Genomic DNA, 127,571 nt, shown 5'->3' with positions numbered 1-127,571 from the left:
GATAATGTTTGTATCTTCAGGAAATTTATAGATGACATTTGAGCTGTGCTTAGTCACACAGTCACGGGTGTAGAGAGAGTAGAGCAGTGGGCTAAGCACACACCCCTGTGGTGCGTTAGTGTTGATTGTCAGTGAGGTGGAGATGTTATTTCCAATCTGCACAGATTGTGGTCTTCCGGTTAGGAAGTTGAGGATCCAGTTGTAGAGGGAGGTACAGAAGCCCAGGTTCTGGAGCATTCTGATCAGGACTGTAGGAATGATAGTGTTAAACATTGAGCTATAGTCAATAAACAGCACCCTGACATAGGTAACACACACAAAATGCTGAAGAAACTCGACAGGACACACATGAAGGGTCTCATCTCGTTACATAGACAGCTTACCCTTTTCCATTGATGCTGCCTGGCCTGTTTAGTTCCTCCAGTATTTTGTGTGGGTTGCTTGGATTTCCAACATCTGCAGATTTTCTCAACCTGACGTAGGTATTGGTATTGTCCAGGTGATCCAGGTCTGTATGGAGAGCCAATGAGAAAGTATCCATTATGGACCTATTGTGGTGATAAGCAAATTGAGTGGGTCCAGCTCCATGCTGAGGCAGCAGTTGATTCAGGAAGTTGACTCTTGTGCCTGTGACAGGGAATTGTGGTATAAATACTGCTCTGGTAATTCCCTTTGCCTCTTTAGAAGAAGTGTTGCAAGATCATTAGGAGGTACTTAACATAGACAAGGCAATGGTTAAATAGGTCGAACAAAAATTAAGGCAGCTCCCAAGGCTCCTTCTGCTGTGCCAGCCTCACTCGCTCACTCAGAATTAGACCATTTGGCCCATTGAGTCTGCTCAACCATTTTATCATGGCTGATTTATTTTCCGTTCAAACCCATTCTCCTGCTTCAGAGTCATAGGAAAGCACAGAACAGAAACAGACCCTTCAGGCCACTTAGTCCATGCCGAGCCATTTAAACTGCCTACTCCCATAGCCCTCCTTAACCCTCCCATCCATGTACCTACCCAAACTTCCCTTAAGTGTTGAAATCAAATTCACATGTACTGGCAGCTCGTTCCACACGCTCACCACCCGCTGAGAGAAGTTGTTCCCCTCATGTTCCCCTTAAATTTTCACCCTTAACCCATGACCTCTAGTTGTAGTCCCACCCAGCCTCTTCTCCTCATAACCATTGAGACCCTGACGAATCAAGAACCTGCCAATCTCTGCTTTATATATACCTAGTAATCTGGCCTCCACAAACTGTCTGTAGCAATGAATTCTACAGATTCACCACTCTTTGGCTAAAGAAATTCCTCCTCATCTCTGTTGTAAATGAACATCCCTCTATCCTTGGGGCCTAGACTCTCCATTACAGGAAGCAATCCTCTCCATGTACACTCAATCTAGGCCTTTTGTTTTTATATAAACCAGCAACTCATTTGCTCTCAGGTTTTCTATTCACTTTCATTCTTCTGTCAGTTACTGTATCTCTGTCAAGGGGTAGCGCTGGACAATACATCTGTTTTGGAAGTGTTGTTTCCTCAGAATTTTTATTTGTTTATGGTAGACCAAGAAACTGAACACAAATATAATTTCAGACTACTTGTGTCACATAGGAATTTAGAGAAACAAGAAATTAACCTTTATTGATAATAATGTGTTTAATTGCATAATGGTGCTGATGCTGTACAATAATTCAACTAAGTTAAAAATGTTTTGTTGGTGATTTTCATTTGTACTCCGTGTCTGAGGCTTCTCACTTAAGTGTCCAACAATAATCAGCAAAAATTGATGGACTCCAGTTGCCTGATTCCACTTCTCCATGACCATGTTGTCAACCAGCTTGGTACTCTTTAGTTGCAAAGAAAATTTTCAGCAACATCCTCGAATGCCTTCCATGTGATTTTCTCCGGTCCTACTAGAAAATCTTTTAATTGGCTGTCATTGATGACCTGTTTGATTTGTGGACCAACAAAAATGCCTGCCTTAATCTTGGCATCCGAGATTTGTCTCCTCCAGATAGCCATAAAACAAAGAAACCCACAGAAGTCATTGAAAGAAAGTTATCAACCTGCCCAACCCACAGAAAAAAAGAAACAAAACCGAACAGATTGGCCACATGGAAAAGCAGCAATAAAGACATCAAACCTCAAACCCCAACCTCCCAACTCTCTCCCTCCCACAAAACTAACAGATCACTCCACACAGAAAAGCAGCAACAAGAACATCAAACCTCAAACCCCCAAACCCTCCCTTGCACATAAAAAACTAACAGATCACCTGTCAATGAAATACTAGAAACATTCAACAGTTCCTAGAAATATTCAACAGTTTTGACAGAATCTGTAGCAAGAGAAGTAATTTAGAGTTAAGATTCAAGGTTCAAGATTCAAAAACTTTATTGTCATTGTACGTCAGCTCTGCAGGGCAGAATGAGACAGCGTTTCCCAGGAGCAGTGTAATCATAACATAACAAATGCAACACTAAATAATAAACACAACAATAAATAGTAAAACACAACAGCCGCATGTCAGTTAAAAACAAGTTATAAGTGTCCAGTGCAAGTTAAAAGTGTCCAAAGCAGAGTCAGGTAGAGCAGCTATTTAGCAGTCTGACTGCCTGTGGGAGGAAGCTGTTTAGAAGCCTTGTGGTTTTTGTTTTGATGCTCCTGTAATGTTTGCCTGATGGCAGAAGAACATACAGTTCATGGAGAGGGTGTGAGGGGTATTTAATGATGTACCATGTCTTCTGGAGGCATCGACTCTGAAAGAGGTCTTGGACAGAAGGTAGGGAGACCCCAATAACCTTCTCTGCTCCCCTAACCACCCTCTGCAAGGCTTTCTTGTCGGCAGCACTGCAGCTGGAGTACCAGGTTGTGATGCAAAAGGTCAGCACACTCTCAACCACTCCTCTATAGAATGTAGTTAAGATGTTAGTGGGGAGTGATGCTTGTTTAAGCTTCCTCAGAAAGTGCCATCTCTGCTGGGCTCATTTCACAATCCCAGTGGTGTTCCTGGACCAGGTGAGATTGTCCGAGATCTGCATCCCAAGGAACTTGATGTTTTCCACTCTCTCCACTGTGGAGCCACTGATGCTGAGGGGTGTGTGCTCAGGCTGAGACCATTTGAAATCGACGATCATCTCCTTGGTTTTGGTGACATTAAGCATCAAGTTGTTGTCTCTGCATCAGCTCTCTGGGTGTTTGACCTCCTCCCTGTACATTGTTTCATCATTTTTGCTGATGAGCCCCACCACTGTGGTATCATCAGCAAATTTAATTATCAGGTTTCCCTTGAATCTGGCTGCACAGTCATGTGTTAGCAGTGTAAACAGCAGTGGGCTGAGCACACAGCCTAATGGGGATCCAGTGCTCAGTGTGATGGAGTCAGAGATGTTCCTGTCAACACGGACTGACTATGGTCTGTCTGTCAAGAAATCCAGAATCCAGCGACACATGGCAGTGTTAAGGCCAAGCAGCGACAGTTTCTCCACTAGTCTCTGCGGGATGATGGTATTGAACACTGAACTGAAATCAATGTACAGGATTCTGGCATAAGTGTCTTTGTTGTCCAAGTGAGAGAGAACTGTGCGCAGTGTGGTGGATATTGCGTCCTCCGTAGAGCGATTTGGATGATAAGCAAACTGTAGAGGATCCAGCGATGAGGGGAGGCTGGCTGTGATATGAGGCTTGACAAGCCATTCAAAACATTTCATCACTATGGGGGTCAGGGCAATGGGACGGTAATCATCCAGACAGGCTACAACTGATTTCTTTGCTACAGGGGTGATTGTGGAGGCTTTGAAGCATCTGGGGACAAATGGCTTGACTGAGGGAGATGTTGAAAATGATCCACATAACATTAACTCTATTCCTCTTAACATGCACACTTCCTGTTCAATGTGATTTACATGATTACCTCCTCAAACATGCTTCTCCTTTCCCGCGGACAAACTCAAAGTAAAGTTTGAAAGTAAATGTATTATCAAGGTGCACCTATGTCACCATATACAACCCTGCGATTATTTTTCTTGCGCGCATTCATAGTGGACACAAAGAAACATCTTTCCTCCAAGAGGACTACCATCTTGTCGTAGAGTTTGGAGGCTTGTGTACCTCAATGACTCGGAGAGCTATGTTGGCTGGAGTCAGGACTTTATGCTTTGGCTCTTGGTAGGGTCACCCATGTCCAAAAGATCAAGGGATAGAAACCAGACTGAGAGTGAACCACCAGTTCTCCAGGCCCGGGCTTCAGCTCTGGGCTAGCAGCCATAAATGGTCAAAAAACAACTGTTGTGGGAAAAGCATTGAAGAATCCTTCTATACCTGTGTAACCCAGGAGCCCTGAACCACACCTGGGGCACAATAGGGAAGATGGCCAAGAACAGACGGAGATGGAGGAATTTCATTGCTACCCTAAGCACAGCAGCATAACGAACAGTAAGTACAAAGAAACACTACAGAATCAATTAAAGAACACACACAAGACGGAAAAACAAAGTACGTGCAAAAGACAACAAATTGTGCAACTATGGATAAATAAATAACTAGATAGATAGATAGACAGATAAATAAATAAATAAACTGGCAGATAGATAAATAAATAGACAAACAAATAAGTAAATATTGAGAACCTGAGATGAAGTAAAAGTAAGTCTACAGGTTGTGGGAACATTTCAGTGATGGGGCAAGTGAAGTTGAGTAAAATTATCCACTTTGGTTCAAGAGCCTGATGGTTGAGGGGTAGTAACTGTTCCTGAACTTGGTGGTGAAAATTCTGAGGCTCCTGTATCTTCTTCCTGACGGCTGCAACAAGAAGAGAGCAGGTCTTGGGTGGAGGGGGTCCCTGATGATAGATGCTGCTTTCTTGTGATATTGACCATAGGTCTTCCCATGCCTGGTCTATTAATTTTAATAGGGGTGAAGGAACTCACACACAAGGAGCATGACTAACATTAAATTATCTGTTTGAATCTTTCAGTCTGGATCTTCACAGGGAGGAAGCTTTATTCACCTGCATTCTGTCCCTTTTGCCAGCAGAGGTCGCCAATTCACCCTGATCTGCTGAAAAGGTGAAGGGGGCAACACTGTCCCGATGAAGGGTCTCAGTATATACAGAATGAAACAGGCCCTTCCAGCTCAATGAGCCACGCCGCCCAGCAACCCACCTGTTTAACCCAATCCTGATCACGGGAACATTTACAATGACCAATTAACCTACTAATGGGTACATCTTTGGACTGTGGGAGGAAACCGGAGCACCCGGAGGAAACACACGTGGTCACGGAGAGAACCTACAAACTCCTTACAGGCAGAGGCGGGAATCAAACCCGGGTTGCTAGTACTGTAAAGCATTTTTCCCTTTCTACTCCTCTCTGCTTTTCGCAGGGATTGTTCCCTCCGCGACTGCCTGGTCCACACATCCCTCCCCACAGATCTCCCACCTGGCACTTATCCCTGCAAGCGTAAGTGCTACACTTGTCCCTACACCTCATCTCTTACCACCATTCAGGGCCCCAAACAGTCCTTCCAGGTGAGGCAACACTTCACTTGTGAGTCTGTTGTGCATCTATTGCATCTGGTGCTCCCGGTGTGGCCTCCTCTACATCGGCGAGACCCAACGCAGATTGGGAGACCGCTTCATCGAGCACCTCCGCTCCGTCCGTCACAACAGACAGGATCTCCCGGTTGCCACTCACTTCAACTCTCCTTCACATTCCCATTCGGATATGTCCATACTTGGCCTCCTCTACTGCCATGATGTGGTCAAACTTCAGTTGGAGGAACAACATCTCATATACCGTCTGGGTAGTCTCCAGCCCCTTGGTACGAACATCGAATTCTCCAACCTGCGGTAATTCCCTCTCTCTCCCTTCCCCATCCCACTTTCACTCTGTCTCCTCTTCTAGCTGCCTATCACCTCTCTCATGATTCTGCCTCCTTCTACTACCCATAGTGCTTTACCCTTAGATTCCTTCTTCACCTCTCCTGCCTATCCCCTCCCTGCTTCCCCTTCCCCACCCCTTGATCTTTCCTCTGATTGGTTTTCCACACTCCCCCCACCTTCTTTATAGGGCCCCTGCCCCCTCCTTCTTCAGTCCTGACGAAGGGTCTCGGCCCGAAACGTTGACTGCTCGTTTCAATGGATGCTGCCCGACCTGCTGAGTTCATCCAGCTTGTTTGTACGTGTTGATTTGACCACAGCATCTGCAGTGTTCTTTGTGTTTACTGTAAAGCATTGTGCTGACCACCACATTACAAACTCCTTACAGAGAATACCAGGATTGAACTCTGAACTCTGACACAAGCTGCAATAGCGTCATGCTAGCCGCTACACTATGGTGGCATTGTCTGAGGGAGTGCTGGGGGCTGCTCAGAGAAGGGTTGCCACACATCTGGTGCCAACATAGTGTATCCCACAATGCACGGCAAGCACTTCCTCCCACTCTCCCCCCCCCCACCCCAGCAGCAACAGTCCAAGGCTGGGTGGAGCTGAGAAAGCCAATGACACCAAGCAGGCTCACCTGCTCACTCACCGAGTCAGCGAGGCCGCTCTCCCCACACTCCCTCCCTCTTCTGTCCCTGCTGTTCCTGGGATCCCCTCTTGTTCTTTGACAGTTCAGTTATGACCTTTAACAGTGTTACCGAGCAGAGAGGTCTTGGGGCCCACGTTGATAGCTCCTCGAAAGTGCTTACACAGGTCGATAAGGCGAAGGCTGATGGAATGGTTGCTTTTATTAGTCGAGGCTATGAGTTCAAGAGTCAAGAGGCTGTGTTGCAACTTTATAAAACTCTGGTTAGACCACATCTGGCATATTGTGTACAGTTCTGGTCGCCCCACTATAGGAAGGATGTTGAGGCTTTGGAGAGGGTGCAGAAGATGTTTACCAGGATGCTGCCTGGTTTAGAGGGCAAGTGTTATCAAAAGAGGCTCGACAAACTTAGGTTGTTTTCTCTGGAGCGTCAGAGACTGTGAGGAGATCTGATGGAGGTTTATAAGATTATAAAAGACATAGATAGAGTAGACACGGAGTATCTGTTTCCCAGGGTTGAAATGTTTAATACCAGAGGGTATACATTGAAGGGAAGAGGTATGTAGGTTCAAGGGGGATGTGAGGGGTAAGTTTTTTACACAGAGTAGTGGATGTCTGCATTGCGCTGTCTGGTGTGGTGATAGAGGCAAATACATCAGAGGCTTTTAAGAGATGTTTGGCCAGACACATGGATGTGAGGAAGATGGAGGGATATGGACATGTAGGTATGTATGTAGGTAGGAGGGAATTAGTGTTTGGGTGTTTTTGATTTGCTTGTTAGCTGGTTTGGCATAATGATGTGGGCCGAATGGCCTGTTCCTGTACTGTCCTGTTCTATGTTCTATCTCAGGAATGGGGCCTGTCATAATGTCCAGACATTGCCTGTATTTTGGGAAATGCCCAATTGCCCCATTGCTCCATTATCCAGTGAGACCATGATAATCTTCCACCACAATATGTTCATGGTGTAGGTTGATGCAAATAAAACAAAGTGAGGCATTTTATGTTTAATGAAACTCACAACACATTTTAATGAAATCCAAAGCCTACCCAGCAAAAGCTAAAAAGCTTTTCTGTCATAATGTCATCACTTCCAACGAGCCTCTTATTGCGAAACCCCAACTCAATGTCAGTGGTTGTGAACTATGTGCACTTCCATCAATTATGTTACCCTACACAGGCCCTCCCAGAATTCACTGAAACTGGCATCGTGAGCCTGTCTGGAGCTCGGACGAGCCGCCCAGCTCAGGTCCTGTATTCCGTGGGTGAAGGAACAGCAGGTGCCTCTGGTTCATCCTGAGATGCGTTGAAACACTGATGGTCATGTGACACCAGGGGCATTTCTACAGAATACTCCAAATCTTGGGTGAGCCGGTTTAAGGCTATCTACTGAAATACTTTCAGGTTTACCCCAGTTATTTGTGATAAAAGTCTTTTCTCCCCATTCCAAATGCAGATCAGGCCATCCAGAGAGGGTCTAAGGGGATGTCGGTGTGCATCATGACGAATGAAAACAAACGAGGTGGAATGTAGGTCACCAGGAACCCATGATGGAAGGTAGGATTAGGTGCAAAGGAATTGAATTTACTGAGTGGAATGGAACGCTGTTGAGTGGCCAGCTGGCACTCATAATGGCTGCCATATGCTAACTACCACGGACAACGGCAGGTCCCCTTTTGGAGCTGTTGCGAGCCCCAGCCCCAAGTCCTCAGACCAGCCTTTAAAGAGTGGTGAAATCACTTGCACACGTCATTGGACCGTGGGAGATGTACCTTAACCTCGAGGTTCTGGGCCATCGCAGTCCAGAGGTCTGAACTGAATTGGGGACCGTGGTCAGAGGAACTGTCAGGTAGGGTGTCAAATCAAGCTGCCCAAACCAGGACTGCAGCCGTTGTTGATTCTAGAGGGACAACCTCTGGCCACCTGGTGGCACAGTCCACCGTAGTAAGATGGTCCGTGAAACCACGGGAGGGGGAAAGAGGACCAACAAGATCCACATTGACACGGTCAAACCACCCGCTCAGGGACCTCAAAGGGTGACAATGGCTCCTGAACATGATGGTTAATTTTTGCCTGCTGTCATTTCACATAGGCTGCAGTCCAATCATGCATGTCCTTTCTGAGGCCGTGGCAAACATACTTTAGTCTGTGAGGACTTTGAGCCTGGATGAGAGAAGCCATAAAACAGTTCATCTCCAGTTTGCGGGCACAGTGGGCAAGGGCAACCTTGTTGAGACTTCACACAGGAGAGAATTCCCGGCAATGTGATGGCCAAGAAAGTCAACGGTTGACAACCCAAACTGGCATTTAGCAGGGTTAGTATTAAACTCGTGTGGCTTAAGTGCTCGAAGAGTGATCATAGATGAGATATTTGTTCAGATTTGGGCACACTAGTGACAAATACGTCATTCAGGTAAACAAAAAGAAAATCTAAGTCTTTTAATACGGAGTCCATCAGCCGTTGGAAAGTCTGTGCTGCATTTCTCAGCCCAAATGGCACGCACAAAAACTCAAACAGGCCAAAAGGGGTTGTCACAGCTGTTTTGGGAATGTACCCTGAACACACAGTCACATGATGGTAACCCCTAACTAGATAGACATGGAAAAAATTAACTTTCTGCTAAACATGCTGAAAAATCTTGGATGTGTGTGACCGGGTAACAACCAGGGGTGGTGGCCTCGTTAAGATGTCAGTAATCACCACATGGGCGGCAACCACCATCGGGCTTAGGAACCATATGGAGGGTGAAGCCCAGGGGCTATTTGACCAATATACAATGTCGTCTTTCCACGTTGGCAAACTCAGCCTTCGCAGTTACCAGCTTTTCTGGGTCCAGTTGACACACGCAGGCATTACTGGTGGGCCATTTGTGGGAATGTGGTGCTTGACCCCATGTTTTGTGACTGTAGTGGAGAATGTGGGCTTGGTGAGGTTTGGGAATTCATCCAGCAATTGAGTAAACTCATGCAGTGGTGCATGTGCTTGGTGAACTACATATACCTGTCTGGACACGCCCCCTGCTGACTGCTCCTGTGGCTCCTCCCACAGACCCCTGTATAAAGGCGATTGGAGCCTGGGCCCTGCCCTCAGTCTCCAGGATGTAGTATGGTGGTTGTGCTTGGTAGAGTCATTGTGGGGAACTTACTGGGGGAGCAGGGTATGGACCCAAAGTCCTTGACGTCCACATACCAGTAGTTCTTAAGATCAACTAACAGCCCTTGGGCCCACAGGAAATCTGCACCGACCAGAGGTCCAGCCACTTTAGCCAGGTCGAAGTCTTGTGTGTAATATCGCTTACTGAAGCAGAACGTCACCCGTTGTGTCCCGTAAGTCTGGATCCTGCTGTTGTTGGCGGCCTTAAGCAAGATTTTGTCACTCTTCGCCTTCTTGTCAATAGACAATTCTGGCAGTACACTCACTTGCCCGTAATGAACAGTACACAGCCCTGTCAGCTGGAACCCATGTGTTCACAGACCTCTGTTGCCCCGAAACACTGGTACTGTAAGGCATTCGGCATTTCCCAGCAATCGTTATCATGGCCCTGATCGGTCATTCCCTGGTTCCTTTAAATTTCCCTTGTCTGTGTCACGATCGGGACCGTTCACTCCTTGTTTTCCATTATTCCTTGTTTCCCTGTGTTTCTTGAGCTCTTTAATTAAAGGCACTTGACTCTCAGCTGAACTGGCAGTATTTAGTGTCCGGCTTACAGCTACTCAGCGCTAGATCGTCACCGGACGTCACCGAAGCAAGTGTGAGCAAGTCACCTTGCCGGCACGAGCCAAGTCACATTGCCAGAGCAAGTCAAGTCTTCTCCCTGAAGCGAATGCCAGTAAGTTGTCTCGCCCCGCCAGAGCCAGCCCGTTAAGCTACCTTGCCTGAGAAAGCCGCTAAGCTACCTCTCCAGAGCGGGTCCATCAAGTTAACCCGCCAGAGTGGGACAAGACCCACTGTCTGTAGTTCCCGGGCTGCGTCAAGAACTTGCCGCTACTTGGAGCCATTTTGTGTCAAGATAAAGAACTGTCAATTGTTGTGTGGTTTTGTGTCCCTGTGTCCTCTCCTCCACTGGGTAGGTCCAGCCGTTTACCACTACCCTGAGTGGGGAATTGTCTCTTTGTGTCCTGTGTCCAAGAAGAGTCCCAGCTCTGTGTCCTGTGTTCCCAGTTTCAAATCCAGGTCCCGAGTTCCAAGTCCAAGTCCAAGTCCCAAGTCCGTACCCTGATTTCCAGTCTAAATCCAGGGCCTGAGTCCAAGTCCAGCAACACTTATTCCCGCTTCTATTTTGTTCACTCCTTGATTTCCCTCTGAACAATCCTTGCTTGCAACTTTCCTTGTAATTATTAATAAACTTTATTTTGTTAACACTACAAAACGTGTTTTTGTTCTGCATTTGAGTCCCCTTATGACCACTTGTGACCACTTCACCAATGGTCCACTTGTGACAATCGTACCACAATGGGTGTGGTAAAAGCACAAGCCCCGTGTCATCTGTTTTGCAGCTGCGGGCGTCCTTACGTTGGGGGCCTTGCTGACCAGGTTATTGAGGTAGAGAAAGGAGGAGGAATGATGCATCGTTGCCTGGCTGAGTGTAGACTATTGGCCAGTTTAGCAAGCTAACTGTAGTCCTTCGCAGATGCATTAGTGTGGGTTATGTGAACTTGATTTGGCATTTGCTGCGTGAAGAATTCTTTAAAAATAAAAGAAGGATGGCAATTTTCCGGGAGGGGCGGCATGCGGTCCTGAGCTCTGAAGCTCAGCTTTGCTGAGACTGGGTAAGGAGAGCAACTGTTTGCTGCTCTCTGACTCTGATAGTCCAAAAGTCTATAAAAAGGTGAGTACTCAGCGATTGGAATTTATCGTGTTCAGGTGGGTGTTGAAGCAGATTGGCAACGCTCACGGCATGGAATTGAATCTAATGCTGCTGGCGGAGATTTCTCTGAGGGTGAACTGGCTTCAGCTTGTACAAACCAAGCGACGGCATTTTGCTCCCAAAACTCTGGCAGCTTCAAAATGACTGTGTTGGCCAACACATTCAACAACTCTGGAATCATCCTAGAGCATCAGGGTCACCAATGTAGCTTGACACAAATAAAATGAAATGAGGCATTTTATGTTTCCCAAACCTACACAGCAAAAGTGCGCTAAAAACTTTTTACATCATAATGTCATCACGTCAGACCAGCCTCTTAAAGCAAAGCCCCAACTCAATGTTGGTGGTTGTGAATTATGTGAACCTACAATGGTGTATATTGCGGCACCGTTCATGGAACTGCTGCCTTCCAGCTCCAGTGACCCAGGTATCATCTCTACGCTGTCTCCGTGGAATCTGCACGTTCTCCCCTTCACCGTGAAGATTTTCTCCCACATTCCAAAGACATGTGGGTTGTTCAGCTAACTATCCCATATGTGAAGATGCGGGTGGGGGGGGGGGAAGGTGGAGTAAAACCTGATGGGAATGTCCCCCATCACTCCTCCTGGGGCATAGAACAGCAACAGTAGCTCACCAGAGTCCTCTGTCCTAGGCCAGTCTTTCAAGTTGTTTCCAGGTGCAGCCCATCTTCCTCTCCCAGGGACGAAGTCTTTGGAGCTTCTGTTGGCATTTCTGTAGCTCTGGGTTTTTACGGAATGGTGTTGCTAGACCCATGTCGACCATCCCCCCTTTTGCAGCCGGGATTGGGACTGTCCATGGAGGAGTTTGATGGAAATGTAGGAAGAATAAAATGGGAAGAGTAGGTAGGTGCTCGATGGTCAGTACAGACTGGATGGGACGAAGAGCCTGCTGTGAGCTGTGTGAATCTGTGCCTTTCCCAATCGAGCCCTTAGCACCTGAAAATGTAGGCATCCAAGTCATTATTATAACCGATGAATATCAGTCAGAGAGTCACACGGCACATAAACAGGTCCTTCAGCCCATCTTATGCATGCCGAACACGATACAGTACTGTGCAACAGTCTTAGGTACATGTATATAGGTAACGTACCTAAGGCACTTGCACAGAATTTGTCAATGTGGAGCAGAAAGTTTCACCTGCCCCATCACTGAAATGCTCCCACAACCATTGGGCTCATTTCAAGGACTCTTCATCTCATGTTATTGCTTATTTATTATTATTATTGTACATATTTGCACTGATTGTTGTCTTCTGCACTCTGGGTGAACACCCTAGTTGGGTGATCTTTCATTGATTCAGTTATGGTTATTATTCTATAGATTTACTGATTATGCCTACAAGAAAATGAAACTCAGGGTTGTATATGGTGATATATATATATATATATGTATGTATATGGTGCAGGTAGACCCAGCCCTGAGACACCAGGCAGGATCTTTTGTTTCCAAACAATTGGTTTAATTGATCATTTCAGAACATTTCTCTGGTACTTCCTGCTCCCTCCCCTCTCCTTTCCCCTTTTCCCAACCATGATTCCCCTCTCCCTGCCCCCTCCCCACTCTCAGTCCACAACAAAGACCCAGATCAGAATCAGGTTTATCATCACTCACATATGTCATGAAATTTGATTTTTTTTGCAGCAACAGTACAGTGTAATATGTAAAATTAGTACAGTATAGTGCAAATGTCTTGAGCACCCTAACCATACATATGTACGTGCCTAAGACTTTTGCACAACATTGTGTCTATCCAAGCAAGTGTCATTTGCCCATATTTGTCCATAACCCTCTTAAACAAGGGATACCAAACTGGGGTCCATGGATTACTCACTTAATGGCATGGAACAGGTTGGGAACCCTGTGAAAGAAACACAAGAGAGTCTGCAGATGCTGAAAATGCAAAGCAACGCACACAAAATGCTGGAGGAACTCAATAGGTTAGGCAGCATCTGTGGAGAGGAAAACACAGCCAGCATTTCGTATTCCTTCCCTCCCCCACCTTCCTATTCTGGCTTCTTACTCCTTCCTTTCCAGTCCTGTGTATTTAATATTTCAATAACATTTGATTAATCTTATATATAAGCGTTCTTGTTTGTTTAAATAATTCATTATAGGTCATGTATCAAAATATGTAAATTGCTTACGTCATCACACTATCACGTGATACGTGCGCCTTGCTTAAAGTAAATTCAAAGTTGGACCCGCATTTTGGACTCCCGTGTCTTCCTCTGAATTAACTTAATGTTTTGAAGTTACAAAGCATAACAGGACTGGTAAGTGTAAAGTTGTTTTTGTGGCAGCACTCAACCAGATTTTCAACCCCCCTCCTATATTCTGATTTGTCACCACTCTTAATTCGACAAGCAGCCAGCAAACTTGAATATGGCTTTGGAACTGTGGAAGGATGTCATTAAGGTAGGAAAGGTGCAGCGAAGCTTTACTGGGATGTTGTCAGGATGGAGGTACGTCAGGTTTGGTATACCTCAGAGCATGGGAGAGTGAGGGTGCAATCTGAACGAGGCATATAAGAGGACAGCACGGTAGCGCAGTGCTTTACAGTTCAGGTGACCTGGGTTCAATTCCCACCGCTATCTGAGTTTGTACATTCTCCCTGTGACCGTGTGGATTTCCTCTGGGTGCTCTGGTTTCCTCCCTCGGTCCAAAGACTTACCAGTTGAAAGGTTAATTAGTCAATGTAAATAGTCAAACCCTATGAATTGAATCTGGGCGGTGTCTCATTAAATAAATAAAAAGAATCACGTGCGGTGCAGATAGGATGCAAGCACGCAGTCTTCTTCCAAGGGTTATGAAATTGAGAACTGGAGGGGGAAGGGGAGAGATTTAATAGGAACCTGTGGGGCAACTTCTTCACAAAGCAGGTGGTATGAATGTGGAATGAGCTGCCAGAGAGAGGCACAATAACAGTATCTAAAAACATTTGGACGGTAAGGGGACAGGAAAGATTTAAACTCAAGGGTTCCCAACCTGGGGTCCACAGTCTCTTCAGTTAATAGTCCATGACAGAAAAAGGGTTGGAAATCCCTGATTTAGAGGGATATGCGGCAAATGTTTTCACTCAGCCCTGGGACATCAAAGCAGCAAATGTACATACATCTGAATGTTCTTTATTGATTACAGTTCAGCATTTAATACCAACATTGTCTGGAAATATTTTCACTGTGGCTGGTCACAGTGGACGAAAGACTCTAATATTCCATTGGGTCCATATTGGCTCAATCGTACTGTGATCAGAGACCTTGACAAGGATGATGTGGAGCCAAATGCTGGAGTATCTGAGGCCAGGATTGAGACACGGTATCAAACTGGATCAAGATCTGAGCAGAAAACAAAACACCAGACAATATCACCAGTAGGATGTATGATTGAGCAGCAAACTTCAGTTCAGGTGCTCATTAAACACTCAATTCTTGGCACCCAAAACAGAATTGCCAATTAGTAGGATGGTCCTGATTACTTAAAGGGGCCGCGCCAGCTATCCACACTCCCGAGTGTTTGAGAGTCGAAACCCCAGACGCTGGCCTGGTTGGGTGCATGTCGTAACAAAGGGATAACTACACTCAACTTGCCCATCCATTGAGATGTTCCCACAACCAATTATCTCACTTTAAGGACTCTTCATTTGGTTATCTCAAGTTTTCATTATTTATTACTATCTACCTATATTCTCATTTGCATAGTTTGTTAACTAATGCACTCTGGTTGATGTTTCATTGATCCTGTTACAGTTACTATTCTCTAGATTTGCTGAGTATTCCCGGAGGAAAATGAATCTCAGGGTTGTATGTGGTGCCGCGTATGTACAGTACTCTGATAATAAAATTCACTTTGAACTTTGAACCACAGGGAAACGGGTTAAGTTTAGATGGCATCTTGTTTGGCATGGACCAATGGTGCTGTAGAGCCAGATTCCATGCTTTATGACTCAATTACAATGTAAATAATTATTTCGAATTGGTCCTTTCCAATTTATTAATCATCATCATCGTTATGTGCCACGTTGTATGACGCTAGCAGTCAAGGTCTTCCATCTGTCTTAAATCTGAGAAGTTTCAAAACTTTAGTCTGTCCATATAATAATTACAGCATGGAAACAGGCCATCTCAGCCCTTCTAGTCCTTGCCGAACGCTTACTCTCACTGTCCATCCTTTGATGTAACTCGTGATGCCATGTGCTGTTGCCTGTCACTTCTTCTTCCATCAATATTTCCCGTCACTGTGAGAAGCCTGAACTTCTCTCTCCTCAGAACTTGTCCCAGAAACTGCAGCTGCTGCTTCCTGATTGATGATATCAGCTCCTTCTTATTCCAGCTCTTCACAACATTTCCTCATTTGTTACTCTGTCGTTTTGAGAAAGTTGCCCAAATTTGTTTGTTTGTCAGTCTTTGTTAATGTATAGTTTTTCATTGTATGTCTATATTTTATGTCTTTATTTTCCTGTAAATGCCTGCAAGAAAATGAATCTCAAGGTAGTATATGGTGACATATCAAGTCAAGTTTATTGTCATTTAACTATATACACATATACCATCAAAAGAGACAACGTTTCTCTGAATCATCGTGTAAAGAACAGGAGTACACATAACATGCAATAACTTAGGAAAGTAAGGACAAAATGTACAAATTAATTGCACAAAATTAAACAAAGTGAAGTGTTTAAATTAAATATTGAAAGGTACAGAACAAATTATCTGGAGAACTTTAAATACGATGCGGCAGGGAGTTCAGAAGCCTAATGTCCTGGGGGAAGAAACTGTTTCCCATCCTGACCATTCTTGTCTTTATGCATCGGAGTCTTCTGCCTGATGGTAGAAAGTCAGAGAGGATGCTGGATGGATGGGTGGGATCCTTAATGATACTAAGGGCCCTGCGTACGCATTGCTCCTGATAAATGTCTCCAGTGGATGATAGGGAGACCCCTGTGATCCTCTCAGCCATTCTCACAGTCCTTTGTAAGGACTCCCAGTCCAATGCTCTGCTGCTGCCAAACCAGATGGAGACGTAGCTTGTCAGGATGCTCCTGTAAAATGCAGTTAAGATGGTGGGGGAAGGGAGCATCACGTGCCACTTAAGACGTGGAGGCACCGCTGTGCTGTCTTGTCCAGGGAGGTGATATGAAGGGACCAGGTGAGATCACCCGTGATGTGAACTCCCAGCAACACGGTAACTTGCTGCACCTAACTCTCTCTACATGGTTCCTCTGCACCTTCCTGAAGTCCTGGTCTTCTCCCGGTTCAGACTTGGGTTGTTCTTCTCACACCAGTCCACCAGCTGCTCCGAATCATCATCATTGTCGATGAAGTCAACCATAAACTATACGTACAGTGGAATGGCAGACATTGCTGTCTTCTCCCTTGGACACACGAGTCTAAACATCTCATTTTTCCACCTATTCTTACCACTACACACTGCGGTATACCAGAAAGGTAGAGCAATCTCCCAAGTTGAGTATGATGTTCTCCTAACACAGGAATTATCAACCTTTTCTACCATTAACCGAGAGATCTATGGACACCAGGTTGGGAAACTTTGTCCTAAGGGGTTAACTATTGGTGGGTCCTCTGCTGGCAGTAGAGGCCGATTTGGGATGTTCGTGTGGATTCCATCAGTGGAAAGGCCTGTGCAAGACTTTGTTTAATGTGGGGAAGCTGATGCATGGGCAGTGGCATGGAGTGCAAGATGACTGGGGAACCCTTCACTGCAGCAGCCTTCCTCCACTTTCACCGTCACTGTGATCCGACATCATCTCCCCCCCAACTCCACCATCTTTGCCTGGAACCTCTCCCTTCTTACCTGCTAAGTGCCAGATGAGTCCCTCTCCGTGTCTCGGGAACTCACTCTGCCACGACAAGCTGATGATCCCACACACCATTAGGGTCAATCTTATTGTCCCACTGTTCACATAACAATTAAAATTTTATACATGAGTTTTGAGAATTTATAAAATATTTCTTAGTTGTCTGGTGGATTTATGGAAAACAGATGAGAAAAAAACGTAATTGAAAACGTTACTGCGATTACAAGATTAGTCATAAATTGCACCGTCGCATGCTTGTGATCACATGATCAGTTTAGGTTATCAGGTAATGGGAGATAATGAAATTTAAATTAACTTCTGTGTTTTGGATGCTGATAATCAGATGAATAACATTTGAATCTCTCCCAGTTATTTTATGAAGAGATACAGGGCAAAACAGGCCCATTGAGCCACACTGCCCAGCAACCCACCAATTTAATCCTAGCCTAATCACGAGACAATTTACTGTGACCGATTAACCTAGCAACTGGTACGTCTTTGGACTGTGGGAGGAAACTGGTACACCCGGAGGAAACCCATGTGCCCATGGGAAGGATGTACAAACTCCTTATAGACGGCATTAGAGTTGAACTCTGATGCCTGAACTGTAATTGCAGCACGCTAAATGCTACATTCCCATAAGCCAGTTGGGTCAGTTTATGGGAGGGGAGAGGGGTGTCATGGGCTGGTGTAGGACCTGCCAAGTCAAAAGCTGTGTGTGCTGTGAGTTCAGGATAACTGTTTATGTCCTGCTTGTTATTTCAATTCAATTAAATTCAAGTTTATTTGTCTTTCAACCACACGTGAATACTCATGAATACAGTCAAAGGAGATAGTGATACTCTGGGCCAAAGTGCAAAGCACAGTAGCATCAGTCACATCACAAAGCACATCCAGCACATATAAGATAGCAAGCGCATAAAGATATCAGTCAGATAGAGTCACACAAATAGTTTTTCAAGACTAATAGAAGATGGAGCTGAGGATGTTAGAATTGATTGTACAGAGACAGATGTCCTTCAGAGTTCAAAGTAAATTTATTATCAAAGTACACATACGTCACCATAAACTTCCCTGAGATTCGTTTTATTGTGGCCATCACCATCATCGTTATGTGCTGTGCCATAAGCCATGGGCAAATGTGGTCTTCCAACCATCTAAGCTGGGTTGAGCTGTTCTCTGATCTTGGCAATTTACTTGCAAGTGCTTTGTCACCGTGCAAAGGGACATCATCAGTGCGCTGTTGGTTGTGGTGCTCTTTAAAACTTCTGCCTGTCCATCCCTTGACGTAAATCATGACATACACCCCATCCTTGTTATATGCAGGGGATACGTTGCTTGCAGCCGGCGCATAACGTGGAAACGCATAATGTGAATAATTATTTAAATGGAGAAAATAGGGATGCATTCCAGAGGGCTTCCTAAGTGTTTATCTGTAATTTATTCACATTTTCATACCAATACGACACAAAAGCAGTACCACAAGGCAACATTCGTATTATATTTCATCAATTTAAGGTAATATTCAATGTAATAAATCATAGAAAGTTAACATACTAGGGTGTACGGTACTCACCAACAGTGGCGGGTGTGTTCGCTCCGGAGGATGAGTGGTTGTTGTGGTGTTGGGCAGCTTTACATGGATACAGTGGATGGTTGTGGTCGTCAGGATCATATCAAGCACAGCAAGGGGTGAAGGAAGACTCACAGAACTATGAGAACTGTCAGCAGCAGGAGATGACACCGGTTTGAAGAAAGTGGTGAGGGTTGTTTTCTTGGCAGCATTTTGATTTTCAGCATAAATTTGCTTGTAGGGAAGAAGGGCTGACGGCAGGGAACGACTGAAATGCTGACTCCGTTCTAAACTTGGGTCCATGTCCATCGCCATTTGTGCCAAGTGTTCCGACTTCCAGCATTCCCTCACCGTTGGGAAACTCCCGGGATTTTCAAAATCATCTGTTGCTTGCAGCATCTGAGAGATAGTTCGCCGTAGAAAAAATACGCCTTGAATGTGGATCACACCTTGGTCGAGTGGTTGAATCAGCGATGTTGTGTTAGGCGGTAGGAAACGCACTGTTATGTTAGGATGAATGCTCCCCAAATGTTTAGGATGGGCTGATGCATTGTCAAGCAACAAAAGAACTTTGAAGGCAAGATTCTGATCCCGGCAGTAGAGTCCCAGAGCTGTGTTACCTTCAGCTGATGCCGCGCTGTTTATAATTTCCAACTTTTTCAAGTATTAAAGCGGTTCCCTGCCGCTCGTCTGATCGCCCAGGACATGACATCGGACGCTTAGGAGGCATAGTTAGATATTTCAAGCACAAAATCGCTACACCGTAGGTAAAACCGACAAAAGTTTAAGAGCTCAAGATCGCACATCCACACCTTGCCAAAACCAATGCAAGACTGGCAGGAGTGAGATTGTGAGGTGCGCGCACGTGACTTGTACTGGCGGGAAAGTGGTGCATCCCATCCCGACAGTGAGACTGTGAGACATGCGCACGTGACTTGTATTGGCAGGAAAGCAGAGCTCCTCACATAATTGTGAGTTTTGGACGCATATAAGGAGGCGTTGGTAGAAAGAGGCTCCTCGCATAACTGTGAATCCGCGTTGTCTGAAGACACATATAACGAGGATAGGGTGTACTCAGTAAATCCAAGAAACACAATAGAATCAATGAAAGATTGCACCCAACAGTATGGACAAACAACTGAAATGCAAACGACAACAAACTGTACAATACAAAAGAAACAAAAAAGAAAGAACAACAATAAATAAATAAGCAATAAATATCGAGAACATGAGGTGAATGGTCCTTGATAGTGACTTTTATAGATGCACAGCTGAGAGAATCCAAACAGGTTGCATCATAGCCTGTCACGAGAGCACTAATGCCCAAGAACAAAAAATGCTACAAGAGGTAGTGGATACAGCCCAGTCCATCACAGGCAAAGCCCTGTATGGTTGCAGTGTGTAGTGAGACTATCAGGAAGAACAGGCAGATGATACGGCAAAATAGCAGTAAAATTGAAAATGGTGATGAATACAGGACTGAGTGTGTTATATTTGAATGCACACAGTACATGGAATAAGGTAGATGATCTTGTAGCACAGTTAGAGAATGCAGGAGTCATTGTGAGCATATCCGATTGTGACTGCAATGAGATCATAGCTGGAGCTTGCCAGCCAAGGATGCACATTGTATCGAAAGGACGGATAGGGAGGCAGAGAAGGTGGTGTGGCTCTGTTGGTAAAAAATGAAATCAAATCCTTAAAAAGAGTTAAGATAAGATTAGAAGATGTAGAATCCTTGTGGGTAGAGTTAAGAAACTGCAAGGGTTAAAAAACCTTGATGGAAGCTATACAACAGCCTCTGAACAGTAGCCAGGATGTGGGCTAGAAATTACAACAGGAGGTAGTAAAGGCATGTGAAGAGGGTAATGTTATGGGGGGTTCAGTATGCAGGTAGATTGGTGCTGGATCCCAAGAGAAAGGATTTATAGGTTGCCTACCAGTTGGCTTTTTAGAACATTGTGGTTGAGCTCAGTAGGTGAAAAGTTGTTTTGGATTGGGTTTGTGTAATGAACATAATTTGATTAGGGTGCTTAAGGTAAAGCAACCCTTAGGGTAGCAGTGATCATGATATAATATATTTCACCCTGCAATTTGAGGGAGAGAGAAGCTAAATTCATTTGTATCAGTATTACGGTGGAGTAAAGGGAATTATAGAAGCATGAGAGAGGAGCTGGCCAAAGTTGATTGGAAGGAGACACTAGCAGGGATGATGGCAATAAAGTAAAGACTGGTGTTTCTGGGAGCAATTCAGAAGGAACAAGATAGGTATGTACATTCCAAGGAAGCAGGAGTATTCTAAAGGGAGGATGATGCAACCATGGAAATCAAAGCCAACATAAATGCAAAAGAGAAGTCATATAACAGAGCAAAAATTAGTAGGAAGGTAGAGGATTGGTATGCTGTTAAAAACAAACAGAAGGCAACCGAAAGCCATAAGGAAGAAAAAGATGAAATATGAAGGTAAGCCAGCCAGTAATATAAAAGAGGATATCAAAAGTTATCGGATAGATAAAGAATAAAAGAGAAGAGAGTGGATATTGGACTTCTGGAAAATGACACTGGAGAGGTAGTACAGGGGGATGAGGAAATGGCAAAAACACTTAATAAGTGTTTTGCATCAGTCTTGGTTGTGAAGGACACTAGTAGTATGCTGGAATTTCAAGTGGATCGAGGGTAGAAGTGAGTGCTATTATGAGGGAAAAGGTGCTTTGGAAGTTGAAAGATCTGAAGGAAGATGTCACCTGGACCAGATGGTGTACACCCCAGAGTTCTGAAAGAGGAGGCTGAAGAGTAATGATCTTTTAAGAATCACTAGGTTCTGACCTGGTTCCAGAGGTCTGGAAAATTGTAAATGTCACTCCACACTTCAATAAGGAAGGAGACAGACAAAGAAAACTATAGGCCAGTTAGCCTGACCTCAGTTGCTGGGAAGATGTTGGAGTCGATGGTTAAGGATGAGGTCTCGGGGTACTTGGAGGCACGTGATCAAATAGACCAAAGTCAGCATCGTTTCCTTAAGACCGGTTTCCACAGACTGAAGACTGCAGCACCAGTAGTGGGGACCAAGAAGATATGGAGAAGAGAGACGTAGTAGTGCTTACAGGACTATACTCGCTGGACTGGACTATACTCAGGGATTCATCTTCAGGTCTGAATAATTTTGCCACAGATATCACTGACTTCATTAAAACCTATGTGGATGAGTGTATGCCTGTGAGAACTTACCCTACATACCTTAATCAATAGCTGAGGATAAACCAGGAGGTTCATAATCTGCTGAGGGCTAGGTCTATGGCATTCAAGTCTGGAGACCCAGGTCTGTTAAAGAACACAAGGTATGACTTGCAGAGGACTATTTCAAGGGCTAAAGAACAAATCAGAGCGAGGTCAGAGATGCCATTGGGTGCTCATCAATTCTGGCAGGGTTTGCAGGCCATTAGTGAGTCCCAACATCATGAAAGGCAGTGATGCTTCACTCCCAGATGAGCTCAACAACTTTTTATGCTCGCTTTGAAAGGGGGAATAAAACTACAGCTGTGAGGGTTCCTGGAGCAACTGGTGACCCAGTGATCTCAGGCTTGGAGGCCGACGTCAGGATGGCTTTCGGAAGGATAAACCCTCACAAGAGAGCAGGCCCCAATGGAGTACCCAGTAAGGCTCCGAAAACCTGCGCCAGCCAACTGCCGGAGGTGTTCAAAGAGATTTTCATCTCTGATTGCTATAGTCAGAAGTTCCCACCTACTTCAAAAGGGCAACAAGTACCCTTTAACAGTACCCAAGTAGAGTGGCTTGAGTTGCCTCAGAGACTATCATCCAGTAGCACTCACATCTATGGTGATGAAATGCTTTGCTTTGAGAGGTTGGTCATGACTAGAATCAACTCCTGCCTTGGAAAGGACGTGGACCCATTGCAATTTGCCTTTCACCGCAATAGGTCAATGGCAGATGTGATTTCAATGGCTCTCCATGAAGCCTTGGATCTCCTGGACAATATCTACGTCAGGGTGCTGTTTATCGACTACAGCTCAGTGTTTTAACACCATCATTCCACAGTACTGATCAGAAAGCTACAGAACCTGGGTCTCAGTACCTCCCTCTGCAACTGGATCCTTGACTTCCTAACCAGAAAGCCACAATTTGTGTGGATTGGTAATAACATCTTCTCCTCATTGGCAATCAACACTAGTGCACCTCAGGGCTCTGTGCTTAGCCCACTGCTCTATACTCTCTATGCCCGTGTCTGTGAGGCTAGGCACAGCTGCAATTCCATCTATAAATTTGCTGATAATGCAACCATTATTGGTGGAAACTCAGGTGGTGATAAGAGGCCATTCAGGAGCAAGATACACCAGCTAGTTGAGTGGTGTCTCAGCAACAATCTTACACTCAACAAACAAGAGAAAATCTGTAGATGCTGGAAATCCAAGCAGTGCACACAAAATGCTGGAGGAACTCAGAAGGCCAGGCAGCATCTATGGAAAAAAATACAGTCTAGGTTTCAGGCAGAGACTATTGCATTCAGCATCAGTAGACCAAACAACTGATTGTGGACTTCAGAAAGGGTAAGACAAGTGTACACGAACCAGTCCTTATAGAGGGATCAGAAGTGGAGAGAGTGAGCAATTTCAGGCTCTTGGGTGTTAACATCTTTGAGCACCTAACCTGGTCTCAACATATCGATGCAGCAATAGAGAAGTCAACACGGCGGCTATATTTCATTCGGAGTTTGAGGAGATTTGGTATGTTTCCTAAAATACTTGCAAATTTCTACAGATGTACCATGGGGAGCATTCGAACTAGCTGTATCACCGTCTGGTCTGTGTGTGGGGAGGGGGGTGCTACTGCACAGGATTAAAATAAGCTGCAGAGAATTATAAAATTAGTCAGCTCCATCATGGGCACTAGCCTCCATAGTATCCAGGACATCTTCGATGAGCAGTGCCTCAAAAAGATGGTGTCCATCACTAAGGACCCCCATCACTCATCTTCTCATTGTTACCATCAGGAAGGAGGTACAGAAGCCTGAAGGCACACACTCAATGATTCAGGAACAGCTTCTTCCCCTCTGCCATCTGAATTCTAAATGGACATTGAACCCATGAACACTACCTCACTACTTTTCCCCTGTTTTGTACTACTTATTTAGTTTAACATGTATACTACCTATAAATTTTTTTCTGTATTATCATGTATTGCTCTGTATTGCTACTGCAAAGTTAACAGATTTTACAACATATGCTCTAGATATTAAACCTGATTCTGATTCAGGGAAACTCTTGCCTGATAAAACTGTTGTAATTCTTTGAAGAAATAACAAGCAGGATAGACAAAAGAGAATTGGTGGATGTTGTGTACTTAGATTTTCAGAATGGTTTTTTGTATGAGGCTGCTAAACAAGAGCCTATGCATGGAATTACAGGAAAAATAGTAGCATGGACTGTGAATTGGCTGATGGCAGGAGGCAAAGGGTGGAAATAAAGGGAGCCTTTTCTGGTTGTCTGCTGGTGAACAGTGGTGTTCCACAGGGATCTGAGTTGGAACCGATTCTTTTAATGTTGCATGTCAATGCTGTGAATGTTATCATTAATGAACGATTTAAATCTGAATGATATATGGAGAAAAATTAATCCAAGAGAAAGAGATTATTCATTTTATTCAATTATTCACATAAAACTTACTCAAGGATTGATTTTTTTTATTATCAAAAAATATTCAGGATAGAGTGAAAAGTGTGGAATATAAAGCAAGAATATTGTCAGATCATTCCCCCTTGATAATGACAATGATAATGATGGATAAGGAGGAATCGATCTATAGATGGAGATTTAATTCAATTTTATTAAAACGTCAAGATTTTTGTGATTTTATGAAAAAACAGATTCAATTTTTTTTGGATACAAATTTACATTCAGTTGAAGATAAAATTGTATTTTGGGAAGAAATGAAAGCATATTTAAGGGGTCAGATTATAAGTTATACATCTAAAATTAAGAAGGAATACATGGCAGAAATAGATCAATTGAAAAAAGATATCATAAAGTTAGAAAAAGAATCTCAAAGATATATGACAGAAGAAAAATGAAGACAACTTGTTAATAAAAAATTACAATATAATACACTCCAGACATATCGTACACAAAAAGTAATTATGAGAACTAAACAGAAATATTACGAATTAGGTGAAAGTTCACATAAGATTCTTGCTTGGCAGTTGAAAACAGAACAGGCTTCTAAAACAATAAATGCAATTAGAACAAATGTAAATAAGGTTACTTATAAATCTTTAAAAATTAATGAAACTTAAAAAAAATTTATACTGAACTATATCAATCAGAATCACAAAATAAGATTGCTGAGATAGATACATTTTTGTCACAAATAACCCTTCCAGAATTAAATTTGGAAGAACAGAAAGGATTAGATATGCCCTTCACATTAAAAGAGGTTGAAGAAGCTTTAGGATCACTTCAGAGTAATAAATCCCCAGCAGAAGATGGTTTTCCTCCTGAATTTTATAAAAAATTTAAAGATTTATTAATTCCTCCTTTTTATGGAATATATCAAGTGGAAAGAATGCATAAACTCCCACAATCTTTTTTAACAGTAATCATAACTGTATTGCCAAAAAAAGATAGAGATCCTTTAAAACCAACATTATATAGACCTATTTCTTTGTTGAATATAGATTATAAAATAATAGCAAAAATTTTATCTAATAGAATATCTAAATATTTACCAAAATTAATACATATGGATCAAACAGGTTTTATTAAAAACAGACAATCAATGGATAATATAACCCGGTTACTTAGTATAATTCATTTGGCACAAAAAAGAGAGGAAGTGAGTGTAGCAGTTGCTTTGGATGCAGAAAAAGCATTTGATAGATTGGAATGGGATTTTTTATTTAAGGTATTGGAAAAATATGAGTTAGGGAAATCTTTTATACAATGGATTAAAACTTTAAATACTAATCCTCAAGCTAAAGTAGTTACAAATGGTCACATTTCAACACCATTTTGCTTAACGAGGTCAACTAGACAAGGCTGCCCATTATCACCTGCTTTATTTGTATTGGCAATAGAACCATTAGCTGAATTAATTAGAACAGATTCAGACATTGGGGGCTTTAGAGTTAATCAAGGAGAATTTATTTGCTGATGATGTTTTGATTTATTTAACAAACCCATTGCAATCTTTGCAAAGATTATCTTTTAGATGGGAAGAATATGGGAAAGTATCAGGGTATAAAGTAAATTGGGATAAAAGTGAAATTTTACCCCTTACCAAAGGAAATTATAATCAATGTCGATTAGTAACTCAATTTCGATGGTCAATAAATGGGATAAAATATTTAGGTATTAGAGTTGATAATGATGTAAAAAATTTAAATAAACAAAATTATGTGCCATTATTAAAAAAAATAAAAGAGGATCTTGATAAATGGATGATGTTACCAATAACATTAATAGGTAGAGTTAATGCTGTAAAAATGAATATATTTCGTAGATCGCAATATTTATTCCAAACTTTACCAATACAATTACCTCAGAAGTTTTTTCAAGAATTGAATGAATATGTAAGGAAATTTCTTTGGAAAGGAAAGGTGTCAAGAATATGATTGGAAAAATTGACATGTGAATTTGATTTAGGAGGGTTACAACTTCCAAACTTTAAGAATTATTATAAAGCAAATCATCTAAGATTTATTGCGTCTTTTTTTAATGAAAAAAACCCGGCATGGATTAGAATAGAATTAGATAAGATAGGAGAAAACATACCAGAAGATTTTATATATGAATGGGAATCCAAATGGATACGGGGAAAAAAAGAATCTCCTATATTAAGACACTTGATTGATTTATGGAATAAGGTAAATATGGATGATGAGATAAAGAAATCTTTATTAGCAAAAAGAACTTAATTCAAAATAGGCTTATTCCTTTTACAATGGATAATAAACTTTTACATAATTGGTTCCAAAAGGGGATTAAATATATAGGTGATTGTTTTGAAGGAGGTATATTGATGTCATTTGATCAATTAAAAAACAAATATAAAATATCAAACAACACTCTTTTCTGTTATTTTCAGTTAAAGGCTTATTTATGAGTAAAGCTGTGTCAAACAATGTTGATGCCAAAATCTGGTGAAATAGAAATATTAATTCAAAAAGGAAAAATTAAAAAAATTACATCTTGTATGTACAATTTGATTCAAGAGCAGACAATTGAATCTGGAATTTATAAATCAAGACAAAAATGGGAATCTGATTTGAATGTTAAAATTGGTGGAAAAAGTTGGTCAAGATTATGTTCTGATAGGATGATAAATACAATAAATGTTTGACTTATATTAATACAATATAATTTTACATCAATTATATATAACACCACAGAAAATAAATAGATTAAATTCAAATACGTGTGACCAATGTTTTCAATGTAATCAAGAAATTGGTACTTATTTACATTCTACTTGGTCTTGTTTTAAAATTCAACCATTTTGGATAAATCTAAGACTTTTATTGGAACAAATTACTGGAGTACAACTCCCACATAGTCCAATATTATTTTTATTAGGAGATATTGAAGGGACAATACTGAAACTTAAATTGAATAAGTATCAGGAAAAATTTATAAAAATTGCATTGGCAGTAGCTAAAAAAGTTATCGCAGTTACTTGGAAATCTGATTTATATTTAACTATGGATCGTTGGAATAATGAAATATATAGTTGTATTCCACTTGAAAAAATTACATATAATCTAAGAAATGAATATGATATATTTTTGAAAATTTGGATCTCATACCTACAAAAGATAGGATTAAATACATAGGTCCTTTGAAGATAAAATTATAGTAATTGGGGAAAGTAAAAATAAATATTAAAATTATTTTGAACTCCATGGAGCATGTGGGGATCCTCCGATATCCAGGCAATCTTTCTCTTCTTTCTTTCTTTCTTTAGATAAGGGTTAAAGGGGGAGGGTTAAGGGGAGGGGGAGGATTAATATTATTTTTCTTTTTCTTACTAATTTTTCATTACATTTATTCTCTGTAATTTTCTAAAAAAATAAATAATAAATTTTTTAAAAATACTGTGAATGAAGGAATTGATGGCTTTGTGGCCATTTTTGCAGGCGATGCAAAGATTGATGAAGGGACAGGTAGTGTTGAGCAAGCAGGGAGATTGCAGAAGGTCTGAGGCAGATTAGGAGAATGGGCAAACAAGTAGCAGATAGGATACAGTAAAGGGAAGTGTATGATTATGCACTTTGGTAGAAGGAATAAAAGTGTAGACTTTTTTTCCAAAACAGGAAGAAAATGTCACATTCTGAGCTGTAAAGGGACTTGGGAGTCCTCATCACCTGTCCTGTAAAGCGTTGTGCTAGCCTCTACACCACTGTTATGCCTGCTGGTATTATCCATTTCCACCCTGGAAAAAGTCTCTGGCTGAACGCTCAATTTACGTCTCGTCATTTTGGGCACCACCATCAAGTCACCTCTCATCTTTCTTCTCTCCAAAGAGAAGAGCTCTAGCTTGCTCAACCTCATGAGACAAGGTCGCTAATCCAGGCAGCATCCTGGTAAATCTCCTCTGCACCACATCCCTCCTGTAATGAGGTGACCAGAACTGAACACAATTGTTGGCTGGGTCTGAATCCCCAAACTCCATCCAGTCCAGCAAGGTGAGAGCATCTCCACCTGGATGTCTGCAGTGGTTCGATACTAAGGGTAATTGGGAGATGGGCAATAAATTCTGGTCTTGCTAGCAACATCATATTAACTGCAGATACCTTCTACTGGCATCAGGTAATGTAATAAACAGAATCAGAATCAGGTTTAATACCACAGGCACGTCATGAAATTTGTTGTCTTTCCGGCAGCAGTACAATGTAATACATAATAATAGAAAATACTGTGAATTACTATCTCTCTCTCTCTCTCTATATATATATATATATATATATATTTATCTATTTATATATAACTGTTCAGGAAGAAACTGTTCCTGAATCATTGAGCGTGTGCCTCCAGGCTCCTGTACCTCCTCCATGATGGTATCATTGAGAAGGGGCCATGTCCTGGGTGGTGGGGGTTCTTAATGACAGACGCCGCCTTCCTGAGGCACCGCTCTTTGAAAATGTCCCAGATACATGGGGGTTACTGTTCATAATGGAGCTAAGTTTACAACTCTCAGCAGTTTACTTCGATCCTGTGCAGTAGCCCCCCCTCCCCTTCCCTTCCCCCAGTTAGACTGCCCTCCGCGGCATATCTGTAGAGATTTCCTCTGAACAAGGTTAAGGCTGCCGGACGCAATGTGACAGATTGTGAACAGTTTGTAACAATAAATACGGCGAGGAAAAAAATAGTGCTTTTCTCCCAGCTGCAAGAAAGAGAAAGAAAATCCCCTTGAAACTGATGGCCAATGTCAGTATCCCTGACCAGGCAACGGACCTTATTTTTGCAATCGCAGACGTCTATTGCCCTTTTAAGAAACGCCTCGCTAGAAGCGCGGCCCCGGCCACCAGGCACCCCGCCCTCCTTCCACCTCCCGGTGTGCGAGCAGCGCCGGGAGCGCGCTTCGCTGCTCCTCACTCAGACACAGGTGAATGAGGACTCCCGGCTCGGGGACGATGGCAGGGAGCCTGGTTCGAATCGCGGCGCTGCTGATAACCTGGGGCGTTGCGGCTGCAACCCGCACGGTAGGTGGGGGCAAAAGAGAAATGCACGGGAGCTTCAGACAAGCCGTAACTCGGAACAATTATGTATTTTTTCTCTTTTAAGTACCCATCCCACTCTCTCATGCACGGTTGCATAGCAGTTGTAATTGAGTTCAATTGTTTTGAAAGGCGCTGTTAAAACTTGCAACTTTACATTTGGCGGAGGGGGGCTTTTCGTTTGTGGCAACTTTAATCGGCATTTTGGGGAGAATGTTTTGGTCAATGAGTGAACGAAATCTTGCTCGCGACTTTAGAGTTGTACGCTCACAAGGCTGCGCGTCGAGCACCTCTGTATTGAAAGATGATGTTTGAAATACTTGAAATAAAAAAACACCGCCAATTTATTATTGATGAAATCTTGTGACTTGTATTTAAAATAAATCTCTTGCGGGTCTGGTGAATGATTTCCATTTAAAATCGGGGCTTTTTTTTTGTCTTTAAGCGACTGTTTTGGTTCCTGAGGCGCCTTTTTTTTAGTCATTACGAATACCATCAGAGCGGGGAATGTTTCAATTATTCCCACAGACTGTCTAACATCTGTAAACTGTCCAGGCTGCCTCTGTAGTCCGTGACTGTGTTGACGATGATTGTTTTCACGGGGCTACGAGAAAATACACACACTGGCCTCTGGAGTGCCCGGTAATCCAGTCCCTTTGTAAACCTTGCTTCCCTGGCCGGGAGAGGAAATAAACTTTCCGGCTCTGGAGGTGTACATATCTGCCTGTCTTACTCCTTCACAAATGGAGCTTTCGTAACGCATTTTAAAACGGGGGGTGCGGGGGAGTCAGCATATCAAGTGACCCCCATTTTAATGGCCTTCTTTGCTCTTCCCGTTTTAAACCACCTCCTCCTCCCCCTCTAATTATATTGGCCGAAGGGGCTGCGATAAATGTTGCCTTTGTTTCGGTAACAGCGAGACCCGAGGGCTGTTTTTGATCACCCGTTCATCCACCCCTCCCCTGTTGTATCCCCTATCGTGCAGGACACGTGGAAATGTCGATAGAGCACCGGGTGACAATATATCGGCATTAATATGAAGCCGCTGTTATGGAGACCCAGTTATTCCCCCCCCCCCCCACGCCGCCTACTTTAGGTAATATCTCTGCCTCTTCCCGCCCTGTTGTTTTTCTGAACTGATCTCATTAAAAAGTGAGAGCGTTAAATCTGTTCAGGCTGTGTGTCGGACTGTTCACAGCATTGTGTAGACGTGTACGGGTGTAAAATGGTCCATATACGCCTTTTTCTTTGTTCTCAATGGCAGTGTTTGTTGTCCGTCCCTTAGCCGAGAACCCGGTTAACAATAAGTCACCTGGTAGAGTTGAAGTCCCTTTCTGATGAGCCTGAACAGGTTTATTATCACTGGCATATGTCGTGAAGTGCCTTGTTTTGTGGAATCAGAACATTGCAATACAGAAGGAAAAATATAAATTACAAAGAAATGTACATACAGTACTCTGCAATATATGTAGTACAGTATTGACCAGATCAGAATCACTGGCATATGTCGTGAAATTCGTTTGGCAGCAGTACATTGCAATATATATTAATAAAAACTATAAATTACAGCAAGAAATTTACATACAGTAGTATGTAGAAGTCTTGAGTACCCCAAGCTGTTCAAGATAGAAATTAAGCATCTCGTTGGTAGAACAAGAAAAGGTTCCATGATTTATTTTTGTATTTACAGACAGTGTAAGAGTCTAAGGTATGTATAGCGAAGGTGCTTAAGACTTTTGCAGAGTACTGTATTTGTGGAGTGGAGAGTGGGTTTGTAAATCTTGTGGGAGCAAAGGATGTGGGAATGGTGAGGGTGGAGTGCCGTGGGAGGGGTGTGGGACAGGTGGCAGAGAAGGAGTGCCAGGGGTGGGGGGGTGGGGTGGCATAGCTGCAGCCACACCCAGCCCTGAGACTCCAGGCAAGGTCATTCGATTCCAAACAATTGGTTTACTGATCATTACAGAATGTCTCTCTGGTGCTTCCCACTCCCTCCCCTCTCCCTTCCCCTTTTCCCAACCATGATTCCCCTCTCCCTGCCCCCTTCCCACTCTCAGTCCACAATAGAGACCCAGATCAGAATCAGGTTTATCATCACTCACATATGGCATGAAATTTGTTTTTTTATGGCAGCAGTACAGTGCAATACATAAAATTACTACAGTGTGCAAGAGTCTTGGGCTCCCTAGCTGTGTATATGTGCCCAAGACATTTGCACAGTACTGTATAATTAAATAAGTGCAAAAAGGAAGTAATGTACTTGGGTTCATTGTCCATTCAGAAATCTATGGTGGTGGTGAAGAAGTTGTTCTTAAATGTTGATTTCTTCCCTTGAAGAGCATTAATTAACCAGAGGGTTGTTTTTCTACAATCTGCTGGCTTCAGGAGTAACATCTCCAGGACTGCATTTTTTAAAATATGTATTTTTATGAACTAATCTTTTCAAATTTTTGTTTGAAACTATGGTTTTAAATGTTTCCGCAGTCTCCAAATGACACGTTCCAGTCTTGGAAAGGTGCCCAAAGTTGAAACAGGTAGTTTGTTAGTTCAGCCCATCCCTCCTACAGGTGACAACAGCCGACCAGAGTCCACTGTCTTGGGCCAGTCTTGTGGTGGTCCTGGATGACAGAAGGATGATTAGCCCTGTGGTGTCCACAGAGTTGTGTCTGTCTTCACGTGACATCATTCGCCTTCCAGGTGAAGATCTTTCCTCTCTCAGGGATGAGGTCTTTTACGGGATGGGGTTGCTGGCCCAGTGACAAACTCCCTTCCTCTCACATCCAGAATTTGTGAAGAATCAAAATGATGTTGACGTATCAGAATCGGGTTTAATATCACCGGCATATATCACGAGATATGTTAACTTTGCGGCAGCAGTATAATACAGTACATGATAGAGAGGAAAAAGAAAACTGAATTACAGTAAGTATATATTAAATGGTTAAAATACGTAGTGCAGAAACAGAAATTTAAAAAAATATTCGGGTAGTGTTCATAGCTTCAATGTCCATTCAAAAATCGGACAGCAGAGGGGAAGAAGCTGTTCCTGAATCATTGAGTGTGTGCCTTCAGGCTTCTGTACCTCCTCCCTGATGGTAGCAATGAGAAGAGGGCATGTTCTGGGTGATGGGGGTCCTTAATGATGGACACTGCCTTTTTGAGGCATCGCTCCTGGAAGATGTATACTACAGAGGTTAGAGTCCATGATGGAGCTGAATAAGTTTACAGCTCTTGCTTTGATCCTGTGCAGTAGACCCCCTCCCACCCCAACCCGTACCGTACGGTGACATAGCCCGTTAGAATGCTCTTCATGGTACATCTGTAGAAATTTTTGAGTGCTTTAGGTAACAAACCAAATCTCCTCAAACTCCTAATGAAGTACAGCCACTGTCTTGCCGCCTTTATATCTGCATCAATAATGTTGGGACCAGGTTAGGTCCTCAGAGATAATTACACCCAGGAATTTGAAATTGCTCACTCTCTCCATTTCTCTCCCTCTATGAGAACTGTTGTGTGCTTCCTCACCTTGCCCTGCAAATTTACAAAGGAAGGGCTAATTCAAGATAATTGGAAGTGGAAAAACTTGTTTTGATCTCGAAATCAGTGCTTGCATGGGTTCTAATTGGGTTCCAGGTTAGTTGAACATATAGTCAAGAAGAAGACATTTGCCCAGCATTGTGGCAGGGAGGGAAGTGTTATCAATTTGACCATTTTCCCGCAGTAACAGATGCCTATTGTGGTTGGTGCCAGAGTGCACTGTGGTTGGGGGGAGGGCCATTCCACTGCTGTTCAGCAAATACCCCTGGGCTGGGGGTGGTAGTGAGGCAAGGAATCAGTACCTTGTAGAATTGAAGACATGAGATGGCAAACTCAAGCTTGTTCAATGGTTACGTATAATTTCAGGGAATGTATACAACCTGAAATTCTTACTCTTCACAGACACGCATGTGAAACCCTGTAGAATGAATAACAGAAAAATGTAGAACCCCAAAGCCCCCCTCCTCCAGCTACTCCAGCAGAAAGCATCAGTCTCCCCCACCACAACACTCACGCAATGCTGATGGAACACAGCAGGCCAGGCAGCATCTATAGGGAGAAGCGCTGTCGACGTTTCGGGCCGAGACCCTTCGTCAGGACCACCACACCATGCAAGCAATAATCTTGAGTCCGTCAAAAACCCCTGTCCATCCGAAGAGTTCAACATCCCAGAGTGCTCTCTCTCACTAACCAGGGACAGGAAGGTGTCACTCTTTCCACAACAAGCCGGGGGACATACAGCTGGCTGCTTCGATCACTGTAAGAGTTCCCCCGACTTGAGGATCAGCAACAAACTCTCTCTCATCATCTTTTGAGAGAGAGATCATTTGAGTGCAGAGGCACCCAACAGCCATACCTGCTGTCTTGATGTTCTGCTCTCCCACGACACTTCATTTGGCGACATCGGCAAGGAATTGGGTTGCTCCATGTCTTCCTGGAGCTGCAGGAGCAGGAACATACTGCCGTGACGAGCCGCATTTTGAGTGCAGGTGTAGATCACGGACTCTGACAGGACCCCTGCTACCTTGTAAAGGAAAGAAGAGACATTAAAGAGAATTTAAACAGTTTCGCAGATGAACTCAAAGAAGTCGGTCTCTGGCGCCATCTTTAGCTCCTCCCATTTCATTTATCTCTTTATTTCCAGTACACAAATGTAAAAGAGAATGAAATAATTGTTACTCTGGATCCTATGCAGCACAAAAAACACCTCAAATATTAGTACATAAGATACACCTGCATAGCTCCTCCCCTCCCTCCAGATCAGAGTCACGGGAAGCCATGGGAGCATCTGGTACAGATCACAAGTCCCGGTTATGTGACCACTGATGCCAGGCAGACAATCTCTGAAGAGTATTGATAATGGCTGGGGTCACCCATCTTGTAAAGACACTGCCCAGAAGAAAGCAATGGCAAACCACTTCTGTAGAAAAATTGGCCAAGAACAATCATGGACATGGAAAGAGTGGGTTCCTTTATTGATGTCACTGGCCCTTTCCTGGCACCTTTGTGTACATGTTCTCGGTGGTGGGCAGGCTGGTGCCTGTGATGCTTTGGGCAGTTTTGACTGCCCATTGGACGGCCTTCCTGTCTGCTGAAGTACCGTGCAGTGACGCATCTTGTTCCGACACTCTAATGCTGGAGTCTGGAGCAACAAAAAATCTGCCGTAGGACATTAGCGGGTTGAGCGGGGACTGTGCAGTGGGGGTGGGGGGGGGGCAAAAAGGAAAGGAACTGTCAACAGTGATGTAGCCATTTGACCCAAAGTATTGCTTGTCCCTCTTGGCCCAAGGATGCTGCTCGACCTGCTAAGTTCCCCAGTTCATGGTTCATAGAACTGGTTTGGGTGTGAGGTGGTCAGTGATGTACTGCACCATGCAATTCTCTACGGGCCCTTCAGCCCATCATGTTATGCCAAGGTTTTAACCTACTCCAAGATCAATCCAGTGCTTCCCTTCCCCATATCCTTCCTTTTTTCTTTCATCCACGTACCTATCTACAAGTCTCTTAAATGTCCCCAATGTATCTGCCTCTACCACCACCTCTGGCAGGGCATTCCATGTACCCCTGTTTTTAAAGAAAACAACAACTACCTGTAATATTCCTCTCTATACTTACCTCCAATCATAAGATTATGTCCCCTTGTATTAGCCATTTTTACTCTGGGTAAAAGTCTCAGGCTGTCCACTCGAGTTATGCCCCTCATCGTCTTAAACACCTCTATCAGGTCACCTCCTATCCTTCTTTGCTCACTCAACCTTTCCTCATAAGATATGTTGTCTAATCCAGTCAACGTCCTGGCAAATCTCATCTGCATCCTCTCTAAAGCTTCCACATCAGATTAAGGAAATGTATAGAAATAATGGGGTTGTTGTCATGGGGGATTTCAACTTCCCTGATATACACTGGGATCTTCTTAGTGCAAGGGGTTTAGATGAGGCAGAATTTGTTAAGTGTTTCCATAAAAGTTTCTTAAATCAATGTGTGGACTGTCCAGTGAGAGGAGGGGCTATACTGGACTTGGTGTTGGGTAATGAGCCTGGCCAGGTGACTGACCTGTCAGTGGGTGAACGGTTAGGGAACAGTGACCACAACTCCTTAACCTTAGGATAGCTATAGATAAGGCTCAGTGTGGCCTTTGTGAGAGAGTTTTAAATTGGAGTAGGGCAAATTATGAGGCCATTTGGCAGGAACTAACCAGTGTTAATTGGGAACATTTCTTCTCTGGCAAGTCCACATCAGACATGTGGACGGTGTTTAAAGAGCAATTACACAGAGTATAGGAAAGGTAGGTTCCTCTTACAAGGAAGGACGGGGATGGAAAGATAAGAGAACCCTAGATATCCAGAGAGACAATGAATTTAGTCAGGAAGAAAAAGGAAAAAGTATGTGAAGCTTTGGAAGTTACGATCAAACAGAGCACATGAGTATAAAGAAGCCAGAAAAGAACTAAAGAAGGGAATTGGGAAAGCCAGGAGAGGCCATGAACAGTCCTTGGCAAGTAGGATTAAGATGAATCCCAATGCATTCTTTAGAGACATCAAGAGCAAGAGGATAACTAGAGAGAGGGTGGGACACTCAAGACAAAGGGGGGGACGCAGAGAAAGTGAGTGAGGTACTTTGGTTCAGTATTTACCAAGGATGTGGAGAACCAGGAGATCAGTGCTGCATGCATAAATATGTTAGGTGTTTGGAGGTCATGGAGGAGGAAGTGTTGGGCCTCCTAATGAGTATTAAGGTGGCTAAATCCCCCAGGCCTGATGGGATTTACCCCAGGTTATCGAAAGAGGCAAGAGATGAGATTGCTGGGCCCTTGACCAGTATCTTCATGTCCTCTCTAGCCACAGTCAAGGTCCTTGAGGACTGGTGAGTGGCTAATGTCGTACCTCTTTAGAAAGGGAACAAGGGAAAATATTGGGAAACTTTTGAGTGTTGAGTTTCACATCAGTTGTAGGGAAATTGCTGGAGAAAATTCTGAGGGATAGGATATCAGAGAATTTGGAAATCCATGGTTTAATTATGGAGAGCCAGCATGGCTTCGTGTGGAGCAGGTCGTCCCTTGATTGAGATTTTTGGCAAGGCGATGAGAGAGATTGAGGCTGGGGCGGTGGATATTGGTAAGGTGTTTGACAATGGGAGGCTAATTCAGAGTAAAAAACATGCAGCAAGTTGGCTGTTTGTTTTCAGTACAGGTTTGTGCATAGAAAACAGAGGGTAGTCTTTGAAGAGATTTGCTTGAGTTGGAGGTCTACAATTAGTGGAATTTTGCAAGAATCTCTGCTGGGAGCTCTGCTATTTGTGATGAATATACAGTGCCCATCAAAGTATTCACCCTCTTGTATTGTTTTACAGCATTGAATCACAGTGGACTTAATAAGTAACTATTCATCCCTTGCATCTATTAGTAGATGCACCTATGGCAGTAATTACAGCTTTTAGTCTGTGTGGATGGGTCTCTATCAGCTTTGCACATCTGAACATTGCAATTTATCGCATTCCCCTTTACAAAACTGCTTGAGCTCTGTCAGATTGCACAGGGATCGTGAGTGAACAGCCCTTTTCAAGTCCAGCCACAAAAACTCAGTTGGTTTGAGGTTTGGACTCTAACTTGACCACTCCAGCGCAGTAACTTTGTTTTTTGCCTTTGTGTTTGGGGTCATTGTCTTGCTGGAAAACAAATCTCCTCCCAAGTTGCAATTAATATTTATGCAATCAATTATTTAGATTAATTATCTAATCTAATTAATTAATTATCTAAATTTGTAATTAATTAAATCACTGTGTAGAGATCTGTTTTCACTTTGACACAAAAGGGTTTTTCTGTTGATCAGTGTCCAAAAAAACCCCCCCAAATGAATCCACTGAGATTCAATGTTGTAAAACATGAAAACTTTCAAGACGTGTGAATATTTTTTAATAGGCTCTGTAAAGTACCTGGATGAAAATGTAGATGGGCGGGTTAGTAAATTTGCAGATGATACCAAGATTGGTGGAGTTATGGGTAGCGTAGAGGACTGGCAAAGAATATAGCGTGATATTGATCAGTTGCAGAGATGGGCTGAGAAATGACAGATGGAGTTCAACCCGGGTAAGTGTGAGGTGTTGCACCTTGGAAGGGCAGCTGCAGGGAGACAGTACACTGTTAAAGGCAAGAGTTGCTGAGCAGAGAGATCTTGGGATCCAAGTTCATATTCCTTGAAAGAGGCTACAGCAGTCGATAAAATAGTTAAGGCGGCTTATGGAATGCTTGCTTTTATAAAGCTTTGTGTTCAAAGGTTTAGTTGTGACTTTATAAAATGCTGGCTGGTTAGGTCACATCTGGAGTATTGTGTGCAGTTCTGGTCACCCCACTATAGGAGGCTTTGAAGAGGTTTACCAGGAGGCTGCCTGGTTAAGAGGGCCTGTGCTATCACAAGAGGCTGGATAAACTTGGGTGGGTTTTTCTGGGGAGCCGGAGACTGAGATTTACAAGATTAGTGGACAGGAAATGCGTTTCCCAGGGGTTAAAATATCTAATACATTGAAAGTGAGAGGGAGTCGGTTCAAAGGGGGATGTGAGGGGCAAGTTTTTTTACTCAGAGAGGGGTGGATGCCTGGAATGGTGGCAGAGGCAAATACATCTGAGGCTTTTGGATGTGAGGAAGACGGAGGGATATGGACATGGTGTTGGTAGGATGTTTGGGTGTTTTTGATTTGCTGGTTTAGCACAATGTTGCGGGCTGAATGGCCTGTTCCTGTGCTGTACTCTTCTATGTTCTATCCTTCCTCTACTGAGGTGACTAGGATCAGAATCAGGTTCAATATCACTGGCATATGCCATGAAATTTGTTGTTATGCGATAGCAGTTCAATGCAATACATAAAAAAACTATAAATTATTTTTAAATGAATTAAATAGTGCAGAAAGGGTAATAAAGTAGTGAGGTAGTGTTCATGGGTTCAGTGTCCATTCAGAAATCAGATGGCAGAGGGGAAGAAGCTGTTTCTGAATCACTGAGTGTGTGGCTTCAGACTCCTGCACCTCCTGATGGTAGCAATGAGAGGAGGGCATGCCTTAGATGGTGGGGGTCCTTAATGATGGATGTAATACTCCAAGTGTGGTCTAACCAGGGTTTTATAGAGCTGCAGTGTTACCTCACGACCCTTGAACTCAATTCCGTTCCCCCCCCCACCCTGACTAATGAAAACCAACACAACATAAGCTTTATTAACCACCTATCAGCTTGCAACTAGATAGACTCCAAAATCCCACTGTTCCTCCACACTGCTAAGGATCCTGCTGTTAATCAGGTTAACCTATTCGAGAGGGTGTTACAGAATTAAAGAATTTGGGGGTGGGGGAAGTATCCCTGGAAATTCCCAGTCTTGTGTGAGTGTAGAAACATCAGGTGGCTGTACTCACTGGTTGGTGACTGGAGGCATGGAGACCCGCGTGTGTGGATGGACAGGAGAGAGGAACAGAGCTAATCTGGCTGTCTTTGCTTCATCGCTTGCTGTGTTCTGTTTCTTGTGATCTGTTTTGTTCTGCCGAGCATCGTGGGCATGTTATATTGACAACGGAGTGTGTGGCAGCACTTTTGGGTTGCCCACAGCCCACCCTTCAGTGCATCATAAACACAAAAGGTTCTGTAGCTGCTGGAACTCCAAAGCAGCGCACACACAGTGCTGGAGGAACTCCGCAGGGCAGCCAGCATCTGTGGCAGTGAGCAAACAGAGGACGTTTCGGGCCGAGATCCTTCTTCAGGACTGGCAAGGATGGTGGGGGGGGGGGGAGAAGCCAGAATAAGAAGGTGAGGGGAGGGGGAGGAAGTAACAAGCTGGCAGGTGATTCGCGAATCCCAAGTGGGCAGGAAGGGGCTATGAAGTAAGAAGCAGGGGGGTGATAGGTGGAGGAGGTAAGACGAGAGGAAGGAATCTGATGGGAGAGGAGAAAGGGAAGGAGGAGGGAACCCGGGGGGAGCTGATAGGCAGGTGAGAAGGGGTAAGTGACCAGAGTGGGGAACAGAAGAAGAGTGGATGGAGGAGAGAATTTTTTTTTAACTGGAAGGAGAAATCGATATTCATGTCATCAGGTTGGAGGCTACCCAGACAGAATACAAGGTGTAGCCCCTCTACTCTACAGTATGTTGGACGCTAATGCAGAGGAATGTGTTTCACTGCATTTTTCAAAGTACATGTGTTAAATATATCTGAATCTGGTTTGAAAGTCCTTCAGTTGGTAATGAATGGTTTTCCGGTTTCCTGCCTTGCATCGTTTGCTCTTAGCTTGTTATGAGGGGGCGACACACTGGGGTAATAAAGTAAAGATGGTAGCCAGCTGTAATAGTCCGTCAGGAAAAACATACTTTTTCTCTCTCTCTACCCAGTCCTAAAGACACAATTAAATGCATCTTGATTTAATCGAATGTTGCTCTCACAGACTCAAAAGTTCAAACTAAATTTATTATTAATGTACGTATATTACCATATGCTACCATGAGATTAATTTTCTTGCAGGCATCTACAGGAAAATAAAGAAATGTAATAGAATTTACAAAATCTCTACATAAAGGCTGATAGACAACCACTGTGCAAAAAAAAGACTCATTGTGCAAATAGAACTTAACTCTGAGCGCGAGTTGTAAAGAGTTCTCATCCATTTGTTCTGCCCATTCCTGCCCCATCTTTTCCATCACTGAAAACAAACTTATTTTTTCCCCTTTCCCAGTCTTGGCAGATGATGCCATATCTGGAACATTAGCTCCGTTTCTCTATCCACATACCGGACCTGCTGAATATTTCCCATGCTTTCTGTGTTTTATTTCAGAATTCTATTATCTGTAGTGTTTTTTTTTTATTTCCACGTTGGTTTGGAGCCAGAGGTCCAAGAGCTAGGCCTCATCAGAGGTGGAGAGGGTCAGCAACTTTAAATCCTTTGGTGTTTGCATTTCGGAGGACCTGTCCTGGGCCCTGCACATAAGTGCAGAAATGGCAGTGCTTCTACTTCCTTAGGAGTTTACGGAGAATTCGGCATGACATCTGAAACTTTGACTAAGTTCCATAGGTGTGCGGTGGAGAGTATGTTGACAGGTTGTGGCACAGCCTGGTATGGAAACACCAATGCCCTTGAATGGAAAATCCAACAAAAAGTGGTGGATACGGTGCAGTCCATCAGGGGTAAAACCCTCCCCACCACTGAGCACCGTTGCAGGAAAGCAGCATTCATCATCGGGACAGGTTCTCTTCTCACTTGTGCCATCAGGAAGATGGTATAAGAGCCTCAGGACTCACCTCCAGATTCAGGACAAGTTATTACCCCTCAATCGTCAGGCTCTTGAACCAAAGGTGTTAACTTCACTCGCCCCATCATTGAAGTGTTACCACAACCAGTTGGCTGTCTTTCCTGGCGAAGGGTCTCGGCCCGAAACGTCAACAGTGCTTCTCCCTATAGACGCTGCCTGGCCTGCTGTGTTCCACCAGCATTCTGTGTGTGTTGTTGTTTGAATTTCCGGCACCTGCAGATTTCCTCGTGTTGGCTTTCTTTCTAGTACTGTTTCTCTCATGTTCTCAATATCTATTAATTATTTCATTCTTTTTGTGCTTGTGTAGTTTGTTGTCTTCTGCACTCCAGTTGAACACTCAAGTTGGTCGGGCTTTTCACTGATTCTGTTATGGTTATTTTTCTATAGATTTATTGAGAATGCCCACATGTAAACGAATCTATATGGTGGCATCGATGTCCTTTGATAATAAACTTACTTTGAACTTTGAGCGGTTAGAAGATGATTGAACGGTCCCCTAGTACGATAAGATGGACTCTTGATCTCACGACCTACCTCATTATGGCCCGTGTGCATTATTTGTCTGTCTGCACTGCACTTCCTCGATAATTGTAACACTTGTTCTGCATTCTGTTACTGTTTTCCCGTGTACTGCTGATGTGATGAGATGATCTGTAAAGACGTCATACAAAACCATGTTTTTCACAGTACCTTGGTACATGTGACAATAATAAGACCACAAGACATGGGCTCAGAAGTAATAACAAACCAGCTTTCCCACTGGTAACTATGGGAACAATCCCATAGCTCCAATTTGTATCTACCTACCGACCTGTATTCTTCAAATTGTTCTCTCCCATCAGCTGCCTTTTGATTCTTTATATCATTAATATGTAGTTTTCAGCGACCCGTTAACCTACTAGCACATGGTTCTGTTTCTCTGAAGAGCCAAAGAGCTGTGCGGAAACCCACGATCTCATTCGCACAACATACAGATTCCTCAGCGTGTGAGGTTGGGACCTGCCATGAGAAGGAAACACAAGCAGAGTCTTTCTTTTTGCTCTAAGTGTGGTTCTTCCTTGTAAACTTTGTGAAAGCTGCTTATCTGATAATCAGTATCTGGTTTAATATCACTGGCATATGTCGTGAAGTTTGTTTTTGTGGCAGCAGGTGCAATGTGTTACATGATATAGAGAAAACTGAATTACAGTAAGTATATATTAAATAGTTAAAATAGAAATAATATTTTTGTGCAAAAATAGAAGTAAAAAAAGTAGTGAGGCAGTGTTCATGGGTTCAATGTCCATTCAGAAATCGGTGCCTATGATGCTGCTGCAGGCAAGTTTTTGATCACACCTGCGCATAAAGTACTGTGCCAGAGAGCCTAAGATTTTTGCACAACACTGTAATGCTGTTTCAAAAAAAATTTAACACACGTGAGTGATGATAAACCTGATTCTGATCTGGGTCTCTGTTGTGGACTGAGAGTGGGAAGGGGGCAGGGAGAGGGGAATCATGATTGGGAAAAGGGGAAGGGAGAGGGGAGGGAGTGGGAAGCACCAGAGAGACATTCTGTAATGATCAATAAATCAACTGTGTACAATCAAATGCCTTTGCCTGGTGTCTCAGGGTGTGTCTGCTCCCACGCTGCTATCGCCTGCACCCTGGTACTGCTCCTCTGCCACCTGTCCCACTCCCTCTGTGTAACCTCTCCCACTCCCTCTCTGCCACCTCTCCCACTCCCTCTCTGCCACCTCTCCCACTCCCTCTCTGCCACCTCTCCCACTCCCTCTCTGCCACCTCTCCCACTCCCTCTCTGCCACCTCTCCCACTCCCTCTCTGCCACCTCTCCCACTCCCTCTCTGTAACCTCTCCCACTCCCTCTCTGTAACCTCTCCCACTCCCTCTCTGCCACCTGTCCCACTCCCTCTCTGCCACCTGTCCCACTCCCTCTCTGCCACCTGTCCCACTCCCTCTCTGCCACCTGTCCCACTCCCTCTCTGCCACCTGTCCCACTCCCTCTCTGCCACCTGTCCCACTCCCTCTCTGCCACCTGTCCCACTCCCTCTCTGCCACCTGTCCCACTCCCTCTCTGTAACCTGTCCCACTCCCTCTCTGTAACCTGTCCCACTCCCTCTCTGTAACCTGTCCCACTCCCTCTCTGTAACCTGTCCCACTCCCTCTCTGCCACCTGTCCCACTCCCTCTCTGCCACCTGTCCCACTCCCACTCTGCCACCTGTCCCACTCCCTCTCTGCCACCTGTCCCACTCCCTCTCTGCCACCTGTCCCACTCCCTCTCTGCCACCTGTCCCACTCCCTCTCTGCCACCTGTCCCACTCCCTCTCTGCCACCTGTCCCACTCCCTCTCTGCCACCTGTCCCACTCCCTCTCTGCCACCTGTCCCACTCCCTCTCTGCCACCTGTCCCACTCCCTCTCTGCCACCTGTCCCACTCCCTCTCTGCCACCTGTCCCACTCCCTCTCTGCCACCTGTCCCACTCCCTCTCTGCCACCTCTCCCACTCCCTCTCTGCCACCTCTCCCACTCCCTGGCTGCCACCTCTCCCACTCCCTCTCTGCCACCAAGCTTACATCCCCTCCACTGGCACCCCCTCTCTGCCACCTGGCCCACACCCCTACCATGGCACTACACCTTCGCCATTTCCACACCCTTTGCTCTCAACAGATTTACAAACTTGCTTTCAAAGTAAATTTTATTATCAAAAGTACTTTATTATCAAAGTCACCATCTACCATCCTGAGATTCATTTTCCTGTGGGCATACTCAATAAATCTATAGAATAATAACTATAACAGAATCAATGAAAGAACACCCAACTATGGTTTGCAACCAAAGTGCAGAAGACAACAAACTGCACAAATATGAAAAAAGGAAATAATAAATACTGAGAACATGAGATGAAGATTCCTTGAAAGTGAGTCCATAGGTAGTGGGAATATTTCTCTGCTGCCTGTCCCACACCCTCCTGCAGTGCTGCACCCTGGCCATTCCCAATATCCTTTGCTCTAGCCTGATTTACAAACTCACTCTCTGCTCCACAATGACAAATACAGTACTGTGCAAAAGTCTTAGGCACCCCAGCTATATATATGTGCCCAGGACTTTTGCATAGTACTGTGTGTGTATTAGAAACAGGTTTATTATCACTGACATGAGTCATGAAATTTGTTGCCTTGTGACAGCAGTACAATGCAATGCATAAAATATTATAAATTACAATAAGGAATATATTTAAAAATGAGTAATGCAGGAAGAGCACAAATAGTGAGGTTTAAGATGGTGTTATTGAAACTCAGCAGCTACTTATTGGCACCAAACAAAACAACTAAATACTTTATTTGTAACTCTTTTCCTGATAAACGATGGCCACAAACAGTAGTCTATAACTTCTCTTTGGACTCAATGTGGCAGAACTGAGGCAAGGCAGATTTGAGGTGAGCAGAGGCAAGGTAGAGCCTCCATTGGTGAGAACGACTTGAGTTCTGATTTAAGCTCCAGGCCGAATTGGGAAGGTCGGGTACGGGCCAAGTCGAGGCCGTGGGATCATGGCCCCAGAGCACATCGAAGTGACAGAGCTCAGGTCTGAGAATAAGGAGCCACTTGATGTTTGGATGATTTAAGTCCTGAGCCAGATTGAAAAGGTCAGGATGTTGGGGCCGGTGTGAGGGCCGGTCCAGTTTGCTGCTCCATGACGTTTACTCGCTTCTGCGCTGAACTGAGTGTGGAGAGACCATCTTCAATAAGCTTCAGTTCTGAAAGCTATTTCCTTACTTTTATTACCTGCAAAATTTCTCTTTGCGTGCTTGGGTGTTTGACAGTTTTTTTTTTAATGGGCTCTTTTTGGCGTCTTTGTTTTGTGGCAGTCTGTAAGGAGACGAATCTCAAGGTTCGTACGTGCTTTGATAATAAATGTACTTTCAGCTTTGAGATGCTGTTCATGGATTTGGTGTCCATTAGGAAATCTGCCAGGGGGAAGATGTTGAGTGGGTGACTCCTGGACCTGAGGGCTTGTGTACCTTGCACAAAGGACATATAGTGAAGGCAGCGTCGATGGAGAAGAAATAAACAGCAGATACCATTAATCAAGACTGGCAAAGCGCTTGTAGTGAGGTAATCATGATGCTGCTTTCCCCAGAGATCGTGTTTCATTTAGTGTAGGATGTTGTACGATAGAGGGATTAAATGGGGGGGGGAGGAGGGGGGGATTCCCTGTAGAGATGAGGTTGGGGGCAGAGTAATTGTGAGCTGTGTGGTAGGCTGGGTGGATGATGCAACAGGATGTGGTGAAGTGGATGCAATGGTGTGGGGCTGGGTCCGTGTGTAACCAAGTGAGGAGTCCCACAAAGAGGGTGTTGGTGTTCTTGGATCTCATTGCTTCTCAAACTGAATTGGTATTGGTTTGTTATTGTCACGTGTACCATGATGCAGTTAAAAGCTTGTCGTGCGTACAGTTGATCTGATCAACCATTCTAGTTAGCCACCCCGTCCCTCTCTGTTACCTCGGTCACTGCAATGTACTGTAGGTTGTTTGAACCACTGTTTATAATGCTGTTTACATTGCAAATACATGCTGGTATTTGTTCTTATGCACATTTATTCCATATCTGTCCATTAACTTTAATTTTATATAATCCTTCATTCTTTATAATTGTTGAATGTTAAGCACCAGAAAGTCTGCAGGTGCTGGAAATCCAGAGCAACACACACAAAATGCTGGAGGAACTCAGCAGGTCAGGCAGCATCCGTGGAAATGAATGAGCAGTCGGTGGTTTGGCCCAAGACTTGTGTTTAAACTTTATCAAGGATCAAATTTAATTACCAAATACTGTATCTTTACTGAAAATGTATTAGGAATTTACTGTGGTGTGTTGAAGTGGCATGCAACAGAAAAAACAGTTCACCTGCGAATCTGCTGGGGTTGTCTGTTGTGTCTGGTGCTCCTGATGTGGCCTCTTCTACATTGGTGACATCTGGTGGGGGGGAGGGGGCAGCTTCGTTGAGCACTTCTGCACCATCTGCCACAAGTGGGACTTCCCGGTAGCTGAATAGTCAACGTTATGGGCTGAGACTCTTCTTCAGGACTGACAGGCAAAAGGGTAGGGAGGGGAAGGAGGTGAACTGGAAGGTGAAAGGTGAAGCCAGGTGCGTGGAAAAGGTGAAGGCTGGAGAAGAAGGAATCTAATTGGAGAGGAGAGTTGACCGAAGGAGAAAGGGAAGGCGGAGGGGACCTAGGGGGAGGTGACAGGCAGGTAAGAAGAGTAAAAGGCCAGAGTGGGGAACAGAGGAATGGGAAGGGGAAATTTGTTCACTGGAAGGAGAAAAACTTACTGTTCATCCCCTAACCAAAAGCTGTGGATGAACCAGGAGGTACGTCATCTACTGAAGGCTAGGTCTGAGGCATTCAAATCTGGCAACCCAGACCTATATCAGATAACCAGGTATGATTTGCCGAGGGCTATTTCAAGGGCATCGGATGCACGACAACTCTGACAGGGTTTGCAAGACATGACTTCCTACGAAGCAAAACCCAATAGCATGAATAGCAGCGATGCTTCACTACCAGATGAACTCAACACCTTCTATGCCCGCTTTGAAAGGAGAACACCGCTACAGCTGTGAAGATCCCTGCAGCACCTGATGACCCTGTGATCTCTGTCTCAGAGGCCGATATTAGTCTGTCTTTAAAGAGAGTGAACTCTCGCAAGGCGGAAATTCCAGATGGAGTACCTGGTAAGGCTCTGAAAGCCTGTGCCAACCAACTGGCGGGAGTATCCAAGGACATTTTCAACCTCTCACTGCTATGGGTGGAAGTTCTCATTTGGTTCAAAAAGGCAACAATTATACCAGTGTCTAAGAAGAATAATGTGGGCTGCCTAAATGACTATCGCCCGGTAGCACTCACATCTACAGTGATGAAGTGCTTTGAGAGGTGGTTTATAACTAGACTGAACTCCTCAGCAAGAACCTGGACCCATTACAATTAGCCTATCGCCACAATAGGTCAACAGCAGACACAATCTCAATGGCTCTCCACATGGCTTTAGGCCACCTGGACAACACAAACACTTGCATCATGATGCTGTTCATCGACTATAGCTCAGCATTTAATACTATCATTCCCATAATCATGTTTGAGAAGTTGCAGAACCTGGGCCTCTACCTTCTTCTGCAATTAGATCCTCGACTTCCTAACCAGAAGACCACAATCTGTGCGGATTGGTGATAACATATCCTCCTCACTGACAATCAACTCTAGTGCCCACTGCTCTACTCTCTATATAGCCATTAATGTGTGGCTAGGCATAGCTCAAATACCATCTATAAATTTGCTGACGACACAATCATTGTTGGTAGAATCTCAGGTGGTGGCAAGAGGGCATACAGGAGTGAGATAAGCCAACTAGTGGAATGGAAGAGATAGTAAGAGATTTGAAAGTAGTTTCCCTCTCCCCCTCCAACTTTCAAATCTCGTACTATCTTTTTCAGTTAGTCCTGACGAAGGGTCTCGGCCCGAAACGTCGACTGTGCTTCTTCCTATAGATGCTGCCTGGCCTGCTGTGTTCCACCAGCATTTTCTAAGTGTTGCTTGAATTTCCAGCATCTGCAGATTTTCTTGTGTTTGCGTCGTAACATATCGATGTAGTTATAAAGAAGACAAGCCCGGCTATACTTTATTAGGAGTTTGAAGAGATTTGGCATGTCAACAAATACACTCAAAAACTTCTATATTTGTACCGTGGAGAGCATTCTGACAGGCTGCATCACTGTCTGGTATGGAGGGGCTACTGCACAGGATCGAAAGAAACTGCAGAAGGTTGTAAACCTAGTCGGCTCCATCTTGGGCACTAGCCTACAGAGTACCCAGGACATCTTTAGGGAGGGTTTCTCAGAAGGGCAGCATCCATTATTAAGGGCCTCCAGCACCCAGGGCATGGCCTTTTCTCACTGTTACCATCAGGAAGGAGGTACAGGAGCCTGAAGACACACACTCAGCGATTCAGGAATAGCTTCTTCCCCTCTGCCATCCGATTCCTAAATGAACATTGAACCCATGAACACTACCTCACTTTTTAAAATCTATTCAATATACGCAATTAATCTACTTGTTCATTTATTATTATTTTTTAAAACTACTTTTCTCTCTGCTAGATTATGTATTGCATTGAACTGCTGCTGCTCAGTTAACAAAATGCCGATAATAATAATAGATTCTGAAGTCGATATTCATGCCATCAGGCTGGAGGTACTCGGATGGAATCTCGGGTGTTGCTGCTCCACCCTGAGGCACAAGTGCAGGCCATGGATCGATACATCGGAACAGGAATGGGATCGGAATCAAAACGTCAGGCTATCAGGAATTCCTCCCGCGTGGCGGATTGCGATGGTTACTTGCTGCATAGAGGCAATGACTTTATGGCTGTATTTACTTGCCAAGAATTGCTGGGGGGTGGGAACCAAACTGAAGAGATGGAGGAAGGGGTGGTTGGCTCACAAATTGAGAAAGCTTGTAGACTGCGAGAGGGAGGATAGGCAGGTGATAGAGAAGGGACACACAGATGGTTTGAGATCAAGTCAAGTCACATTTATTGTCCTCTTGACCATAACAGTACACAGTAAAAATGAGACAATGTTGTTCAGGACCATGGTGTTACATGACACAGTACAAGAAACTAGACTGAACTATGTCATCAAAAAACAACACAGAAAGCTACACTAGACTACAGACTTACACTGGACTGCGTAAAGTGCACAAAAACAGTGCAGGCATTTACAATAAATAATAAACAGGACAGTAGGGCAAAGTGTCAGTCCAGGCTTCGGGTATTGAGGAGTCTGATAGCTTGGGGGAAGAAACTGTTACATAGTCTGGTCGTGAGAGCCCGAATGCTTCGGTGCCTTTTTCCAGACAGCAGGAGGGAGAAGAGATTGAGGGGTGCATGGGGTCCTTCATAATGCAGTTTAATGCAAGGTGCATCATGAACAAAGAGGATGAGCTTACAGCGTGGATGAGTACTTGGAGCTGTGATGTTGTGGCCATTACAGAGACTTGGATGGTTCAGGGGCAGGAATGGTTACTTCAAGTGCCAGGCTTTAGATGTTTCAGAAAGGACAGGGAGGGGGCATGGCACAGCTGATCAGAGATAGTGTCACAGCTGCAGAAAGGGAGGAAGTCATGGAGGGATTGTCTACGGAGTCTCTGTGGGTGGAAGTTAGGAACAGGAAAGGGGTCAATAACTCTACTGGGTGTTTTTTTATATATAGACAACCCAATAGTAACAGGGACGTCGAGGAGCAGATAGGGAGACAGATTCTGGAAAGATGTGATAATAACAGGGTTATCGTGGTAGGAGATTTTAATTTCCCAAATATTAGAAACACAGAAAACCTACAGCACAATACAGGCCCATCGGCTCACAAAGCTGTGCCAAACATGTCCTTATCTTAGAACTACCTAGGCTTACCCATAGCCCTCTATTTTTCTAAGCTCCATGTACCTGTCCAGGAGTCTCTTAGAATACCCTATCGTTTCCAACTCCACTATCTTCGCTGGCAGCCCATTCCACACACTCGCCACTCTCTGCATAAAAAAAACTTACCCCTGACATCTCCTCTGTACCTACTTCCAAGCACCTTAAACCTGTGCCTTCGTGTTAGCCATTTCTGCCCTGGGGAAAAAGCCTCCGACTATCCACACGATCAATGCCTCTCATCATCTTATACACCTCTATCAGGTCACCTCTCATCTTCCGTCGCTCCAAGGAGAAAAGGCTGAGTTCACTCAACCTATTCTCATAAGGCATGCTCCCCAATCCAGGCAACATCCTTGTAAATCTCCTCTGCACCCTTTCTATGGTTTCCACGTCCTTCCTGTAGTGAGGTGATCAGAATTGAGCACAGTACTCCAAGTGGGGTCTGACCAGGGTCCTATATAGCTGCAATTTTACCTCTTGGCTCTTAAATTCAATCCCATGATTGATGAAGGCCAATGCACTGTATGCCTTCTTAACCACAGAGTCAACCTGCGCAGCAGCTTTGTGTGTCCTATGGACTCTGACCCCAAGATCCCTCTGATCCTCCACACTGGCAAGAGTCTTACCATTAATACTATATTCTGCCACCATATTTGATCTACCAAAATGGGTTAACATCTGCCACTTCTCAACCCAGTTTTGCATCCTAGCAATGCCCCGCTGTAACCTCTGACAGCCCTCCACATATCCACAACACCCCCAACCGTTGTGTCATCAGCAAATTTACTAACCCATCCCTGCACTTTCTCATCCAGGTCATTTATAAAAATCACAAAGAGTACGGGTCCCAGAACAGATCCCTGAGGCACACCACTGGTCACCGACCTCCATGCAGAATATGACCCGTTTATATCCACTCTTTGCCTTCTGTGGGCAAGTCAGTTCTGGATTCACAAAGCAATGTCCCCTTGGATCCCATGCCTCTTTACTTTCTCAATAAGCCTGGCATGGGGTACCTTATCAAATGCCTTGCTGAAATCCATATATACTACATCTACTGCTCTTCCTTCATCAATGTGTTTAGTCACATCCTCAGAAAGTTCAATCAAGGTCGTAAGGCATGACCTGCCTTTGACAAAGCCATGCTGACTATTACAAATCATATTATGCCTCTCCAAATGTTCATAAATCCTGCCTCTTAGGATCTTTTCCATCAACTTACCAACCACTGAAGTAAGACTCACTGGTCTATAATTTCCTGGGCTATCTCTACTCCCTTCCTTGAATAAGGGAACAACATCTTCCAATCCTCCAGAACCTCTCTCTTTGATGATGCAAAGATCATTGCCAGAGGCTCAGCAATCTCTTCCCTCACTTCCCACAGTAGCCTGGGTTGCATCCCATCCAGTCCCGGTGACTTATCTAACTCGATCCTTTCCAAAAGATCATTAAGTACCTCTGCTATCTCCTCCGGTTCCATACACACTTTTCCACTGTCACACTTGATTGGTCCTATTCTCTCACGTTTTATCCTCTTGCTCTTCACATACTTGTAGAAGGCCTTGGGGTTTTCCTTAATCCTGTCCGCCAATACCTTCTCATGGCCCTTTCTGGCTCTCCTAATTTCATTCTTAAGCTCCTTCCTACTAGCCTTATAATCTTGTAGTTCTCTATCATTACCTAGTTTCATCAGCTTCATTCTCCTCCAGCCCTTTACCTCTCCCATCCACCTGGCTTCATCTATCACCTTCCAGCTCGCCTCCTTCCCCTTCTCCACCTTCTAGTTCAGGTGTCTATTACCCCTCTCCCCCAGTCCTGAAGAAGGGTCTTGGCCCGAAATGTTGACTACTAACTCATTTCTATAGGTGCTGCCTGATCTGCTGAGTTCCTGCAACATATTGTGTGTGTCACTTTATGGTTGTTGCTGGTTTCCTCCCTCTGTGCCCTAACCTTGGCGTGTATGCTCCCCAAAATCTGGCACCAGCAGGTCCGTGCCACGCTGCTGTTTGTGCTGGCGACGTGTCGATGCAGTGGAAGTCAACCTTGTGGAACTGTGGTTTACTGAATATGGCACTTGCCCTCTTGATCTTTGCCAACATGTGTGTGCAACATGAGGAGTCTTTGTGGTGTCGCGTTTAGCCAGCAATTTGAGCCCTTGGTCTGTGAGCCATCATCAAACGTTACTTCATGGCCTTTAAAACCAAGTAATCTGAACTACCCCTCTGCTGGCAAGCACGCTTTGCTTCAGAGAGTCAGATTTACTTTCAGTTATTAAAGTAAATTGCAGCTGCTGAATTTAATATCAGAAACAGAACACATCAAAGTGAGCACCTTTGATTGAAGTCTAGGACGAGGCATTTTTACTTGTGTTTGTACTTCCTTCGCTGAGGTGCTAACATCAACTATCCAGCCAGCCAAGCCCCATTTAAAAACAACACGAGAGTCAGGGTATAGCGTCCCTTCTCCGTGGTTTCACTGCAGACTCAATGGCATTGGCATTGTGAGAAACTGAAAAACAACAAAATACAGTGCAGTCACAGCACTGTTCCATTCACACAAGTGAATAAACACAGATAAGTAAGAACTTAGTTAAGTTTCCTGCAGGGAAGTTTAAGATTCCGACTAGTAAATGCTACAGTTAGATAGTATGTGTAAACCTTAAGTATCTATGTTAGTATCCAATAAACTCAAAAATAACATTCTGTTTCAGCAAATAGAACGGATTAAGGATAGTCAGCAGGGCTTCATGATCATTCTAACCAATCTTATAAACTTTTTCGAGGAAATTACAGGAAAGTGGATGAAGGAAAGGCAATTGATGTTGTCCACGTGGACTTTAGCAAGGCGTTTGACAAGATCCCCCATGGGAGGCTGGTCAAAAAGGTTCAGTTGCTCCGTATTCAGGAATAGGTGGTAAATTGGATTAGACATTGGCTTTGTGGGAGATGATTACCTCTGACTGGAGACCTGTGACTAGTGTTGTGCCACAGGGATCAATGCTGGGTTCTTTATCATCTATATCAATCATCTGGATGATAATGAGGTCAACTGGACCAGTTGATAATAACCATATAAACCATATAACAATCACAGCACAGAAACAGGCCATCTCGGCCCTCCTAGTCCGTGCCGAACTCTTAATCTCACCTAGTCCCACCTACCCGCACTCAGCCCATAACCCTTCACTCCTTTCCTGTCCATATACCTATCCAATTTTACCTTAAATGACACAACTGAACTGGCCTCTACTACTTCTACAGGAAGCTCATTCCACACAGCTATCACTCTCTGAGTAAAGAAATACCCCCTCGTGTTTCCCTTAAACTTCTGCCCCCTAACTCTCAAATCATGTCCTCTCGTTTGAATCTCCCCTACTCTCAATGGAAACAGCCTATTCACGTCAACTCTATCTATCCCTCTCAAAATTTTAAATACCTCGATCAAATCCCCCCTCAACCTTCTACGCTCCAATGAATAGAGACCTAACTTGTTCAACCTTTCTCTGTAACTTAAGTGCTGAAACCCAGGTAACATCCTAGTAAATCGTCTCTGCACTCTCTCTAATTTATTGATATCTTTCCTATAATCGGTGACCAGAACTGTAATGTGGTAAACTGGATCAGTAGATTTCTGAATTACGCCATGATTGGTGTAGTGGTGAACGAGAAAGACCATCATGGCTTGCAGAGGATCTGCATCAGCTGGAAAAATGGGCTGAAATCTGGCAGATGGAATTTACTGCAGACAAGAGAGGTTTTGCACTTTGATAGGACCAGCTAAGGTCGGTCTTAAGCGGTGAACGGTAGGGCAGTGAGGAGTGTGGTAGAACAAAGGGATCTGGGAATACAGGTCCATGAATCATTGAAAGTGGTGTCACAGGTAGAGAGTGTCGTAAAGAAAGTTTTTGGCACTTGGCCTTCATAAATCAGTGTATTGAGTACAGGAGATAGCTGTTACGTTGAAGCTGTATAAGATGTTGGTGAGGCCTAATTTGGAGTATTGTGTGAAGTTTTGGCCACCTACCTACAGGAAAGATGTAAACAAGGTTGAAAGAGTACAGAAAGTTTACAAGACTCTTGCTAGGTCTGGAGCACCTGAGTTAAAAGGCAAGATTGAATAGGTTCCTTAGAATGTAGATGATTGAGAGGAGATTTGAGGTATACAAAGTTATGAGGGGTATAAATAGGGTAAATGCAAGCAGCCTTTTTCTACTGAGGTCGGGTGGGACTAGAACCAGACATCATGGATAAGGGAGAAAGATGAGAAGTTTAAGGGGAACAGGAAGGGAAACTTCTTCACTCAGATGGTTGTCAGAGTGTGGAATGAATTGCTAGCACATGCAAGCTCGATTTCAGCATTTAAGAGAAGTTTGGATAGGTACATGGATGGTGGGCTGTGGTCCTGGTGCAGGTCGACGGGAGTAGGCCGTTTAAATGATTTCAGCATGGACTAGATGGGCAAAGGGTCTGTCTGTGCTGTACTTTTCTATGGCTCTATGACTAAAATCTTATTGATACTTTTAGATTAACTTCTAAACAATATAACATCAACTTACAAGCAATGACTCTGCTGGGGAAACAACAGGAGATGGCTTTAGATAAAAACTTGCTTAGCTCCTAACATAAACCTCTGGCCATCTGCCAGCCAATGTGCTTTCCAACTTATTACTTCCTGACTGCACAGTAAGTGACCTAATACAGATCTGAAACTGCTCATTTCTAAATAAAACCTGAATGTGCTAGTCACATAGTAAAAACAAACCAGTTGTCCGAAGGGCAGAACTGTGCCTGGATTAAATTAATTAGAATTTAATAATGCCTTGTGGGAGATTTATTTCTGAGTTCAGTTGCAATCTACAACTGAAAACTCCAAGGCATGGCCGATAAGTATCGACCAAGCTGGCACAGTAGTATAGTGGTTAGCTTAAAGCTATTACAACACCAGGGACTTGGGTTCAATTTCTGTTGCTGTCTTTAAGGAGTTCGCACGCTCTCCCTGTGACTGCCTGGACTGCCTTCGAGTGCTTCAAAAAATCCTACAAAATGTAGTGGATTTGACCCAGTGCATCACGGGTAAAGCCCTTCCAACCATTGAGCACATCCACATGAAATGCTATCATAAGAAAGCAGCATTCATCATCAAAGATCCTCACCACCCAGGCCATGCTCTCCTCTCACTGCTGCCATCAGGTAGAAGGTACAAGAGCCTCAGGACTCACTCCACCAGGTTCAAGAACAGTTATCCTTGACCATCAGGCTCTTGAACCAAAGAGGATGACTTCTCTTGTCCCCTCATTGAAATGTACTGACAACTAATGACCTCACTTTAAAGACTCTGTCTCTTTATCTCATGTTCTCATTATTTATTGCTATTTCTTTATATTTGCATTTGCACTGTTTGTTGTCTTCTGCACTCTGGGTGATCTGTCATTGATCCTGTTATGGTTACTGTTCTGTAAATTTGTTGAGTATGCCACAGGGAAGTGAGTCTCAGAGTTGTACATGGTGACATAGATGTACTTTGATAATAAAGTTTACTTTGAACTTTTCCTCTTCCATCCAAAAGAAGTACAGGTTAGTAGGTTGGAACCATAGAACATTACAGTACAGAAACAGGCCTTTTGGCCCTTCTTGGCTGTGCCAAACCATTTCTCTGCCTAGTCCCACTGACCTGCACCTGGACCATATCCATCCAATAACCTCTCATCCATATACCTGTCCAAGTTTTTCTTAAATGTTAAAAGTGAGCCCACATTTACAACTCCATCTGGCAGCTCATTCCACACTCCCACCATTCTCTGTGTGAAGAAGCCCCCCCCATGTTCCCTTTAAACTTTTCCCCCTTCACCCTTAACTATGTCCTCTTTTTTTTTTCTCCCCTAGCCTCAGTGGAAAAAGCCTGCTTGCATTCACTCTATCTATACCCATCATAATTTTATATACCTCTATCAAATCTCCCCTCATTCTTCTACGCTCCAGGGAATAAAGTTCTAACCTATTCAACCTTTTTCTGTAACACAGTTTCCCAAGTCCCGGCAACATCCTTGTAAACCTTCTCTGCACTCTTTCAACCTTATTAATATCCTTCCTGTAATTCGGTGACCAAAACTGCACACAGTACTCCAAATTTGGCCTCACCAATGCCTTATACAACCTCACCATAACATTCCAACTCATACTCAATAAAGGACAATGGACCAAAAGCTCTCTTTATTACCCTATCTAGTTGTGACACCATTTTTAGCGAATTTTGTATCTGTATTCCCAGATCCCTCTGTTCTACTGCATCCCTCAGTGCCCTACCATTTACCTTGTATGTTCTACATTGGTTTTTCCTTCCAAAGGGCAATATCTCACACTTAACTGTATTAAACTCCATCTGCCATTTGTCAGCCCATTTTTCCAGCTGGTGCAAATCCTTCTGCAAGCTTTGAAAACCTTCCTCAATGTCCACTACACTTCCAATCTTTGTATCATCAGCAAATTTGCTGATCTAATTTACCACATTATCATCCAGATCATTGACATAGATGACAAATAACAATGGACCCAGCACAGATCCCTGAGGCACACCATTAGTCACAGGCCTCCACTACCACTCTTTGACTTCTCCTATTGAGCCAATGTCTAATCCAACTTATTACCTCACTGTGTATACCTAGTGACTGAATCTTCCTAACCTCCCATGTGGGACCTTGTCAAAGGCCTTACTGAAGTCCATGTAGACAACATCCACTGCCTTCCCTTCATCCACTTTCCTGGTAACCTCCTCGAAAAACTCTGATAGATTTGTTAAACATGACCTACCACGCACAAAGCCATGTTGACTCTCCCCAATAAGTCCATCTATCCACATACTTGTAGATCTTATCTCTTAGTACTCCTTCCAATAAATTAGCTACCACCGACGTCAAACTTACCAGCCTGTAATTTCCCGGATTACTTTTAGAGCCTTTTTTTAAAAACAATGGAATAACATGAGCTATCCTCCAATCCTCCGGCACCTCACCCGTAGATACCGACATTTTAAATATATCTGCCAGGGCCCCTACAATTTCAACACTAGTCTCCTTCAGGGTCCAAGGGAATACCCTGTCAGGTCCTAGGGATTTATTTACTTTGATTTGCCTCAAGATAGCAAGCACCACCTCCTCTTCAATCTGTATAAATTCCGTGACCTCCCTACTTGTTTGATTTATTTCCATTGACTCCACACCAGTTTCCTTAGTAAACACAGACACAAAAAACCCATTTAAGATCTGTCCCATTTCTTTTGGTTCCATACATAGCCGACCACTCTGATCTTCAAGAGGACCAGTTTTATCCCTTACTATCCTTTTGCTCTTAATATACCTGTAGAAGCTCTTTGGATTATCCTTCACCCTGACTGCCAAAGCAACCTCATGTCTTCTTTTAGCCCTCCTGATTTCTTAAGTAATTTTTTGCACTTTTTATACTCCTCAAGCACCTTATTTGCTCCCTGTTTCCTATACATATCATACATCACCCTCTTCTTCTTTATCAGATTTCTAATATCCCTAGAGAACCGAGGTTCCTTATTCTTATTCACTTTGCCTTTAACCCTGACAGGAACGTACAAGCTCTGCCCTCTCAAAATTTCTCCTTTGAAGGCCTCCCACTTACCAATCACATCCTTACCAGAGAACAACCTGTCCCAATCCACGCTTTTTAGATCCTTTCTCATTTCTTCAAATTTGTCCTTTTTCCAGTTTAGAACTTCAACCTGAGGACCAGATCTATCTTTATCCATGATCAAGTTGAAACTAATGGTGTTATGATCATTGGAACCTAAGTGTTCCCCTACACACACTTCTGTCACCTGTCCTAACTTGTTTCCTAATAGGAGATCTAATATTGCATCCTCCCTAGTTGGTACATCTATATATTGATTTAGAAAACTTTCCTGAACACATTTTACAAACTCTAACCTGTCTAGACCTTTAACAGTATGGGAGTCCCAATCAATATGTGGAAAATTAAAATTCCCTACTATCACAATTTTATCTTTCCTGTAGTTGTCTGCTATCTCTCTGCAGATTTACTCCTCCAATTCTCGCTGACTATTGGGTAGTCTATAACACAACCCCGTTAATGTGGGCACTATGGGCTTCAGACCAAGGGTGTAGCTATGGGCACTCGCATGGGCCCCAGCTATGCCTGCCTCTTCATGGGTTATGTGGAACAGTCTATGCTCCAAATCTATACTGGTACTGCTCCCCAACTTTTCCTTCGATACATTTATGACTACATTGGTGCTGCTTCCTGCACCCATGCTGAGCTCGTCAATTTCATCGACTTTGCCTCTAACTTTCACCCAGCCCTCAAATTCACTTGGTCCATCTCGGACACTTCTCTCCCCTTTCACGATCTCTCGGTCTCCATCTCTGGAGGTAGACTGTCCACTGACATCTTCTATAAACCCACTGACTCCCATAACTACCTTGATTGTACCTCTTCCCACCCTGCCAAATGCAAAAATGCTATTCCCTATTCCCAGTTCCTCCATCTCTGCCGCATCTGCTCCCAGGTTGAGGCTTTCCATTCCAGCACATCTCAAATGTCCTCTTTCTTTAAGGGTCGTGGTTTCCCTTCTGCCGTCATCAATGATGCCCTCACCCGCATCTCCTCCATTTCCCACACTTCGGCCCTCATCCCATCTCCCGTCACCACAACAGGGACAGAGTTCCCCTTGTCCTCACCTATCACCCCACCAGCCTCCGGATCCAGCATATTATCCTCCGCAACTTCCGCCACTTTCAACAGGACCCCACCACTAAGGACATCTTACCCTCTCTACCCCTCAGCTTTTCACAGGGATCGTTCCCTCTGCGACTGCCTGGTCCACACGACCCTCCCCACAGATCTCCCATCGGGTACTTATCCCTGCAAGCATAAGTGCTACACCTGTCCCTACACCTCATCTCCCAAACAGTCCTTCCAGGTGAGGCAACACTTCACTTGTGAGTCTGTTGGGGTAATCTATTGCATCCGGTGCTCCCGGTGCGGCCTCCTCTACATCGGCGAGATCCGACGCAGATTGGGGGACTGCTTCGTCCAGCACCTCCGCTCCATCCGCCACAACAGACAGGATCTCCCGGTTGCCACCCACTTCAACTCTGCTTCACATTCCCATTCGGATATGTCCATACATGGCCTCCTCTACTGCCATGATGAGGCCAAACTTCAGTTGGAGGAACACACCTCATATACCGTCTGGGTAGTCTCCAGCCCCTTGGTATGAACATCGAATTCTCCAACTTCCGGTAATTCCCTCCCTCTCCCTTCCCCCATCCCACTTTCACTCTGTCTCCTCTTCTAGCTGCCTATCACCTCTCATGACTGCCTTCTTCTACTAACCATAGTGGTTTCCCCTTAGATTCCTTCTTCACCTCTCCTGCCTATCCCCTCCCTGCTTCCCCTCCCCCACCCCTTGATCTTTCCTCCGATTGGTTTTCCAGCCTCCCCCCACCTTCTTTATAGGGCCCCTGCCCCCCCTTTCATCCTGATGAAGGGTCTCGGCCCGAAACGTTGATTGCTTCTTTCAACAGATGCTGCTTGACCTGCTGAGTTCATCCAGCGTGTTTGTACTGCTCTTTAACTAGGTTGATTGATTACATGGATGTAATTGGCTGGTGCAGGCTTTTGGACAAGACCTATCATCATGTGTATCAGAATCAGGTCTAATATCACTGGCATATGTTGTCAAATTTGTTTTATTTGTGACAGCAGTACATGCACTACATCATAAACTGAGTAAGTATATATGTATATTAAATAGTTAAAGTAACTAATACAAAACAGACATTTAAAAAAAGTGAGGTCGTGTTCATGGATTCATTGTCCATTCAGAAATTGGATGGTGGAGGGGAAGAAGCTGTTCCTGAATCACTGAGTGTGTGCCTTCAGGTTTCTGTATCTCCTTCCTGATGGTAACAGTGAGGGGAGGTCCTTAATGATGGATGCCACCTTTTTGAGGCATGGCTCCTTGAAGATGTTCTGGATACTTTGGGGGTTAGTGCCCATGATGGGGCTGACCAGTTTTACAACTTACTTCCATGCTGTGCATTGCCCCACCTCCCTTACCAGATGGTGGGTGATACAGCTGTCAGAATGCTCTCCACAGTACATCTGTAGAAGTTTACTTGAAAATTGCTCACTCTTTCCACTTCTGATCCCTTTGAGGACTGGTGCGAGTTCCCTTGTCCTCTTTCTGAAGTCCGCAATCAGCTCTTTGGTCTTACTGACATTGAGTGCAAGGTTGTTGCTGTGGCACCACCCAACTAGCTGGCATATCTCACTCCTGTACACCCTGTCACCACCATCTGAGATTCTGCCAGCGATGATTGTATCATCAGCAAATTTATAGTTGGCATTTGAGCTGCGCCTTGCCATGCAGTTTTGGCTATGGAAAGAGTATCACTAAACTTTGTATCTCTAATTACAATAAATAAAAGCCTGGAAGGTGGGGTGTGAGCAGCTGCCTGGGACTACTGCAGTCTCCCCACTGTTCCTGGGGAGGGAGTATCGGAGTTCCCATGAAGAAAGGAGGTGATACATTTCCTGAGTAGTTCCAGCAATCCAAAGACGTACCGATTGGTAGTTTAATTGCTTATTATACATTTTCCCATGATTAGGCTCGGATTAAATCAGGGGATTGCTGGGCGGTGCAGCCCAAAGTGCCCATTCTGTATCATGACAGTTCAATTTAATATTAGAGAATGGACACAGTATACAACCTGAAATGCTTACTCTTCACAGACATCAACGAAACAGTTTTTTAAAAAAACCCAAAGAATAAATGACACAATAACATTAGAACCCCAAAGCCCCCCCACACACAAAAGCATCATCCACCACGCATGTAATAACAAAGCCCCCAGAGGCCATGGTCTCGAGTCCATCAAAAACTGCTGTCCATCCCAACACTTCAACGTCTCTTTCTCACTAGTGAGGGGGAGAGAAAGAGATATTGCCCCTACAATAATGAGAGGGAGACCAACAGATCGCTGTTTTGATGTTACAATCTGCTGTGTCGTTTGTCTGAGCCACCTGACTGGAGGAACAGTGGACTCTCGTTCACCATCGAAAGTAAGAGAGAGCAGGGACCTCCAATAGCTGCACACACCCCCTGGCGTCGCAGTGTTCTAATCTCGTGAGATGCGTCAGTCAGTGACATCGGCAAGGAATCGCTTCAATCACAGGGCCGTACTCCGAAGACACAGGACTTGCAGGCTGCACCTGGAGATACTGAAACGCCAGGCTACGCTGAGAATGGGAACCCACCGTCTGCGGTGAACCACAGTCTGAGCTGCAACTATAGATCAGGACCCCCACCACCTTAAAAAGAAAAATAAAAAGATTAGAGAAGAGAATAAATTAAACCGTTTCGCGGACCAACTGGAAGAAGTCTCCCAGGTCCACAATGACTTCTGGTACCATCTTTAGCTCCTCCCACTCCAATAAAATAAAATACAAATAGTTTGTGCCATATATCTCATTAGTACACCCAATACATGTTGGATGCCACAGCTGAATCTTGTTTAATATATTTAGATCCAATGGAGGAAAAAAAGCTCCTGTTACTCCTGACGAAGGGTCTCGGGCCGAAACGTTGACAGTGCTTCTCCCTATAGATGCTGCCTGGCCTGCTGCGTTCCACCAGCATTTTGTGTGTGTTGTTTGAATTTCCAGCATCTGCAGATTTCCTCGTGTTGGCTCTCCTGTTACCCAGTCAGTTTAGCTTGTACTGGACTTGAACTTAATGCCAACTGTAATTTCAGGAACTGTTGTTCTAATCTGGAGTCTGTGGCAGTGAATGGAGAATTTGACTTTCTTGTACTTGAGGCCTTCAAGCATCAAGAGCACCTTATAGCTACCGAGTTCTGCGTGCAGCTTGGAGGTGAAGTTTGAGTTTAAGTTGGAGCTTTAAGTTCCTCGGGGTGAATATCACAAATGATCTGACTTGGTCTAACCAAGCAGTCCACTGCCAAGAAGGCCCACCAGCGCCTTTGCTTCCTGAGAAAGCTGAAGAAATTTGGCCTGTCCCCTAAAACCCTCACTAATTTTTATAGGTGCACCGAAGAAAGCATTCTTCTAGGGTGCATCACAACCTGGTATGGAAGTTTTCCTGTCCAAGACCAGAAGAAGCTGCAGAAGTTAGTGAACATAGCCCAGCACATCACACAAACCAATTTTCCATCCTTGGACTCACTTTACACCGCACGCTGTCAGAGCAGTGCTGCTAGGATAATCAAGGACACGACCCACCCAGCCAACACACTTTTTGTCCCTCTTCCCTCCGGGAGAAGGTTCAGGAGCACGAAGACTTGTACGGCCAGATTTGAGAACAGCTTCTTTCCAAGTGTGATAAGACTGCTGAATGGATCCTGACCCAGATCTGGGCCGTACCTTCCAAATATCCGGACCTGACTTGCACTACCTTACTTTCCCTTTTCTGTTTTCTAATTATGATTTATAATTTAATTTTTTTTAATATTTACTTCGATTTGTACTTCAGGGAGCGCGAAACGCAGAAACAAATATCACTGATGATTGTACGCTCTAGTATCAATTGTTTGGTGACAATAAAGTAAAAGTAAAGCTGTTGACCTCACAGTCTACTTGGTTATGGTCCTTGTACCTTAGTGTCTGCCTGCACTGCACTTTCTCTGTAATTGCAATACTTTATTCTGCATATATTTGTACCCTTCTGTGGTATTGCCTCAATACACAGTTGTAGTGGAATTATAGGTATGGATGGCATATAAAACAAACTCACTCATTCATTAAGTGTTGTGTGACATGGGTGATCTGGTCTTTCCTTAACTATGATTGTTCTTGGCCAATTTTCTTCTGCAGAAGTGATTTGCCTTCTGGGCAGCGTCTTTACAAGACGGGTGACCCCAGCCATTATCAATACTCTTCAGAAATTGTCTGGCTGGAGTCAGTGGTCATATGACCAGGATTTGTGATCTGCACCAGCTGCTCATACGACCATCCACCACCTGCTCCCATGGCTTCATGTGACCCTGACTGGGGGAGTGGGGGGAGGCTAAGGTGCTACACCTCACCCAAGGGAGACCGGCGGGCTAGCAGAGGGAAAGAGCACCTTAACACCTCCTTTGGTAGAGATGTATCTCCACCCCATCACCCATAATATTAGCACAGTACCTATGTGTAATAATAAGTCAATTTACTAATTTAATTTATCAATTGAGGGCACAGTTATGTAGTAGTGAACTATCAGACTAATGACGCAGAGATCTGGTCAAAAAGCTCCATGATGAGCCAAATCTCAAAAGAACAGCTGCAGAAACTTTTTCAATTGGTTGAGTTTTTTTACACAAAGACATCCACCTGGCTCCTGACGTCCTTTACAGAAGATGACTTGCTGTCCTGGCCCAGCCTGGTCTGTGCGTGATTTCATATCGTTACCTGTTGATTCAAAGCCGGCTTTCCAAACTGGACCACAAGCCACCCAGCAAATCAAACATCCAGTTGTTTAGAGTCAAATGACCTTGCCTGGTGTCTCAGGGCTGGGTGTGTCTGAACCTGTGCCAACGTACCCCTCCCCTGGCACTCCTTCTCTGCCACCTGTCCCACACCCCCTCCCCTGGCACTCCTTCTCTGCCACCTGTCCCACACCCCCTCCCCTGGCACTCCTTCTCTGCCACCTGTCCCACACCCCCTCCCCTGGCACTCCTTCTCTGCCACCTGTCCCACACCCCCTCCCCTGGCACTCCTTCTCTGCCACCTGTCCCACACCCCCTCCCCTGGCACTCCTTCTCTGCCACCTGTCCCACACCCCCTCCCCTGGCACTCCTTCTCTGCCACCTGTCCCACACCCCCTCCCCTGGCACTCCTTCTCTGCCACCTGTCCCACACCCCCTCCCCTGGCACTCCTTCTCTGCCACCTGTCCTATACCTTTCGTCGTTTATTGATCATTGCAGTATGTCTCTCTGGTGCTTCCCTCTCCCTTCCCCTTTTCCCAACTGTGATTCCCCTCTCCCTGCCCCCTTTCCACTCTCAGTCCACAATAGAGACCCGTATCAGTATCAGGTTTATCATCACTCACATACATCATGAAATTTGTTTTGTACAGTGCAATGCATAAAATTACTACAGTACTGTGCAAAAGTCTGAGGCAACCTAGCTATATATAGTCAAAGATTTAAGTACGTTTATTATCAAAGTATGTATGCAGAATACAACTCTGAGATTCATCCTCCCACAGGCAGCCACGAAACAATGAAACACCGTGGAGCGTGTTGAAGAAAACATCAAGCACCCAACGTGCAAAAAGCAAGCAAACAGCACATAGAACATGCAACCAAATGTGAGGTGATGTACTCCGGTAGGTCCAATCAGGACAGGTCTTACACAGAGAGCAGTGAGGAGGACCAACCAGGACAGGTCTTACACAGAGAGCAGTGAGGAGGACCAACCAGGACAGGTCTTACACAGAGAGCAGTGAGGAGGACCAACCAGGACAGGTCTTACACAGAGAGCAGTGAGGAGGACCAACCAGGACAGGTCTTACACAGAGAGCAGTGAGGAGGACCAACCAGGACAGGTCTTACACAGAGAGCAGTGAGGAGGACCAACCAGGACAGGTCTTACACAGAGAGCAGTGAGGAGGACCAACCAGGACAGGTCTTACACAGAGAGCAGTGAGGAGGACCAACCAGGACAGTTCTTACACAGAGAGCAGTGAGGAGGACCAACCAGGACAGGTCTTACACAGAGAGCAGTGAGGAGGACCAACCAGGACAGGTCTTACACAGAGAGCAGTGAGGAGGACCAACCAGGACAGGTCTTACACAGAGAGCAGTAGGGCACTGAGGAGTGTGGTAGAACAAAGGGATCTGGGTTACAGCTCATTGAAAGTGGCATTGCAGGTAGATAGGAGTGGAAAGAAAGCTGTTGGCACGTTGGCCTTCATAAATCAAAATATTGAGTACAGGAGATGGGATGTTGAAGTTTATAAGTCGTTGGTGAGGCCTAATTTGGAATATTGTGTTCAGTTTTGGCCACCGACCTACAGGAACGATGTAAATAAGGTTGGAAGAGTACAGAGAAAATTTACAAGGATGTTGCCGGGACTGAATGACCTGAGTTACATGGAAAGATTGAATAGGTTCGGACTTTATTCCTTGGGATGTAGGAGATGGAGAAGGGATTTGATAGAGGTATATAAAATTGAGGGGTATAGGTAGGGTAAATACAAGCAGGATTTTTCCACTGAGTTTTTGTGAGATTACAACTGGAGGTCATGGGTTAAGGGTGAAAGGTGAAAAGCATAAGGGGGACATGAGGGGATTTTTTTTTTCAGTCAGGGCCATGGGAATATGGAATAAGCTGCTGGCGGAAGTAGTACGTGCAAGCTGGATGTCAGCATTTCAGAAAAGGTGCATGGGTGGGAGGGGTAAGGAGGGCTATGATTGTGGTGCAAGTTGATGGGGTTAGGCAGTTTAAATGGTTCAGCACAAAGTAGATGGGCCGAAGGTGCTGTTTCTGTGCTGTACTTCTCTGTGACACTAATATCAAAAACCAGAGCAAGAGGCCAGTCGTGTTCAGTTCGGTGCGGCGTTGCTGGGCCACTGTAGGCTGAAGAGCCATTCCTTATAGAGCGAGATCGTCTTGATCAAACTGCTCAGAAACAGGATAAGAATAGAGTAAGCAGAATCCTGGAACACATGCAACATGAACCTCAAAGTAGAGTGCCTGAGATTCTTAAACAGGAGAAAATCTGTGGATGGTGGAAATCTGAGCAACACACACAAAGTGCTGGAGGGACTCAGCAGGCCAGGCAGCCTCTATGGGGAGAAAAAGTACAGTCGATGTTTCAGGCCGAAACTCGTCTCCAGTCCTGCCGAAGGGCTTCAGCCCGAAATGTCAAATATACTTTTTTCCATAGATTCTGCCTGGCCAACTGTTCCTCCAACATTTTGTGTGTGTTGCCCAAGAACTTTGTAGAGTCCTGTATTTATTGTGTTTTTATATTATATATGTGTTTTTATCTTAAAATTGTTGTTGTGATGCGCCTCATGTGGTAGTGTAGTGGGTAGTGCTTGTCGCTCTCACTTTCAGCTGCCACTGCTGGCTAGCAGTCTTGTGAAAAGGAGAGCTGAATGTGTAAATCTCTCCCTGCCAATACATAGCCTCTCCAACAGCAAGCCTCATGAAGTGTCTCCTCACTGGTGATACATGGAAAGTGAATTCCTTTTGGACTCAGGCTGGACTGTACAGGAGAGGGAGGAGGTCTGGCCCCTGCACACTTAGGCCTAGTTTCGTGTGGACATGTCAACACATACAAACAAGCTGGATGAACTCAGCAGGTCGGGCAGCATCTATAAGGAGAAGCACTGTCGACGTTTCGGGCCGAGACGCTCGAGGTTGTATATGGTGACATTTCTGTACTTTGAGAATAGATGTACTTTGAACACTGAACTTTGAATGTATGTACCACTATGTTCCTGCAGTCCAGTGTGGTGGATGGAAAGGAAAGATCAAAGATGTGAATTCGTTCCCTGTGGGTGTTTGTGTGGGATGACGTGACTCCAGGTTCATGGATATCGAGTTAAGAGAAGCTAAAGTTGCGCAGACCCCATCCCGGGTTGGCCAGAACTCTTCAGTGGAGTTCATCGGTGTCTGGAGGAGACTGGGCCACGGCTACACCTCAAGAGGTCCAGGATTTTGAGGAGGAGTTCAAGTTCAAAGTAAATAGGTGACACAGTAGCACAGTGGTTAGCAGACCACTATTACAGCAACAGTTCAATTCACACCACTATCTTTAAGGAGTTTGAACATTCTCCCCATGACCATGTGGGTTTCCGCCGGGCACTCTGATTTCCTCCCACAGCCCGAAGACATACTGGTTAATAAGTTAATTGGTCACATGAGTGTAAATAGACTGGAATGGCCTATTACTGAGCTGTATCTAAATTTAAAAAATAAATTTATTATCAGTGTACATATGTATTACCACATACAACCATGAAATTCATTTGCTTGCAGGCATTTACAGGGAGGGAAGAAATACAATAGAATTTATGAAAAGCTAGACATTAACAAAGACTGACAAACAACAAAAGAGAACAAACTGAAAATAAAAATAATTCTGAGAACATGAGTTGTGGAGTCTTTGAAAGTGAATCCATAGGTCATGGAGTCAGTTGATTCAAGAGCCTGATCTTTGAGGGGTAGTAACGAGAAGAGGGGTTGGCCATCAGACCTTAATCTCTTTGGATAGGTGGTCTTCGCAGACATGCCGTTAATGTAGTTTTCCTTTACACCAGGCAGCAGCTTGGTTTTTACAATTCGCAACCTTATTTTCAAACCCCTTCACGACCCCTCCCCAAACACCCCATCTCTGCATCACCAATCCTAGCCTCTTTTGAAACCATGGTTTATCGTGCCCTGCTTTTGATGGCCATTCTTCGCTTCCTGAGCTCTGGAATTCTCCCTAAAACCGCTCTGTCTCTCCAGATACATCATCTGGATAATTGTGTGCATCTCAGTTTTTAAAAATAAGCTGTTTAAAGAGATTAGCTTTATTTGTTGTACGCATATTGAAAATGCATCATTTACGTCAACGACCAGCGCAGTGCTGGGGCCAAGCTTCTGTCACCAACGTAGTGTGCCCACAACTTATTAACCCTAACCCAGATATCTTCAGAATGTCTTTGGAATTGGAATACTAAGAGGAAACCCATGAGGTCACGCTGAATACGTACAAGTTCCTAACAGACAGTGGCGGGCATTGAACCCGGGTCGCTGACACTGTAAAGTGTCAGCTGCTACATTATTATACTGACTTTGATTTGGGTGAATCCCACTTCCCCTTTCCCTAAGGATAATGGGCTGCCTTCTTTTTCCTCCTAATGTTCATGGGGGGAAAAAACCTACCTCATTAACCCTGGTGTGACTCTGTCAGTTTGTTGCCTTGTTGTAAGACGTTACTGTCACTCTGATGGGAGGTGGTGTCCCTCCACACTCACCAGGTCTGGCACAGGTAGACCACCCAGGACTTGTGCTCGCTCCGGACTGGCTGAACGTTGACGCAGGACACGCTGCTTCAGAAACAGTGGAATGTTTTTCAAGGCCTCACTGCTGCTGGCAGATGAGAAACAGACCAAACTGATTTCTATTTGCTCAGCTTGTTTTCGAAATGTAGGATTGCCAGAGCTGGTTATTATCTCGGCAAGATCAGAGAGCACACCAATTTCTCATCGAAGCCAGCCATTTTAATGTGGCGACAAATGGTTTAATTTAAAAGGAGACTTGGAAGGAACTCTGGCATGTTTTAAGAGTGTAGATGAAAGTTGACATGCTGTGTTTTGCTCTTTTAGGTTTCCCACCACATCTGGTAGTCGTAAATTCCTTAAGTACGGTGACATTTTTAAAATAATTTTTTTTTGGGTGGGGAAATGTCAGTAGTTTCAAGATGGTTTGTCTTGCAGGTTTGTGTGAGTTTATACCTTTTCCTGTGTGGTAACAGAGCTTCACCCAGGCTACAGGCCACGCACAAAGGGTGGCATGGTAGCGTAGTGGTTAGCACAACGATTTGGGTTCAATTCCCATCACTGCCTGTCAGGAGTTTGTGTGTTCTCAAAGGGCCAGAGGGGCTATTCTGCACTGTATCTCAATAAATAAAGGTTGTGGTATCACAGTCACAACGTAAATGCTTCTGTGGCCACGAGCACCCAACAATCGCAGGCCTTGCAAGAGGGAACCGAGGGCTTTTCTCGTCTAGCTGTTAGGAGGGTCCTCCCCACCTTGACTGCTACACACAAGCCACTGGACTCAAACGTGAGGTTTTGCAGATGCTGAAAATCCAGAGCAATGCACTCAAAATGTTGGAGGAACTCAGCAGGTCAGGCAGCATCTATGAAGAGGAAGAAGCAATCGACGTGTCAGGCCGAGACCCTTCATCAGTTCTGGAAAGGAAGGGGGAAGCAGCCAGAATGAGAAGGTGGACTGGGAGAGGGAGGACAACAAGCTGGGAGGTGATAGGTGAGACGAGGTGAGGGGGAGGATGTGATCAAATAGTAAGCTGGGAGGTGATAGGTGGAAGAGATAAAGGGCTGAAGAAGAAGGAATCTGAACCGTGGCAGGAAGAGGAGGAGGAGGGACACGAGAGGGAGCCTGTCCTCTCCCTCGGTCTCACCTTTTGTGCTATTTTGATCGGGGCAGACTGACCCTGCGACCTGCAGTCAACGAAGGACATAGTACTAAATTGAACCGAACATTCCTAGACTATTTCAACGACTCTGTGGTTTGAGGTTTTATATTCTGTGTTTTTCACTCGTTTTTTTTAACCATTTGTGCGATTTGTTTTTTGCATATTGGGTGTTTGAAGTTTTCACTGAACAATGTTCCATGGTGTTTCTTTGTTTTGTGACTGTCTGTGAAGAAGATGAATGTCAGGGTTGTAAACTGCATGCGTACTTTGATAATGGCATGATAGCGTAGTGGTTAGCACAATGCTTTACGGTACCAGTGACCCGGGTTCAATTCCTGCTGCTGCTTGTAAGAAGTTTGTACACTCTCTGTGACCACATGGGATTCCCCCCGGGTGTTCCGGTTTTCTCCCACATTCTGAAGACGTACTGGTTAGTAGGTTAATTGGTCATTGTACATTGTCCCGTAGTTAAGCTAGGATTAAATCGAGGGGTTGCTGGGCGATGTGGCACGAAGGGCCTTTACCCCACTGTATGCCAAAAAATAAACTTTGAACCTATCACCTGCCAGCTCGTACTTCTTCCCAGTCCTGGTGAAGGGTATTGGCCTGAAACGTCGACTGTTTAACCCTCTCCATAGATGCTGCCTGACCTGCACATTATGTTTTACTCAAGCCACACAACCCACTGGACTCAAACAAGAGAGGATGCTGGTCCTGTCAGAACCCTGGCCTCCAACTGGTTCTGCTTCACTCAGCCGAGTGAGCAGATTGTTTGATCAATTTCATGGCGGTACTCCTGGTCGCATTAAGTGTGTGTTAACGGTGGTAAGAGCTTTGGTGTGGATAGAATCATTCATTGAGGGGGCCAGTTCGAAGGGCAAGAGCTCCAGACGAGGAACTGCAGGCATTCCCTCACCCTCTGCACTCTCGGAGTTCAAAGTAAGTTTATTATCTAAGTGCACTTATGTCACCAAATACCACTCTGAGATTCACTTTCCTGCTGGCATTCGCAGAAAATACAAAGAAATAATTTTTTAAAAGGAACAAAATAATAAAAATAAATAAGTAATAAGTATCGGGAACATGAGATGATGAGTCCTTGAGGGTCGGTCTGTAGGTTGTGGGAACAGTTCAGTGTTGAGGTGAGTGAAGTTATCCCCCGTTTCACGAGCCTGACGGTTGTTCCTGAACCTGCTGGTGTGGGACCTGAGGCTCCTGTACCTCTTCCCTGACGGCAGCAGTGAGGAGACAGCAAGGCCTGGGTGCTGGAGTCTCTGATAGCTGCTGTTCTCCAGCCAGAGTGGAGTCAGCTTTGGTTGTTGTTTATTCTTTGCGGATTATTACGCTCACCTCTACTCATCCCACTTGCCTGCATTAATTCCATATCTCTCTAAACCAATAGAGGGATATGTCCCCACCAAAAGGAGGTTTAAGGTGCTTCTGCCCTCTGCTAGCCTGCAGGTTGTCCTTGGGCAAGGTGTAGCACCTTGGTTAGCCCCCGATCAGGGTCACATGAAGCCATGGGAGCAGGTGGTGGATGGTCGTATGAGCAGCTGGTGCAGATCACAAGTCCTGGTTATGTGACCACAGACGCCAGGCAGACAATCTCTGAGGAGTATTGATTATGGCTGGGGTCACCCGTCTTGTAAAGACGCCTCACAGAAGGAGACAATGGCAAACCACTTCTGTGGAAAAATTTGCCAGGAACAATCACGGTCACGGGAAGACCACGATCTCCCACGTCGTACAACACGGAGCACAATGATGATCTGTAACCAAGTCTGGATTTGAAGCTGCCGCACCACAGGGGAAAATAACAAACTTTGGAACGATAATGGCATTTGTTATTTCAATCTGTCCACCCCCACCATTTGGGTTTAGTCATCAAATTGCTGTGTGTTAAGAACAATTCATGAAAGCGATCAGGTAACCTGCTTGTATAAGTTGGAGTGAGTTGGTGCTGCGGAGGTGTAATTGCATCACGATGACACAACGGTTGGAGTCATGGCTAGTGTGGAAAGTTGATGTGGGTTACAGTGGGACAGCTGTCCTTGTTCTGTTGGTAATTATTGAGCCTGTTCATATGTTTACGTTTATTTAATCAGAATCAGGTTTCATATCACTGGAATATGTTGTCAAATTCCTTAACTCTGTAGAAGCAGTACAATGAACTACATGATAAATATGGAGAAAAAAGCTTACATTATACTTACATTAACTATATCTACTAAATACTTAAGTTAGTGCAAAAAATAAAAATTAAAAATATAGTGAGGTAGTGTTCGTGGGTTCAGTGTCCATTCAGAAATCTGATGTCAGAGGGGGAGAAGCTGTTCCTGAATCACTGAGTGTGTGTCTTCAGGCTCCTGTACCACCTCCCTGATGGCAGAGGGGAAGAAGCTGTTCCTGAATCACTGAGTGTGTGTCTTCAGGCTCCTGTACCTCCTCCCTGATGGCAGAGGGGAAGAAGCTGTTCCTGAATCACTGAGTGTGTGTCTTCAGGCTCCTGTACCTCCTCCCTGATGGCAGAGGGGAAGAAGCTGTTCCTGAATCATTGAGTGTGTGTCTTCAGGCTCCTGTACCTCCTCCCTGATGGCAGAGGGGAAGAAGCTGTTCCTGAATCACTGAGTGTGTGTCTTCAGGCTCCTGTACCTCCTCCCTGATGGCAGAGGGGAAGAAGCTGTTCCTGAATCACTGAGTGGGTGTCTTCAGGCTCCTGTACCTCCTCCCTGATGGCAGAGGGGAAGAAGCTGTTCCCGAATCATTGAGTGTGTGTCTTCAGGCTCCTGTACCTCCTCCCTGATGGCAGAGGGGAAGAAGCTGTTCCTGAATCATTGAGTGTGTGTCTTCAGGCTCCTGTACCTCCTCCCTGATGGCAGAGGGGAAGAAGCTGTTCCTGAATCACTGAGTGTGTGTCTTCAGGCTCCTGTACCTCCTCCCGGATGGTAGCAATGAGAAGAGGGCATGTTCTGGGTGATGGGTCCTTAATGATGGACTCTGCCTTCCTAAGGCACCAATCCTAGAAAATGTCTTGGACACTACAGAGGCTGCTACCCAAGATGGAGCTAACCAATTTTATTAAATTGAATGACTAATTTAAGTTTGATTATTGACATTTGCACATGTGACCGTTCTGCTAATTGTTAATTGCTCTTGTCTGTTTGCACGATTGTCTTGTAAGTTAGTTTCCATTGTGTTGTATTGTCTTGTGTTTATGCTTTTTGCCGAACCACAGTCAATTCTGGTACAAGACCATAAGATACAGAAGCAGAGTGAGGCCATTTGGCCCATCAAGTCTGCTCTACCATTTCATCGTGGCTGATCCATTTCCCTCTCAACCCTAATCTCCTGCCTTCTCCCTGTCGCCCTTCATGCCCTGACCAATCAAGAATCTTATCAATGTCTTACATATGCATAAAGACTGGGCCTCCAAAACAGCCTCTGGCAATAAATTCCACAGATTCACCACTCTGGCTAAAGAAACTCACATATTGCCGATAAAGTGATTCTGATATGCTGCAGAGCTGGGCTGAGAAGTGGCAGATGGAATTCAGTCTGCAGTTGTGTGAAGCGATTCGCTTTGGAAGGCTGGGCTTGAAAATGGAAATTGGGGTTAATGGCAGGATTCTTAGCAGTGTGGAGTAACAAGGGGCTTGGAGTCCACATCCGCAAATCCTTGAAGTTTCTGTGAGAGTTGAGAGGGTAGTTAGGCGTGTTGGCCTTTGTTAGGGGATTGAGTTTAAGAACCACAAGGTAATGTCACAGCAATATAAAACTGGTTGGAAGAACACCTAGCATTGCGTTCAGTTCTGGTTGCCTCATTTTGGAAAGGATGTGGAAGCATTAGAAGAAGTGCAGAGATGATTTACCGGGATACTGCCTGGATCAGGGAACCTGTCTTGTGACGAAAGGTTGTGTGAGCTAGAGCTTTCTCTCTTTGGAGTGAATGTGGACGAGAGGTGACTTCATAAAAAGTGTAAATGACAATAAGAAGCGTTGATAAAGTGGATAGCCAGCACTTTCTTTCCAGGACAGGAAGAGGGCAAAATGTCAGGGTGATTGGGGAATGTCCGAGGTAGGTTTTTCACATGGAGGGCGGTGGGTGAGTGTACACACTGCCTGGGGTGTGGCACAGGCAGGTATTTTAGGTACATTTTAGAGACTCTTAGATGGGCACATGGATGATAGAAAATGGAGGGGTATATGGAATGGAAGTGTTGGAGTTGGTTAGGAGGTTGGCACTACATCATGGGCCAAAGAGCCTAAACTGTGCTGCCCCACTCTGTGCATGTCCGTGTCTAACTATTCCAATATTTTGCCTCTAGGTCTATTATTCTTGCGGTGCTGTGGTCAGTTCTGAGCCTGAAGGGATTATCCTGTCTCCTGGCTTTCCCATGAGGTACGCCGCAGGCACGCACTGCGTTTGGCAGTTCTTCATCCCGCCTGGAGCTCGTCTCGACTTGCAAGTCTTTGACTTTGACGTGTTCGAGGGCCCAGACGATGAGGGCCGTCAAGCCCCTGAGACAGAGAGTCGGGAGGAAGGAGATTCCAGTTCAGCTGAGAGTCGAGGTTCAGTGCGGGCCAGAGAGCCCCAGAAGCTGCATTCACCCATGAAGGAGACCAGTCCTGGTGGGAGAGTCAAGATCTTGTTGAACGAGATAAACGCTTCAGAATCAAAAGGTTCTAAGGTCGACAACCTGGGCTCCTCTGCAGACAAACAGACACAGAAAGAGTTAGTCAAAGCGTTGTCCCAAATGAACAATTCCTCAGTGAGTGACTCCCCACTTGACGCAGATTCAGCAACGTCCACCCTGAGTGTGGCCCCAGCTGATGTCCCAGTGTCCAGCACTGAGCAACTGGAACTGGACCGTCTCAGGCTGCCTGAAGGCGAGGAATCCCCCGGGACAAACGTCCCAGCCTCCGAACCTCCCGAGGTGTGTCCGGACGACGTTCTGTATATTTCCGATCTGATAACTTTCTCCGTCCGTTTCTGCGGTGACAACTCGCCGGTGAACAAGACGCTGACCTTTGGCTCTCCCCTGGAGATGGTGGAGGTGGTTGTGGAGCTGATCACCACCACGGACCGGGGCCGAGGCTTTCTCCTGCTCTACCACTTTGAAAATGACCTCAGCAATGACCTCCAGACCCCGGTGAAGGTCAGAGGCCACGACAACCTGATCCATTTCCTGGTCATTGGTGGCATTGCTTTGCTATTGGCCGTCCTGCTGACTGCTGTCTGCCGCACCTGGAGGTGAGTTTAAGTTCCTCTTGGACGTGTCTGTTAACTTCTTCTAAAGTTTGGAGATGCAGCGCAGGACAGGTCGCTTCAGCATCGCCCAGCAACCCACCTATTTAACCCTGGCCTAATCACAGGACGATTTACAATGACCGGTCAACCTATTAACTGGTATGTCTTTGGACCGTGGCAGGTAATAGGAGCAGCCAGAGGAAACCCATGCGGTCATGGGTAGGACATACAAGCTCCTTACAGAGGATGCCGGAATTGAACTTGAGCTGTAATAGCGTTGCACTAACCACGTCATTACCGTAGCACTGCAGCGAGTAGACGTGGAGGAAGCAAGCTAAGTATTGTCGTGCGACAGCCTAGTAGTTGGCATGGTGCTGTTATCCTGCCAGTGACCCACGTTCAATTCCCACTGGAGTCTGTGCATTCTCCACAGGAACATGTGGATTTCCTCTGCGTGCTCGGGTTTCCTCCCACTTTCCAAATCACGTGGGTTACTAGGTTACAGACGTCTGTTTGGGTGGCATGGATTAGTTGAGTCTGGAGGGCCTGTTACTGTACTGTATCTCCAAACGAACAAATTGTTGGTGTTTAACAGGGTCTCGTACAGTTTGCATTAGAGCTTTCAATCATATCATCTACATTCATCATCAAAATTTGGAAAAAAAATCACTATCTAGAAATTAAATCAAAACTTTATATTCTTAGACATTGAAGCAGGATTATGTGATTCGATCTCTTCTCCCTGCACACTCAATGAATAAGACCACGTTTTCGTCAGATCTTTCATCATGCCTCCAATCTGCTTCACTGACCCACGACCCTCGATTCACTTAACGTTCTGTTGACTGTCCTCAGTGACTGAGCCTCCGAGGCCCTCTCAGGAATTCAAACTGTTTGTTCTCTGGCTGAATAAATTTCCTGACCTCTGCCTTGCTTGTCTAGTCTCTTAACTCACGATTGTAACCCCTGGTTCCAGGCCCTTCAGCCAAGAGAGGTGTCTACCCTGGCAACTTGACAACGTAGCATAGTGGTTAGCACAACGGTTTACAGTACCAGTGACCCGGGTTCAATTCCCATCACACGGTAGTGTAGTGGTTAGCACAATGCTTTACAGTACCAGTGACCCGGGTTCAATTCCCATCACACGGTAGTGTAGTGGTTAGCACAACGCTTTACAGTACCAGTGACCCGGGTTCAATTCCCATCACACGGTAGTGTAGTGGTTATCACAACACTTTACAGTACCAGTGACCCGGGTTCAATTCCCATCACACGGTAGTGTAGTGGTTAGCACAACGGTTTACAGTACCAGTGACCCGGGTTCCATTCCCATCACACGGTAGTGTAGTGGTTAGCACAACGGTTTACAGTACCAGTGACCCGGGTTCAATTCCCATCACACGGTAGTGTAGTGGTTAGCACAACGCTTTACAGTACCAGTGACACGGGTTCAATTCCCATCACACGGTAGTGTAGTGGTTAGCACAACGCTTTACAGTACCAGCGACCCGGGTTCAATTCCCATCACACGGTAGTGTAGTGGTTAGCACAACACTTTACAGTACCAGTGACCCGGGTTCAATTCCCATCGCACGGTAGTGTAGTGGTTAGCACAACGCTTTACAGTACCAGTGACCCGGGTTCAATTCCCATCACACGGTAGTGTAGTGGTTAGCACAACGATTTACAGTACCAGTGATTCGGGCTCAATTCCCATCACACGGTAGTGTAGTGGTTAGCACAACGCTTTACAGTACCAGTGACCCGGGTTCAATTCCCATCACACGGTAGTGTAGTGGTTAGCACAACGGTTTACAGTACCAGACACCTGGGTTCAATTCCCATAACACGGTAGTGTAGTGGTTAGCACAACGCTTTACAGTACCAGCGACCCGGGTTCAATTCCCATCACACGGTAGTGTAGTGGTTAGCACAACGCTTTACAGTACCAGCGACCCGGGTTCAATTCCCATCACACGGTAGTGTAGTGGTTAGCACAACGCTTTACAGTACCAGTGACCCGGGTTCAATTCCCATCACACGGTAGTGTAGTGGTTAGCACAATGCTTTACAGTACCAGTGACCTGGGTTCAATTCCCATCACACGGTAGTGTAGTGGTTAGCACAACGGTTTACAGTACCAGTGACCCAGGTTCTATTCCCATCACACGGTAGTGTAGTGGTTAGCACAACGGTTTACAGTACCAGTGACCCGGGTTCAATTCCCATCACAGGGTAGTGTAGTGGTTAGCACAACGGTTTACAGTACCAGTGACCCGGGTTCGATTCCCATCACAGGATAGTGTAGTGGTTAGCACAACGGTTTACAGTACCAGTGACCCGGGTTCGATTCCCATCCCAGGGTAGTGTAGTGGTTAGCACAACGGTTTACAGTACCAGACACCTGGGTTCAATTCCCATAACACGGTAGTGTAGTGGTTAGCACAACGCTTTACAGTACCAGCGACCCGGGTTCAATTCCCATCACACGGTAGTGTAGTGGTTAGCACAACGCTTTACAGTACCAGCGACCCGGGTTCAATTCCCATCACACGGTAGTGTAGTGGTTAGCACAACGCTTTACAGTACCAGTGACCCGGGTTCAATTCCCATCACACGGTAGTGTAGTGGGTAGCACAACACTTTACAGTTCCAGTGACCCGGGTTCAATTCCCATCACACGGTAGTGTAGTGGTTATCACAACGGTTTACAGTACCAGTGACCTGGGTTCAATTCCCATCACACGGTAGTGTAGTGGTTAGCACAACGCTTTACAGTACCAGTGACCCAGGTTCAATTCCCATCACACGGTGGTGTAGTGGTTAACACAATGCTTTACAGTACCAGTGACCCGGGTTCAATTCCCATTGCATGGTAGTGTAGTGGTTATCACAACGGTTTACAGTACCAGTGACCCGGGTTCAATTCCCATCACACGGTAGTGTAGTGGTTAGCACAACGACTTACAGTACCAGTGACTAAGGTTCACTTCCTGCTGTTGTCTGTAAGGGGTTTGTACGTTCTCCCTGGGATTATGTGGGTTTCCTCTGGGTGATCCAGTTTCCTCCCACAGTTAGTAGGTTCACTGGTCATTGTAAATTGTCCCGTGATTAGGCTGGGGTTGAATCAGGGGATCGCTGAATGGTACCAGAAGCTCCTATTCTATGCTGCATCTCAATACAATAAATAAACAAACTCTGGTAATGAATTGGTGTTTCAGTGGGGACACTGTGAGGACGCAGTGTATAGGTCTCCCTGTCTAAGCTGATTAAACCCCGACCATCCCAGATATAAATCTGGTGATCAGAAGCTGAAAGAATGGAATGTTTGCTGTGATACCTTCAGCAGAGGAGTCTCGTTAACTAATGTCATGGTGACCAGAGCTACAGGTAGTGGTTACCATAAAGATTTGCTGTGGCAGACAAGTGGGTGCAATTCCAGCCACTGGCTCCGAGGAGTTTGTCCGTTCTCCCTGTCACCACACGGGTTTCCTCCGGATTCTCCGACTTTTCCGTATTCCACAGGGATACGGGGCTGTGGCAGTGAGCTGTGCTGGCTCCGGAAACACTCGCCGGCTGCCCCCCAGCACCATCTCGGACTGTTAGATGGTGACCCAAATGGCATATCTCACTCAGTTTTGATGTGCATGTCGATAAGATTGAAAGAGTGTAGAGAGAATTTATAAGGATGTTGCCGGGACTGAGTTATTGGGAGAGATTGAATAGGTTAGGACATTTTTCTCTAATTTATTTCGTGGTATAGAAGATTGAGGGGTATAGATAGGGCAAATGCAAGCAGGCTTTTTCACTGAGTTTGTGTGGGATTACAACCATGGGTTATGGGTGAAAGGTGAAATGTTTAAGGGGAACATGAGGGGGAGCTCCTTCACTCAGGGTGGTGAGAGTGTGGAATGAGTTGCCAGTGCATGTGGGTTCAATTTCAACATTGAAGAGAACTTTGGAAAGATACGTGGATGGGAGGGGTGTGAATGGTTATGGTGTGGGTGCAGGTTGATGGCCCTAGGGAAATTGATGGTCCAGCACAGACTAGAAGGGCCAAAGGACCTGTTTCTCTTCTGTAGTGCAATATAAATAAAATTATTCTTTAATTTTGATTGGAATACCTAAAGTCAGATGAGTCAGTGATCATTAGCAAAAGACTCTGTGACCTTTTTAGGTCTAACCAAGTCCCTATTAACTGTTGCCTCTGAAACAGCCCATGAAGCCACTCAGTTTACGGACAGTAAAGGCCATTCAGCCCATCGAGTCTGCTCTATTCCATCATTGCTGATTTATTTTCTATCTCAATCACATTCTCCAGCCTTCTCCCCATGACATCTGCCCCCCCCCTTACAAATCAGGAACCTATCAATTTCTGTTTTAAATACACCCAATGGCTTGGCCTCATCGAACAACGCCCCCATTCTGCTTATAAATATGAAGAGAAGTCTGGGAGGGCGTGAGGAATCTGACACGGATGCTTTGTCGTCAGTGGTGTCTCGCTGGCCTTTGGTCCCCCAGCCCACCCTGAACATCAGAGACAGAGACCAGGGCCTCCTGCTGGAAATGGGACGTCTAGACCAGCTGTGTAACTCTTCCAGGGACTAATTGCAGTCAGCAATCTGAAAAATTAGCCCTTGGATAGGGGTTAACTGAATCCAGATGGGATCGCGTCCTGCCTACCACTGGGATTTGGGCTGGTGTTTATTTTGTAAAAATCCTCCTCCTCCCTCCAGCCCCAGAGGTCACAGTCCCGTGTGAGCAGGCACTGAATGTCACCGCTCGACAGGGTGGCTTCAATAACGGCCTTTGATCAGCAGCTTGGTTTCAAGATATAATTAAAATGGTGTCTCAGTACAGAACTAAAACAAGCCCCCCTCTGTTCAGCAAACTGTGTATGTCTGTCTGCTCAACCAATTAAGAAAATTAGAACTGGGTGAGGCTATTCGGCCTCTTAAACCTTCAATGAGATCATAGCTAATCTGTGTCCCATCTCTACCCTCTCGAATCTAGGATCAGGTTTAATATGACCAGCATATGTCATGAAATTTGTTGTCTTTGCAGCAGCAGTACAGTGCAATATGTAATAATAGGGGAAAAAAAGGAATTACAATACATATGTTGGGTCTAGGATAGATCTTCAGAGATATTGACAGCCAAGAACTTGAAATTGCTCACTCTCTCCACTTCTGATCGCTCTTTGAGGACTGGTGTGTGTTCCCTTGTCTCTCCCTTTCTGAAGTCTGCAGTCAGGAAGGGTATGATGAAGGGATGCCTGCTTGGTTGTGGTACTTCCATATCAAATATTGTTCTACATTGTGGACAAGCGAGGTTGGTGCTGGATGCATGGTGGCACTTAGGGGTTGCCCCCAGCTCTCACCCTTGGGTGCTTCAGTTGTTAACACCAATGACACATTGTAGCAACAAGAGAGCAAGACGCACAAAATGCTGGAGGAACTCAGCAGGTCAGGCAGCATCTGTGGAAATGAATAAACGACCGATGTTTCAGGCCAAGACCCTTCATCAGGACTGGAAAGGAAGGGGACAGAAGCCAGAATGAGAAGGGGAGGGGTGAGGAGGTAAAGCTGCCAGGAGGTGGGTAAAGCCAGGTGAGGGGGATGGGGGGGGTCTTCTTCCCATTCCTCATTCCCCTCTCACCTCATCTATTCTCCTCACCTCCCTCTGGTACCCCTCCTCCTTTCATGGTCCTCTCTCCTCTCCAGCCCACATATCCTCTCCCAAATTCTCATTTCATTCCCCCCTCCTTCCCCCTCACCTGCCCTCACCTATCACTTGCCAACTAGTCTTCCTACCCGTACCTCCGCACCTTCTTATTTTGATTTCTTCCCCCTTCCTTTCCAGTCCCAATGAGGGGTCTTGACCAGAACCGTCGATGGTTTATTAATTTCCATGGATGCTGCGTTCCTTCCTTTGGCATTTTGTGTTTGTGGTGACACGTTTCACTGTATCTTTCAACGTATGTGTGATAAATAGATGCAAACAGATTTGCTTAGTGGAAGAGTTGCACACACATCCCAGCCTAACCATGGGACAACTTACAATGCCCAATCAGCACTACGTGTTTGGACTGTGGGAGGAAACCCACGTGGTCACAGGGAGAACATACAGACTACTTACAGACAGTGGTGGGAATTGAACCAGGGTTGCTGGTACTGTTAAGCATTGTCCTAATTATCGAACGAGCTGCCAGAGGAAGTGGTTGAGGCAGGAACAATAACAACATTTTAAAAGGGATTTGAAGAGGTACATGGATAGAAAAGGTTCAGGAATAAGTGGGCAAAACACAGACAAATGGGATTTTGGTTTAGAGGGGTAACTTGTTGGTGTGGATTAGTTGCAGAATCAGAGAGCAATACAGCACAGATTCAGGCCCTTTGGCCCAAGCAGTCCATGCTGACCACAGTGCCCACCCAGCTCGACCCAATTTACAGTGCTTGGACCCTTGACCTCGAAGCCTCAGTGAACCTATCCCAATGCTTCTTGCATGATACTGTTGTACATACCCTCAGGCAGCTCACTGCCCTCTGTGTGGAAAAGGTTGTCCCTCTCTCTGGACCCTTTCAAATCTTTCCCGTCGGTAGAAAAGGTTGTCCCTCTCTCTGGACCCTTTCAAATCTTTCCCGTAGGGTGGAAAAGGTTGTCCCTCTCTTTCTGGTCTCTTTCAGATCATTCTCCTCTCGCCCTGTACAGTCCCCTGACTGTGGACTCCCTTACCCTGGGGAAAATACTGTCACCGTCCACCTTATCCATACTCCATGAAGTTAGACATTTCTATAAGCTCACCCTTACATTCTCTGCTGTTCCGAGGAATAGGAAGTACAGACTCCTTACAGACGGAGGCAGGAATTGAACCTGGGTCACTGGCGCTGTAATAGCATTGTGCTAACCACTGCAGTGCCACCCACGTTACTGTGATCAGTAACTAGCAAACACATCAGGGCTTGGCCCCTTGAGCCTCATCCGTCACTCAAAGAATCACGGCTGGCTTGATGGCTCTGAGTGTCCATCTGCTCCCTTTCACCTTGCTTACTGGGTATAAAGCTGTCCCTGCCTTAAAAATATTCTTCCACCACCTGCTGAGGAAGAGAGATTGCTGGATTATGTTCCGTGGAAATTACCTGCTGTGTCTCTTACTTTTCAATTGGATTGCAGGTGAAAGATTGCTTCTTCCCTTGGGCTGTGAGACTAATGAATACCCACTACCACTGAGTTCTCATCACTAGGACAACGAGCTGTTTACGGTTTATCTGAGCTGTGTACAACGTGCACTTTTTGAATTATATTTTATTAACTTACGGTAATATTTTATGTTCTATGTGTGTTACAGTACTGTGCAAAAGTCTAACACATGAATGTAACTAGGACGCCTAAGACTTTTCCTCGGTACTGTATTTGTCAACGTGGAGCAGAGAGTGAGTTTGCAAAGGATGTTGAGAATGGTGAGGGCGGAGGAGTGTGGGAGGGGTGGCGGAGAAAGTGTGTCAGGGGTGGTGCTGGGGGGTGGGTGTTGGTGGCATGTGTGCAGACACACCCAGCCCAGAGACACCAGGTAAGGTGATTTGATTCCAAACAATTGGTTTATTGATCATTACAGAATGTCAGAATGGCTTCCCACTCCCTCCCCCTTTTCCCTGCCATGATTCCCCTCTCCCAGCCCCCTTCCCATTCTCAGTCCACAGCAGAGAGTCGTATCAGAATCAGGTTTATCATCACTCACATATGTCATGATTTTTTTCTTGAGGCAGCAGTACAGTGCAATACATAACATTACTGCAGTACTGTGCTAAACTTCTGGGCACCTTCACTATTTTGGTGCACTGGAGGAACATTGTTTCATTTGGTTGTATACACTTGTAAGAAAAAGTGCGTGAACCCTTTGCAATAACCTGGTTTTCTGCATTAATTACTCATAAAATGTGATCTGATTTTCATCGACATCACAATAATAGACAAACACAATATGCCTAAACTAATAACACACAAACCATTGTACTACTTCTTGTCATTACTGAGTACACTATTTAAACAATCACAGTCTAGGTTCAACAAAGTATGTGAACCTCTGGGGAAATGCCTTCTACAAAAGCTGTTTGGAGTCAGGTGTTCCAGTCAATGAGATGAGATTGGAGGTGTGGGTTGTAGAGATGCCCTGCCCTATAAACAAGTCACACAATGTCAGGTTACTGACAGAGCCTGCTCTTCTCAAGAAAGGTCTGTTTATGTGCCCCTTGCCTCCGTCAAGATATCTTTCGGAGGACCTTGGAAGAAGAATTGTAGAGATGCATGAAGCAGGAACAGGCTACAAAGGATTTCTAAAGACCTGAGTGTTCATCAGTCCACAGTAAGGGAATTTGTCTACAAATGGAGGAAATTCAGTACTGTTGCTACTCTCCCTAGGAGTGGGTGTCCTGCAAAGATCACACCAAGAGCACAACATGCAATGCTGAAGTGAAAAAGATAGCAAAGGTAACAGCAAAAGATCTGCAGAAATCTCTAGAACTTGCTAAAGTCTCTGTTCAAGTGTCCACTATAAGGAAAACACTGAACAAGAATGGTGTTCATGGAAGGACACCATGGAGAAAATTATTGCTTTCCAAAAAAAAAAAATTGCTGTCTGTCTCAAGTTTGCAAAAGTCCACCTGGATGTTCTACAGTGCTTCTGGGACAACGTTCTGTGGACGATGAGACAAAAGTTGAACTTTTTGGCAGAATGCAGACTTTGGAGGAAAAAGGACACTGCACACCAACACCGAAGCCTCATCCCGACTGTGAAGCGTGGCGGAAGGAGCATCAGGGCCTGGACAGCTTGCAATCATTGAGGGAACAATGAATTCAAAATTGCGTCAAGACATTTTACAGGAGAGTGTCAGGGTAGCGGTCTGTCACCTGAAGCTTAATAGAAATTGGATGATGCAACAAGACAATGATCCAAAACACAAGAGTAAATCAAAAACAGAATGGTTTAAAAGGAAGAAAATTCACTTCTTGGAATGGCCAAGTCAGAGTCTAGACCTTAACCCAATTGAGATGTTGTGGCATGACCTGAAGAGGGCTGTTCATGCAATGTATCCTAGAAATATTGATGTTTTGTAAGGAAGAATCCTCTAAAATTCTTCCAAGCTGATGTGCAGGACTGATCAACAGTTAGCAGAAACATTTGGTTGAAGTTATTGCTGTACGAGGGGGCCACACCAGTTACTGAAAGCAAAGGTTCACATACTTTTCCAACAAATACATGTAATAGTGGATCATGTTTCTCAATAAAAGCATGAACAAGTATAATGTTTTTTTGTGATATTTATTGGGATCTCTCAATCTAGTTTTCGGACTTGGAGATCTGATCGCATTTTAGGTCAGATTTATGCAGAAATAGACAAAGTTCTAAAGGGTTCACAAACTTCTCAGCACCACTGTAGGTGTGCAGTCAGATATAAAACTAGAAATGTTCTGGGATGTGTTCCACAGTTGCTGGAGGTGTTATAGAAGCTTCCCTGTGTTGTGTTTTTACAAAAATCCTGTTTGCACACATTTCAGTGTCAGCTTTGAGAATGTGCCGGGTTGTTTACTGAAAATGTTTTCTCTTGCTTTAGGAGAAGGTCTCATTATAAAGGAAGGTGTTCCCACTGCTCAAGGAATCGTGAGGTAAAAGATGGTGCTTTTATTGAGTAGGATTTGGAAGCAGCTGCCTTTCAAAGGGAATCTGATTAAATCCTTGATAGAGGAAGATTGCTGGACTTCTGAGAGAACTTGGAGTGGGATTGACTGGATAATTCTGAGAGTGGACCGCAGATTCAGATTTATCACATACATTGAACCATATAGTGAATTCTCTGAGGCTACCATAGCACCTTGCACCTCTGTATTTAGAGCGGCACAGTAGCATCATGGTTAGCACAATGCTTTACCAGGTGACCAGGGTTCAATTCCCACCACTGCCTGTAAGGAGTTTATACATTCTCCTTGTGACTGTGTGAGTTTTCCCTGGGTGTTCCGGTTTCCTCCCACGGTCCAAAGACATACCGGTTGGTAGGTTAATTGGTCATTATAAATTGTCCTGTGATTAGACTGGGGTTAAATCAGGGGCAATGCTGGATGGCACAGCTTGAAGTACCAGAGGTGTCTATTCTGCACTCTACCTCAGTTTTTTAAAGATGTGCAGATTAATGAGATTTAAAACTCTGGTTTCGGATGGAACTACTTTACATCATCTGTGATATAATGAACGTTGTTTCCTAAATTCCTTTAGCTGCCGGATCTTTCCTCCTTTCACAATACTCAGTTTCAGATTTATTAAATCAGCTACATTGAAACATACAGTGAAATGCATCATTTGCATTGACAATCAATACACACAAGGCAAGTGTCACCACACACACCACTGCCAGCGTGGTGTGTCAACAGTGTTCATCAGAACAAATACGACAGCAACAGCAGGACAACCCCTTTCCCACACTCACAGACAGACAGGCCTCCAAACACAGGGCAGTCTGCCTCCTGTCCTTGGCCCTGGACTCTCAGAATCACAGACATTGGGTCTCCAACCACCTGTCCTTGGCCCAGACTCGCAGACATCGGGCTTCTGACCTCAGACTCAACAACAGTCTTTGTCCTTCAAGCTCACCGAGCCGTGGGTATGGACCCTGGTCCTTGCTAATGCAGCTAGCTCCATCATGAGGACAACTCTCCCTATCATCAACAACATCTTGCCTCAAGAAGGTGACATCTGTCATCAAGGACTCTCACCACTCGGGCATGCCCTCTTCTCATTACTACCATCAGGGAGGAAGTACAGAAGCCTAAAGACCCACAATCAATGTTTTAGGAACATTTTCATTCACTCAGCCATCAAATTTCTGACAATGAACCCATGAACACTATCTCATATTTTACTCTTTTTCAAGATTGTTTAATGTCGTTTCCAGTACACGATTGTAAAAGAGAATGAAATGATTGTTGCTTCAGGTTTGATGCAGCAGAAAGAACATAATAGGTTAAAGAAACGAAGTGTTGGTGGTTGGAGGGTGTGGAGGGGTGGGTTTAGTGGGTGGAGGTGTTGATCAACCTTACTGCTCGGAAAGTAACTCTTTTAGTCTGGTGGTCCTGGCACAGATGTCACAGCGTATGCCAGTATATAATAAAGCTGATTTGGATTTTTGACTTTAATGTCAGTGTTTCAATGTCCACCTTCACTTTTGTAGGTTGGGATCCAGAATACTGCCGCTGATATTGGGGATATGCAGTTGGTACCCAACGGGATGCATCAGGATGAAAACGAGAACAACAATCACAGCGTCAGCCTGGGACGACAGGGTCAGTGCTGGGTGGATGTGGTTCCAGGTTCCTGCGGCTTAACCAAAGGGTCTGCCCAACGTCCATGAATACAGTGTAAACCTTTCTGAAGTTATTTTACAGTGTGTCTACCTTTTCCCAGTGAACGTGGATCCCTTACACCCAAACGGTGCAAAATCACCTCCACCTTGCCCCTATCTCCTCCCCCCCTCCAGTTGTAAATAAACCTCTGCCCGACCTCAGTTCCCAGCCACTGCTGGAAGAAGTCAACCCCCCCCCCCCCCCAACCACACCATTTCTTTCTCCTTTTGCCCTACAGGGAAAGTTTTAGGATTGTGGAAGATTTTTAAACAAGGTCCTTTGCAAATATTCTGGTCTTAAAGGAAAATAAAGAACAAATGTGTGAGTCTGCCTTCTTCTAGAGTTGACCTTGATTGATCGAATTTCTTTGTACTTGGGTTGAAGCTCTTGAAAGATCATGAAACTGGAAGAAATAGGAACAGAATTAGTCTCTTGAGCCTGCTCTGCCATTCCATCATGGCTGATTTATTATCCCCACCAACCCCGTTCTCCGTTCGAGATCCCACTCACAGTGTTCTCCTGACCCGATAGAGGTCATTCCCTGCGAGGGTCCACTCTCTGTGTTCTCCTGACCCGATAGGGGTCATTCCCTGCGAGGGCCCACTCTCTGTGTTCTCCTGACCCGATAGAGGTCATTCCCTGTGAGTGCCCACTCTCTGTGTTCTCCTGACCCGATAGAGGTCATTCCCTGTGAGTGCCCACTCTCTGTGTTCTCCTGACCCGATAGAGGTCATTCTCTGTGAGGGCCCACTCTCTGTGTTCTCCTGACCCGATAGAGGTCATTCCCTGTGAGGGTCCACTCTCAGTGTTCTCCTGACCCGATAGAGGTCATTCCCTGTGAGGGCCCACTCTCTGTGTTCTCCTGACCCGATAGAGGTCATTCTCTGTTAGGGCCCACTCTCTGTGTTCTCTTGACCCGATAGAGGTCATTCCCTGCGAGGGCCCACTCTCTGTGTTCTGACCCGATAGAGGTCATTCCCTGTGAGTGCCCACTCTCTGTGTTCTCCTGACCCGATAGAGGTCATTCCCTGTGAGTGCCCACTCTCTGTGTTCTCCTGACCCGATAGAGGTCATTCCCTGTGAGGGCCCACTCTCAGTGTTCTCCTGACCCGATAGAGGTCATTCCCTGTGAGTGCCCACTCTCTGTGTTCTCCTGACCCGATAGAGGTCATTCCCTGCAAGGGCCCACTCTCTGTGTTCTGACCCGATAGAGGTCATTCCCTGTGAGTGCCCACTCTCTGTGTTCTCCTGACCCGATAGAGGTCATTCCCTGTGAGTGCCCACTCTCTGTGTTCTCCTGACCCGATAGAGGTCATTCCCTGTGAGGGCCCACTCTCAGTGTTCTCCTGACCCGATAGAGGTCATTCCCTGTGAGGGTCCACTCTCAGTGTTCTCCTGACCCGATAGAGGTCATTCCCTGCGAGGGCCCACTTTCAATGCTCTCCTGATCTGTTGCAGGTAACTCCCTCCAAGCCGAAATGGAAGTCGCCTCCACCGAGTCGGCAGTGACTGAGTCCGGGAGTGACGAGATCTTTGTGATTTCTGCCGGTCCCAGCGTGGGCACTTTGCATTTCTCTAGTTTTAAGACGAAGGTACATTGGGAACCTTGGCCATAACACAGGAGGGTGGAGGGCGAATTGCAGTGATTGGTAGAGAATTGCTTGATCTTGCAATACAAATATTTCTTTCATCTGTGTTCTTTTAAGCTTGATTATTTATAGGATCATAGACCTCTACATCACAAAGCCAGGTCCCTCAGCCCATCTTGTCTATGCCAGACTGTTGTTCTGCCTAATCCTTGCTTAATGATGCCGGTCCATGACATAAAGAGGATTGGGAGCCCCTGGACCATGGCCCTCCAATCACCTCCCAACCACTTAACCAAACTTCTCAAGTGTTGCAGCTGAAGCCCCTTCCACCACTTCTAGTAGCTCGTTTCCCACTTGTACCCCTCTCTGAGTGAAGGCTCCCGTTCAATATTGACCTTCCACCTATGACCTCAAATTCTACTCTCATGCATCAACCTCAGTGGAAAAATCCGACTTGCATTGACCCCATCTATATCCATCATAATTTTATATACCTCTATCAGATCTCCAGAGCCTTCGAGGTACCCCATCTTGTTGTTTGCAAAATGGATATTTAGTATTTACGTACTCTCCTACACTGCAGTGGGAATGTTCTTTGATCACCAGGATAGTAACCTAAATGTAGCTTAGCCCAGGCATATCTTCTAGAAGCCCACAGGCGGATGTAATTCATCAGTAATCATCTGAATGTCCTCCTGCCTCTTGCCTAAATTCATATCCAGGGTTTGAGAATCGAGAGAGAAAGGTTAGCTGTATTTATCACGTGTACATGGAAATCTGATCAGAAGTGTTGCCGAGGCCAGCGCAACACACCCCCAGTATGGCACTAATCAGGTGCTGGGCCCATTGTGTTTGTCATCTCTATCAACAATCTGGATGGTAATGTGGTTAACAGGATCAGCAAACTTGCAGGTGACACTGAGACTGGGGGTACAGTGGACAGCGAGGAAGACTATCAGAGCTGGCAGCGGGATCTGGACCGGCTGAAAAATGGCAGCACCAGTGTGAGGTGTTGCACTTTGAGAGGGCCAACTAGGGTAGGTCTTGTGGTGACTGGGGGTGCAGTAGAACAAAGGGATCTGGAAATACAAGTCCATAATTCACTGGAAGTGGTGTCACAGATTGATGGGGTCATTAAGAAAGCTTTTGGCACATTGGTCTTCATTAATCGAAGTATTAAGTACAGGAGATGGATGTTATGTTGAAGCTGTGTGAGACATTGGTGAGACCTGCTTTGGAGTATTGTGGTCACCTACCTACAGGAAAGATGTAATAAGATTGAAAGAGTGCAGAGAAAATTTACAAGGACGTTACCAGGACCTGAGTTACAAGGAGAGATTGAATAGGTTACAACTTTATTCCCTAAAATGTAGAAGATTGAGGGGAGATTTGATAAAGGCATGCAAAATTATGAGGGGTAGAGATGGTGTAAATGCAAGCAGACTTTTTCCACTTTTACTACTTCTCACCTGCCTATCACTCCCCCCTGGGTCCCCTCCTCTAGAGGCAATGGGTTAAGGGAGAAAGGTGAAATGTTTAAGAGGAACATGAGGGGGTCTTCACTGAGCGGGTAAACACAAAGTACACAGCAGATGCTGTGGTCAAATCAAGACGTACAAACAAACTGGATGAACTCAGCAGGTCGGGCAGCATCCGTTGAAAGGAGCCGTCAACGTTTCAGGTCCTGATGAAGGGTCTTGGCCTGAAACATTGCTGCTTTCAACGAATGCTGCCCTACCTGCTGAGTTCATCCAGCTTGTTTGTACGTCTTCACCGAGAGGGTGGTGGGAGTGTGGAATGAGCTGCCAGCATAAGTGGTGGATGCCAGCTGGATTTTAACGTTTAAGAGAAGTTTGGATGGGTATATAGATAGGAGGGATATGAGGGGCTATGGTCTGTGTGCAGGTCAATAGGGCTGGGCAGCTTAAATGATTTGGTATGGACTAGATGTACTGAAGGACGTGTTTCTGTGCTACGACTCCAACCCTAGAATATGAGGGGAAACTGGAGCACGCAGTAAATCCACATGGTCATGGGGAGAACATACAAGCTCCTGGCAGAAATCGAACCACAATCGGTAACTGCTGGTGTTGTAAAGCGACTGCACCAACGGCTATGCTACTGTGATGCCCCAAAGAGCTGCCTTCTGAAATTGGCGTGAGAACTGACTGAGCTGCTGTTAAGACGTAGCTGTGTTCGTGAATGAGCAGCACGTGATCGGGTTGCCATCATAAACTGTGAATGGGTCAGGATGGCAGATCCAGGACGTGCACTTTTCTTGCTGTTGCCGTTAGAAAAGGGATACCCTTAAGAACAGTCATTACCCCTGAGCCATCAGGCTCTAGAACCAGAGGGGGTAACTCCATCACTGAACTGTTCCACAGTCAGTAAACTCACTTTCAAGGACTCTTCATCCCATGTTCTTGATATCTTTTGCTTATTTATTCTTTTTTGTATTTGCACAATTTGCTGTCCTTTACACACTGTATGCTTTTGAGCGTGGTTTTTCATCGATTCTGTTGTTTCTTTGTATTTATTGATTGATTCAAAATTCAAAGTACATTTATTATTGAAGTATGAATACATTGTACAACGTTGAGATTTGACTCCTTACAGGCAGCCACAAACAAAGAAACCCCCAAAAAGTCTGTCAAATACCTAATGTGCGGAGAGAGAGAGAGAAAGAACACATTGTGCAAACAGCATTTAGAACGATAGACATGGAATCTGGGGTCCAGTGCAGGGCTGAATCGGCGTCTTGGAGCCCAGAGACACGGAGCAGTGTGCAAAGCCATCTGATCCTCGCTCTGGTCCTGACCCCCCCAACTTTTCAATCCAACTGGTCCGGCTTTTAAATAGTCCGGTCGTTCCTCGGTGTAGGATCCGGACCCTGTTGCATCGATGCGCTCCGAGCCTGGACTCCCCCTTTTCAAATCTGCCTGGTGCTTAAATTGTTCGAACCTCGTTCTTGGTTTAAGTGGTTTTAAATCTACTTCTACTCCGATCCAGCTTTGCTCCGCTCTGCTTGATTGACTGATTGAGATACAGTGTGCAAAAGGCACTTTCTCCCCTTCGAGCCACTTTAACCCCCAGCCTAATCACAGGACAACTTGCGATGACCAATTAGCCTACTAACCCGTACATCTTTTGGACTGTGAGAGGAAACCCGAGCACCAGGAGGAAACCCACGTGGTCACCGGGAGAATGTACAAACTCCACAGAATTGCCTGCAAGAAAATGACTCTCAGGGGTTGTATATGCAGACATGTATATACTTTGATAATAAATTTACCTTGAACTTCGCTTTGTGAGAATTCAGTAGGCTTGTGATTATTCTCAGCTTTGTACTTGCAACTTCAAAACTAAGTCGTATTCTCAAATACAACTCAAGACCCTTCAGGAGGTCCAGATGACAAGTCTTGCCCTTTTCCCTCTTTCACCATGGCTGCTGCCCACCTATTGAGTCCCCCAGCTTCTTTATATTATTAAACAGTTTCAACTATTAAACCAGGTTTTTAAAAAAAAATTAGACATACGGCACAGTCCAAAAAAGCCTGTGCTAACCAGTTACATCCCTGCTCCCCATTAACGGACTAACCGGTACATGTGAGAATCTGGAGCACCTGCAGGAAGCCCACACGGTCACAGGGAGAAGGGACAAGCTCCTTGGTCAGTGGTGAAAGTGAACCCGGGTGCAGCTACAAAGAAGGCAGGAAAATGGCTATATTTCATTAGGAGTTTGAGGAGATTCGGTGTGATAGTGGCAAGTTTCTATAGATATACCCTAGTGAGCATTTTGACTGGTAGCGTGACTGTCTGGGTTGGGGGTGTGGGGGCTGCTGCACAGGATTGAGAAAAGCGGCGGAGAGTTGTAAACGCGAAGCTGAACACAAATATAATTTCAGACTCGGAGAAACAAGAAATTTTAGTGAATTGAATGCATTTAATTGCATAACTGTGCTGATGCTTAGTTCATCTAAGCTAAAAATGTTTTGTTGATAATTTTTGTTTGAACTCAGCGTCTGCTTCTTTTCGCTTAAGTGTCCAACAATAATCATCCGGCATTGATGGATTCCAGTTGCTCTGATAACGCTTCTCTGTGACCGCAATGTCCTGGTGAAACCTTTCACCATGCTCGTCACTGACAGCGTCAAAGGTTGCAGAGAAATGGGAATGCGGAAAATGAATCTTTAGTGACATGTTACACTTCATGGTTTTGTATGCTTGAAGTATTTTGTCAACCGGCTGTATGTAGTCTGACGCTCTGTAGATGCCTAGAAAATTTTCAACAACATCCTTGAATGCTGTCCATGTGATTTTTTTTCCCTTCCCCAGTCCAACCAGAAGTTCTTCGAATTGCCTGTCATTGAAAACCTGTTTGATTTGTGACTAACAAAAATGCCTTCCTTAATCTTGGCATCAGTTATTCTGACTTGAATTATGACGTTAAATATAGGTGAATTTTTAAAAAACTGATGGGCGATAGGGAAATTTCATGGCAATTTTCATGATCAGCAGACCAAAATCCATTCGTTAGTATCTGTCTGTCACGAAGGACAGACTCATCATCACGAGTCTGGGTGGAAGGTCCAGTCGTTAAGATCTCCCTCTCGGCCTCTCCAGTGTAGTCCAAAGGAAAGGTTATGTTTGGCACCAGCTTGGCTGCAGGAACTGCCAGAAGGATGCTCAATGACGTCCGGCTGCTTTAGGGGCTTCACTCCGGATTTTCTGTCTGGGTTTACTCCTGGAGCCTTCATCTCTCCGAGGCTGTCCACAGGCAGTGCGGCTGTTTACCCATATCTGGGGATCTGGTTCACCAGCACCAGGGCATGTCCACACGTCGACGGGCCTGCAAGCTGCGTTTGCAAGGGCCACACCTCCTTGTCCTCTGCAGTTCAACCAGAGTCCGAAAGGAGTGTGTCGCCGGCGAGGAGGCGCTACATAACGCTGTTGGAGAGGCTATGAACTGGCAGGGAGAAGCTTACACATTCAGCTCTCCTTTTCACAAGACTGCTAGCCAGCGGTGGAGGCTGAAAGTGAGAGTGACGAGCACTACCCACTACACTACCACACGAGGCGCATCACAACAACAATTTGACACCCAAGATCCATAAGATGCACTCAAAAGTATTTAAGAAGTAAAATCTTTGTTGTCCAGTGTTATTGAAGTGCCTTTCTAAAGACAAAGCTGTATTTAAACTAGAAATTCTGGGAAATATTCATTGTGGTCAAAGACCGGCTTGGTGTCTCTTGCCTTGATATCAGTTCAAGCTGTGCATTAGAGTGTGGGGAGATTGTGAACTTGGCACAGCATAAAATTCCTGTTTTGGTTTGTAATGTTTGTCTAGACGAATAAGCTGCCGTCTTTGCAGGGATTATCTTATTCTTTGGTGGGAAAACAAAGCTCAACTATCAGTTTTCTGATTTAATCAAGAGCTGTGTAACAAATGGTGCACAACAGCAAGATCAACAACATAAAGGACCAAATATACAATCCTGTGCAAAGTCTAGCTACCTGTATGTGCCTTGGAGGTAGAAATGTACCCCAAACTGATTAACAAGTGTCACCATCCAATGTAGTCAGATGTTCTATGGTCTGAGTTTGAAAAGGTGGCTTACGGCCAAGTTATAAAAATAGATTTTAAAAATGCAATATAAAGGAAAGAGAGTCTATGATATGGAAACATACAGTACAGGCCCTTTGGCCCACAATGTTGTGCTGGCCTTTTAAACTACATTCATATCAAACCTTTCCTCTCACTCTGTGGCCTTCTATGTATTGGTGAGACCCGACGCAGACTGGGAGACCATTTCACTGAACACCTATGCTCTGTCTGCCAGAGAAAGCAGGATCTCCCAGTGGCCACACATTTTAATTCCATGTCCCATTCCCATTCTGATATGTCTGTCCATGGCCTCCTCTACTGTCAAGATGAAGCCACACTCAGGTTGGAGGAACAACACCTTATATTCTGTCTGGGTAACCTCCAACCTGATGGCATGAACATTGATTTTTCTAACTTCCATTAATGCCCCTCCTCCCCTTCTTACCCCATCCCTTATTTATTATTCCCCCCTTTTTTTTTCTCTCTCTCTCTCCCTCTCAATCACTCCTTGCCTGTTCTCCATCTCCCTCTGGTGCTCCCCTCCCCCTTTCTTTCTCCTGAGGCCTCCTGTCCCATGATCCTTTCCCTTCTCCAGCTCTGTATCACTTTCGCCAATTACCTTTCCAGCTCTCAGCTTCACCCCACCCCCTCTGGTCTTCTATCATTTTGGATCTCCCCCTCCCCCTCCTACTTTCAAATCTCTTAATATCTTTTCTTTCAGTTAGTCCTGACAAAGGGTCTTGGCCTGAAACGTTGGCAGTACTTCTCCCTATAGATGCTGCCCGGCCTGCTGTGTTCCACAGCATTTTGTGTGTGTCGCTCGTATTTCACTTAGCTCTTAATTTTTCTATTATCCATGTGCCAAAGTGTCTCTTGAATTTCCTAATAGGGCCTCTGTCACCACCCTGGGAAGCACTGGTGAAGTGGTGGTGTAGTAGCAACCTGCCACTTAACGTCAGTACGATGAAAGAGCTGATTGTGGACTTCAGGAAGGGTAAGACGAAGGAACACGTACCAATCCTCATAGAGGGATCAGGAGTGGAGAGAGTGAGTAGTTTCAAGTTCCTGGGTGTCGAAATCTCTGATGAACTAACCTGGTCACAACATATCGATGCAGTTATAAAGAAGGCAAGACAGCGACTAAACTTCATTAGGAATTTGAAGGGATTTAGCATGTCAACAAATACACTCAAAAACTTCTATATATGTACCATGGAAAACTTTCTGACAGGCTGCATCACTGTCTGGTGTGGAGGGGCTACTGCACAGAACTGCAGAGGGTTGTAGATTTCGTCAGCTCCATCTTGGGTACCAGCCTACAAAGTACCCAGGATGCCTTCAAGGAGCAATTTCTCATTAAGGCAGCGTCCATTATTAAGGGCTTCCAGCACCCAGGACATGCCCTTTTCTCACTGTTACCATCAGGATGGAGGTACAGAAGCCTAAAGGCACACACTCAGCGATTCAGGAAGAGCTTCTTCCCCTCTGCCATCTGATTCCTAAATGGACATTGAATCGTTGGACACTACCTCACTTTCTAATATATAGTATTTCTGTTTTTTGCATGTTTTTAAATCTATTCTATACGTGTATACTGTAATTTATTATTATTTTATTTTGTTTTTTTCCTTCTATATCGGGCATTGCATTGAACTGCTGCTCTTAAGTTAACAAATTTCCCGTCACACTGTAAATCTGATTCTGATGATCTACACACCCAGCACTCTGTGTTAATTTTTAAAAAAATCACTGACTGTACTTTGCTCCGTTAACCTTAAAGTTATGTCCCCTCCTATTAGCCATTTCCGCCTGGGGAGTAAGGTGCTGGCTCTACCTCTGTCAAGTCATCTCCCATCCTCCTTTACTCCAAAGCCTTGCTTATGTTGGACCTCACTGATCTTGATCGAGAAGGCTGCAAGAAAGATCTTGTTGTTTTTGTCGATGCAGTGTGGACCAGACCCTTCTGGCCCAGCTTCTTTCCCTCAGTCTGATCTCTCAATGCACATTGAACACTGCCTCGCTACTTTTTTATTTCTATTTTTTGCACTGCTTATTAAATGTAATTATTTAATGTTTGTGTATTTACTGTAAAGCGTTGAGCTAACCACTACACTACCGTGTGATGGGAATTGAACCCGGGTCACTGGTACTGTAAATCGTTGTGCTAACCACTACACTACTGTGTGATGGGAATTGAACCCGGGTCACTGGTACTGTAAAACGTTGTGCTAACCACTACACTACCGTGTGATGGGAATTGAACCCGGGTCACTGGTACTGTAAAGTGTTGTGCTAACCACTACACTACCGTGTGATGGGAATTGAACCCGGGTCACTGGTACTGTAAAGTGTTGTGCTAACCACTTCACGACTGTGTGATGGGAATCGAACCCGGGTCGCTGGTACTGTAAACCATTGTGCTAACCACTACACTACTGTGTGATGGGAATTGAACCCGGGTCACTGGTACTGTAAAGTGTTGTGCTAACCACTACACTACCGTGTGATGGGAATTGAACCCGGGTCACTGGTACTGTAAAGTGTTGTGCTAACCACTACACTACTGTGCGATGGGAATTGAACCCGGGTCACTGGTACTGTAAAGTGTTGTACTAACCACTACACTACCATGTGATGGGAATTGAACCCGGGTCACTGGTACTGTAAAGTGTTGTACTAACCACTACACTACCATGTGATGGGAATTGAACCCGGGTCACTGGTACTGTAAACATTGTGCTAACCACTACACCACTGTGTGATGGGAATTGAACTCGGGTCACCGGTACTGTAAACATTGTGCTAACCACTACACCACTGTGTGATGGGAATTGAACTCGGGTCACCGGTACTGTAAACATTGTGCTAACCACTACACCACTGTGTGATGGGAATTGAACCCGGGTCACTGGTACTGTAAAGTGTTGTGCTAACCACTACACTACTGTGTGATGGGAATTGAACCCGGGTCACTGGTACTGTAAAGTGCTGTGCTAACCACTACAGCACTGTGTGATGGGAATTGAACCCGGGTCACTGGTACTGTAAAGCGTTGTGCTAACCACTACACTACTGTGTGATGGGAATTGAACTCGGGTCACCGGTACTGTAAACATTGTGCTAACCACTACACTACCGTGTGATGGGAATTGAACCCGGGTCACTGGTACTGTAAAGTGTTGTGCTAACCACTACACTACCGTGTGATGGGAATTGAACCAGGGTCACTGGTACTGTAAACCGTTGTGCTAACCACTACACTACCGTGTGATGGGAATTGAACCGGGGTCACTGGTACTGTAAACCATTGTGCTAACCACTACACTACCGTGTGATGGGAATTGAACCCGGGTCACTGGTACTGTAAAACTTTGTGCTAACCACTGCACTACCGTGTGATGGGAATCAAACCCGGGTCGCTGGTACTGTAAAGTGTTGTGCTAACCACTACACTACTGTGTGATGGGAATTGAACCCGGGTCACTGGTACTGCAAACCGTTGTGCTAACCACTACACTACCGTGTGATGGGAATTGAACCCGGGTCACTGGTACTGTAAAGTGTTGTGCTAACCATTACACTACCGTGTGATGGGAATTGAACCCGGGTCACTGGTACTGTAAACCGTTGTGCTAACCACTACACTACCGTGTGATGGGAATTGAACCCGGGTCACTGGTACTGTAAAGTGTTGTGCTAACCATTACACTACCGTGTGATGGGAATTGAACCCGGGTCACTGGTACTGTAAAGTGTTGTGCTAACCATTACACTACCATACTGCCCTAAGGAGAGGAGGTTTCCCTCCCTTAAAAAAGCTGAAGTGAACAGATGGTATTTTTCAGTCAGTTTTAACTCCATTGAAATTCTCAAATTTCTCCTGACATTACCTCACTATTAGAAGACCATAGTGCTTGATGGGGCTGTGGTGGATGGCAGTCACTTCTGAACAATTTTACTAGCCCTATTATGTTACTATTGCAGTGCATTGTGTTTTATAAAATTACTCTCAGGGATATCCCATTCCCTAAGCTGCCAAGCATTTGTGAACATCTCGGCCCAGCTCAGGACAGTTAACTCCTCTTGTGAGTCACTTGGATCTTTCCTAAGGGAAAATTCTTCCAGTGACTTCAGCCTGGAAACAAGCTGTCAGAATGCCACATCACACCAAAATGAGATTCCAAACCACCCCAGAACTCTTGAGATCTGAGCTTTAAAACATCTCTCCTGGGAATTTGTTCTAAAGGATTTTTACATATAAGTGTCCCATTAAGTCATGGTAAGCCACAGCTAGTGCATCTAGTCTTATCTAGAGGGCACAGCCTAGAATACAAGGATATCCCATTATAACAGAGATGAGGGGAATTTCTTTGGTCAGAAGGAGGTGAATCTGTGGAACCCATTGCCACTGACAGCTATGGAGGCCAGTTCTTTGGGTATATTTTGATAGGGTTCTTGATTAGTTACTGATGGCAGAGGTTATGGGGAGAATACAGGAGAATGGAGTTGAGAGAGAGAATAAATCAGCCATGGTGGAATAGTAGTACAGGCTCAATGGGCTACTTCTGCTCTGTGTTATAGTCAGCAGAAATTTGAGAATTTGAATGGAGTTCAAAATGACTGAAAGATACCATCTATTCACTTAGACAATAGACAGTAGGTACAGGAGTAAGCCTTTCGGCCCCTTGAGCCAGCACCGCCATTCAATGTGATCATGGCTGATCATACACAATCAGTACCCCGTTCCTGCCCTCTCCCCATATCCCTTGACTCCGTTATCTATAAGAGTTCTATGTAACTCTCTTGAATGCATCCAGAGTCTTGGCCTCCACTGCCTTTTGGGGCAGAGCATTCCACTCTCTGGGTGAAAAAGTTTTTCCGCATCTCTGTTCGTAAATGGCCTACCCCTTATTCTTAAACTGTGGCCTCTAGTTCTGGACTCACACATCAGCAGGAACATGCTTCCTGCCTCCAGCGTGTCCAATCCCTTAATAATCTTAAATGTTTCAATAAGATCCCCTCTCATCCTTCTAAATTGTGTATACAAGCCCAGTCGCTCCAATCTTTCAACATATGACAGTCCCGCCATTCCGGGAATTAATCTTGTGAACCTACGCTGCACTCCCTCAATAGCAAGAATGTCCTTCCTCAAATTTGGAGACCAAAACTTCACACAATACTCCAGGTGGGGTCTCACCAGGCCCCTGTACAGCTGCAGAAGGACCTCTTTACTCCTATACTCAACTCTTCTTGGTATAAAAGCCAGCATGCCATTAGCTTTCTTCACTGCCTGCTGTACCTGCATGTTTGCTTTCATTGACTGATGTACAAGAACACCTAGATCTTGTACTTCCCCTTTTCCTAACTTGACTTCATTTAGATAGTAATCTGCCTTCCTGTTCTTGCCACCAAAGTGGATAACCTCACATATATCCACATTAAACTGCATCTGCCATACATTTGCCCACTCACCCAACCTGTCCAAGTCACCCTGCATTCTCATAACATCCTCCTGACATTTCACACTGCCACCCAGCTTTGTGTCATCAGCAAATTTGCTAATGTTACTTTTAATCCCTTCATCTAAATCATTAATGTATATTGTAAACAGCTGCGGTCCCAGCACCGAACCTTGCGGTACCCCACTGGTCACAGTCTGCCTTTCCGAAAGGGACCCGTTAATCGCTACTCTGTTTCCTGTCAGCCAGCCAATTTTCAATCCATGTCAGTACTCTGCCCCCAATACCATGTGCCCTAATTTTGCCCACTAATCTCCTATGTGGGACTTTATCAAAAGCTTTCTGGACGTCCAGGTACATACACTACATCCACTGGCTCTCCCTTGTCCGTTTTCATAGTTACATCCTCAAAAAACTCCAGAAGATTAGTCAAGCATGATTTTCCCTTCATAAATCCATGCTGACTTGGACTGATCCTTCTACTGCTATCCAAAGACAGATCCAAAGTACCTGTTCAACTCGTCTGCCATTTCCTTGTTCCCCATAATAAATTCACCCGTTTGTCTTCAATGGCCCAATTTTGGTCTTAGCTATTTTTTTTTGCTATTCACATTCCTAAAGAAGCTTTTACTCTCCTCCTTTGTATTCTTGGCTAGTTTACCTTGAGCTTTTTATGGGAGGAAGACCTCTTATCTTTAGGGAGGTGCTGTAGCATTGTGGTCAGCAGGACCGGGGTCTGCTGGAAAGGCCAGCTGGCATTTGTGTGGCACCATTCCCAGCCCAGGGCCGTTGAACAGTGATACAGACAGTGAGGAACTTTGGTTACCACTGGTGGGATGAACAAAATAGTTCCACTGTCAGCTCTGTCCAGATAATAGAGAAGCATTCTACAGATGGCGGAAATCCAGGGCAACACACACACACACACACACACACACACACCCCCCCCCCCCCCCCCCCCCCGGAGGAGCTCAGCAGGACAGGCAGTATCTGTGGAAATGAATGAACAGTCCACGGACTGGAAAGGAAGGTAGAAGATGCCCAAATAAGGTGGGCGAGGGGAAAGTGAAGCCAGGTGGGTGGGGATGAAGGAAGAAGCCTCTCCTCCTTCACTCTCCTCTCCTATCAGATTCTTTCTTCTCCAGCTCTTTACCTCTTCCTGCATCGTTTGCTCCCGCCAGAAATACAAACTCGCTCCGCATTGATAAATACAGTACTGTACAGAAGATTGTGGTACCCTATCTATATACATACATGTGCTTAAGACTTTTGCACAGGACTTTATGTGTGATGATCAAATTTAAGACCAAGACTGCTTATCAGTAGCACTTAAATCCAGCGTTGGAAATGATGGTGACCAAAGCTACCTTGTTAGATATTAAAAAATCTGAAACCCTTCCAGCCCCAAGCATTTCGGATAAGGGACACTCAACCTGTATTTTTCCACCTTCCCCCTAAAATATCAGCGACGCGCAAGAGACTGGAGTGCAGAAGAAATGGGGGAAGGGGTCTCATTGAAACCTATCGAATATTGAAAAGCCTAGATAGAGTGGAAGTGGAGAGGATGTTTCCTATGGTGGGGTAGTCTCGACCAAAAGGCACGGCCTCAGACTAGAGGGACATCCTTTCTCAATGGAGGTAAGGAGGAATTTCAGGAACCAGAGGAAATTGAATCTGTGAATTCATTGCCATGGATGACTGTGGAGGCCATTTCACTGGGTATATTTAAAGCAGAGGTTGATATGTTCTTGATTAACGGGTGTGAAAGGGGTTGAGAAGGATAATAACTCAGTCACGATGAAATGGCAGAGCAGGGCTTGATGGGCTGAATGGCCTGATTCTGCAGATGCTGGAATCTGGAGCAATAAGCAACCTGAGGGAAGAACTCAGCAGGTCCGACAGCATCTGTGGGTGTTCTGAAGATTAGAGTATTGGCCTCAAATATTGACAATTCCGTTTGTCCTACTGATCTGCTAAGTTCCTCCAGCCAACTGACTGTTGATCCAGTGGGCCCCACTATCTCTGTCTACACACTTGAGGACTTTACCTGGCCTTTGACCAACTCTGTCATTCCTAGGTTTCCAAGAGGAGCCCGTCGAGTTCACCCACTGTCTGTGACTGGCTGCTGCCAGACCTCCCCCCTTCTGAACAGGGAAATCCAGTGGTGGATCGAGCAGGGGATGACAGAGAGGATTCTCCTTCCAGGCAGCAAACATGCTACACACACAACCCCAAGGATGCTGAGAGGCCACTGCCAAGAGATTGGTATGGCTGGACTTCAACAGGACCACTTACTAAGCTGGTGGAGAAGTGTGTGAGTATATCAAGCCAAGAGGGGTTTAAGAGTACTGGAGAAATTGGTTGTTTTCACACAGGGTGGCAGTGTGAAATATGAGGAGGATGTTATGAGAATGCAGGGTGACTTGGACAGGTTGGGTGAGTGGGCAGATGCATGGCAGATGCAGTTTAATGTGGATAAATGTGAGGTTATCCACTTTGGCAAGAACAGGAAGGCAGATTACTATCTGAATGGTGTCAAGTTAGGAAAAGGGGAAGTACAATGAGATCTAGGTGTCCTTGTTCATCAGTCACTGAAAGTAAGCATGCAGATACAGCAGGCAGTGAAGAAAGCTAATGGCATGTTGGCCTTCATAACAAGGGGAGTTGAGTATAGGAGCAATGAGGTCCTTCTGTAGTTGTACAGGGCCCTGGTGAGACCACACCTGGAGTATTGTGTGCAGTTTTGGCTCCAAATCTTAGGAAGGACATTCTTGCTATTGAGGGAGTGCAGCGTAGATTCACAAGGTTAATTCCCGGGATGGCAGGACTGTCACATGTTGAAAGATTGGAGCAACTGGGTTTGTATACACTGGAATTTAGAAGGATGAGAGGGGATCTGATTGAAACACAAAAGATTATTAAGGGATTGGACGCACTAGAGGCAGGAAACATGTTCCTGATGTTGGGGGAGTCCAGAGCCAGAGGCCACAGTTTAAGAATAAGGGGTAGGCCATTTAGAATGGAGTTGAGGAAACACTTTTTCACCCAGAGAGTTGTGGATCTGTGGAATGCTGTGCCTCAGAAAGCAGTAGAGGCCAACTCTCCGGATGCTTTCAAGAAAGAGTTAGATAGAGCTCTTAAAGATAGCAGAGTCGGGGGATATGGGGAGGGGGCAGGAATGGGGTACTGATTGTGGATGATCAGTCATGATCACAGTGAATGGCGGTGCTGGTTCGAGGGGCTGAATGGCCCACTCCTGCACCTGCTGTCTATAGTTGAGGGTATTTGCAGTTACATTCAGTGGAGGGAGAACAGTGCAAATGATCTCACTTTGAGAAAATGCACAGGCATGTTCCTTCCTTTTGGAAAGCACTTGTAGAGGTAGGAAGTCACAGTCAAAGTGAATGTACCTCTGGGATCTGTGTTGGAACCACTTCTTTGATGGCTTTGTAGCCAAGTTTGTGGATGATATGAAGATAGGTGGAGGAGCAGGTAGTTTTGAGGAAGTAGAGGCTACAGAAGGACTTAGATTAGGAGAATGTCAAAGCAGTGCTGGAAAGTGTCTGGTCATGCACTTTGGTAGAGGAAATAAAAAGGTAGACTATTTTCTAAGTAGAAAGAAAATTCAAATACCTGTGGGGCAAAGGGACATGGGAGTCCTCGTGCAGGATTCCCTAAAGTTAATTTGCAGGTTGAGTCTGTGGTGAGGAAAGAAGATGCGATGTTAGCATTCATTTTGAGAGGATTAGAATATAAAAGCAAGGATGTAATGTTGAAGCTTTATGAAGCACTGGTGAGGCCTCACTTGGAGTATTGTGAGCAGTCTTGGGCCCCTTATTTAAGAAAGAATGTGCTGACATTGGAGAGGGTTCATGAAAACTTTTCTGGGGTTGAAAGGCTCGTCATATAAAGAGCGTTTGGTGGCTCTGTGCTCGGCCTGTACTCACTGGAATTGAGATTTCAGTGAGGTCACCCCCCCCCCCCCCCCCAAATTCTTTGATCAAATGTTGAAAGGCCTCGATAGAGTGGATGTGGAGAGGATGTTTCCTGTGGTGGAGGGGGGGTGGTGGGGAGTCTAAGACCAGAGGACACAATCTCAGAATAAACGGGCATACTTTTAGAATGGAAATAAAGAGGAATTTCTTTAGCCAGAGAGTGCTGAATCTGTGGGGTTCATTGCCACAAGTGGCTGTGTCATATGACAGAGGTTGATAGATTCTCGATTATCCTTACTTTTCTAAGTTATTGTGTGCTATGTGTGTTATGTGTACAACCTTACACCCTGGTTTGAAGAAACATTAGCTCATGTCTATATACATTATATGGTTACAATGCCCTTAAAAAGTATTCACCCCCTCAGAAGCTTTCATGTTTTATTGTTTTATGATATTGAATCACAGTGGATTTAATCTGGCTATTTTTGACACTGATCAACAGAAAAAGGCTCTACTGCGTCAAAGTGAAAACAGATCTCTACAAAGTGACCTAAATTAATTACAAATATAAAACACAAAATAGTTGATTGCATAAATATTCATCCCCCTTAATAGGACACACCAAATCATCACCGGTGCAGCTAATTGGTTTGAGAAGTCACATAATTGAATGGAGATCGCCGTGTGCAGTCAAGATGTTTCAATTGATACACCTGGATCTGGAAGGTCCGACTGCTGGTGAGTCAGTATCCCGGCAAAAACTACATGATGGAGACAAAAGAGCACTCCAAGAAACTCCACAAAACAGGAAGTTGCCCAGTGAAGCAGTGGAGGTTACTTCAGTAAATATATTTAAGATAAGATTGCCCGGGTGCTTCACCAGTCGCAGCTTTATGGGAGAGTGGCAAAGAGAAAGCCACTGTTGGCGGCAAAAGAACTGGCATGAACTCTTGGCTAGAGTTTGCCAGAAGGCATGTGGAAGACTCTGAAGTCAACTGGAAGAAGGTTCTAAGGTCTGATGAAACCAAAATTGAGCTTTTTGGCCTTCAGACTAAATGCTATGTTTGGTGTCAAAAACACACCATCTCTATCCTATAGCACGGTGGTGACCGCATCATGCTTTGGGGATGCTTCACTGCAGCAGGCCCTGGAAGGCTTGTGAAGGTAGAGGGTAAAATGAATGCAGCAAAATGCAGGGAAATCCCAGAGGAAAATCTGATGCAGTCTGCAAGGGAACTGACATTTGGGAGATTTGTTTTCCAGCAAGACAATGACCCCAAGCATAAAGCCAAAGCTACACAGGAATGGATTAAAAACAACAAAGTTAATGTCCTGGAGTGGCTAAGTCAGAGTTCAGACCTCAATCCAATTGAGAATTTGTGGCTGGACTTAAAAGGGCTGTTCACTCATGATCCCCATGCAATCTGACAGAGCTTGAGCAGTTTTGTAAAGAAGAATGGGGAAAAATTGCAGTGTCTAAATGTGCAAAGCTGATAGAGACCTATCCACACAGACTCAAGGCTGTAATTGCTGCCAAAGGTGCATCAACTAAATACTGACTTGAAGGGGGTGAATACTTAGGCAATCAATTCTTTTGTGTTTAATAATTGTAATAAATTTAGACCAACTTGTGGACATTTGTTTTCACTTCGACACGAAAGAAACTTTCCTGTTGATCAGTGTCAAAAAAAGAAACAAAATAAATCCACTGTCGTTCAATGTTGTAAAACAATAAAATATGAAAACTACCAAGGCAGGGGGTGGGGGGGTAAATAAATCTTATGGGCACTGTATATATGTTATATACATGTGTACAGTTAAATGGCAATAAATTTGATTAGTCAGGGCATGAAGGGATTTGGGAGGCAGGTAGATTGGGCTAAGAGGGAAAATGGATCAGCCATGATGGAATGTCAGAGTAGACTCAATGGGCCAAATGGCCTGATTCTGCTCCTGCATCTTATTCTATTTTATATGTCTCATTATACTACCTTGAGTTTCATTTTCTTACAGACATTTACAGCAAAATGAAGATTACATTTATGAAAACTATACATAAAGTTGAGGCCTCACTTGGAATATTGTGAACGGTTTTGGGCCCCTTATCTGAGAAACTTGTATTTATGAGGAGCTGGTGCATATAGGACCAGAGGGCACAGCCTCAGAATAGAGGAATGTCCATTTAGAAGGAAGATGAGAAATTTCTTTAGCCAGAGAGCGATGAATCTGTGGAATCAGTTGCCACAGGTGACTGGGGGTATATTTAAGGCAGAGTTTGATAGGTTCTTGATTAGTCAGGGCATGAAGGGATACAGGGAGAAGGCAGGAGATTGGGGCTGAGTGGGAAATGGATCAGCCATGATGAAATGGCAGAGCAGTCTTGATGGACGAATGCCTTAATTCTGTTCCTCTATCACAAGTCCTGGTTACGAGACCAGTGATGCCAGGCAGACAATCTCTGAAGTGTGTTGATAGAGGTTGGGGTCAACTGTCTTGCAAAGACAGTCTAGGAGAAGACGATAGCAAACCTCTGCTGTAGAAAAATTTGCCAAGAACAATTTTGGTCATGGGACCATGATCGTCCATGTCGTATGACACAGCACAATGCAGAGGGTTCAGAGGGGGCTCACGAAGATGGTTCATGGAATGAAGGGGTTATCGTATGAGGAGCATTTGATGGTTCCGGGCCTGTACACACTGGAATTCAGAAGTGTAAGGGGTAATCTCATTGAAACCTATCAAATGTTAAAAGGCGTCAATAGAGTGGATTTGAAGAGGATGTTTCCTATGATGGGGAAGTCTAGGACCAGAGGGCACATCCTCAGAATAGAGGGACGTCCATTTAGAACAGAGGTGAGGAATTTCTTTAGCCAGAGAGTGGTGAACCTGTGGAATTTGTTACCACAGGCGGCTGTGGAGGCCAAGTCATTTGGTGTATTTAAGGCAGAGGTTGACAGGTTCTTGATTAGTCAGGGCCTGAAGGGTTACAGGGAGAAGACAGGAGAATGGGGTTGAGAGGGTAATAAATCAACCATGATGGAATGGCAGAGCAGACTCGATGGGCCGAATGGTCTAATTCTGCTCCTAAGGCTTAAATATAAAAGACTGACAAACAGCCAATGTGCAAAAGGCAAATTATGCAAATAAAAATACATTACAGTATAAAATAATAAACGCAAGAAAATCTGCAGATGCTGGAAATCTGAAGCAACACACTGGAGGAACTCAGCAGGTCAGGTAGCGTCTATGGAAGTGAGTAAACAGTCGATGTTTCAGGCCGACACCAGGACCGAGAGGGAAGATGCCTGAATAAAATGGTGGAGGGAAGGGAAAGTGGCTAGTTGAAGGTGATAGGTGGGAAAGGGCAAGGGCTGGAGAGGAGTGTGGACCATGGGAGAAAGGGAAGGAGGAGTGTATCCGGGGGAAAGTAATGGACAGGTATTACTTACATTTTTTATAGAGGTGTAAGGTCAGAATGGGGAATAGAGGAGGGGATGGAATTTTTGTTCATGCCATCAGGTTGGAGTGTACCAGACGGAACAAAATAACAATACTGAGAACAGAACACGCTCAGCTTGCCGGAGGGTCTCAGCAGGTTCTGGAGTCTGATGGTTGAGGAGTATTAAGTGTAGCAAAATCACATCGACTTTTAAAGATTGGATTGGGTGGCTCCTGCAGAGAAGGAGAATGAAGAGAAAAGGGATGGATCATTCACAGAGTTTCTCTTGAATTACAACCACTTGTCAAGAATGGGACACAGACTCCTGGGAAGACTACAGCAGCAGACAGGTTGTGAAAAACTTATAACTTCCACGTAGCTTCAAAGCCAAATTTATAAAGCCTTAAGATGTAGGAGGAAAATTAGGCCTTTGGGCCCCATTGGGTCTGCTCCGCCATTTCATCACGGCTGATTTATTTTCCACCTTTCAATGCTATTTCCTGCCTTCTCCCCGTAATCTTTAGCAACACAGAGAAGGAATGCCAGGGGTTGGGAGTGGGTGGGTGATGAGGGGGTGCAGGCACACCCAGCCCTGAGACACCAGGCAAGGTCATTTGACTTCAAACAGTTGGTTTATTGATCATTACAGAATGTCTCTGTGGTGCTTCCTGCTCCCTTCCCTTTTTCCCAACCATGATTCCCCTCTCCCTGCCCACTTCCCACTCTCAGTCCACAATAGAGACTCACGTCAGAATCAGGTTTATCACCACCCGCATGTCATGATTTTTTTTTTTTGGCGGCAACAGTAGAGTGCAAAACATAAAATGATGGAAGTAGGGGGCAAAAGTCTTGGGGTCCCGAGCTATATATGTGTACAGACGCACACAGACAGACGCGCACACACACAGACGCGCACACACACACACACACACACACACACACACACACACACACACACACACACACACACACACACACACACACACACACAGATGCACACACACACACACACACACACACACACACACACACACAGATGCGCACACACACACACACACACACACACACACACACACACACACACACACACACACACACACACACACACACACAGGCGCACACGTGCACACACCCCACACACACCCCCCTCCCAATGAAATATAGCCACTGTCTTGCCACCTTCATTGCTGCGTTGACTGTGGGTCGGGTCCTCAGAGACAGGTGAGGTTCTGAGTGTGTTGTCTGAGAATTAAACCTCAATGTCGTTAGGATGATTCAGCTGTGAACTAATAAAAAGGGTCAATGTTGTACTAAAGCTCTCTCCCAGCTATTTCACTTCATCTTTTTTTATATGTACAGACCCCAGGCAACTTACCGAGTGACCAGGCCACTGAGAGACGTCGGAAGGTTATGTCCGACGTGCAGTTAGAGGCAGACTGGGAACAACTGTGTACAGATTCGTCGGCAGGTGCTGCTTCATACCCTCTCACCCGCTCCGCCCAGACCCAGCGCAAGCTCACCTCGGCCACCAATTTACGGCGGACCTGGTTTGGAAGTCCCTGCTTTGGCACCCGGCTGGGTGCCGCTCGACACGACTCCAGTGGGGCAAGGCAGGTGGTCCCGCGCGGCGTGGGCCCCAGGCCCCCGCAGGAGAGCGCCAAGTCGAACGACCTCTCTAGGGGCTTCCAGATTGATGGGGCCAAAAGCAGGCACCATGCACCTGAATCTGAGCGGGTAAACCTGATCAAACCGGCTTTCGTCATTTCGGAGGCGAGTGAAGATCGCGAGCCTCTGGTCCGGGCTCTGGACGCAGTCAGCCAATCTGGCAACATTGGCCCTTTCGAGGAACTGAAGCCGAACAGAAGCGATGCGGCTTCGGAGGGCCAGAGGCTGACCCACGCTGTCCCCGGGGCATCTTAAATCAACGCAGTGGGTTAACTGCCCCAACGTCGTGCATCGTTCCAGTGAGGCAGAGTGTCATCCCTGCACAGTCGCTGCAAACCCCACCACACCGATATTGCACTGACCTCGTGGGCAAGTGGCATTACCTTGCTGCTGACAAAAGGATTCGTTTTCCTGAGGCAGTGGTGCTGTGGGGAGGGGGCTCCAGCTTTTATTGGTGGCCAATTAGCTGGTTGTGTTACAAGGCTGTTTTGAAGCTCATCAGAACAAAAAGCAACACGTCCCAAGGATTAAGTGCCTCACAACTAAAGAGACAAAATCTTCACTTAATGACTTCAGAGTCCTCTTGAAAAGCAATACTATTGTTAATACTGTGGCTTAAGCTAAAATGTATAAATTCTATTAGTAATTGATCGTGTTAAATTCACTAATATTGGTTCATTTAAACAGAAACACACCAAGTAGCTCTTTCACTAAACACAATGAGACTACAAGATATAGGAGCAGAATTAGGCCATTTGTCCAGTCAAGTCTGCTCCACCATTTCATCATGGCTGATCCCTTCACCCATATCCCTTCATGCCCTGGCCAATCCAAGAATCTATCAAATATACCCAATGTCTTACCATTCTCTGGCTAAAGAAATTCCTCCTCATCTCTTTTCTAAAACTTTGTCCCTCTATTTTGAGGCTGTCCTCTGATCTGAGACCCCTCCCCCACCATCCTCTCCACATCTACTCTGTCGAGGCCTTTCAACAGGTGATTGGTTTCAGTGAGATCACCCCTCATTCTTCTAAATTCCAGTGAGTACAGGCCCAGAGCCATCAAACGCTCCTCATAGGATAAGCCTTTCAACCTCAGAATCATTATTTGTGAACTTTCTTTGAACCCTTTCCAAATTCAGCCTGTCCTTTCTTAGATAAGGGGCCCAAAAACTGTTCTCAATACACCAAGTGAGGCCTCACTGGTGCTTTATAAAGTCTCAACATTACATCCTTGCTTTTATATTCTAGTCCTCTTGAAAGTGAGGAGAAAGGTGCAAGTCAAATGGGTTAAAATCCACTATAATCAATTACAGTTTTGAAACAGTTGGGGACCAATAAAATGGTGGCCAGGAGGCAAATTGATGCTTCATGTGTTTCTTGACAAAGGTTACTGACTGAGGAAGGCTCTGAAAAGTGCTGCATTGTGAAACATCGATGTCCTGTGTTGGCACACACTGCTGTGTCATCCGGTGTTTACTGGACCAGATGAAACTGTGAAGGTGAAAAACGCTGCAATGATGTATTCCCACTGAAATTTCATTACAGGTCTTTAACTATTTTAATGCTTTCTTCCTTTTCCCATGAATGAATTAAAATGGTGTGAAAACTTTTGTAAATGGCTGAAGTGTGAAATAATCAGATTGACTACACGAACAAGACCACAAGACACCGGAGCAGAATTAGGCCATTTGACCCATCGATTCTGCCCTGCCATTTCATCATGGCTGATCCATTTCCCTCTCAACCCCAGTCTTCTACCTTCTCCCTGTAACCTTCCATGCCCTGACTAATCAAGAATCTATCACCCTCTGCCTTAGCTACACACAGTGTCTTGGCCTCCACAGCCTCCTGTGGCAACAAATTCCACAAATTCACCACTCTGGCTAAAGAAATTCCACCTCATCTGTGTTCTAAATGAACATCCCTCTATTCTGAGGCTGTGCCCTCTGGTCCAAGACTCCCCCCACTATAGGAAACATCCTCGCCACATCCATTATTGAGGCTTTTCAACATTCAATAGGTTTCAATGAGGTCACCCTTCACCCTTCTGAACTCCAGTCAGTACAGAGCTATTAAATGCTCTTCATATGATGATCTGGTTCTACACACAGTTGAAGATGAGCTTTTTGTCACATGTACATCGAAAAATACGGGGAATGTGTTGCTTGTATCAAGTCAGCATGGTTTTTTATTCATTTATTGAGATACAGCATGAAACAGGCCCTGCTGCACTGTGCAGCATCTCCCCCCCCCCACCCCCATTTAATCCTAACCTAATCACGGGACAATTTACAATGACCAGTATGTCTTTGGACTGTGGGAGGAGAGGTGAGCACCCAGAGGATCTAACGTCGTCACGGGGTACGTGTTGGGGTAGCTGTAAGTGTGCCCACGTCTCACTAACCTTGTCTTTGGGACGAGGATGGAAACTCGCGTGGTCACGGGGAGAATGTACAAGTTCCTTACAGACAATTGCCTGCGGTGGGAGTCGTACCTTGACTGGCACAACGGGTCTGTTCTTGCGTTTATATTTTTTAGTTGCAGCAGTTTAAACTCACTGAGAACCGTCAGGTCACGATGACTGGACTCAACCAGCGTCTTGGAAGCAGGATTTAAAAACTGTTGCCCAGTAGTTAACTGTCGGGTCATGGTGCTTTACCTGCTATGTGAATTGTCCTGTTGATCGGAGTTGAGCAGGGATGTTACGTCCCAGCTATATACGTGATACACAAGCCAGGGCAGTGTGGTAGGGAGAGTGACCTTTCGCCCGTGTCGCAGGCTCCCCCTCCATGAGCCAATGAACAACAGAGACCGATACGGTTCATTTTTACGCATTGAGTTACAGTGTGGAATAAACCCTTACCATCTTTTGTGCCACCTGGCAACCCCTGATTTAATTCTAGCCTAATCACAGGACAGTTTACAATGATAAATTAACCTATTGACCTGTGGGAGGAAATCAGTGCACCCAGAGGAAACCCTTGGGGTCACAAACTCCTTGCAGACAGCAGCAGCAATTGAACCTGGGATGCCAGTACTGTAAAGCAATGTGTAATCACTGTGCAGTCCTGAGATCCCAACAGCAATGCAGGAGTTGCCAGTCCCTGTTGGACTGCCTTAGGGACTCCAGGTCTAGATGTTCCTCTCTGGGTTTACTTCCCCATGAATGGGGCAACAGAGGTTGGAGAACAGAGCTTTCTGACTCCTTGAGGAGCTGCCAACCACGGCGGATGAGCCCCATCTGCCCAAAGCCAACTGGTTTGAAGGGGCCAGTAACCCACCTTTGCCCCTTCTCCTGTCAGTAGAAACCGATCAGCTGAGCTTCATTTCCAAGTTGCATGTGAAGACAAGGACCTGGACTAGGTTGCCAGAGGCTATTTGAGATGCACCCCATTTAATAGGTAGTGAGAGCTTGTCTCCATTACCACTCCCAGCAGTAACAACCTTAAGGAACCATGAATTGTCAATTTATTCTAAAAACGGGACCAGGCGTGCTACATACAAATGCTGGAGGAACGTGGCAGGTTCAGGCAGCATCTATGGAAATGAATAACCAGTCAAAGTTTTGGGCCAAGACCCTTCTTCAAGACTGGAAAGGAATGGGGAAGATGCCAGAGTACACAAGCGGGGGGGGGGGGGGGGGGAAGGAGGCTGGGTAGGAAAGGTAAAGGGCTGGAGAGGGAGAAATCTGATAGGAGTGGAGAGTGGACCATGGGAGAAAGGGGAGGAGGCGGGGACCCAGGGGGAAGTGATAAGCAGGTGAGAAGAGGTATGAGGCTAGAGCGGGGAATAGGAGAGGGAATTTGTTTCACCGGAAGGAGAAATCGGTATTTATGCCATCAGTTTGCATGCTACCCTAGATGGAATATAAGGTGTTGCTCCTCCACCCTGAGGGTGGCCTCACCTTGGCACAAGGGGGAGGCCATTGGCTGACATGCTGTTAGCCTACAGACTCCGCCTGCTCCTCATTAAATTCCCGTGGAGTGAAGTAATTCTGTATCGTTCACCTTTTCGTCTCTTCACTCGCTCTTGTTCACAGATGCAGTAATGGAGTTCTATTCTAGTTCACCTCAGTCTCACTAAAATCCTGTTGAGGGCAAATTGAGTCAGAAAACAGATGAGGCTTCAATATAAAAACCTTCAAATGTAGAGTCATTGAGCACTACAGCACAGAAACATCTAGTCCATGTTGCCTAGTTACTCTGCCTAGTCCCATTCCCCTGCACCCGGACCACAATTCTCCATACCCCTCCCAGCCATGTACATATCCAACTCCTCTTGAACGTTGCAATCAAACCCACAGCCACCACTCAACACACACAATGCTGGTGGAACGCAGCAGGCCAGGCAGCATCTACAGGGAGAAGCACTGGTGACATTTTGGGCCGAGACCCTTCGTCAGGACTAACTGAAAGGAAGGATAGTAAGAGATTTGAAAGTAGGAGGGGGAGGGGGAGATTCAAAATGATAGGAGAAGACAGGAAAGGGTGGGGTGAAGCTAAGAGCTGGAAAGTTGATTGGAAAAAGGGAAACAGAGCTGGATCATGGGATGGGAGGCCTAGGGAGGAAGAAAGGGGTAGGGGAGCACCAGAGGGAGATGGAGAACAGGCAAGGAGTGATTATGAGAGGGGCAGAGAGAGAAAAAGAACAAAAAAAGAGGAAATAAAATAAATAAGGGATGGGGTAAGAAGGGGAGGGGGGCATTAACAAAAGTTAGAGAAATCACTGTTGATGCCATCAGGTTGGAGGCTACCCAGACAGAATATCAGGTGTTGTTCCTCCAACGTGTGTGTGGATTCATCTCGAAGGCAGAGGAGACCATGGATAGACATATCGGAATGGGAATGGGAATTCAGTAATTCCACCTCACAGCTGTCTTGGATAGGTGATGGAAGATTAATAACCCACAGAGAAGACGTGAAATGCAACTATACCTCTTTCCTCCAGATCTGAGGTTATAAAGCCAATGTGACTTGAAGCCTGGAACATGGCTGTTGTAGGTGGCACGGTAGTGTAGTGGTTAATACAACACTTTGCAGTACGGGTAATCCAGGGTTAATTCTCACCTCTGCCTGTAAAGAGTCTGCATTCTCCGCATAACCACGTGGGTTTCCTCTGGGAGTTCCGGTTCCCCCCTTACACGGTAGGTTAATCAGTTATTGTAAATTGTCTCATGGTTAGACTGGGGTTAAATCATATTGCAAGGTGGTGTGGCTCAAAAGGCCAGAAGGGCCTATTCTACACTCTGTCTCAATGAATAAATTTTTAAAAATCAGCTGTTAATAACCTGGGGTCCTTGAAACCCTCATTTATGGTAGGGGTCCATGGCATAAAAAAAGATTGGGAACCCCTGCTCCAGATTAATCAGAGATAGTGTCACGGCTTCAGAAAAGGAGGAAGACATGGAGGGATTGTCCACGGAGTCTCTGTGGGTGGAAGTTTAGGACCAGGAAGGGGTCAATAACTTTATTGGGTGTTTTTTTTAATATAGACCACCTAATGCTAACAGGGACATCAAAGAGCAGATAGACAGATTTTGGAAAGGAGTAATAATAATAGGGTTGGTGTGGTGGGAGATGTTAATTTCCCAACTATTGATTGGCAAGTCCCTGGAGTGAGGGGTTTGATAGGTGAGTTCAAGCAGGTTTCTTGATGCAATACGTAGATAAGCCTACAAGAGGAGAGGCTGTACTTGATCTGGTATTGGGAAATGAACCTGGTCAGGTGTCAGATCTCTCAGTGGGAGAGCATTTTGGAGATAATGATCACAATTCTATCTCCTTTACATAGCACTGGAGAGGGATAGGAATAGACTAGTTAGGAAAGTGTTTAATTGGAGTAAGGGGAAATATGAGGCTTTCAGGCAGGAAATTGGAAGAATAAATTGGGAACAGATGTTCTCAGGGAAACGTACAGAAGAAATTTAGCAAATATTCAGGGGATACTTGCAAGGAGTTCTGCATAGGTACATTCCAATGAGACAAAGAAAGGATGGTAGGATACAGGAACCATGGTGTACAAAGGCTGTTGTAAATCTAGTCAAGAAGAAAAAAAGAGCTTACAAAAGGTTCAAAAAACTAGGTAATAATAGAGATCTAGATGATTATAAGGCGAGCAGGAAGGAGCTTAAGAATGAAATTAGGAGAGACAGGAGGGGCCATGAGAAGGTCTTGGCAGACAGGAGTAAGGAAAACCCCAAGGTATTGTACAAGTATGTGAAGAGCAAGAGGATAAGATGTGAGAGAATAGGACCAATCAAGTGTGACAGTGGAAAAGTGCGTATGGAACCAGGGAATATAGCAGAGGTACTTAATGAGTACTTTGCATCAGTATTCACTGCGGAAAAGGATCTTGGCGATTATAGGGATGACTTACAGGGGACTGAAAAGCTTGAACATGTAGATATTAAGGAAGAGGAAGTGCTGGAGCATTTGGATAAGTCACTGAGACTGAACGAGATGTACCCTAGGCTACTGTGGGAGGAGAGGGAGGAGATTGCTGTGCATCATCAATGGGGACGGGTGACATTCCGGAGGATTGGAGGGTTGCGGATGTTATTCCATTATTTAAGAAAGGGAGTAGAGATAGCCCAGGAAACTATAGACTAGTGAGTCTTACTTTAGTAAGATGATGGAAAAGATCCTGAGAGGCAGGGTTTATGAACATTTGGAGAGGCATAATATGATTTGTAATAGTCAGCATGGCTTTGTCAAAGGCAGGTCATGCCTTACGACCTTGATTGAACTTTCTGAGGATGTGACTAAACACATTGATGAAGGAAGAGCAGTAGATGTCGTGTATATGGATTTCAGCAAGGCATTTGATAAGGTACCCCATGCAAGGCTTATTGAGAAAGTAAAGAGGCATGGGATCCAAGGAGACATTGCTTTGTGGATCCAGAATTGTCTTGCCCACAGAGGGCAAAGAGTGGTTGTAGACGGGTCATATCCTGCATGGATGTGCCTCAGGGATCTGTTCTGGGACCCCATCTCTTTGTGATTTTTATAAATGACCTGGATACGGAAGTGGAGGGATGGGTTAGTAACACAAAGGTTGGGGGTGTTGTGGATAGTGTGGAGGGGTGTCAGAGGTTACAGCGAGACATTGATAGGATGCAAAACTGGGCTGAGAAGTGGCAGATGGAGTTCAACCCAGGTAAGTGTGAAGTGGTTCATTTTGGTCGGTCAAATATGATGGCAGGATATAATATTAATGGTAAGACTCTTGGCAGTGTGGAGGATCAGAGGGATCTTGGGATCTGAGTTCATAGGACAATCAAAGTTGCTACGCAGGTTGACTCTGTGGTTAAAAAGGCATATGGAGCATTCACCAATTGTAAGATGAGTTTAGGAGCCGAGAGGTAATGTTGCAGGTATATAGGACCCTGGTCAGACTCCACCTGGAGCTCTGTGCTCAGTTCTGGTCGCCTCACTACAAGAAGGATGTGGAAACTATAGAAAGGGTGCAGAGGAGATTTACAAGGATGTTGCCTGGATTGGGGAGCATGCCTTATGAGAATAAGTTGAGTGAACTCGGCCTTTTCTCCTTGGAGCAACAGAAGATGAGAGGTGACCTGATAGAGGTGTACAAGATGATGAGAGGCATTGATCATGGGTATAGTCAGAGGCTTTTTCCCAGGGCTGAAATGACAAGCACAAGAAGGCACAGGTTTAAGGTGCTCAGAAATAGGTACAGAGGAGATGTCAGGGGTAAGTGTTTTACCCAGAGAGTGTTGAGTGCATGGAATGGGCTGCCGGCGACAGTGGTAGAGGCGGATACGACAGGGTATTTTAAGAGACTCCCAGATAGGTACATGGAGCTTAGAAAAATAGAGGGCTATGGGTAACTCTAGGTTATTTCTATGGCAAGGACATATTCGGCACAGCTTTGTGGGCCGAAGGGCCTGTGTTGTGCTGTAGGTTTTTTATGTTTCTATTCTATCTTTGTCATCTATCCTATCACCACGCCCCCCCCCCCCCCCCGCCCAATCTTACCATAAAGTTACTTTTCATTCTGTGCTCAAGAGAACCCATGAAATTTGGTTTATTATCAGGTTTCACATCACTGGCACAGGGAGTGAATTTTGTTTTGTGGCAACAGTGCAATACATTATAAAAGAAGCCTATAAATTACAATAAGAAATATATTTTAAAAACAAATAAATATTGCACAAACAGAACAAATAAAGGGGAAAAGTAGTGAGGTAGTGTTCGTGAGTTCAATGTCCATTCAGCAATCAGATGGCGGAGGGGAAGAAGCTGTTCCTGAATCACTGAGTGTGTGTCTTCAGGCTCCTGTACCTCCTCCCTGATGGCAGAGGGGAAGGAGCTGTTCCTGAATCGTTGAGTGTGTGACTTCAGGCTCCTGTACCTCCTCCCTGATGGCGGAGGGGAAGAAGCTGTTCCTGAATCGTTGAGTGTGTGGCTTCAGGCTCCTGTACCTCCTCCCTGATGGACGTGGGGAAGAAGCTGTTCCTGAATCACTGAGTGTGTGTCTTCAGGCTCCTGTACCTCCTCCCTGATGGCAGAGGGGAAGAAGCTGTTCCTGAATCACTGAGTGTGTGTCTTCAGGCTCCTGTACCTCCTCCCTGATGGACGTGGGGAAGAAGCTGTTCCTGAATCACTGAGTGTGTGTCTTCAGGCTCCTGTACCTCCTCCCTGATGGTAAGAATGGGAAGAGGGTCTGTCCTGGGTCATCATGGGACAAACCTTTCATTCCAGCAATCTATTCTGTGAGTCTTTTCTGAGCTTCCCTCTATCTTCCTAAGTGTTCCCTTGTTTACACTCCTGTTCTGAGGTGGTTGTGAAGCAAATGTGACCTGGAATAGGCTGCTGCATAACAGAATTTTTAAAAAAAATATGTGAGCACACAAGCAGCAGTTGCTGGAACCTGGAGTAACAAGTTTCACAGCTGAAACTCGGGAGGTCGAGAAGGGGGAAAGTTGGGCATTTCAGGTGGAAATTAGATGTACAGATGAATGGTGCTGAGACTTTTCCGCCTTTCTCCTCAGGACTGATGCAGGGATTTGACAATACCTTCCTTCCCACAGATTCTTTATTTTTATTTTAGTGATGCAGAGTATGTCCTCTTGGCCCCTCGAGCCATGCTGCCCCAGCAACCCTCGCCTAATCACGGGACAACATACAATGACCGATTAACCTAGCTGGTGTGTCTTTGGACTGTGGGAGGAAACCAGAGCACGTGGGGAAAACTCAGAAATGGTGATCTGCAGTTGGCTTTTATTGGATCCATCCTGATATAGATCATCCAGAGCAATCTTCCTCAGCTTGTACCCCACCTACTTTGGATTTGAAAGCAGATCTGATATTATTAAAAGGGAACTGTTTAAATACCTGAGGAATAAAAGGTAGTTCCACGGGAACACATACAGAGACTCGTTACAGAATGGCACTGAACTCCAAACTCCAGAATGCACCAACCACTGAGTATTGAGAGGCATAGCCAATGCTTGTTAACAACGTTTGATAAGATTGTTTGTTGCTAAATAACAAAATGTAAAATCATCTGGTGGTCTGGCAGAAAGGAATCAGGATTCAGATTAATTTATTTATCACACGTACATCAAAGGATACAGTGAAATGTACCATTTGCATCAGCAATCAACAAGACCTAACGATGTGCAGGGGGGAGGCCCATAATTGTCACCAATTGTTTGGTGACAGTGAATATATTTCATTAGGAGATTGAGGAAATTTGGTATGCTGTCAAAGACACTGGCAGACTTCTACAGATGTACCTTGAAAAACATTCTAACTGGCTGCATCACCGTCTGGTGTGAGGGCAGGGGCTACTGCACAGGGTCGAAGGAAGCTGCAGAGAGTTGTAAAATCAGTCAGCTGCATCATGGGCACTGGCCTTCATAGTATCCAGGACGTCTTCAAGGAGTGATGCCTCGAAAAGGCAGCATCCATCTTTAAGGACCCCATCACCCAGGTCATACCTTGTTCTCGTTGCTACCGTGAAGGAGGTACAGGAGCCTGAAGACACACTCAATGATTCAGGAACAGCTTCTTCCCTTCTGCCACCAAATATCTGAATAAACTTTGAACCCATGAACTACTTCACTACTTTTTTATTTCTATTTTTGCACTACTTATCTAACTATTATATATATATACTGTAGTTCACATTTTTTACTATTATGTATCACATGGTACTGCTGCCGCAGAGACAACAAATTCTATGACATATGCTGGCAATATTAAACCTGATTCTGAACTACTAAAACACCAACTATCACATACCCCTCAGAACTACAATTTATTCCTCAGGTAGTTAAAAACTACCATTGAAACATATCAAATCTGCTTTCAAATCCAAATTAGGTGGTGTACACAGCAATGAAGAATCTCAAAACTTTCCCAGAGGGTTCCCGACCTTTGTTTATGCCATGGACCAATACCATTAAGCAATGGGTCCATGGGGTTGGGCACCTTGATTAGATGATCTACATCAGGATAGGTCAAATAAAAGCCAAGTGTAGACCATAAGACCATTAAGGTATAGGAGCAGAGTTAGGCCATTTAACCCATCGAGTCTGCTCCGCCATTTCATCATGGCTGATTCATTTTCCCCCTCTGCCCCAATCTCCTGCCTTCTCCCCGTATTCCTTCATGCCCTGACTAATCAAGAACCTATCAACCTCTGTCTTAAAAATACCCGCTGACTTCGCTTCCACGAGTTCCACAGGTTCACCAATGTGTCGATCAGCCTTGTACACCATTCCTGATAAGCCAACAAGCTGCTTCTGTGGTTCAAAGTAAAGTTTATTAACAGAGTACATGCATGTCACCATATACAACCCTAAGATACATTTTCTGTGGGCATGCTTAGCAAATCTATAGAACAGTAACTGTAAACAGGATCAATGAACAACAAACTGTGCAGATGCAGATATAAGTAAATGGCAATAAATAGCAAACATGAAATAATACAATAGAGCCCTTAAATGAGTGTAGCTGTCCCCTTTTGTTCAGGAGCCTGATGGTTGAGGGGTAGCAACTGTTCTTGAACCTGGTGGTGTGGGTCTGAGGCTCTTGTACCTTCTCCCTGATGGCAGCAGCGAGAAATGAAGATGACCTGGGTGGCGAGGCTCCCTGATGATGGATGCTGCTTTTCTAAAGCAACGTTTCATGGTGGGGAGGGCTTTACCCGTGATGTACTGGGCCGAATCCAATACCTTTTGTAGGATTTTCTGCTGAAAGGCATTGGTGTCTCATACCAGGCCGTAATGCAGCCAGTCAGCACACTTTCCAACGCACATCTATTGAAGTTTGCCAAAGTTTTTGATGACTTGTTGAGCCTCCGCAGACTCCTGAGGAAGTAGAGGCACTGTCGTACTTTCTTTACAATAATATTTATATGATGGGTCCAGGACAGGTCCTCTGAGATAGTGGCACCTAAGAATTTAAAGTTACTGACCCTCTCCATCTCTGATCTTCCGATGAGTACTGGCTCATGGGCCTCTGGTTTCCCTCTCCTGAAGTCTACTATCATTTCCTTGGTCTTATTGACATTGAGTGAAAGGTTGTTATAACACCACTCAGCCAAATTTTCAATCTCCCTCCTGTATGCGAATCATCACCACCTTTGATACAGCCCACAACAGTGGTGTCATTGGCAAACTCGAATATGGTGTTGGAACCACACAGGTGTAACATAGGTGAGCAGGGAGCTAACTACACACCCCTGCAGTGCTCCTGTGCTGATGGAGATTGTGGAGGAGATGTTTTTGCCGATCCATATTTACTGGGGTTACCAGTGAGGAAATTACACAAGGGGGTAGTGAGACTCATGTCTTGGAGTTTACTGATTAGATTTGAGGGGATGATGGTGTTAAATGCCAAGCTGTAATTGATAAAGAGCATCCTGATATATGCATCCTTGCCATCTGGATGTTCCAGGATCACGTGAAGAGCCAAAGAGACCGGCTGAAGACCTGTTGTTTCAGTAGGAAAATTGAAGTGGATCCTGGTCATTATTCAAGACAGGAGCAGATGTATTTCAACACCAGCCTCTCACATGCACAGCGATGAAGTGACACTGGGCGGTAGTCATTTAGACAGGTGACCATGCTCTTCTAGAGCACCGGTACAATTTCATCCTGCTTGAAGTAGGTGGGTACCACACACTGCCAGAGCGAGAGGTTGAAGATATCCATTAACACCACCAGCCGCAGGTTTTCAGTACTCGGCCAGGTACTCCATCGGACTGGATGCTTTCCTTGGATTCAATCTCTTGAAGGCAGCCCACATATCTTCTTCAGAGACCAAAGGATCTACTGGAGACATCGGGGTGCGCGATGGTTCCTCCCTGTTCTGGTGGTCAAAGTGAGCATAAAAGGCATTGGACTCTGGAAATGAAACTCTGCTGTCCCCTATGTCGCAAGATTTAGCTGTGTAAGAGGTTATTCAAACCCTGCCACAGCTGTCCAGCATCCCTCATTGATTCCAGTCTAGTCTGGAATCGCCACTTCGCCTGAGGTCATACCTGTACCTCCTGTAGCATTCTTGATAGTCCAATCATTCACTTTAAAAAAATGTTAGCTGATCAATGAGACTTAACCAGTTCTTCAACCAGAGGATGTTTCCAATGTATTTTAAAACTCAAGTACTTCAGAACTGTAGCTACTTCTAATGCAAGAATTGCAAGGGTTAATTTGTGCACAGCAAGCTCCCACAGAAGTGCGATCACCATCTGCAACCTGTTTAAAGCTAATCCATTAATAACAAACCAAAGGGGATAATTTCACCCAACTTCACTTGCCCAGTGAAATATTCCCACAACCTGTGGACTCACTTTCAAGGACTCTTCATCTCATGTTCTCGATATTTATTGCTTATTTATTTGTTTATTGTTCTTATTTCTTTTCCTTTTGAATTTGCGCAGTTTGTTGTTTTTTGCATTCCGGTTGTTTTTCCATCCTGTTGGTTATAATCACTGTCAAGGACTCTTCATCTCATGTTCTCAATATTTATCGCCTCTTTATTATTTCTGTCTTTTTGTATTTTTTTTACATTCTTCTGCACTCTGGATAAAACCCAAGTTGGAGCAGTCTTTTATTGATTCTCTTATGGATATTATTCTATAGACTTATTGAGCGTGCCCAGAAGAAAATAAATTGCGGGTTGTAAGTGGTGACACATATGCACTTGGATAATAAAATCTACTTTGAACTTTTTGACTGTTAAATGGAGGACAAAAGGTGTCTGAATTAGTTCATGGTGCTGGAGTGGGTCTCAAACCCACAGCCTGTGATTCAGAGACATGATGCCACTGATTGAGTCTTAGCTGTACAGATGAAAGGTGCAGTAATTGTTCCATCCTTCCAAAACAGTTTAGTCCACCAATTATTTCAAGGCTGTGCAAATAATGGGATGTCTATTTCTGCAGGTACGTGGGGATTAGTAAATTATGCACTGAATGGAATCATTTAATTCTGAATTATTAAATTGATAAAGTTTAAAAAAAGAGGCAGTGAACATACCGTGTTTGTTCACATCTTGATGTTCGGGTATCAGTGTGTCGATGAAACAAGAAAATTAAACTTGCATTAATGGAGTCCTACGTCACATCTCTGAAATTATGAAGCATCATAAATGCATGGAGTTGTATTTTCACCCACACAGTAAGTTAAGTGTTTGTAGTTTTGCAGCCCAGTGAGACAGACATTGCCGGTTTCTAAGATAAGAACAAATATCTGTAAATCTCCTGTGATTTCAATCCCCCCCATCTTTATTTTATGCCCTCGAGTATATATTCCTACCTGGGAAAAAGACAGACTATCTACCCTATCTATAGCACTACGCTAAAGTCTCAGGCACATATATATCACTAGGGCGCTGAAGACTTCTGCACAGCACTTGTATTTGTCAACGTGGATCGCAGAGCAAGTTTGTAAATCTGGCCGAGTCAAAGGACATTGGGAATGACGAGTGTGGGGTGCCAAGGAAGGGGGCGTGGGACAGCTGATACAGCTGGAAATCCAGAACAACACACACAAAAATGCCAGAGGAACTCAGCAGGTCAGGCAGCATCCATGGAAGTAAACAAACAGTTGACATTTCAGGCCGAGACCGAGTCCTGAAGAAGGGTCTCGGCCCGAAAAGTAACCTGTTTTATTCATTTTGATATATTTTATACACACACACTGTTTCCTCTGTGGTTCATTTTGATTTGATTTGAAGCATGTCTACTTCCATCCTCTATTTCCCCTTGAAACAGCAATATCTGTGAGTCTTACGTTTTTGTTAATGTTGGTGAAAGTTTATTAGACACTGATCACAAAGCACACCAACTGATGATTAGGACAGCTCAGCACGTCACTGGGACTCAACCACTGGACCTGGAGACAATCTACAACTCTCAATGCTTACGGCGTGATTGTGATATCATTAAAGACCCATCCCATCCCAGACACTGTCTGCTCAATCTCCTGACATCTGTAGAAGATAGAGAATCATCTTAGCCAAGACAGTAAGACTGAAAAACAGCTTCTTCTCGAGGGCTGTTGTGCAGCTGAATAATGCTACACCCCGGCTTGCCAGTGGCCTTTGAGTGTTATGGACTATCAAAGCCACTTGTTGCATGCAAATATGGACTTTTAAAAAATTATGCTGTACCGCATGCATTGTAAATATCTGTTTTGCACAGACTGGAATAGCACCACCATCTCGTTGACTTCAGCAGTGACAACAAAGTTCTGTTCTATTCAGTACTGTGCAAAAGTCTTAGGCACCCTCACTATATAAATGCTTAAGATTTTTGAGCAGTACCGTACGCCTCTTTTTGTTTACATACAAACTTTATCAGGTCACCCCTAAGCCTCCAATACCCCCAGAGGAAACAATCCAAATTTGTACAGCTTCTCCTTATAGTCAATACAATTCAACCTGGACAGCATCCCACTGAACCTCCGCTGCACCCTCCTTCAAGCCTCCACAGTTTTTCTGGACAGGCAAAACTGCACACAACACTCCAAACGTGGGCCTCAGTATTTTTAAATGGGTTCTGTTGGGTTTCTTTGTTCTGTGGCTGCCTGCAAGAAGATGAAACACAAGGTTGTATTCAAGGTCCTATTCTGCGCTGTATCTCAATAAATAAATCACTTTTACTGTACATTTGCCTCCTGCATTTGACCCTCAAAATGCAACAACTCACACTTATTCAGATTAAACAACATCTGCCATCTCTTCACTCAAATTTCCAACTGTTCCCTATCCTCAAAACGATGGGGGATCTCAGCAGGTCAGTCAGCATCTACGGAAAGGGATAGATAGTCGACATTACAAAGGGTCTCAGCCTGGAACATTGTCTGTTTATTCATTAACACAGATGCTGCCTGACCTGCTGAGTTCCTCCAGTATTTTGTGTGTGTTGTTTTGGATTTCCAGCATCTATAGAATCTCTCATGTTTATAATGTTCTATATACCTGTTGGAAACTTTTGACTCCCTTCTTCACTGTCCAAAACTACCAATTTTCATGTTACCTGCACTCAGAAAAGTCCAGAATCTGAATGATGTTTAATATCACTGCCACATGTTGTGAGACTTCTTGTTCTGCGGCAGCACGGTGCAATACATAAAACTGTAAACTACAGTTTTATATCCATCCACCGGGAAAAAAATTAAGTTAAGTAAGTAGAGCAAAGAGAAGGGAAGAAAGTAGTGGGTATCATGTGCAGTCAGAAATCTAATGGCAGAGGGGAAGAAACTGTTCCTTAATGATGGACACCACATTTTGAGGCATCGCTGCTTGGCGATGCATTGGATACTACACAGGCTAGTACTCACGATGGAGCTGACTGAGTTTACAACTCTCTGCAGCTTATTTCAAACTTGTGCAGTGCCTCTTCACCCCCACCCTCAACAGTTGGTGATGCAGCCAGTCAGAATGCTCTCCACGGTACATCTGCAGAAATTTCCAAGTGACAAACCAAATCTCCTCAAGCTCCTAATGAAATATAGCTGCTGTCATGTCTTCTTTGTAACTGTATCGGTATATTGGGACCTCAGAGACATTGACACCCAGGAACAAAGTTTAAAGTAAATTTATTATCAAAGTACATACTACCCTGGGATTCACTTTCCTGCGGATATTCATAGCAAATTGAAAGAAACACAACAGCATCAGTGAAGAACCACACACAGCAGAGACGGTCAAATCACCAATATGCAAGCACAGAAAGAGAAGAAAATAATAATAAAAAATAAATAGGCAATAAATAAATCACAGTGCGAGAGGGAGGACAGGCAGCTGATCGAGAAGGGATGCATTCAGACTGATGGTTTGAGATGTGTCTATTTTAATGAAGGAGTATCGTGAACAAAGCGGATGAGCTTCGAGCGTGGATCAGTACTTATGATGTTGTTGCCATTACAGAGACTTGGATGGTTCAGGGGCAGGAATAGTTACTTTGAGTGCCAGACTTTAGATGTTTCAGAAAGGACAAGGAGGGAGGCAAAAGAGGTGGGGGCATGGCACTGTTGATCAGAGATAGTGTCATGGCCGTAGAAAAGGAGTAAGGCATAGAGGGATTGTCTACGGCAGTGGTCTCCAACCACCGGGCCGTGAGGAAACAATATGATTTGGTGGTATGAAGCAATATGAGTAAGCTGCACTGACTCTACGGAGTCTCTGTGGGTGAAAGTTAGGAACAGGAAGGGGTCAACAACTCTTCTTGGCGACTGTAGGGATGACTTACAGCTTGAGCATCATCAATGAGGACGGGAGAGGTTCCGGAGGACTGGAGGGTTGCGGATGTTGTTCCATTATTTGAGAAGGGGAGTAGAGATAGCCCAGGAAATTATAGACCATTGAGTCTTACTTCAGTGGTTGGTAAATTGATGGAGAAGATTTTGAGAGGCAGGATTTATGACCATTTGGAGAGGCATAAAGTGATTATGAATAGTCAGCATGGCTTTGTCAAAGGCAGGTCATGCCTTACGAGCCTGATTGAATTTTTTGAGGATGTGACTAAACACATTGATGAAGGTAGAGGAGTAGAAACATAGAAACATAGAAAACCTACAGCGCAATACAGGCCTATCGACCCACAAAGTTATGCCGAACATGTCCCTACCCCAGAAATTACTAGGCTTACATATAACCCTCTATTTTTCTAAGCTCCATGTACCTATCCAAAAGATTCTATCATATCTGCCTCCACCATCTTTGCCGGCAGCCCATTCCACGTACTCACTACTCTCTAAGTAAAAAACTTACCCCTGACTTCTCCTCTGTACCTACTTCCCAGCACCTTTAAACTGTGTCCTCTTGTGGCAACCACTTCAGTCCTGACTATGAAGCCTATGACTATCCACACGATCAATGCCTCTCATTATCTTAAACACCTCTATCAGGTCACCTCTCATCCTCCGTCACTCCAAGGAGAAAAGGCTAGATCACTCAACCTATTCTCATGAGGCATGCTCCCCAATCCAATTAACGTCCTTGTAAATCTCCTCTGCACCCTTTCTATGGCTTCCACATCCTTCCTGTAGTGAGGCGACCAAAACTGAGCACAGTACTCCAAGTGGGATCTGACCAGGGTCGTATATAGCTGCAATATTACCTCTCGGCTCTTAAGCTCAATTCTGTGATTGATGAAGGCCAATGCACTGTATGCCTTCTTAACCACAGAATCAACCTGCACAGCTGCTTTGAGCATCCTATGGACTCGGACCCCAAGATCCCTCTGATCCTCCACACTGCCAAGAGTCTTACCATTAATACTATATTCTGCCATCATATTTGACCTAACAAAATGAACCACCTCACACTTATCTGTGTTGAGCTCCATCTGCCACTTCGCAGCCCAGTTTTGCATCCTATTGATGACCCGTTGTAACCTCTGACAGCCCTCTACACTATCCACAACACCCCCAACCTTAGCGTCATCAGCAAACTTACTAACCCATCCCTCAACTTCCTCATCCAGGTCATTTATAAAAATCACGAAGAGTAGGGGTCCCAGAACAGATCCCTAAGGCACTCCACTGGTGACCGACCTCCATGCAGAATATGACCTGTTTACAACCACTCTGCCTTCTGTGGACAAGCCAGTTCTGGATCCACAAAGCAATGTCCCCTTGGATCTCATGCTTCCTTACTTTCTCAATAAGCCTTGCATAGGGTACCTTAGCAAATGCCTTGCTGAAATCCATATACACTACATCTACTATTCTTCCTTCATCAATGTTTAGTCACACCCTCAAAAAATTCAATCAGACTCGTAAGGCATGACCTGCCCTTGACAAAGCCATGCTGACTATTCCTAATCATATTATATCTCTCCAAATGTTCATAAATCCTACCTCTTGGGATCTTCTCCATCAACTTACCAACCACTGAGGTAAGACTCACTGGTTTATAATTTCCTGTGCTATTTCTACTCCCTTTCTTGAATAAAGGAACAACATTCCTCATCCTCCAATCCTCTGGAACCTATTGATGATGTAAAGATCATCGCCAGAGGCTCAGCAATCTCCTCCCTTGCCTCCCACAGTAGCCTGGTTCACATCTCATCTGGGCCCAGCGACTTATCCAACTTGATGCTTTCCAAAAGCTCCAGCACATCCTCTTTCTTAATATCTACATGCTCAAGCTTTTCAGTCTGCTGCAAGTCGTCACTATTATCACCGAGATCCTTTTCCATAGAGAATACTGAAGTACTCATTAAGTACCTCTGCTATCTCCTCCGGTACCATACACACTTTTCCACTGTCATACTTGATTGGTCCTATTCTCTCATATCTTAACCTCTTGTTCTTCACATACTTGTAGAATGTCTTGGGGTTTTCCTGTATCCTGTCTGCTAAGACCTTCTCATGGCCCCTTCTGCCTCTTCTAATTTCTTTCTTAAGCTCCTTCCTGCTAGCCTTATAATCTTCTAGATCTCTATCATTACCTAGCTTTTTTGAACCTTTCGTAAGCTTTTCTTTTCTACTTGACTAGATTTACAACAGCCTTTGTACACCATTGTTCCCGAACCCTACCATCCTTTCCCTGTCTCATTGGAACGTGCCTATGCAGAACTCCACACAAATATCCCCTGAACATTTGCCACATTTCTTCTGTACGTTTTCCTAAGAACATCTGTTCCCAATTTATGCTTCCAATTTCCTGCCTGAAAGCCTCATATTTCCCTTTACTCCAATTAAACACTTTACTAACTTGTCTGTTCCTATCTCTCTCCAAAGCTATTGTAAAGGAGATAGAATAATGATCACTATCTCCAAAATACTCTCCCACTGAGAGAAGTCACCTGACCAGGTTCATTTCCCAACACCAAATCAAGTACAGCCTCTCCTCTTGTAGGCTTATCTAAATACTGTGTCAGGAAACCTTCCTGAAGACACCTAACAAACTCCACCCCATCTAAACCCCTCGCTCTAGGAAGATGCCAATCTATATTTGGGAAATTAAAATCTCCCATCACAACAACTCTGTTATTATTACACCTTTCCAGAGACTGTTTCCCTATCCCTCAATATCCCTGTTACTATTGGGCCTATAAAAAACACCCAGAAAAGTTATTAACCCCTTCATGTTCCTAATCTCCACCCACAGAGACTCTGTAGACAATTCCTCCATGGCGTTCTGCTTTTCTGCAGCCGTGACACTATCTCTGATCAACAGTGCCACACCCCCATCTCTTGTCCCTCCCTGTCCTTTCTGAAATATCTAAAACCCGGCACTTGAAGTAACCAATCCTGTTCCTGAGCCATCCAAGTCTCTGTAATGGCCATCACATCATATCTCTAAGTACTGATCCACACTCTAAGCTCATCCGTTTGGTTCACAGCACTCCTTGCGTTAAAATAGATACATGTCAACCTTCAGTCTGAGCGTGTCCCTTTTCTATCACCTGCTTATCCTCCCTCACACACTGTCTCCTGTCTTTCTCTATTTGAGAGCCAGATGCCACTTCCCCAGTCTCTTCAGTTTGGCACCTGAGAACATTTCTATCGCATACAAACCTTTGATTTCTGTCCACACAAGCAGTCCTCGCATGACCTTTATCCTCCTCCACCTCACCATCTGCACTAACACTCTGGGTTTCCCCCCCCCTGCAAATCTAGTTTAAACCCCCCCGGAGCAGCACTAGCAAACCTTTTCACAAGGATGTTTGGTTCCAGTTCAGGTTCAGGTGCAAACCATCCCACCTTCCCTGGAACAAGGCTCAATTGTTCAGAAACATGAACCCAAATGAAAAACATGAACTGTTCATGAGTAAATACATGAACGCATTTAGCTGCATTATCTTCCTATTTCTAGCCTCACTAGCACGTAGCACGGGGAGCAATCCTGAGATTGCAACCCTGGAGGTCCTGTCCTTCAACTTTGCACCTAACTCCCTAAACTCTCTTTGCAGGACCTCCTCCTTCTTCCTATCCACGTCATTGGTCCCTACGTGGACCACGACATCTGACTGCTCACCCTTCGTCCTGAGAATACCGAGAACTCGATCCGAGATATCGCGGACCCTGGCACCAGGGAGGCAACAAACCATCCGAGATTCTCAGTCTCTCCCACAGAACCTCTTATCTGTCCCCCTAACTATTGAATCCCTTATCACTACTCTCCTCTGTTCTCTCCTTCCCTTCTGAGCTGAGGGTCCAGTCTTGGTGCCAGAGACACAACCACTGCAACTTGTCCCTGGTAGGTCGTCCCCACTAACAGTATCCAAAACGGTGTACTTATTGT

General features: G+C 44.9%; 1 protein-coding gene across 1 annotated transcript; it reads left to right on the top strand.

Annotated features, from left to right (window-relative positions):
- Nucleotides 1–29,384: 29,384 nt before the first annotated feature.
- Nucleotides 29,385–108,416, top strand: si:dkey-112e17.1 (uncharacterized). Its single transcript, XM_059943823.1, has 7 exons — nucleotides 29,385–29,507; nucleotides 72,834–73,759; nucleotides 83,368–83,419; nucleotides 84,976–85,087; nucleotides 86,606–86,739; nucleotides 99,879–100,115; nucleotides 106,535–108,416. The coding sequence occupies exons 1-7, from the start codon at nucleotides 29,415–29,417 to the stop codon at nucleotides 107,093–107,095; spliced, it is 2,115 nt and encodes a 704-aa protein (XP_059799806.1). The 5' UTR covers nucleotides 29,385–29,414; the 3' UTR covers nucleotides 107,096–108,416.
- The last annotated feature ends 19,155 nt before the right edge of the window (nucleotides 108,417–127,571 follow it).

Source organism: Hypanus sabinus, chromosome 18, assembly GCF_030144855.1.
Source record: "Hypanus sabinus isolate sHypSab1 chromosome 18, sHypSab1.hap1, whole genome shotgun sequence".
NCBI classification, from domain to species: domain Eukaryota; kingdom Metazoa; phylum Chordata; class Chondrichthyes; order Myliobatiformes; family Dasyatidae; genus Hypanus; species Hypanus sabinus.
Note: the sequence above shows the minus strand (reverse complement) of the source record. Positions and strands in the feature narration are given on the sequence as shown.

Bases quoted from the DNA above. Each gene is read 5' to 3' on its own strand.
- si:dkey-112e17.1 (XM_059943823.1), top strand. From the start codon at position 29,415: ATGAGGACTCCCGGCTCGGGGACGATGGCAGGGAGCCTGGTTCGAATC. The intron at 29,508-72,833 runs GTAGGTGGGGGC...TTTTGCCTCTAG, and splicing joins TTGCGGCTGCAACCCGCACG to GTCTATTATTCTTGCGGTGC. The intron at 86,740-99,878 runs GTACATTGGGAA...TGTCATTCCTAG, and splicing joins TCTCTAGTTTTAAGACGAAG to GTTTCCAAGAGGAGCCCGTC.